A 144,179-nucleotide genomic window follows, 5' to 3' on the forward strand; every position below is an offset into this window, starting at 1 on the left:
CACCAACAGGAACACAATACTGCTTGAAAACAGTATTATTTTGCTGTGATCTTCTGTAAAGTTGAGGTACTACCCTAGTCGGGCTGCTCCATATTTTGAGCAGGAAATTCCTGCTGTGCCCTACCTCAGTTACTGATTATCAGAATTTATGTCTGTTCGTTTGTGAACGCTAATCTCAGAAACGGCTTATCCGATTTAGATGTGGTTTTTACTAATATATTGTGGAAAGCATAGCTATTTAGCGTTTAGTACTAGTAGCGTATTAAAAAGTTCTCAATTTAAGGAATCGCGTTAAACACGTAAAGTCACTATTCCACGCGGACGAAGTAGCGAGCACAACTAGTATTTTGATATATAAAAAGTTGTAACTCATCATCTCCTCAAATTTTTCGAGCCAAAAATGGTGTGAACTCATGTGTTTTGCCCATAGTCACCACGCTGGTCAGGCGGGTTGGTGACCGCAGGGTTGGCTTTGTCGCATCGAAGACGCTTCTGCCCGTCTTTGGCCAGTGTATTTAAAAGCCAGTAGTTGGATGGTTACACCATCGGTCGGCTTTTTAAGTTCCAAGGTGGTAGTGGAATTGTGTTATCCCTTAGTCACCTCTTACGACATCCACGGGAAGAGATGGGGCTATATTCTTTAATGCCATAGCCACACAGCCTGAGTTGTAACTAAACTTTTATAATAAGAATGTCAAATATTTAAAATCCTATGAATCAAAACTGAAAAGATAAAATGAAATAAAACTAAATATTTATTTTAATATCTTTATTATTGTTTTGTGGGTATGATGTTTTATTATATAGATATACTGACTTGTAAGCAATTTTATTTCGATGGATATTTTGTGTAAATATTCAAATATACCATATATTGTCAAAATGCGTTTGATATTACATCCAGATCTCAAACTCAATAGACTTCCAGTACATATTTTCCAGACTCCATATATAATAATAAATACTATTAAAAGCGTTATAAAATTTGTTTGACAAGATTTCTCGAATGTTCGGGAATTCATGCTCTTTTGAAGTAAGCAAAAGTACGATACACACACACATACATACATACACATATTACTTTTTTATGTATATCATTCTTCCAGGTTTATAAAAATCTAATTTTAATATTAGTTCTTACTCGACGTGTTTTTGAACATTTAAGTTAATATTTCGAAGTAAGGCTTGCGATGATAAGATAAACTCGACGAGGGTTATATATTCGCTCATTAATATATTTTTAAGCAAAAATATTTTAAAAAATCCCATGTATCATACCAACTTAATAAATATCATAGTTGATCATATAATACTTGTAAAAATAATAAATAAATATTAAGTCATTTTAATATTTTGCACGAATGTTTCCTACGTATTGTGAGCTTTAATAATAAATATTGCTCAATTTAGCTTCGTAGAGGAACTACTCGAATCGTATTTCCTTGCGGATCCGTGTGTAACGTTAAACCCATTTCTTGTAAAACTTCATTGTCTACTGGACCTTGGAGGGTTAACTTTGATATGACTTCCTGAAAGTAAAAATATTTAAATTAATATTCTGTACTATAGTACACACGATATATCTACGACTAACTAAATAGAAATTATATAATTATGTTTGCTTCTAAATATAAAAAGGACCGACTTCAAGTTACAGCTATAAGTAATACAACATAGGTAGTCGAAAGGAATCGTCAGATTTCGTTCATCACACGACAAGTATCACAGACCCAGTAAAAAGTTATGATATAAACACACAAAAAATAAAAAAGGATGTTCTCAATTCAACAATTGAGAACATCCTTTTTTAAATCGGTTAAAAATAAAATATAATAATATAAATTATTTATTAAGAACACGAAATATATGCCGGTAAAAATTTCATAGCGGAACCTCAGTGGTTTCTTAGTTTGAAACCTCAATAGGATAAGAACTCTCAAGCATCACCTGTCGAACATAAAGACAAACGGCCATATCACGACAACCGTCTATTTGGCCAAAAAAAAAGTTGTCACAAGTAGGGATTGTACCCAAACGTAACAACAACAAACGGTCAATATTATCACTAAGCCAGTAATAACGTATGTAATATATAAATTATGTAATAAATATATAAAGCATGTAAATAACTAGCTGCCCTGACAGACTTCGTTCTGTCAAAAGTTAATAGTATTTTTTTTTTTTTTTTTTTTTTTAATATCAAAACTTTCCGTGGGTCGGAACACACAAAGATAAATTAGCCGAATTGGTCGAGCCATTCTCGAGTTAAGCGCTTAACAACATTCATTTTTATTTGTATAGAAAGAATATATACATACTTGATTTTCTGGACAATTTTCACAAAGGCAGCGAACTGCAAATATGACCCACTGCATTATTACTGTCAAATTATAAGGAATTTTATCGATCTTTATATCTTCTCTTCTCTCTTCTATCTTTTATAACTAAGGTATTACTTATATCTAATAATAAATATTGTCAACATTCAGAGTCGCCTATTCCTAAGATAAGTGTTAGTAGACATCAATATTCGGTGCGACTTTACGAGAAGTAAGCGGAAATAACTAACTTGCTTTATGTCAAAGATTTATTATTAATATGTCGGTTGATCTTGTTCATGTTCTGTATCAATTCCTGTTTCCTTACAAAATTATAATAAAATATTAGTACATTATTTCTCCATTATTATTTACATACTAGCTGATCCGGCGAACTTCGTATCGCCTAACACAAAATTTATCGTATGGTATTAAGTAAAGTTCAAATTGACATTTAAGTATTATCACAAATCTTTTGTATGGGAGTATAGAAAAGTGTTGTTTTTAGACTTTTTCAGGAAATTTTAAATTTTTTTTTTTGAATTTTTCTCTCCGTAAGAACCATCCTCGTACTTCAAGGAATATTTTAAAAAAAGAATTAGCGAAATCGGTCCAACCGTTCTCGAGTTTTGCGCTTAGCAACACATTCAGCAACTCATTTTTATATTATAGATTAGATACATAACAATAAGCAATTTATTGCTTGTGTTATAAGAAACAGCTGACTAAAATAACTACATTTTTTTAAAATAAATATACAATTGTCACTTTATTATTTTTTTAGTCAGCCAACCCGCAATAGAGCAGCATGGTGGGTTAAGCTCCGATCCTTCTCCTATACGTAGCAAGATGCCTATGCCCAGCTGTGGGATGTTACAAGCTGAATCATCGTCAAACATTATATTACATATTACACCTAGACTCGAATTTGCAATTGCAAACAGACTGCAGGATTGCTGGAATAGAAACTACAACTACCAGAGCAGAAAGCAGGGTCACTGAAAACTATGTGTGCGGGCTTGTCAAAATCAAAAATATATAAACAAAGTGAGTCTTAAAAGGTATAAATTATAAAAATACGTTAGGGATTGGATATATATATATATATATATATATCAAATACATTATTTGACTAATTATTTGTAAAGGATACAAGGATTTCGAGCGTCAATATTACAGCAATCGAGTAATACTGGGATCACTTCTAACTCCCGCATCTGAAAATTACATTAAAACATACAAACATTACTATTATACTCATTTATGACTAGCTGCCCGGACAGACTTCGTTCTGTCAAAAGTTAATAGTAAGAAAAAAAATTTAAATTTTTTTTAGCATTTAAACATTCCGTGGGCCTTAAGGAACATACAAAAAATTTAATTATTCGAGCCATTCTCAAGTTATGCGCTTAGCAACATTCATTTTTATTTATTTAGATATTAAATAATATGCCATTATTATATGCAATTTGTTCAGTAAATTAAATTAATTTATTCTAAAAAACACAAGTCTCTGGACAGGAACTTTTTAAGTTCTAAGACTAAGACCAGATTAAAACTACAGTTCAATTTAACTTTAAACTAAAATGAAACATAGAACTGAAACTCCTCAAATAATCACAATCAAAGAAAGTTAATAGAGCCTCTAAACTGTTGATCTTTGTCTAGTAAGATATTAAAATGCTCAGTACAGTATAAAAAAAGTTATAAAATAAACAAGTTTTATATATGTATACCTGTTTCTTATTTTCCTGGTTCTTCCAACATAAGTTAGCGAGAGTGCGCACTAGGGACGCCTTGAAACCGAACGCTACGTGATGTTCTACAGTTTCCACCATTGTTACCGATTTCTTCGGAGTGGACATGTCGATTGCTCCTAATCTGTAATGAAATAAGATATTGGAGTTAATTTATAGATTACTAGCTGACTCGGCAAACGTTGTCTTGCCACTAAACGCTATATAAAAATAGGGGTTGGTGGTAGAATGGTGAAAATTTAGTGTTGTATGTATTTTTTAACGCCAAATCACAATAAAATAAAGAAAAAATAATTTATCTAAAAATTAAAGAAAAAAATTAGGGGTGGACTACCCTTAACATTTAGGGGGATGAAAAATAGACGTTGTTCGATACTCAGACCTACCTAATGTGCACACAAAATTTCATGAGAATCGGTCAAGCCGTTTCAGAGGACTTTAACTACAAACACCGCGACACGAGAATTTTATAATATTAGATTTGCATAAAAAAGTACATTAAGAATTTTGAAAACTTTACGGAAATTTTTTACGGATGAAACGGCAACGTTTTTGTCGATGGCGCTGGAACGGAAATCTTATGTATGTATGCACGCACTTCTTTTTTTATTATTGCCTAAGAATAACATTTTATAATTAAGTCAATAAAATTAAAATAGAGTTTACATTGTACAATCAATTTGTAATATGCAAACATTTATTAACTTTTGATTGAGGAACTCTATTATTTTATCTAATACATACATTGTGAATAAGAAACATCTTTCTTTTTTCATACCTATTTGTAATCAATAAACCATTTAAGAATTGAAGTAACTCTCTTACAATTAGAAATCTATATAATTCAGAAATATAAATAATTAAGTAAATATTTACACAATACATACACGGTCGTCTGTTCCTAAAGTAAGCAACTTAATGCTTGTGTTATAGGTAACAGCCGACTGGTATATAGCTACATATTTTTTTTCGATAAACATACTTATAAATAATACATATAGGTATAAATATATAAATAAATATTTATATTACACCCAGACTCGGAGTGGGAATCGAACACACAACCTTCGGAGCAGAAAGCAGGGTCACTACAAACTGCGCCCACGGGCTAGTCAACTCAATTCAGAAATATCAAGAAGAAATAAAATATGATAACGAACTTGTAACCTGTGAAAAGAGAACATAATTTTCTTTTAAATTTTACCTCGTTTTCTGCGATTCCGGTGAATCAATTTTCACAAAAGGAACCTTAACTGTACTTTCATCCGATATTTTAACTTCTTTCGCCGGTTCCGCTTTCTTCTCGACATTACTATTATCGACTCTTGTCTTTTCCGATGATATACCTAAAATCTTCTGTAGCTGCTCGCCCAGATCGAAATCCGTTGACAAGTTTTGACTTTTCTTAACTTCCTTCGGCGTATCGGGCGACTGTTTTTGCGATTCTGTTTCCTGTTGATTTTCTGATAACGGAGGTGATATTTCACTTGGAGACGCTTTTATTTCTTTACTATCAGATTTCACCATATGTATTTCCGTTGGCGGATCATTAGGTGAACTATCTTGAGACTCAGTTCGACTAGACTCTTGAAACTCAAGTCTCGGTTGAAGACCAACAGGGATAACTTCTGCTATTGTATTCATACTGGCTGTTGGTGATTGTGCGTCTATAATTAGGGGGGGTTCATTATCTTCCGCGATGTCTATTTTGTGTTCGAGACTTATCCTTCTTATGGGCAACTGAATCCGCTCATCCGTCTTTGGCACAGAGCTACTTCTCTTAAAGGCTACTTTTGTAAGGTCATTATCAATTTTCGCGTTAGTACTACCCTCGGAACCGCTTCTTGCGCTTTTATCGGGCGTATCGATTTTTTGCTGTAAGTTGTCTATAGCGTTTATGTCCAGTTTGTCTATGTATGGGGGATTGTCATTACATTCGAAGTATTGCTCGCTGCTTTCAGACTCTGTGCATTCCGATGTCGTCTCATTGCACGAAAGCATGTTATCAGCCGAGTCATTCTTACATAGAGGATCTAAAATTATAAGATTTACTTGGTCATACTTTAAATCCAATAATCTGGTTTTAGAAATTTCAACAAATGACAAGTATATAATTGTATTATTATTATAAATATTTTAGACCATCTTAAATTTCATAAATTATTCATAATCATGTGGATCCAATTAAGTGTTTAAGGAAAAAATTCATCAATGTGTATTTGTTACTATTTCGTGAGGGGTGTGTCCATCTTTATAAATTTAAAGAATATTATTACAGCTGATATTATACGTTAATATGAAGGAACATAAGGAATTCTGATAGCGATTGTAACTCATATTAGGTAATATATCCGCCAACCCGCATTGGAGCAGCGTGGTGGATTAAGCTCTGATCCTTCTCCTACATGGGGAAAGAGGCCTGTGCCTAGCAGTGGGATATTACAGGCTGAAGCGAGCGAAGGTACGACAGACAGACAGACAATATTAAAAATATTCTTTAAGAAGTAATATGTTATGTGTTTTTTTTTTTTTACAAAAGTAAGTGTTTTAATATAAGCTAAGGCTAAGAATAATATTTATCTTACTTTCTTGTGGTACATTTACTGCGGGCATATTTTCATCATTCACTAGCTGCTTGCCTGTAGCTTCGTACAATTTGTTAATTGACGAGAAAAAGTTGTTGCTTTCCTTGCCTAGCTTATGTATTGCTCTTAACAGAACTGAAAAATAAAGTAATAATAATTATTAAACTTACAGTAATTATATTATTGATTAATTATAAATAAATATTGATCATTCATCATCATCATTTCAGCCTATTACAGTCCACTGCTGGACAAAGGCCTTCACGAGTTCGCACCAAAAATAGAGTAAACCCATGTGTTTTGCCCATATCACCATGCTGGGCAGGTGGGTTGGTGACCGCAGGGCTGGGTTTGTCGCACCGAAGACGCTGCTGCCCGTCTTCGACCTGTGTATTTCAAAGCCAGCAACTGGATGGTAATCCCACCATCGGTCGGCTTTTTAAGTTCCAAGGTGATAGTGGAACTCTGGTGTCCCTTAGTCGCCTCTTATGACACCCACGGGAAGAGAGGGGATGACTATATTCTTAATGCCGTAACCACACAACAAAAGTAAATGTTATACAGCAGAAAATTTCTATTTTGTATTTCAGGGTCATAAATTATAAGTGACAATTAAACAGAATGAAACAGAATGGTAAACTTAAATGTTATCAAAACGACCGAAATTTAACACTAGTATAAATAATCTAATATCATTTTGTGGATTGTGGTCTAAAGAATTAAGTATAAAAGTAAATAAATAATTGTTTTAATTGAATTATCATTTTCCTGGTTTTAATACATTTAATAGATTTACATTCTTAAGCTATGTACAGAGTACCTGACATGTTATGTTATATTATCAATAATTATTTCTTAAGACTTATTAGGTTGACTGCTTTGACCCTGTTAAATGTGTACATCATAGTTTCTTCAATACCTTTAAGGTATTTAATATATAACTTCATCTGCGTGGAATTTAACAATAAAGTTATTGTTCAGTTTGCACAGTTCAAATATATAAATTTTAAAAATAAAAGTAGCCTAAGTTACTCTTTATACATCAGCTATTTGCCAGTGAAAGTTCTAGTCAAAATTGGTCCAGCCGTTTCAGAGATTAGGCGGAACAGACAGACAAAAAACGTAAAAAATGTTATTTTGGTATATGTATCGTGGATACATCCATATGCATTTAGTAAAAAGCAGTTATTTTAATATTACAAACAAACACTCCAATTTTATTCATTTGTAATGATACAGCTCATTTGAGATTTAATTTAATTTTTTAAATTATTCTGTATTGCTATACAGAATTAATTCACAAAAAATACTCAGAAACATCTTATACTTGAACTTGTTAATCAGATATTACATAAGTTTGTCCAAAATGAAAGTTATGAAACTCTATCTGACTACATAGGAGTACACTATAAAATGATCTCTATACTCACAGGCACAATTGATAAACAAGGATGTGTCACTCTGCAAACAATCCATGTAGGTGTCCATACTTGATGCCGTAGCTATTATCTCCAACAAGAATACAACTTCCTGTGGTTCAATTGTATTTACATACTTATCTACAGTTTTTAAAATACAATCGGACTTCATCTTAAACTCGTGAGCCATAAATTTAACAAAATTAACCGAAACATTTATATCCTGCGATTCAGTCGACATCAAAATATTATATGCCAAATTTAAAACAAGCATACGGCATTCTGGGTCCAACTTTGAATAAAGCTTTTCTATGTACGTACTCTCAACGCCAATCAAATATTCTATAATCAAGTGTGGGTATTCTGTATTACCATTAATATACATGTAACCCAGAGAGTTTAAAAGTGCTACGTCATCTGGTAGCACGTTCGGTTGACCTAATAATATATTATAAACTATCATAGCCCCAGCAGAAGCAATTTTTTCATTCTGTCCGATCAAGCAATTGAGAATTATAGCATCAAATTTGTTCCAAATTATTATTTGATTAAAAGGATTATTCACAACGAGATTACCTAATGTTTGAATTAGGACAGTCATACATGATTCGTATTTTTTTTGTAGTTCTTCATTTATGAAATCGACACTTGGATGCTGGTATTCAGTGGCAAGAATTAACATTGAATCAAGGATAGATAGTTCTTTCGAGATATATGTTTGCATCTTTGTACCGGCCGCAGCGCAGGACCGGACTAGACGTAGGCACTGCTCCGCCACAGCAAGAGTACTTCGATTATACGAAGCTTGTTCCACATCTAACCGCATTATGTGAAGAACTTCTGCTATCAGACGTAATGTGTATTCTGAAGCTTTTTTCCTATAAAAATCATAAAAATAAATTAAGACAAATAATACAATATCAGTTTGTTTGATCAAATTATGGAGAAATCGCTTACGGTCGTAATCTTCCGGTTTCTGCGTCTCGGGAGAGTTGCGCTTCTGCGCGCAGCATTTCTTCCACTGCATCCCATTCTCCAGTTTCTAGTTGAAAATTAATAAGTTTGGCATCTAACAGAATTTCCTCAGCGAACCATACACTTTTATCTCGGGACATTTTTATTGAGAATATATATGAATTTTCGATTTTGTGCACTTTGCATGAATGTTGATAATTTATGGGTACGTCAATGTCCATGTCAAAGTGACTTGTTACCTGCACGAGTTCTCACTTCTGGTATAACTGTTGGTTTTGCTTTTGATACTAAAAAGACCAATCAATACTTTTAAAAGTTACCTACCCTTAATAGTATTAACAGCAAAAATTATATAGCAATTTATTTATCTTCATTAATCAATTATCAATTATTCTTTATCAATTATTCTTAGTCAATTGCTTTTTGAAGTAAAATAATAAATACTGTAATAAAACACGCACTATATATAAAATAAAAATATTTTTAGTATTGAAGAATAATATAGATATTGAAATGCGATTAACCTATTTATTAACTAAATATATTACAATATTTGATACTTATTAGCCCATTAGTTGCATACATGGAGCATAGAGAAAAGGAGACCGATCGCTACGTACTAAAGCATAGCCCGCCTGTCCCTAAAAACTTGTTTCAGCCACCAGTCTACGCTGCTGACGGTAAGTTGCCTCTGTGAAGTTAGCTGTTTATGTCATGTGCTTATGAGTACAAGTAAATGAAGTTAGTTGAATAATGTATTTTGTAAACAATGTTTACAAATTTTCTTTGCGGCATTTGTGAGAAAATAATCGTGCTCCGTAATTTTTTAATTTTTGACCAAAAGAAACATTACAAAATGGTGAAACATTCTATTGTGCGTGGATGTAAAAGAGATTTAGCATCTGATCGCTAAAATAGAATGAATTACTGAAAAACAATTTGCGTCAATCATCTTTATTCAAAGTACCAAACTACCAAAGGTAATAATATCTTCATACGTTATTGATTCATAGCTGTACATTGGAATACTGAATATGTAAAATTATTATTTGCTTAGTTAATCATGTTTTTTTAAATAAATTAATCTTTATTGAACTTTTAAGAAATTGTTGAAATTAAGGTTAATTACAAGATTTGCAAGTAATTACATTCTCAAAATTTATTCATTCACTTTCAGAATAACGTATTGAGGGAAAATGGGTAAAAGCTTTATCACAACAATTGACTCCAAATCAGTTTTGTGTGAGAAGCACTTTCGCGAAGAAGATATTAAGAAAGCTGATCGATTGGTTATTAATGGGGCTGAAACTATCATCCCTCGCGAAAGGTGGACTCTTTTGAATGACAATGTCATTCCAATAAACCTTCAGGATTTGGAAAAGGACATTTCTGAAGAGGTTTGTGAATGCCAAAAATTTACTATTTTTAGATGATATTGAAATATAAGAAATATCAAATCTGTTTACTTTACTTTAAAGTTGTTTTTTTTTTGTTACAGCAAGTTCCAATAGTGCAAAATGACATTAATAACTGACCAATCGAAAAACCTGGATTATACACAACCCTTGTTAAAAATCGTTCAAGGTAACAATTTAAAAGAAGATTCTCAACCAGCAGGACCCCATCATATGGAATCACCAGAGATTGTAACAGCTAATAATGTAAAAGACTTAGATATTATTATGTTTATCATATTGTTATAGATTTGCGAGATTTTAATATTTTTTTGTACATAAATTTCAACATTAGGTCATTATCTCGAACATGTCTCCACCATCATGTGTTACACTAGAAGAGATCCATGCTCATTTTCACTCAATACTGATCCAAGGATGGTGTTATTTTGCTTGTGATGAAGAGTTGATATTATATAAGATATGAATTTTACTATTTCCAATAATCTTTCAGTGAAGGTAAATAATTTTCTCATGCTTTTTTGAATAATTTTATCTATTCATAATGCATACAGAGCATTTTATAAAATTTATTAAGTTTTGCTCACATAATCATTTCTGATACAACAGGTTTCTTTCTCTCAACAACCAGAAATTGTTATTGATACTACATCATCTATAGAAGATATAAAAATGTATATGGAAACTCTGCAAGCGACTATTTTATGTAAAGGAACTGACATACACTATAGGTACGATATATTTTCTTTCATTTCTTTTAATATAAATAAAAATCTCATACTATTACACATTCGGTGAAAATTGAAAATAAACTTAAAGATTCACCTAAATCGAGGCTCCATCTAGAACTGTGACACCTGAAGTAAAAACAAGCATCAAGTACATCTTTTAGTAGTAGTGTGAAAAGAAAGAAAGTATCTACATTACCTTTGAAAAATTCCAAATCATCTTGTAAGTCAATAGATATGTGTTTTAGGTAGCAGATTTTTTTTGTAATTATCTAACTGTATGCAAATGAACTTGTAAATAATGTAAATACATTTATAAAGCAATTTTATGAAATAAAAAAATATGATATTTTAATTGTTTTTTATTTATTTTACTACTAAGTCGTTAAATCTAGCAAATTTTGATTTTTCATTTCTACTAACTATCACTCAATATTGATACTAATTCACCACTTCGCCAGTAAACCTGTATAGTAGTCACAATGCAAAGGCCACGTTTATATTGTCTCATTGTTAATTAAATAATTAACAGATAGTCTAATAATATGGATAATATATTTCTGATAATTTTAGTACTATTTACTGACTCTTAATTTACTTTGAGAAAAGTTGTATTTATAATTATAAATTATTTGAAGAAACATATTGTAAGCATCATTAAAAACAGTAATGTGGTGTTTTTATGATTTTTATTGAAAAAAAAATTAATAAAACCATATCAAAATATGCATAATATTGTTCATAATTAATGAGAGACAATAATGTAATTTTTATACAAAAAAAGCTATAGAATGCTAAAGGTGGTGGTTGCGGGTTCGATCCCCGCACATAACAAACATTTATATTGGCCATACAGATGTTTGCTGTGGTCTGTTTGTGCAGTCCTTTTGAGTCTCCCCACCGTGCCTCGAAGAGAATGTTATGCCGTCGGTTCCTGTTGTTATCATGTACATCTGATAGCGATTGATAGGGAATAAATCTTCCAACCCACATTGGAGCAGCGTGGTGGATTAAGCTCTGACTTAAGCACTGACACGGGGGAAAGAGGCCTATGCACAGCAGTGGGATATTAGAGCATTACATGCTGAAGCATACGGGAAGAATACCACTAACAAATGCTATAGTTTTAACTTATTTAGTATCACAGAACAAAAAAGAAAACATATAGACCTAATCCCAGCCGTGGGATGTTAAAATATTGATCTTATAAAAACAATTTCACATCTTACTGATAAAGTCTCAGTATCTGTAACTTATTGAATCTATAACGATATGAAACGGATAAGTTTCTGAATGTTTTCATTCCGCTTCACACTTCACTATCTGGCAAATACTTTCTATTCAGAACCTTTTTTAATTTATATTATAGGTAATTTCATATTCGAATCTTATTAATAGGTAAACATCGTAAATATTTTACTTAAAGTACATTTACAATAAATGTGAACAAAAAATAAAGGTTATAAAAAATGTATAAGTGTTATATTAACTGTGAAGTTTTATACTAAGCTTCCTATCGCAGCTTTATTGCATTGAAATAGATTATTATTACGTAACTTAATCCAATATCGTCTACTTCTGAATGAATCTTTATTGTGAATTAAATTAATGCCCGTGGTTAAAAATATGCAAACACCTCACAGACGTGTAAATAAGACAGTCTTCTCTATAATTATTATTTAGTACTATCTGATCCGAAAGGGACGTCCTTTTTTGCGAATTATCGAAGTTTAATCACTGTATTCTGATTTTTCTTTTCAATTTATGCGAAATTTTCGCATGAGTTCGCCACGTATATACACATCTCTGGAGTTGTTATATACGTTGAATTTTTTTTCTATCGGTCATTGTAACTTATACTTAAAATATACATAAGTTAAAACTTAAAGAATATCAGGTAAAATGAAACCCAGTCTCTTAATTTATATGCTAGTGTAAATTCGAAACAACATCTGTAAAAGCGTAGAAACGTGTGTATATTATTACGATAACAACTATTACAACTTTTTAAATTGTTGTAGCTCAGAAACAGTTTTTCAGCTTGTTAGGAATTTATGCACCTTCGAATGTCTAAAAAATGATCGAACTAAATGTTGATAGACTTGATAGATCAGTTCAAATTAGCGCACAACAGCCCGCGCTTTTATTGAGGCAACTTAGCGATCGCAGCGCTACGCTATTTCGTCGATATTTTCGGGACACTATTTTCTATAGCGATCGTTCTCCTCTTCTCTATGCTCCATGGTTGCATAAATCAGATTATATTTCATGAGAGATTAAATAAAAATTATTATAGTTTGAGATATCTAAGATCTTTGCCTAACTCAGTCCTTACTATCAAACAAAATATTATTGAAACTTTTACCTCCAGTTTTAACGACGTGAACTGGACGTGAAGTTCATGGGTGAAGTTATATTATTAAATGTATGTTTTATATTTAAGAAATTTTATTATAATTAAGAAGACATCAGATCATAAACTTTTTATTACTTGTTTCTACTAAACTTTTAACTTAATCTCATTTCTCATGGATTAACTTAAAACAACATTCTGACAAAATAGGTATCAGCCGCTGGTATCAGCTCTCGAATTCAGTAATATTTTGATGTGTCGATATGGCAACACAAGGAGATAGTTGCCTATTCCCGCCCCCGCTTCACCTGTCGTCTCACCAATCGTCTCGTTCGCCTGGTCGGTGATCGGTCGAAGTTCGTATACTCTTTAAGTCTTTAGAAGTTCGAACGAATGGAATGAGCAAGCGGCGAGACTGGCATTTGTGCGTGAAATTATACAAGTTTTTGTGTGAACCAATGCTTTTTTCTCAAAATAATAAATTCTCCCGGTGACCCTTCGAGTATATGTGTTATTAAAGCTTCCAGTGCCGACGACAGAATGGTGTGTCGTTTCAAATAAAGCGTTTGTGTCTTAAAAATTTAGTGACTGGTTCGGGGTGGTATCCTGGTTTTGTTTCGTGCCGTGTAATAATGGAGCTTCCCGCTAACGTCGGAATTTAAAACATCTGGTGAGTCATCAACGTTTTCGAGATGCAATAATTTCTCACGCATTCTAAGTTTTATATTTATGGGTATAAAAGGACTCGTTTTATCAAAACAAAATTCTACAAGAACGAACAAGATCGCGTTACATTAACTGTGGCGCTATTTTCGAATTTATTGTTTTTTATGTTGTCTTTTCCTAAATTTATATAAGCATTCCGCTAAACGTAAACACATGACTTTAATTCGTTTAAAATAAATTCTTGGCACATGTCCAAATTTCAACGTCTTTGGACTGTCTCGCCTGGGAAATCATAACAGGTTGCAGTATTTTATCAAGAATGTATAAACAACGCGTAGCATGTAACATTTTAAGAGTTAATATTAACTTGTGAGACACATTTCAGCCCTGTTTCCAACTAGTTTTACGTAAAAAGAACCTTTTTGAACATATCCTGGTAATATATATATGCAAGTTGTGCAATCGCTTGCACCTACGTACACAAATTAATAAACTAAATTATTCTTGTGAAGGGTTTATATTTTTTTATCAAGAAATTTTTAAATTATGAGTTCATTAAAAGTAGTTCAAAGTAAGCCAAACCCATTCCATTTTTTTTTTAATGAAAGAATGTCAGTTAAATTGGATTGTTTAAAAAGGTCCAAACACACAATGACAATGATAATAATTTGGATTACATATTATAATTTATATAATGTAGGATGGCCTGAACGGGTTCACTAGTTAGACTGATTATTGACTCACAGGTAAAAGCCAGTAAAGTATAAATATTGAAGTCTGAGAAAATAGAGTTTATAGACTTGGATTGCTATGAACTAAAGACTGGGTTGTCAGGAAGAAATGGCTAATTAGCCATAAGTCCTCCCATTGGGCTTCACTGTCTGTAACTATTCCTATGCTTTGTTTGTAATATATTTGTCGGTGTACAATAAAGTATAAAATAATAATAAATAGTATAATATTAATAAAAGTTTAATAAAATAGGTTTGTTGATATACTTTACCAGTATAATCATAAAAAGAACCCCTTTTATTATTTGATTATGTTTTAGGTAATGTATATTTCTTCTTCTTTGTTAAGCCTGGTGTTAAAGTATTCCTATATTTTAAAGCTTTTTATAATAACCAATGCTTATAAGGCAGTCAGGAGGCCAGGAGGCAGCAGGCAAGATATTTTTTAATTAGTTCATATCAGTTCATATCTCCACAATTTTAAGTAATATTTTAGTTTATTAGTCTATATATACATAAATTTTCTCTATTTGTTATTATAATAATCCACGACACGTTGGCGCGACGGTCACAGCACTGGTTTGTGGTTGTTGCGCTGGCGGTTGCGGGTTCAATCCCAGCACATTACAAACAATTTTTTGTGATAAGACCGCCTGTTGTACATTTCTTTTTGTGTATTGTTTTATAAATTGTAAACTTCTTTTTATGTGTACAATAAAGAGTAATATATTACTATTGTTGGATGCTTGCCGTGGTCTGGGTGTTTGGGCAGTCCTTGTGGATCTCTCCACCGTGCTTCAAAGAGCATGTTAAGCCGTCAGTCCTGGTGGTTATCATGTACTTACACCTGATAGCGATTGTTACTCATAGTAGGGAATATATCCGGCAACCCGGATTGGAGCAGCGTGGTGGATTAAGCTCTGATCCTTCTCCTACATGGGTAAAGAGGCCTATGCCCAGCAGAGGGATATTACAGGCTAAAGCGAACATTCTAATCTCTCCTTTGCTCCCTCTTAAAACAACTTTAATATTAATTGGTAAAATATTAATAGGTTTGATTTATCTTAATATATATAAATCTCGTGTCACAATGTTTGTCCTCAATGGACTCCTAAACTACTTAACCGATTTTAATCAAATTTGCACACCGTGTGCAGTTTGATCCAACTTAAAAGATAGGCTATATTTTATTTTGATATATTATGTTATTATTCAGAAAAGAATAAGGTGATACGAAGTTCGCCAGGTCAGCTAGTATAATTATATAAATCAAATATTGCTTTGATTAAAATTGTTGTATTTTATTACATATATTATATTACATATGCAATAATTAGTGACCTCACCTCAGAAGTTTTGTGGTTTACCCTAATACTTGCATAATTGGAAAATACATGTCATTGGTATGAAAATATTGAGTTTTATATGTGCTGAAGTAGTAAAAGTTATAGTATAGTAAAGTAGTACATACTCAAGAGTTATTTAATTAATTTTCACTTGTAATTCAACTGAAGTTCATACATAGAAATGCAGCTTACAACATACATACACATACATGCATACATATTTATATTTGTTAGTTGTAACTGATTTAAATACTTTATTGCACATTTTGTACTTAAATAAAAGTAAAATACAATAATAAACAAACTTAATGAAGTCCAAAGATCTTTTGACTAACAGATGTTAGTCTGTCAGTAATTTCTTCTACACAACCCCTGTCTATATATTATTATTATTACTAGTTTCATTTAAAAATTATTACTCTACAAAGTCTTTATTGAGAATGGTTATATTAAAGAAAAGTGAAGCAAGCATAAACATGAATGAAATTGTCTGTATTGTGTATTGCAAGTTGTATTGTGATGATGCAAGAATTCAGTTGCTTTTGTAATCATCTTTACAGCCTATACAGTCCACTGCTCGGATTCGCCATTTTCGGCGCGAACTTGTGGAGGCCTATGTCCAGCAGTAGACTGCGATAGGCTGAAATGATGAGTGAAGAACCAACTTAAAAAAAGAGGCGGTTCACAATTCTTCTGGTTTTTGTCATAGTGGTATTGTTGTGTAGATTTGACAAGTAGTTTTTGTATTGAACTTTATACTTGTTTTTTATGCTTATTTACAAATAAATAAATTTTTCCAGTCAGATCTGTGAATTTAGAATGTGAATTACAAAAAGTTCACATTAAAAACTTAATTTTTTCAACTGAGGTAGGGCACAGCAGTAATTTCCTGCTCAAAATATGAAGCAGCCCGACTAGGGTAGTACCTCGACCTTACAGAAGATCACAGCAAAATAATACTGTTCTCAAGCAGTATTGTGTTCCTGTTGGTGAGTAAGGTGACCAGAGCTCCTGGGGGGGAGTGGGGATTGGGTCGGCAACGCGCTTGCGATGCTTCTGGTGTTGCAGGCGTCTATAAGCTACGGTAATCGCTTACTATCAGGTGAGCCGTACGCTTGTTTGGCGACTTAGTGACATAAAAAAAAAAAAAAATTTGTTTTATTTAAAACATTGCTGACAAGTAAAAACAGACACACAAAAACCATTATAATACACAAGATACAAAAGTGTATAAATAAATAAACGCTTTACACTAAAATAGTATCAAAATAGAATTCAAAGTTAAATTTCAAACAAGAATCTGTTCTGTAAAACATGTAAAAAGTTTAAAGATGAGGATTTTTACCGCTGAACAAAAGTATTGTTATGAAAACACAACGGGCACACAATAGTTGCTATGATGCAAATCATAATACTGTACAATACTCTGAAGAGACATCTCTGCAATAGCTTTAATACACATATTAAATGTTTTATTGTACTCTATTAGTCTATTACATACATAACTATCTTCTAATATATAAAATTCTCGTGTCACGGTGTTTGTAGTTAAACTCCTCCGAAACTACTTGACTGATTCTCATGAAATTTTGTATTGGGTAGGTCCGAGAATCGAACAACATCTATTTTTCATCCCCCTAAATGTTAAGGGTAGTCCACCCCTATTTTTTTTTTAATTTTTAGATAATAAATAATATAATAAATTATTTATTTTTTATTTTATTATGATTTGGTGTTGAAAAATACAACCCTAAATTTTTACCCTTCTACCACCAACCCCTATTTTTAAATAGCGTTTAGCGGCAAGACAACGTTTGCCGAGTCAGCTACTATTCATATATGTAGTTTGTCAATATTAAGTAAACACGCTTATCATAAAAAAAGAGTGTGCTTTAGACCACACGACTGAAGTAAAACTTCTTTCATCATCATCATTACAGCCTATACAGTCCACTGCTGGACATAGGCCTCCACAAGTTAACGCCAAAAATAACGTGAACTCATGTGTTTTGCCCATAGTCACCACGCTGGGCAGGCGGGTTGGTGACCGCAGTACTGGCTTTGTCGCACCGAAGACGCTGCTGCCCGTCTTCGGCCTGTGTATTTCAAAGCCAGCAGTTGGATGGTTATCCCGCCATCGGTCGGCTTCTTAAGTTCCAAGGTGGTTGTGGAACCTTGTTATCCCTTAGTCGCCTCTTACGACACCCACGGGAAGAGAGGGGGTGGCTAAATTCTTTAGTGCCGTAGCCACACAGCACTTCTTTAGTTCCATCTAACTTATATCTCACTCAACTTCCGTTCGTCTCGCCTGATCACATTTTTCGTAACGCTCTCGTCACGCATTCACCAGCTTACTCCCCAAGTCAAGAATGCATAAAGAAGTTTTACTTCAATAATCGAGGTTCAAACTTTTTTGAGGCCTATTTTCAGAATTTAGACCATTATAGGTTGATTCAGTTCAATAAAATGTAGTACATAAATGTATAATAATCAAGACATTTATTTAAACTTATTGTATGACATGAAACTCATTCATGTTTTCTGCACCCTTTTGCATTAGGTGTAATATATATTCGTGGTTCGATATTATACTCGCCTTGCTCTGCGGTTTTATTTGCGGTTCGGAAATTTTGTACAAAATGACTTCACTACGATTTCACTACAATTGTTTTTGAGCAATAAACCGCCTTCTAGAAGGTGTAACGGTCTAACGAAAACCAATTTTGTGCAGGTTTTCAGTGATGCCGGAAATTCCTAATTATAGTATTATATAATTAAATGTGAATGTAAGTTTGTTTGTTACGCTTTAACGCGAAAACAATTTAACCGATCATCATGAAACTGTACACATATTCTTGAAGACATTTAGAAGTCACATGGATACTTTTTATTAAAAAAAAATCAATGCGAGCGAAGCAGCGGGTAAAAGCTATTTAATAAGATGTAAGATTTATAATTATAATAAAAAATCAAATTATAATTATTTATCGTTTCTTTCAGAGGTTGCCCGGGATGGATGAGGGTCTACTTAATGACCTTCTGGAGTGCTCGGTGTGTCTGGAGCGGCTGGACACATCGTCCCGAGTCCTGCCCTGTCAGCACACCTTCTGTTTGAAATGTCTCAAGGTAAACAATTATAATTATGATACAATGGCACTAATTTCTCCCTTGACTTGGACTTATTTTGGGATAAAAAGAGGCCTTGTAACTCAAACCTGTATTACAAAGGAATTTTTGTCTAATTGACACATCTGAAAGTCACATAAAAGTCTAATCTATCTCCGTGCCAAATTTCGTAAAGATCGTGGTTGAACGTGTTTCTAGCTCACATCTTAATCACACAATCCCTCTCTACATTTCTCCTTTATAGGAGAATATACATTTTCTTAGATATAGACCATATAGACCATATAGACCTCTGTATGCAATAGAATACATAGCTATTTCCTATCGAACTCGGTCCAAAACCATTAATATTCATTTAGAAATTATCAGATAGGTCATTTCCTTTAACCTGATTAGCTAAATGGGATATTGGTGTAGCGTTTGTGACAAATTCAGTGTATTATTGATTGTCGATGAGTAGTCATGAGCAAAGTTAAGAAATATATAGTACAAGTAGTAAGTAATATATACTTTTTAACTTCTGTCAGTATTAGTGTGCTGATTATAAGCCAAGCTTTGTTAGGAAGAAGCAATGTTAAACGTAAACAATTTGCTAATACACCTGTGTATACTAAACTAAAAGCTTACAAATATTTGAGATATTTTGATGATTATTTTGCTAATATTCGTTAAAATCGTTTGATGTCATATTTTAGTTTTCATTCTTAAAAGGTCGACCAACTGAGGTAGGGCACAGCAGGAATTTCCTGCTCAAAATATGGAGCAGCCCGACTGGGGTAGTACCTCGACCTTACAGAAGATCACAGCTAAATAATACTGCTTTCAAGCAGTATTGTGTTCCTGTTGGTGCGTAAGGTGACCAGAGCTCCTGGGGGGGATTGGGGATTTGGTCGGCAACGCGCTTGCGATGCTTCTGGTGTTGCAGGCGTCTATAAGCTACGGTAATCGCTTACCATCAGGTGAGCCGTACGCTTGTTTGCCGACCTAGTGATATTAAAAAAAAAAAAAAAACCTGCAACAGTTTTTTTTTTGCAATCATAGAACGGCGCATTATTAGGTATTAGATCGATAAAGTAGCCTATTATTTGGTGTCCTAACGCGTATAATGAACTCGAGAGTGAACGTAGAACAAACAGTCTAATTCTAATTTTTTTTTTTTTTTTTTGAGTTTTATTGTATTAATATGAAAGATTTCAGATTTTTTTTAACTGATGAAAATAAATGGGTTGTTTAATAGTACAAAAAATATTAGAAGCTGTATATATTTACACAAAACAGGTGACATCACTTGGGACTTCTCCGGATGCCTCTTATTTTATGAAGTAATCGTATTTCCATGACCTTGTGTCATTGTGACCTTATGTGTTATACCTATATACGTTATATAATGGCAATTTAAAGTCTCACCGGTCGTCTATTCGATCTATGCCTCACACAGGAAGTCTGGGCACTAGTTGAACGTTATTAGGATATACTATATCCGTTGCTAGGGAATTATGTGTACAACCGAGTTCTATATTTTTTGATATATGTATTTTATATATTATATACACAATGTAGTATGTAGCTACGGTAAGTAACCTAATGCTTGTGTTATAGGTAACAGCTCCCGGATATAGCTACATTTTATTTATTGTTAAATACATATACATAACACATATATAAATATGTAAATATATCGCACCCAGGCTCGATGCGGGAATCGAAACCACAACACAAACTGCGGGAACGGGATAGTCAAAATTTGTAATTAAAACTTTGTTTCATTTCTTTTTTGTTTTTATTTGTTGTATTTATTGTAAGAACGATTCAAAATAAAAATAACAAAGTTCGATGAAATTATCCGTCACTCGAAACTAAGTCAATAAAATGCTAAACGACTTTGAGTCAAACTTATATCTACGTTAACTCATCATAATAAAACAACTTTTTCGGATTTTATCGCGGTTCATTAAGATTTTTAGACGACGTTTCGGATACTTTACAGCAACCATGGTCACGTGAGGACTACACAGGAGGACTATGTTAAACTTTTCTCTTGAGTATTAATTTTTTTTTTTTAATAACTTTACTAATTATAAAAAGTATTCTACAATTTCATCTACGTTCATTATTCGTTCGTTTTAGAACGTTTGACTGTATCTTTGTCATATTCATATATATTAAATTATACATATTATATAAAATCACATTTGACCTATATTGACTTGAAACTTCAACGTTCATCATCAGATTCATATTTGGTTTAAGAAAGTGCGATCGTAATTTAGATTATCGAGCACAGCCTAACTGGCTTAAATAGCCTATGTCTAGTAGTGGACTGCGAAAGGTTGCTGTGATGATGATGTGTATATGTATATATTTATGTATGTGTAAGTATATGTGTATTATATATTATATACTAAAATATTTACTTGTCTTTTTTTTCTTTTTTAATAATTATGTAAGTCTATCATATCGTAGTTTTTTTCTATTTATTATTAATTTTTCCTTCTTAATTTGTGCACACCTCTAACCGCTGCTACTGTATCGTGTCCAGTACCCAAATGTTATCTGGAAGAAATTGATATTTAGCGATAAGATCGCCTTTGTACATCGTGTATTGTATCTTTTGTTATGTGTCTGTATTTCGGTGTACATTAAGAATAAATAAATAAATTGTAGATGAGGCGTTCGCGTAGCGATTATAGCAGCGCCTAATGCGCTGGTAGTCGCGGGTGGTATAATATATTGTACATAATAATTGGTCCAAATAACGAATTTATAATAATTATTATTATTGATTGTCATGGTCTGGTATCTCATCTCTGTATGTTTGACTTTGTATTGTGTTAGTCTAAAGGACCCCGAAGCAGTAAGCAAAAGTGTGAGGGATCTAATGTTATTTAAGAAAAGTCGAAATAGCATTGTACTGTCCGGTAACTAAGATATGTCACAAAATAATTTATTAAAGCATACGGTTATAATTGTGAAAAAACAAGAAAAGGGTCGATTTTATTGTATTTTATATTTGTTTAAAAATGTAAAGCTACCCTCATTTTTTGTACAACCATTCAAAGCGTAGTTAACTTGTTATGGAATATTAAAACAGTTTGAGGACCAGTCTCAAATTACTGCGGATAGTACAAACAGTCGCCGGTACAGACGACGGAAAAATTGTTTTAACAATAATAAATAAAAATGCTATTATATAAATATACAAGCCTGAATTTTAACTGAGTACAAAAAAGGGGGAGGTTCTCAATTCGACTGTAATTTTTTTATGTGTTACCTCATGACTTTACTGCTTGATTTGATGATTCTTTTTTTAATCGAAAGCTGGTGCTTGTCGTGTGTTTTTTTTTTATTTGATCGGGTTCTGACGATTACTTTTGTAGTTATTCGTAATAATAAATATCTAATTTATTATTTTTTCGATTACCTAACGTAGGTAGATGGAAATCTACTCTCACATTTACTTACTCTCTCTCATTTTACTTGTCGATGTAAAATGCAGTCAGTTTTTTTCGTTTTATGACATAGTTATACGTAGATAGCTAGAGATCTAGAATAACAAGCCTACTTTACCCAGATATTTCCATGGGTGTCAAAAAATATGCGGGTGGACCCGTGAGGCGCGGCTAGTATATATTTTTTGTTCGTTGACGTATTTTTCGTCACCGACCTTCGAAAATATATTATTTATTAATACGCACTCTCGCAATACCTTCCCGTGAATTGTTTGCGGTTTTTCTATAAATATCAAGTAAACGTAGCTTTTCATCGAATTACGTAACCCACATACTTATTTACTCGAACTTTAAAACGATTTATTTTTCCATTAATTTTGATGATATTTATATGTATTTTTATAGGTACATTATATTTTTCTTTTTTATTCAATTTAAAAACATATTTTTTGTTTTTATGCAGCTTGTATCAAATTAGTATCTCTTCTAAACAATTGCACAACATCTTTACAGTCTATATTTAAATTAAAATAAATAAGTAACTCACTTTTTATCAAATTCAGAGACGCTTTGTTTCGTTCGTTTCGCCATTTGCTATTCACACAGAAAAAAACACTTTCTGTGAATGCTGACGTGGCGGGAATAGATAATAAGAATGACATTACTTTATACAAGTTAATTGTCATTGCTCTTATTAAATACTTGCTGCCATTTTTGTGCAGTTGATAGTTCTGCAAAACCCTCAGAAGTACATATCTGATTATATTTAATAAAACAATTTATCCATGAAGATTAGAAATTTTAAAAATGAGTGTTTAGATAATGTGGCGCTGGCGAGTAGAGACATCTACGACAGCTAAACTTTTTAAAATCCTAAAGAAATCAAATCATTCATAATAAAGTATTTTCGTGTACTTGATTGCTCTCATAAAGTATATTTACCTAAAATAACATTACATTCACCTAAAATAACGTTTACCTAAAATAACGTACAATACTTTATTATAAAGTACGGGTGGCAACCCTAACTGTGATCGAAAGAAATTTTGAATGTTTCAAATGTTACGGTTCAAAAGATACAGCCCTGTGATCGACAGAGGGACGGAAATAATAGAATTCCGTAGGCATCCTTGCGTACGGGACCCTAGAGACAGTAGTGATACTGGGAAATATATGTACATTTGTTAACTAACCGATATCCGCTACCTCGCTTGCCTTTTTTGTATACTAGCTGCACCCGTGGTTTCAGGCGCGTTAATTTGAAGTAAAAATAGCCTATAGTATATCCTTCGCGGTAAATGGACTATTCAACACAAAAATATTGTTTAAATTCGAACCAGTACTTGCTGAGATTAGCGTGTTTAAACAAACAAACTTATTATTATTTTATTATATATTATCTTATATATAAAATTCTCGTGTCACAATGTTAGTTACCACACTCCTCCGAAATGTTGACGCCTGGACCGATTTTTATGAAATTTTGTGTGCATATCGGGTAGGTCTAAGAATCGGCTACGATCTATTTTTGATACCCCTAAGTTATAAGGTAGTGGGAATTTAGGGTGTTGATAACATATATGAGGGAGCCGGGAGTAATAACATATATGGCAAAACAACGTTTGCGAGGTCAGCTAATAATTATATGCTTGAAGATAAAAGTCTTCGAGCAATGCGTCCTGCCTGTTTTTACATACGGTGCCGAGACGTGGAACACTGACGAGGGAACTAGTCCACAAGTTTAAAGTCTCTCAACGTGCAATGGAACGGGCTTTGCTTGGGGTCTCTCAAAATTAGGATTCGAAATGAAACTATCCGCGAGAAAACGAAAGTAACCGACATAGCCCATAGAATCAGCAAGTTAATGTGCCAGTGGGCTAGTCACCTGTGTCGCAGGACCCATGGCCGTTGGAGCAGACGGGTCCTGAAGTGGAGACCGCGTCTTGGCAAACGCAGTGTGGGACGTCCTCCGGCCCGTTTGAGCGACGATCCACGTAAGATTGCCGGTCTATGTCCAACAGTGGATTGCGATAGGCTGAATTAACTAAATACAAAGACAGCAAGCAAATTTTATAATGTTGATATAGATTATCTAGAAAGAAACGTATAATAGTATTACCTCGACGAGTGTACCTAGCATCCTGAGTTAACAGCCCCTTCCTCCGGCATCGTAAATAAACACTACTTTATTACTTCGTCTAATATAAACGGTACATTTGCTTTGAGTCATTTGATTGACTCACGTAACGGACGCGAGTGTGTATGTTTATGTATAGTAAACTTTGAAATGGGTTCGTATTAAGATGCAACGATTATAACTTAATTTTTAGCTTACTTTAGAAGTAAAACTTCTTTACGGACGTTTGACTTGATGATTAAGTTTGTGAATGCGTGGCGAGAGCGTTACGAAAAGTGTCTTTGGGAGAGGCGAACGAAAGTTGAAAGAGAATTAGTGAAAATAGAAAAAGAGAGAGTTACGTTTTTACGAAGTTTTACTTCAGGCGTGTAGGTCTTAGGCATAAAACACTTCTTTGAGATAAGTCTTCTAGATCGTAAGAGATCTAAATTTTAAGAAATAAAATAAAAAGCCATAAATCACGTAGTAAATCATTCGATTATATGATTTTTTCGTAGTAGCTTTTCCCTAGCTGCTACGACCGCGTACATTATCAACACGGTTTTGGCTGTTCCGTTTTGTTGTCATTCAATGATAACGTAGTATTTTCGTGTTTAAATAATTTTTAATGTATGTCCACTAGATTTTAAATTTATCCTTTATAAACATTTAATCACTACAAAAATACAAAGGGACGCGGTAAAGTTCGTAATATTAAATTTAAAAGAAAAGCCACTAATAATAATTAAAAGGTCTTACGCGAGTAGGCATTTACAAAAAAGTGATGGAGTATACTAGACGATTTCTACCCTGTTGTCTACTTTTGAGTAAAAGACGAGGAGAGTGGAGATGCTGCAACATATGGTCCAAAATAAATATAAAAATAGATTAAAATAATTATGTTTGCCAGCAAACGAAAAAAAAACCGACTTCAATTATTAAGACAACGTAGGTAGACGAAAAAATAGTCAAGTAAATACGCATTATCAAAGATTACTCCAAAAGTTTTAATCAGATATCGATGAAATTTAAATATGGACCACATGATAAACATCGGCTTTCGATTAAATTAAAAATCTTTAAAATCGGTACACCCAGTAAAAAGTTATGCGGATTTTGGAAGGTTTCTCTCGATTTCTCTGGGATCCCATTATCAAATCCTGGTTTCCTTATCACGGAACAAAACAAGAATAATCAAAATCGGTTCATAAAAGTTTTCCTTGAAAATACATAAAAAAACTCGGTCGAATTGAGTAACCTCCTCCTTTTTTTAAGTCGGTTAAAAATATCTATATATTTAAAAAAAATAGTCTCTAATCACCTATGTTGAGTAAAAGACGAGGAAAGTGGCATGCTGCTACATGATCCAAATTTAACATAAAAACAAACAAAATAATAATAATAATAACAATTGTTATTAATCATTATTTCCACGGTGAATGTTTATAGATGTTATATTTTCATTTATTTTATTTATATTTATATTTATTAAACTATCATATCAGTCAAGCAGTTACCTATAATAGTCGCATTAAGATGCATTTCTTGGGAATAGACAACCGAGTATGTGCTTAGAACAATAATTTAAAGTTTTTAAAGGAAATTAACTTGTTAACCTTTCCTATCGTTATTTGTTGTTATCAACTACTTCTTTAAGGGCGTATTTCACCAGTACTGGATATCCCTATTTGACGGATGACGGTATAAAACAGATAAAAGGTTTTGATGTAATACTTTGTCTTTTCGCAAATATGAATCTAAAAGTTGTACACTATTAGTTCATGAGAAAACGGCTCTAATAGGCTATTCTTACTCATGCTGTTAAAGTCTATTCGTAACTTATGTGCTGGATAATCTTTATTCACAACCGGTAACAGAGACCCTTAATCGATTTTCGTATTTGCTAGTTTTCATAAAAAAGCAGGTCGAGAGTGCCGTGTTTAATTTTCGGTTCACGCAATCGTCAAGTTAAGATGTTCTAATTACCTATTTTTAAGTTAAATTTCATTTATCATTTATTTTCTATTAATATTTTACAAATATTACAAAATATGCGAATGCTGGTGAGGATAGATTGTATAAATGCCTAAGCTGATTGTAATGAAACTTTGTATATTTTAACTGAGGTAGGGCACAGCAGGAAATTACCTGCTCAAAATATGGAGCAGCCCGACTGGAGTAGTAACTCGACCTTACAGAAGACCACAGCTAAATAATACTGTTTTCAAGCAGTGTTGTGATTCTCGGAAGACTCATTTAGTTGTAGCGTATGTTTCATCTTAGTTTAATTAAAGATTAAGTATCCTAACTCCTTATTTCGTCAAGGGAAAATTTAATCGTCTGGTGAGAGTGTTAGATAACTATCTTATATCTTATGTATCTGATATATAGAATTCTCGTGACGCGGTGTTTGTTGCCAAACTCCTCCGAAACGACTGGACCGATTTTTATAAAATTTTGTGTGCTTATCGGGTAGGTCTGAGAATTGGCCAACATCTATTTTTTATTCCTCTAAGTTACAAGGAGGGGGTATTAAGGGGGTTAATAATACGTATGGCAAAACAACGTTTGCTGGGTCAACTAGTGGCCTATAAGTTACTTATGTGTGAGATAAACTAGGACACAAGATGCACAAGTTGCGAATAGAATTATCTGATAGATAGAGATTTTTAAAGTGGATTGAAAAAATTAATTGAGCTATGTTCTCAACAAAAAAAAAAAAAAACAATATCGACACGAACTACCTACTCTTCAAATCTCGCTGTACAGATGGAACTACACGACTTAGGTACACGCAGTGAAAAGTTATGAGGTAACACATATAAAAATACAGTCGAATTGAAAGGTAGCTACTTTTTGAAGGTGGTTAAACTGCATTAGAATCTACTGTCTGTTGGATACCGTCGAATGTCAGATAAATGTCTGAAATTAGTCTTGACATTTTATTTTATACGTAAAAGAAAATATTTTTAGGAAGTGTTCACCTTTTCGAAGATATTCTTAGGTGTTTGTGTAACAGGTCAACCCTGGCATTTATTTTAAAGTGGGAGTAATATTATATCACAAAACCCTTCTACGTGGAGAAAAACTACCTCTTAAAAAAAAAAGTCTTTTTATTATATTATAAAAATATTTTATAGGACTGTAGTTATAACTATTAATGTCAGTTCTGGTTTGCATTGTAGTTGAAAAAGAGATTCTCACAATCTTAAACTCGTATATGAGGACGTAAACTCGTTTCAATTTCGGCTCAGTATATAAAAAGCAAGGTCAAACGTTCGTGCTATACCAATCATAAAACAGTTTCTCCTTGCAAGCAACCCTTTTTTATTTTTCTTTATAATTTTAAACAGTTTCATTGAAATGTGCCTGTTTAATAATTTTGTTTCACGTTTTTGTCGTTATGTTGATGCTATTAATATTTTAAAAGTGTTCCCATTTATAATGATGAGATTTCTATGTTAGCTCAGACTGATAGACATAAAAAATATACTATAACTCACTTTTGTGTACACAGTATGTCTATAAATACAATCACTTCAGTCTATCGCAGTCCACTGATGGACATAGGCCTCCCCAAGTTCGCGCCAAATATTATGGCGTGAACTCGTGTATTTTGCCCATAGTCACCACGCTGGGTAGGCGGGTTGGTGACCGCAGGGCCTATATATGTATACAATGCCTTCATGATTTTGTGCCTTATAAATTTTGATGGTCGGCGTAGTGGTTTCTGGTAGTCCACTAGCCATCGCTCATTCTATACATCGTATGTGTATCTAGACACAGAACACAAACCATCATATAAATCTCATATACATATATTTAAATTTCGATATATACCTATATCGAAATAGAATTCTCAACCTTTAAGAGCGGAGTAGTGTTAGATTTTTCTTTCTCCATTTTGTTTCATGCAAAACAATATTACATTAAATCACGTGAAATGCGCTAGCATTAATTACCTACTTATAATAAATGTCGAATATAAAAAAACAATGGCATTGTAAGACAATCGAAATAAGTCATGCTTACATGCCGTCTCGGTTAATGCCATAATATATGCCAGCTTACCCATACTACCCTTTGGTACGACGTCAAATTTTTTTACGGAATATTACGACTATGTCGACTATAGACTGTACGTTTATGGATGTGTGACATGTGCCTTACTTTTTCACCCGTGTAAAAAATGTGTGATAAAAATTGGCCTATGCATTACTCTGAATTTCCAGCTATCTACTTATCAAGTTTCATTACAATCATTTGGGTAGTTTTTCCATGAAAGAGTAACAAACAGCCATCGCTCATCACAAAGTTTCACATTAAATTTATAAAATTAGTATGACATTAAATAAATAAATAAATATCATATAACATACACACACGGTCGTCTGTTCCTATGGTAAGCAACTTAATGCTTGTGTTACAGGTAACAGCCGATTGTTATTTCTATATTTTTTTATAAATATTCATATAAATAATACATATATAAATATAAAATACAAATATTACACCCAGACTCAGGCGGGAATCGAACCCGCAACCCGTGGAACAGATAGCAGGGCCACTACAAACTGCGCCAACGGGCTAGTCAATTCAACATTCAGATTAAACTAATTGTTTTATCGTTAAAATATTTGTATCGTTAAAAATTTTTCATTAATCGAGAGAAGTAAGTCATGCAACACGCTCACGGGTCAATTTGCTACACGTTACGCCGAAACTTTCTCCGCGAATTCCGAGTGTATTGAAACATGTCGAACTTTAATAATTAACGTTTGATCAACTACCGACTGGAAAATGGATATAATACTAATTTTTGCGATGATTTAAAACTAACTCTTTGGATTACAATACAGTGCATTTTATCGCCAATGATTCTTATCTTGATCTTAAAAATCACTTTTTAATTGAGTTTGGGGGATTCCCTATTCATGGTATATTAATGATAGAACAAACAAATGATACGGACTTCTGTCACAGGATTCACGTCGTTCTACAGTTTTTGGTGAAGTATATATTTGTTATTTATTATTACTGTAAAAGGAGTGGCTTTAAATAGTTTAATTCTTGCACAATTAACAGGGATCGAATAGTGTCAGGTTTCGAGAATATGTCATGAGCAATGACTAAATTGGTGTATGTACCATAAGCTACTAGCACCTTCTTTTGACTAAATTTGAGTATCGAGACGAGTATTGAATGCCTTATCAGTGCCCACTTTATACTGTGACACCCGTTTTACTTGGTGTTAGAGAATCAATTATGCACATCACGTTTCTCGAATGACAATAGGACATTTAAGGCAGGTTTTGTAAGAACTTAGTTGTTTTTTTATTGTTTAAATAAATTAATACTTTTCAAGCATTCCATCTGTCCAATTAGGTCTTAATGAATCAGTATTGTTTTAGGTTTGAAATTTATTTTGAGGTAGTATTTGATCAAGTATGTCTTGTGAAGTTCTTTTGCAACTTCTGTAACAGAATCGATAAAAAATCGTTATTGACTTAAACATTTACTTTAATTTAGTTTCCTTTTTGCTTCCCGAAGTATGAAAAAAATTAATGTAGATATGTCAAACGATATGTTATCGCTCGCTTTAGGGTACAGAAGAGGTATTTCTTCATGTAGACGAAGGATCGGAGCTTATTCCACCACGCTGCTTCACTACGAATTTGCGGATATATTCGCTACTATGAGTTACGATCGCTATCAGGTATATATGATTACAAGCGAGACCGATAGCTTAGCGTGCTCTCCGAGGCACGGCGGGGAGAGTCACGGAGACAGACGTCCAAACCGGAAAGAAATATTTGTACAAATATAAATAGCCATCCCAAACGGGAAGAGAACCAGCAAACCGTCGATGTTTAGACGTTATACATAGCGCACGCACTACTCCAAGGTGGTTGTTAACAAAATAAAAAAAGTTAATTTTTTTATACAATATATTAAAGCTATACAATTTGAAAGTTAAAGAATAGCGACATAAATTATCCTCAAATTTCTTCATCCAAATTAGTTGGATTAACAAGAATTAAAAGTCATCGGCTTGGTATGATATTGTGGATGACATTTGTTGTTTTGAGAAGTGCTCTTAGTCATACAAGTTAAATTAGATCGTTTTAAAGGAACTCGCAATTAGCTTATCTAATTTTATTGACCTTGCAGCAATTGACCACGGTGGCTTTTTTCTTTAGAATCTTAGTAATGCTTTTACTTATATATATTGTATAATCAATTATCTATATATATTGTAAATAGAAACTATGCTAAGACACGAGATGAAAAAAGTTCTGATGAAAAAAAGCGTACTGTCCACTTGATTGTAAGCGGCTGACGTGGCCCGTAGACGTTGAAACATCAGGCGCATGAGCGCATCACAAGCGTATTGTCGATCTGTGCTGTTTATATAGCGCGTCGCCAAAAGTTTTAGCTCCCTCACTTAACCCTGAAACACAACACTAGTTGAGAGCAGCATTATTTGGCTGTGATCTTGGCTGTAGTACCTCCCCAGTTGGATTGGTCCTGACTTTGAGCGAGTTGTGTGAGCGAAAAAAGTTTTAGATGTCCTATAATGATTAGCAAACTTGCCGGCAAGAGTGAATATGCGGCCTACATAATATTTGTATGTTTTAATAGATATGCTCTTATTAATAATTGAGTTTGCTCGCAAATGAAAAAAAACAAAACAACTTCAATTACATCGACAAATAATACAACCTAGGTAGTGGAAAAAATATTAAATTAAATGCGAATTATTAGTGATATCTCAAAAAGTGCTCGTCAGACATCAATCCCTTTTTAATGGGACGATATGTATCAACTTTAGACTAAAAAGACTCATCACAATCTACACCTAGTACAAAGCTACGCGGTAACACTCATAAAAAAGTCGAATTGAGAACTGCCTCCCTTTTTAAATTCAGTTAAAAAAGCAGTCGAAATTCAAAAATAAACAGAAAACAGAAATCATTATCAATGTGAATAAAACATAATATTAAGTTATCAAAACGGTAGGGTTGGTAGCATTGTTTTTAACCCTAGTATGGGTGTGATCGCTGACGTGTTTTGTTGATTTCTAATTTGGTCCACCCTTATGTTTTTGGTATATAAATGTATGTGTAGGCAAGTTGTTTGTTTTATGAAATAACTGCCCATAAAGTAATGCCGTGATTGTTTATTGAAAACGAAACTAAGTATTTATTTATTATTTACTTATACTTTATTGTACACCACAAATACATTAAATTTTAAACATTAAACACATTTAAAGACAGTTACAGACTGTGAAGTACAATGGGCGGACTTATGGCTATTTAGCCATTTCTTTCAGACAACACAATTTTTTTCGTGCTATTGTGTTAGCTTAATCATTAATTTTTCATAATATCAATAAATATCGTCAAGTACCTATGTTAGAGTAGATTAGTCAGGCTTAAAATTTAAGAAGTAGAAAAATATATTAATGAAGTATCATTAGACGAGATTAATCACTGCTATTTAATATAAAAAAAACATAACCCTCCATTTAGACTTCGTCGTAGTCGGTTCAAATAATTACTAATATTTCGCGTGATAGACGATACCATCTAGATTTCATTCGTTCATTAGTCGAAGTAATTAAAACAGTATTGTGTATGAAATAATCAACATAAGTGATTGTTAGTGTCATAAATGTTAATATTAATTATTAAATGCTTTAAAATGTTACTAACGCGAAATTGTTAGTTGTTTGTTACTCATTAAAATGTTAAAATGTTAGTTTTTTTATAGATAAGTTTAGTATAGGACTACCATGTACATATGTATAAAAGTCCGTAATAAAGATATTAAAAAAATCTAAGCTTTCGATATGAAATTTGGCATGTAGATATGTTGTAGTGGCCTTGCTTTGTGGTCCGCGTATTGCTGTTCCGTTTCCCACTTGAGTTTTGGTGTAATATTTTTATTTAGTGATTTATTTATTATTTCCATATATACTTATAAAAAATATATTTAACTAAAACATAAGCATTTGCTTTACCATAGGAACAGACGACAGTGTGTATTTTTTTTTTATATCACTAGTTCGGCAAACAAGCGTACGGCTCACCTGATGGTAAGCGATTACCGTAGCTTATAGACGCCTGCAACACTAGAAGCATCGCAAGCGCGTTGCCGACCCAATCCCCCCCCCCCCGAAGCTCAAAAATAAAAAAATCAAAGAAATATGTTATAAGATATTTATTTCTATTTATTTATATTGAAGTTATACCTCTTTTGGCGCGTTAGGGATAAATGATGAGAGTAAATTTTTACGATGCGCGCGCGCACCGTCACAAAAAAAAAACGATACCCGGAAGTTAGCTAGTCAACGAAGAATAAATTAGCAACGTGAAGTTTGCTAGCCAATGCAATATAACTTCTTACGTGCGTAAATAAGTACACACACTTTTTTTTTAAATAGACTTTTCTTCATCCCGATATCCCTGTGAAATCAGAAATTGGGCGGGCGAAATTACGAGTTGCACTTATTTATAGAATAAACAAGCCGATTCTTTGATTTTTTATGGTAATAATGTCGCATCGTGGATGAAACAGATCCCTTTTATTGCTAGAAATACAAGGGTTGCAAAAGGGCAATCTAAAATTATATATTGTGAGGTACAATTTATAAATAGGAACTGGAACATGTAATAAGTCTGCACGTTGGTGTGTGTATAATGATAAGTTTTAATTTATTGCTGTGTTTACTTGTGTCTAGAATTGTCTTGAATGAATTTAAGTTATGAATACGACATCTTGACGAAGTATTAATGTTTTAATTCTTGGGCTATAAATGTATGCATAATTGCATATGTATTTGGATAAAAAAAGTATGAATATAAAAGAATATACAAAGTATTGTAATTCCTTATTGACTTTAGTAAACTTACGTTTAATTTGTATTTAAAAAAATTGGAAAATTCTACCAGATAAAAATAAAATCATTCGAGATACGTGCTGCGGATAAGAAACCGGGTAGCGTATTGTGGAAGCCTAATTAAAATAAATATATGAAGGGCTTATATTTTCCGATTGCTACTTATTGATTTATTTACTCTATTATAATTTTTAATCTAATAGGTATATAAAATTCTCGTGTCACGCTGTTTGTAGTTAAACTCCTCCGAAACGGCTTGATCGATTTTCATGAAATTTTGTGTGCATATTGGGTAGGCCTGAGAATCGAACAACATCTATTTTTCATCCCCCTAAATGTTAAGGGTAGTCCAACCCTATTTTTTTTAATTTTTAGATAAATTATTTATTTTTTATTTTATTCTGATTTGGCGTTGAAAAATACAACCCTAAATTTTCACCCTTCTACCACCAACCCCTATTTTTAAATAGCGCTTAGCGGCAAGACAACGTTTACCGAGTCAGCTAGTAATACATAATATAAAAAATAAGCTAATTTATTATATGTGCAATACAAGGCGCTATTATAACTTGCTAGCTATTATCTTTTCAAATTAGGATTATTTATTTAAGTAATATTAATGAGAACATCTAAATAAACAGCAGAATATATTACTTCGTTAATTAAAGTTCCAGAAGTGACACAACAAAGACTCGTGTATGCACTTTAATGTATCAGCTTTAAGAATATCAAATCATTAACAAGTGATGTGTAGCACGCCGAGCTTAGGGTGGTCTATTTTCAATGTTGCTAAAAATAACTCGAAGCATCACTAACTGGGACAATTAGACATTGATAGTGTCGATGGACGTTGTACATGCAAGGAACATGCCAAACTTCGCTTTTCTAATACTGACTGACAGAAATTTATAACTAGAAGATTTGGGATAGGAATTCCACCGGATATTTCTTTTATCTATTCTAATACGGAGTACCTACTATAAATAGACGAAATTTGATATGTACGATTTTATTTTTGTGTTATCCACACATTAGGAATCCTAAACATTTTTGAATATCATATCAAAAATTGACCGCTCCAGCGGGGTTCGAACCCGCGTCTCCGACTGACCGTGTCGGTGCTCTAGCCAATTAAGCTATGGAACGATGTATCCGCTAGAGCAAAAGTTTTGATATGATATTCAAAAATGTTTAGAATTCCTAATGTGTGGGTAACACAAAAATAAAATCGTACATATTAAAAAAAAATAGCATGGTGTCGTCTCTGTCTGTGTTGTAAAATGAAACTTTGAATAGTTACGGGTCTCTGTAAAGAACTCACTATAGACGGCGCCACGGTTCGCTTAAACCGAAAATAAAAATCATCATATCAAAAATTTCGCTCTAGCGGGTACATCGTTCCCATAGCTTAATTGGCTAGAGCGCCGACACGGTCAGTTGGAGACGCGGGTTCGAACCCCGCTGGAGCGGTCAATTTTTGATATGATATTCAAAAATGTTTTGAAATTTGATATTTTATTCGCTTGTAAAAAAACGACTGGAGAAATTTTAAACATTCTTAATTTAATTATCAGGAGAATTCTGCGTTATCATTGAGTTAGAGAAGCTATATTTTAATGGAAGAAAATGGAACAAGCCATATTAGCCTTTTGTACATTTCTTTTTTTTTTGTTATTATTATTATTTATTTATTTATTTATTTATTTATTTATTTATTTATTTATTCCTTCCTTCTTTTTCTTGTGTTACATGTATTGTTTCTGGTTGTACAATAAAGTATATTTGTATTGTATTGTATTCGTGAACTTCACGCAGGAGAAGACGCGTACGGAACGTCAGTTGTATAAATTGTTTGCAATATTCAAAAGATATTCTTATTCAAAATCATAATCGAATAACTTAATTCAAATAGGCTTTAAAGCACCTTCGAATCGTCATCTCACAGATAAAATTTTTAATTCTCGTTAAAAGTGAAGCTACCACCGATTCGGAAGATACTGCACAGAAGAACCGGCAAAAAACTCCGAAGGTACTCTTTAAAAAAATAAATAAACTGTTAATGTTAATTAGTAACATCCAATTCCATTGAAATACAGCGTCATTAAATTAAATTCACACTATATTATTTATGTAATCCTGTATCGAATAATAAGCTTTAGCTATTAATTGTTTTTTAATACAAACTTTAAATTTATTCTCAGACGATTTATATTAATTTTATATAAATTTTTTGGGTTTACTTCGTGTTATGCGGTAAAATTATCGAAGTTTCCAGGGAGTGGATGGCATCCGCCCCTACATCTGAACTAATTAGTTACGGCCAGCTCGGCCCTATAACAAAGTTATACTGTCGGCCTGGTCCGCCGCGCGCCGGTTGTTGAAAAGTTTATCACGCTTATAAGTTTCTGATAGGACATATCAGATGGAGTTAAAACAGGCTTTAGGGGTTATTTGTTGCTCAAGTAATGTACTGCAACTTTTGAATATAGGGGTTTGGAATAGACATATCTTAACAAAAAGTTTAATTCAATGGCGAAAAAGAAAAATGCACAACTTTCTATCTGTCGACTACCGTTATACGTCAGATAAAATCAGTAACTGATGTTACAGGCATATATATGATGGTTATTGGTTCTATTAGTTTGGAAAATTAAATATTTAGATAATAAGATTCGTTTGAAATTCAATTAAAATACATTTTAGTAAAAATTTGGTTGAAAGCGTTCGAGTTTTAATGTGTAATTCCACTTTTCATTAATGCAGTTGTAGTAAAGCTTAAACATTTGAATTGCGTTTCAACGATTCCATTAATTTTCTATATGAAATTGTTGGTAGACAATTTACTAGTGCGTGTATTTTCCGGCGGTAAAACAATATTTATATTTCGAAGCACACTTTATCTAATATTGTTATCGTAATAATATAAACAATATTATTTTGCTTTTACAAGATAAAGTTTTATCAACAAGGACGATATTTTAAATGCGATATTTGTTTATCTTACTTTCTAAGAACATTTTTCCTTCTAAATAACATTTTTTTTTGTATTTAAAAAAGGAGATTATTAGGAAGCAATAATATAAATATACTTGCTTAATAATTAAAAATACCTGTTTAATAATCGCTACTTGCTTAAGTTCTTCAGTTACTCTATATTCGACATAATTGTTTTATGCCAACCTTTACTGCACAACAAAAAAACCTCACAAACACAGAGTGAAATGTACAAGATACGTTCTTTGCTAAAGCAGCAATCTCTCTCAGACCACTGGACACAAACTTAGATAAGGAAAAAAAAAACACATATTTTATGTATTACAAATAGCATGGGTAACTAAAAGCCTGTAGATAATTATGAAATATATGTAAAAAAAACCTCATAGTATAACTATCGAAGTCATTTGATTAGTTTTGCGTGAAAAAGTAACAAACCATTTAATAATTATGTTTGCTCGCAAACGAAAAAAATCGACTTCAATTAATACATCGACAAGATATACAACGTAAGTAGCCGAAAAAAATTAACAAACGCACTAGTCGTCCCTACGATTTTCGAGGGTTACCCTCGATTTCTTTAGGATTCCATCATCAGATCCTGGTTTCCTTATCATGGTACCACACCTGAGATATGTCCTTTCCAAAAAAAGAATGATCAAAGTCGGTTCATAAACGACGAAGTAATGCCCGAACATACACAAACAAAATATATTATATATATATATATATATACATACATATACGGTCGAATCGAGTAACCTCCTCCTTTCTTGAAGTCGGTTAAAAAGGTAGTCTCTCCTCACGAACTTTCGCGTTAATGATATTACGAGTAGTACGACTTCTGAACCGGAACTATGATCGATTTGCTCAACTCGTTATACAACGATCAGGTTTTGTTACTATCGGTAGAGAAACGATTACATCTGGTCCAAAGGACGGTATAGGTTTTTTTTATTTTGTAATTTCACACATGTGTGGTGACCGCTGTAAAACTTAACCTGATAGATTTTGAATATGACTAATAATAATGGTTTGGGAAAGGTTAATTTTTATTTTATTCTACATCTTTATTTTATACACGAATACATATATCACAGGACAGCTAAACTTATTTAATACTTATGTAATAAATTTACATATACGCATTAATATCATAATTATATCCGCCAAGCCGCAGTAGAGTCGCGTGGTTGATTAAACTAAGATGCTTCTCCTACATGGAGAAAGCAGTGGGATGATTCATGCCGAATCGTAATAGTAATGAATATCCAAATGTCTGTGGGATAAGGCTACGGCAAGAGAAACCGGTGGCAATCCTAGTATAGACGAGATACAACCTCCTTTTACAGTTTGGTTGCTGAAATTGATTGAACCGTCAAAAATGCCCAGCCTTTTTTTTGTACAACTATCCGCAAACAAGCGGTCTGCTCACATAATGGTAAGCGATTACCGTAGCTTATAGACGCCTGCAACACCAGAAGCATCACAAGCGCGTTGCCGACCCTGCCCCGTAATCCCCCCAGGAGATCTGGTCACCGTACTCACCACAGGAACACAACACTGCTTGCAAGCAGTATTATTTAGCTGTGATCTTCTGTATGGTCGAGGTAATTCTTCAGTCGGGTTGCTCCAGATTTTGAGCAGGACATTTCCTGCTACAGCCTTACCTCAGTTGCTTCATGATTAGCAATGGCTAAGCGAGACCAAAGCGTTGGCTGATATTAATTACCATAGGATTGTTTTTTAACGAACTTTAAAACAACCAACATTATTATTAAATACAAATTAGTTTGTACCAGTTTTTCAAGGAGTATACGCTTGATTATTTGCAATTTTACAATGTCAGAATTGGTCGTTAAAGCACCTTGGCTCACATTCGAGATAATCAATTGTTAGCGATAAGATAAGGATTTTAAAGCAATATTGATAAGGGCTGTTATATACAACAATATTAAAATGAGATACGTACAATTTTGTTAAGAAAGACGAAGAAAGGAAAAAACTAATTAAATTAGCCATTCCATCAAACCAAAACAAATAATTGAAATGTACATTTTATACGTATTCAAGTAAAAGCGTGTTTTGTTGACCTGAGAGAGAGTCTTTCATTCCAGTATTGATCTTTGTATTGAGCTTGGTACTCGAAATTAAAATATTTGGAGAAGATTCTAGATAAGAGCTTAGTTTCTTCGACGCATTATCTATTTTATATCAGTTAATATATTGAATCACGCATACATTAAACGTAGATATATCTCTGTATGTTTAACGGGATAATTGAATAATTGACAACGCGCGTAGAAAGATTAGATCTCTTTGGAAATTCCCCTGTTCGTAGAAACGTACAATTTAGACATTAACTGTCCTTATCAACAAAGAGAAAGTTCTGGAAATGTCCTTTACACGTCGAGACGGACATCAAGTCGACCACAATCAGCGGATCCGTCCTCTCTTCCGGTGACATTCTAAGTTATAGTACGATTACGCTACCATTCAGGATGCAGATATTTTGGGACGGACTGAAGCTTAAGAAGAATAGTCCCACATAGATACACACACACACACACACACATATATCTATATTATGTATATTTTTGTACTATGTTACTAATATTATGATAAAAGATAAATGAAAACATTTATCATGCAAACCTATTTTTTAACTTTTTATTTATTTAATGCCTGTGTATATACTACACCGGCTAATATAGCACCCTAATATATTTTCTATTTTTTTTTTTTTTTGAAACTGAAAATGATCATTGCCAATCGCCCCATAACATGCTAGTCATTCATTGACTTATCGGTAAATAGTCAAAGAGTGTGAACTAATTTTAGTGATTATTTTACTATTACAAAGATACATTGATTATAGAATATCGCAAATAGAACACACGGTAGCGATGTATAACCTTAAATATCTAACCGTCAAAGGACGTTAATTTCAAGATAAAGTCAAATTTGCAAAAAATATATTAACATAAAAAAAGTGATCTGTTTGATTGAATGACGTAAACTTGTCAAAAGTATGACTGTTTCTAATGAGTCACTTGATTTAAGTCTAAATTAATAGTTTTTTTTTTTTTAATTTAGCCGTTAAATTGATTCACGCTTTCAAGAGAACTTGTCGAACCCCGTTAATGATGACCACGGCTGTGTAAACTATGTATATAAGACAAATCACTCGTATATTCGTGGATCAATTTTTGCTGTAAATTTTTCTCTTATTGCTTCATTATTTCATATTAAGTATTATAATTATTGATTTACTAATGTTTATTTTCTTTACTATTCTTTTTACATCAAGTTAAGTTAATTAAGATTGATTTTAACACTGCAAAAGTTGAATATATGTAATGTAAATGTCTTTTATTTAGATACCAAAAGTTTTCCATACGTCTCAAACAGTCACAAAGTAAAAACTAAAAAGCAACTCAACAAAGGTATTTTAATAATTTCGAAGGAGTATCTATTAAGTAAGATCACTAGTGAGTGCAGACATCATAGCACTGGCAGCGAGGGTAGTAAAAGAGCTATTATAATGCGAGCCAATCTAGAGTTTGTTGCACCTATCTGTCGAGAGCTGAGATATATTGACCTTTCTGAAATTCGAGGCGACCCTCGACCTTTCAGCTATATTTGGGTATCATAAAGTGTTTGAAAGACATAATTTAAACCGTTCGGTTTTGGTAACGAAAGATAAATACAAATGTCTTAAAGTTTTGAAGGAGGATTGTTTTTATTTCCTCGTTCAAGTTTGTGGTTTTCAGTTTATTTAAACTTCAGTTCAAGAAAGTAAGGCGTTGGCGTTTGATATGGATTTAAAATTTTATTATTAATCTAACAAAAAAGTTATTGTTCATTTCGCAGAGTTATAAAATAAATAAATTCCTAAAATAACATAATCTGCCGGTGAAAGTTCCTTTAAAATCGGACCAGCCGTTTCAGAGATTAGCACAAACAGACAGACAGATGGACAAAAGTTATAAAAAATATTATTTTGGTATATGTACCGTGTATACATCCTTATGCATTTAGTAAAAAGCGGTTATTTTATTTTTTTTTACTATTACAAACAGACACTCCAATTTTATTTATTTGTTTAAAGTTTCACTATAAGAAATTGAAAATAAAAAGTATAAGTAATTTATAAGATGTTTTTCGAGAATATTTATTTCTACCAGATAACTTAAAGAACGAAACCGTAATAAGTCTTTGATTTTTAAGAAATCGACCTGATCCTAACCGACTGCTTTCATATACTTTTCGTAATTTATCGGTTTCATTGACCTGCCCATGATTCTATTAGGTACATATAAGTATGTATAGCCTAATAGCTTATTTGTTAAAAAGGCTTAAAAGTAAGACATAATTATTTCTAATATGACAGTGAGAGATAACAAGAGACTTGCTAGGATGTAAATAGACCAACTTATCACCTTTGTAACATTATTAGACGCTGTCTACAGCTTCAATCTGCCTTTAATTTTGTTAATATTTCCATTATTTCATGCTTAAAATATAGCTCTAGTTGTTTATATATGTATATACACACACACACACACACACATATATATATATATATATTTATTAATTGTTTCATTATTTGTTCCATCATTTGGGTTAAGAAATAATTTTTTAAATTGAATCGGCTGATTTCGAGATGAACGCGCTTAAAAACACGATTATAAAATATATAATTCAAGCCGTACCCCGAAGTTTCACATGTGTTAATTTATTTTATAGCCTATAGTCTTCCTCGGTAAATGCGCTATCCAAAACAAAAATATTTTTTCCATTGGAACCAGTATAGTTTCTGAAATTAACGCGTTAAAACAAATATAGTAATAAATTCTTTAGCTTTAGGGCCAGTTTCACAATGTCCAAATAAAGTTCTCAATAAGCTACTTGCAACTTATTTATCAAAAAACGACAACTTTTACGTTTCACAATTGACAATTAGCACTAGCTGGCAAATAAAGTACCCAGTAAACTATATGTCAGATCAACTGGCCAATAGCAAATTTATCTGCCATATAAATTAGTTGACAGCCATAATACGGGATTGACAGCTGTGATTCAAATAATTTCTGTTGTAAAGTTTGTTTAGTTATGCAAGAAAATTTGAAAAAATGGAAATATTTGATATAATTGATGACGAATTAGATGATATTATGTATCGTTTAAATAGACCGAGGAGGAATCCTGTATTTCGACAACGCATTAATTATGTGCAAGCGTTGGATGATACAGACTTTAGGATAAGGTTTCGACTTACTAAACATGCTGTAAATTATGTATTTTTATTAATTGTAAACCAAATTACGAATACAGAAAAAAAAAACAGAATACAGAAATAATAACACGGTATGACGATATCACGGTACGATATTCTATAACTTTTCAGTTTTCAACTTTAACGTTTGTGCATTTGACAGTTTGACGTTCCGGTCTCAGTAATACAAAAAAAAAATGTAAATTCTGTTTTGATCAATAAAAAATTAAGGGATAATATATTTAAAGCTATATGTATATAAAATGTATAAAAAATACTATAAACCAAACATTGAAACGATTAGAACATATTTTTATGTGTATTACAACACAGAATGTTTTTGAAAAACATGTATTTCGCAAAACGGAACTATGAAATGCGAGGTTGCCAAATCTACTAACCAGTGAGTGGCAAACAGCTATGTGCCAAATAAATTTATAGGTAAGATTAATCGCAATCAGGATTAACTAGAACTTTTATGTGTCACATAATTAATTTGTCAAATAGCTATAGGCTACTTTACTTGTACATTGTGAAACAAACCCTTATTAATATAAATACTAATCTAACGATAAGTAAATATACAAATCATTAGCGCTTTATGGTTTCGTGATTCTTTTTTACCCAAAATACGCGTACCTATTAGGTGCTCGAAATTGTTTACCCTTACCCTTAAAAAATTTCGGACGGTTTAGTTATTTTCGTTCGTCAAGGGTTACGTTAAATGAACCTGAAACTTTTACGTTTGTTTTTCGTTATGTAAGGGTTTCGTTACTAAGTACAGGGCTGTTACTGGATACTTAGGTGATTAGGATCTAGCTGGAAATACTTGGCCCGGTTAAGACAACGTGTAAAGGGGTCAGAGGTTCTAATCCGGGAAGCCTTGGACATTGTTCGCTTAATCGTTCTGTTGGTGCTCTTTCATGTTACTGGCTCTTTTTCTGTTATTCGTTTTCTTTAATAATTTTACTATATTGTAAATCGATCTATTGTCTGTCAAAATTTCAGCTGTCTAGAATTATGAGTAGAAATATCACTTACAGATAATAGGTTAAAATGAAAAGAAGTACACTATTCCTTTTATAGTTCGTTTTACAATTGTCCTAAACTTGATGTGTGTCAAAATAAAGTCTCGAATAAGTCTCAATCAATGTTAACGACGCCTTGAATTGTTATCTTCAGTCATCAAACGTCAACCATTCGTTAATCAGTAATTAATAATTGTGTGACGACCGCTCTGGTGTAATGGTGCGTGTGCCGTGTCGACGGCGCCACACCGAAGGTCGCGGGTTCGATTCCCGCTCGGAGTGCATATTTATTTTTGTTAATACAAATATTTATTTCCGGTCTGGTTGTTAGTCCTTGTGGGTCTCCCCACCGTGCCTCGGTGAAGCACGTGAAGCTATAGGTCCCGGTTATTATCATGTACACCCGATAGCGATCGTCACTCATAGTAGGGAATATATCCGTTAACCCACATTGGAGCAGCGTGGTGGATTAAGCTCTGGTCCTTCTCCTACACGAGGAAAGAGGCCTATAGCCAGCAGTGGGATATTAAAGGCTGAAGCGAGGCGTAATTACTGTTAGCAATTGCCTGACGTAACATAACATTTTTGTAGAGTTCGCTGATTCTAATAGTACTGTCAGAACGTCAATGAAGCTCAAAATTATCAAAAAAAAAAAAAAAAAATGTCTGGCAGTATGGAGCAGCCTAAATAAAGTAAACACAATGACATTTTTACTCTTTTACATAAGTAAAACTTCCTTAGCAACAGAGGCCCGCACAATAGGCCAGCGCTCTGTCTTAGATATACGAAACGTAACTCGCTATGAGAGAAAGTGAGAAAGAAAATGTGTGCTCGAACCTCTCTCTTATTCGTTCGCCTCGCCCGGACACCCTTTTCGTAACGACCTCGTCACGCATTCAACAGCCTAGTCCCCAAGTCAAACGTGCGTAAAAAAGTTTTACTTAAATAAAGTGGCTTTCTCTCTACTGGTTAAAGCTAAAAAGTTTTTTTGTTTGTTTGTTTAAACGCGCTCATCTCAGGAATTACGTTGTTTGAATTGAAAAACTCTTATTGAATTTTATAGCCCATTTAGCAAGGAAGACTATAAGATATATTTCTTTTTCCTAAAAAATAACACGTGTGGAGCTGCGGGCATAACTAGTATTATCTATACATAATAAAATGGTAGGAAAGTCAAAACTGTACATTGAATATTTATTTAAAAGAATACTCGGGGTGTGATCTACAATCGATACCGAAGCCAAAAATATAGTTTTTAGAATTTTTGTCTGTATGTATGTCCGGGATAAACACAAAAAGTACCGCATGGATTTACTTCAAATTTGGCACGAATATTATTAAGAAGTCGGGTTAACATATAGGCTACAAATTATCACGCTATCACCTACCGGGAACGAGCAGTGAACCTTTATTTCCTCAACGCATTCTGTAACAACGTGTAATCTAACGACGCATATTTGAATGTTGTTGTTATTATGTTAATAACCATGCTATAAGCTAGCGTCACACTATAAACAAAGACATTCTGTAGTATATTTAGTCTCAGCATTGAACCCGTGCGAAGCCGGGGCGAGTCGCTAGTATATCAATAATGCTAGCAAACTATATGCGAGGCGTATAGTATGTACATATTATAATGACATACTTTCTACCAATATAATTAATATTTGCAGTAAATCGAACGCGTGTGGAATACGTTTAGTTGTCCGTTAATGACGTTTCTACATCAATTGCCCTTGTAATTGAAACGTATGAACCCGTTACTTTCCTACCGGTGAAGCCTTTTTCCATTAGTAAAAGTATAATGATCCTTAGGTATCCATGTAAGGTATAAATGCACCTTTATCGTTGCGGGTTGTTTAGACATTGACTTGAAATGTATTGGGTGTGTTAATTGTATTGTAAAATTTATATTGATATATTTCGATGTACACCTATCAATTTTATAACTATAAATAGTACGTAGTTAAGATCTGCACTTCTTCTTCTTTTATAATTGGACTCCCATAGGAATTGCCAAAGTCAGACAATCTGCACTTATAAAGCTTATGCCAGGGGTGTCAAACTCAATTTTGCAGAGGGCCATATAATTAATAGTTGAGAATGTGTAGGCGGGCTAAATTTTAAAACTTCTGTAAAGGAAACGAGTGGTCGTTATTCTTCTTTCGGTAAAGCTTTAGATTAGGTAAAACCGAATTTCGGGACCGTGGGGGGATGGGGGGGGAGAGGGTGGGGTACGCTACCCCTGGTACCACTGTCACACCTCGGAACCCCATGGTTATGGAGATATCCATGGTTAAAGTTTTGAGGTTAGAAGAAGAATTTCGAAAGTTAGAGGAACGCTTGGCTCCGGCGCTGCGGGAAGTGCAGCCCTTCCGCCCTTGCGTGCGAAAGCACGCTCACTCATGCTCCGTTCCGCAGCGGAGCCGCTCCTCTACGCATTCGTTCGCGCGCTTTCGCACGGCGGGCGAGGGCTGCCCTCCCTCCGCGCCTCCGCGGCACAAAAAAAACACTCTAGGGGTAGGACAGACCAAGACCACGTGGACAGTGGGGTGCTCCGATTCGGTTTTGGGTATTTTTCGAATTTCTAAACCTATATTCTAGCACGCAATATTACTAATTTTATTAGAATATTATGTCTGACGCGTTATTTTGTTTAAAAATGTCGATTTGTCAGTCGTTAAGCGTCAGTTCGTATCGTTTGTTGATCTTGCAATCGAGATCGTTTTTACGTAAATTTGTTAGAAAATAAAATGTGAAAGTTGGTGAATGGAGCATATGAGTGCACTTCCCGCTGCACCGGAGTTAAGGTGGAGTCAGACACGGAGCTCTAAGGTATTGTAATATCTCTGAATCACGTAAAGTTAACCCCAAAACTTCAAACACGATATCTTCGAAACCACGGGGTTTACGCGAAACGCACACTACGGGGGGCTAAAAAACCCACCCTCCCCACCACCCTTTACCCTCCCACCCCCATTTCACCCCATAAATTGGAGGCCACTTAACTAACAAATGACCAACTCTTCTTCTAACCTCAAAACTTTAACCATCGATATCTCCATAACCATGGGGTTCCGAGGTGTGATAGTGGTACCAGGGGTAGTGTTCCCCACCCTCCCCTCCCCCATCCCCCCACGGTCCCGAAATTCGGTTTTACCTAATCTAGATCTTAGCCCGGTTTTACCTAATCTAGATCTTAGCCCCATCGATATCTCCATAACCATGGGGTTCCGAGGTGTGATAGTGGTACCAGGGGTAGTGTTCCCCACCCTCCCCCTCCCCATCCCCCCACGGTCCCAAAATTCGGTTTTACCTAATCTAGATCTTAGCCCTTCTTTCTGTGACACATTGCGATTGCAGGCCGTATCTTTGACATCCCTGGCTTAAACAATTTGCAACAATCGTGCAGTAGCCGCGTTTCATTGATGTATCCTATAATATTATAAAAGCGAAAGTTTATGAGGGTGGATGTGTGTTTATTATTTTTTCACGCAAAAACTACTGGACCGATTTTAATGAAGCTCGGTACATAGATATCTGGTTATCTAAAATAACATGCAAGCTACTTTATATCCCGACATTCCCACAGGATCGGGACTTACATGGGTGAAACCGCGTGGCGCAGCTAGTATTGTATAGCATTGCTATAAAGCAAGAGACCTTTGCTCTGCGATAGAGTATTACTGGTGGAGTCAATCAATCAATAGTCATATTTTATATATGTGTCTGTATAAAATAATTAGCTTCTGAACATAATATTCATAATACTTCATTTAACTATTTACTTCCGGCACGTGAACTACCAACCGGCTATTACATTTTAATTACTTACATGCAGATATCATAAAAGTTATATTTACACAAGTCTCAGACAGCGTACGCAGACACCGAGGAGGCGAGGATATGTCCTCCATAGTTTGAAATTGACAGACAGTGACAGCTAACACAGATAACAAATATACGAGTATCTGCGTCAAAGTTAAGGTTATGAGATCTCCTGAAAATTTTTCGATACAGTCTTTACTTTTTTTAATTTTTAGGCCTTAAAATATATCAACGTGCTTATGGTATCCATTTGTGAAGACAACTCATAAATCTTAATATTAAAGGAAAAATTTTATTGTAATACGTCCTACATTTTTGGTTCAGCTTTAGAATTCATAGCAACAACGTATACTTGATGATTATATAAAAAGCGTTTTGTGCTGAATAGTAACGTTACGTTACGTACGTTTACGTTATTTGTATTCGGTTAGCATTATAAAAGTCTCCAATGCATAATGACGAGTTTAGTTTTTTGAATAATAACCTTACGTCATTTTTACGTGCCAATAAGTCTGAAGTTTCTAACCAATCAATTATCCTAAATGCGTTTTAACTACTACTCCTTGGAATATGTTTACAATTTAAAGTATTGTTTTTGTGGTCATTTAATAATATGTTACTGTCATCACCCGTTTTTAATTGTAACTGTAGTACAACGGTTTCGACGAATACAAATAATTTAAACTTCTTTACGTAGAACGTCGGTTTTGCTAAGTAATTTGTACAGTAAAATTCTAATTCGGCAACTACTATAGCATCAATTATTATCTTATTAACAATTTTGATTCTAAGGGACTTACCGCGTTTATTTATTTTGAATCTCCCGATGTTTCAGTCGAGAGTTTCAAAATAATATGATAAATGTACGAATAAGTTGAATGATCATAATATCAATTGTCATAAGATTCAATCGTAGTTCTAAAATTAGTTTCTTCTTATTTCAGGTGATAGTAGAGTCTCACAAGGAACTGCGATGTCCGGAATGTCGTATCCTTGTGGAGGCGAAGGTGGAGGAGCTGCCACCGAACGTGCTCCTCATGAGGATACTCGAGGGTATGAAGAATTCCGCGCCGAGAAAAACAAGCGGCCAGCGAGTTAGAAGTGGACACTCACAGGTATGTATAACCTCTAACATCTTACTGCTGGGCATAGGTGTATTTCTTTGTTAGAGAAGGGTCGGGCATCGTCCACGTTGCTCCACTACGGGTTCACATATTCCGTACCATCAGTAATGATCCGACTTCTTAATGTGCTCTCCGAGCCTCGGTGGTGAGACCAACAAGGACAACGTTCAACATAAAACTTAAATTTACTGTGATTGTGGCTTTTTATTTAACTGCGATAAAATCTAAAAGGTTAATTATATATAAAAAAATATATTGAAAGAACCTTTTATGAAAGAAATTAGTAAATAAATGTTTGTAAATAAAATTGAACAAGGATTTAATCTTATCGTATAATTAACACGCAGATGTGATGCGAGCGACGCCCCTGGTTATATACTTTTTTGGCGAATATGTTTATTTATTTGTAACGTCTCAGATACTGGGAGTTGCATTGAATAATTTTGATAAGGAATGTTGAATTTTTTTGAAAGTGTAAATAGTGTTTCGACTTCAGGTTTTTATATGTATATTTGATATACATATAATCTTCTTACATAGTTAAAAACAAAAGAATGGGAAAAATGTCCAGAATTGTTTTTAAATGTAACATCGCTTAATTTCGTATTTAAATCCATGCCTGGTCTGAATAAAATATATGTAAATCGCATTTACTGCAGTGTTTATGTAATCCTACGGATTACACGCTGTTGAGTGCATTTGTATACGTGTGCAGAATCTTCATATTTTAAATGTGTTACTATTAAAACTAAATAGGTCCTATAGAAATGACTAGCTGTAATTTCCGATATCTTAGGTATGTCTGGATAAGAAGTCACTTCACTTTAGCCTATCACAGTCCACTGCTGGACATAAGCCTCCCCAAGCTCGCACCAAAAATGGCGCGAACTCATGTGTTTTCCCCATACACCACGCTAGGCACGCGGGTTAGTGACCGCAGGGCTGGCTTTGTCGCACCGAAGACATTGCTGCCCGTCTTCGGCCTGTGTATTTGATAGCCAGCAGTTGGATGTTTATCCCGCCATCGGTCGGTTTTTTAAGTTCCAAGATGGTAGTCACATCTTACGACACCCACGGGAATAGAGGGGTGGCTATATTCTTTATTGCCGTAACCATATACGTCTGGATAAGAAGTAGCTTATTTTTATTTATTTATTTATTAATAAATGAATAAATAAATAAATTAATTAATTTATTTATTTATGCATAAAAAACTTAAAACTAACATTACAGTAACCCAATGCGTTAGTTAAGTTGATCACAAATTCTACCTCTATCTATAGATTTTTGTAAAAAAATAACATTAAATTTAACAAATAATTTATACAATTCAATAAAATCAAAATAATCAAAAAATATAAAATAATCAATAAATAATCACAAAAAAAATTATGTGTTATTCTGGATAGCTATGCACGTACCATGTTTCATTACAATCCATTCATACTCGCAAATAGTGTTGCCCAAATGCAAGAACAAGACGAGACTTAGCCAGTCTTGGTCTTGGTCTTGCGCCAATACACCTGGTCTTGGTCTTGGTCTTGGTCTTGCGCTCCCAGTCTTGGTCTTGGTCTTGCAGCAAGAGTCTTGCAAGTCTTGCAATTACCTATTAGTCTATTACTATTTATTAAAGTTTACTTTAAATCTTAGAAAAACGTATTAGAATTGGAACATTGTGAGCTTGAATTAACATAGCCATAGTAAAGATCAAGCAGATTAATAAATAACTGAAGATTTGATAAGAAATTCGAAAAATCAACTGACCTATATGTCGTTTTCCATGGAAGTAACTGTTTCTTAATAAACATTTATGATTTATAAGCTTAAATTTGCTTAAACATGTAAAAAAACAAATTAATTACAATAACTTGACTGTATTTTAAAGAACAATACTTATCTGTCTAGAAAGAGATTGAACCCTCAACTTATAAGAAATTTAATAAAAGAGTTTTACGATTTGTCATTTATTTGAATGAAAAATAAAATACAACACAAATCGACAGCTTTATCATTAGGTTATGATACTTTATATCAATTTTTTTGACCAAGAATTAATACAAAGTAACCATCTGGCTGACTCATCACTTAACCTATTTCTATGTTTTCTAATTACTAATGATGCTTTAGAAAATAACCTCTCAGCAGGTACTGAAGTTGCAGGTATTGAGAGAAAATCACGGGCCATTTTCGATAAAATCGGATACTCTGTCTCATGCGTCCTCCACCAATCTAAAATGACTTCCGAGCTGGCAGTTCTTGGTTTTCTCAGGTACTCCTCCAACTCGTCTATCACTAAGCCTTGAAGACAAGATCCAGATGACGTCGAGGGACATTCATAGAGTTTATCAAAGTCTATTACGTCTTCATCTTCATCACATACTTTATTTTCTTTTTCTGGTAATTCCAGAGATTTGTTCAGTGAGTGTAGACTTTTATATTCTTCATAAAGTTCATTGAACTTGCGCAGACTTTCTGTTTTAAGTTGCTTCCCCCACATTGTCAGGTCAAAAGTCTGAGCCTTATGCCTTGGGTCTAAAATTAAAGAAGTACAATAAATCCAGTTGCTCTTCTTGTAATGTTTAAGCATTTTGTCTCGAGCTGCTTGGAAAGCTAGAATGAGCCTTTCATCCACTTCAGATCGATTAGGTTTCTCATCTAACTGTTTTACCATGGATTCAATTTTATCTAGCAAGAGATTGAATGATACAATGACTAGCGGTAATGTAACATATTTGTCTCCACCAAGTTTTGTACTTAAAAGTTTAAAGTTTATTAGAAATTTATGTAATTTTTCGAGTACCTGCCATTCATTAGCTGTGATTTGAAAATCATTTAATTCGGTGACAGAACTGCACAATATGTCAATGCCCGCTCTCACTTTGAAACCAAATCCAATCATATCATGTGTGGAATTCCATCTCGTTGGACAGTCAAGAATGGCATTTAGATTTGATGGCACGCCAGCTGCTTCACAAGCAGACTGAAACTTCTTCTTCACTATCTCACTTCTTTTTATTTTACTGGAAATACTGCGTAACTTTGTTACAGATGTACGCGAGTCAGCAATATTTGGTGCAGATTCTTCATCTTCCTCATCCTCAGTTTCGTCTGCATAGTCTTCGTACTGCTGATCTTGCGCGTTAGTGTCAGACTCACAGTGTAATGCTAAGGTCTTTAATAAATCTTGTACACCAAGGTTTAAAATGTGAGCAAAGCACCGGAAATGTTGATTGTCTGAATCAAAGTGTGGCGGCAGCTGTTTGCCCAGTTCATACATAAATTTGGTATTTGCAGTTGCGTTGTCGACCGTGATACCTTGTATTTTATCAATTATGCCATATTCCAATAAACATTCATGGAAAATCGTTGCAATATCTTCCCCAGTATGTCGACCGCGTAATGGTATAAAATCAAGAACTACAGATTGATACTTCCATTCGTTGTCTATATAATGAATAGTAACCCCGTAGTAACTCCTACCAGCAATTGACGTCCACCCATCAATGGTAAAAGACATTTTAGATGATAATTGTTGAAGTCGTTCCTTGAGATTCAATTGGAGCTCTTCAAATCGCTCTTTGACTTTCCTTCTAAGTGTAGACCTTTTAGGAAACACCATATTAGGGCAAATACATCGAAAATATACTTGTGTAGCTTCGTCATCGAAAAATGAGAAGGGAAGATATTTTTTCACCACCCAATCAACTGTAGCTGTCGTGATGTTGTCACTGCTGTTTTCCGACTGAAACAAAACAATAAATCTTGTGTTATTATTTAAAACATACTAGGTTTGAGCGTATAAGAGGAGGAGGTTTGTTGTTGTTAAATCGAGAAAATCGTTAAATTGATATTTGTTATATTAAGGTTGCACTGTACTGTAATTTACCAAAATAAAGTACTTAGTTGTTACTGGCCGATTAAATGAAAATATGGGTGTTTATAAAAAATATTTAAGACGATAATTACATACTTAATATGTCGCACCCCTAGATGAAAACACCACTAACTCAAAAATACTTACGTAAGTTAATGGCGTTTTTGAAAGTATCGCATGAATAGCTACGCAGAGTTAAAATTCTTTTAACTATTAAAAAAATATTCTTACCTGTCCACTTCTTCCAGCGGTTACTAAAAAGCTTGTGATATCTCCACTTAATTTTGGTTTAACAGGAAGAAATATTTCTGATTCCTTTTTGTGGAAAGATATTAGATGTTTCCTTAAGCCTGAAGTGTTTCTGTTTTTCATTTTTATTTCAATCTTTTTATGTTGGCACAATTTACAGAAGGCAGTTTGGGATGCATGAATTATTTCGAAAAACTCCTCAAATTTGCTTTTGGGTCTTTTAGATCTGTGACTCAAACTCTCGTTACTCGGACTAGAATAATTTGAATCTTCGTCACTCATATTAAATTGTACACGTGATACGTTTTTAGAAAACAACGAGAATTAGTAAAAACAATTATTAAGTTAGACTCGAAGCACAGCTCAATTGGAAATGACTGGAATTAAAATAATTCCTTTATTTATAGTACGTTTCCTTGCTTTCTACCGCGCCGCCTCGCCACGTGCCGGCTCTATGAAAAGGATGCCGCCGCAAATCAAACAAAGCCGCGTGCGGCGTACAAACACACACTAAATATTACCTATTTGTACAGACGCGACGCGTGAATAAAATATATGTAAAGAATTAGTGCCAATCACTATTCTTTACATATAAGTGAATGTTTTGGCGTACATCTATACTAATATTATAAAGCTGAAGAGTTCGTTTGTATGTTTGATGACAGAAGTTTTAAAATAAATAAATAAGTCCTGAACGTCACTATACCTCCAAAGTTACTATTCCTCGTGGACGAAGTCGCGGGCACAGCTAGTAAATACTTACTCTCATCATCTCTCTCAGAGATATTCGGGCTGGTAAGTAATACAAAACTCTTATCGCAGGCTTTTTATTTTATTAGTAGGTAAGTACCTACACTTTTTATATTATTTTATTAGTTTTGTAGAATTTTTTTACACGTTTCAAGTATATTTAAAAGTGGCTACAATATTTATTAAACGGGTGATATTTGAACACTTTTTGCTATTTTTTCTTGTAAAAACTTAAGAAATATAATGACTAAATGTACAATAATAGTACCTAAGTAATTACCACCATTATGCTGCTATTAAAACCATATAAGTAATCAATATTATAATATATACTTACTAGAATGAATTAATATGACATCTACTACCTGTCCTTACCATTTTATCCTAATCACAATACTACTTGCGTGATCAGTATAATGTATTCATTTTCATTCTAAGCACTCTGAAACTTATTTATTCTTTGGAACACCTGTAGGTACTCTTAAAATTCGAAATTATTTTGCATGAGTATACCTACGCCCTATGGCGGCAATCAAATAGTGTCAAATGTTATGATTTCGGCGTGGCGGCAACGAACGATCATAACCATGTACTTCCGAAAAGCGGCAAATTTCTTTGAGAAGTAAGTACAAAACCTTTGATGCCGCATTATCAAAGTGCCGATGGTTAAAACATAACTATGCATGCACTCAGTTTGATTTTAATAGATATTTTTTTATTCGCTATGTTTATGGTATTAGTCGTAATGCGCATAGGTCCAGTTTTTCATATTCTTTGATACAGTTTTTTGCGTCTCATAGAATTCCTAAGCGTACCTACATATACACCGAACTGTTACACCTAACTACTCAGTGAAATAGCGCTAAGTCCTAGCTGCAAGACGCAAGAGTCTTGCAGGCTATGTCTTGTTCTTGCTCAAGTCTTGCACGGTCAGTCTTGGTCTTGGTCTTGCTAAAAATACGCGGTCTTGTTCTTGGTCTTGGTCTTGCAAAAACGCAAGAACAAGACCAAGACTGCAAGACCAAGAGTGAATTTGGGCAACACTACTCGCAAACTTTCGCGTATATAATAATAGAAAGATGGAAACGCCAATTTGTTATTAATATTGAACGATGAATTTTTTATATTATTATGATCAGAGGGAAAAGCAATTTCCTTGTAAGATATTTTTTTTTTAGAATAACATTAAGTTTTATAATTGAAGAGAGAGATCGATCAAATGTTTTTTTCAGTTTTATTTTTATATTCACTGAAAGGAGATACGTTTCGAGGATTTTTTTTTTATTTGTTCTGATTAATTTCTGTTTGCTTTGTTCTGTTAATATTCTTTGACTACTATCAACCTATTTTAATGATGCTTTTATCATTTTTACTTTGATTTTATTTTTAAAATTTTATTAGGTAATGTATTTAAGATACAGTTATTTATTATAAAATCTGTTTTACTATTTCGCTTCGATAGAATGCCGTAGTATAATTTGTAAAATGAATTCGTAAGCTATTGAAAGCTATTTCAAAGGAACTCCATTTTGGAGAATACCCTTTTTAACCGACTTCAAAAAGGGGGAAGATTACTCAATTCGACGTGTGTATATATTAGAGATGCCACGAATAGTAATTTGGCCGAATACCGAATACCGAATGTTCGGCGAGGCTCTTGGCCGAAGCGCCGAACATTCGGCAGCCGAATATTCGGCCACACTTAGTACTTTTCGCGGGCGACAAGACACAACTCGTCACCGTACGAGTTTAAACTTGCATCGCTGAAGTACCTGATACGTTTGGTAGGCGCGGGCGGTTTTGTTTCATAATTTCATTTTTCATTGATCGTTGGTGCATACGTACGTACTGTATACTAAAATATAACATTTAATGTGCCTATTTAATCGCCTATTTGAAACTATTATGAAATTTATAGTGAAGACAATAAACTGGCAGTTTGTTTGTTGTGATTGTTTCTTACCACTGGTAGATTTTAAATATTAATTTGTTAGTTCTTTTTTGGTTAAATATATTAATAATTGTGAGTAATATTTTGAGTTTTTTCATAATTTATTTGGTAATTCTTACTGTATTTTATCATAAATAAGGAAGTAAATCTATTTATCACGATTTTACGCCCAAACTGCTGAACCGATTTAAATGAAATTTGGTACACAGATACTCTAGAGCCTTAGAAAGGATATGGGCTATAATTTACGCTAGCTCGCGGAAAAACAGTAGGAAATAAAAAAATTGCTATTCGGTATTCGGTATTCGGCCAAATGGTTAACCATATTCGGCCGAATACCGAATAGCGAAAAAAAGAGGCCGAATAGCCGAATACCGAATAATTGCCGAATATTCGTGGCATCTCTAGTATATATATATTCGGGGATAACTTTGTCGTTTAGGAACCGATTTTGATAATTCTTTTTTCGTTTGAAAGGGGATATCCCAAGTGTGGTAACATGATAAGGAAACCAGGATCTGATGATAGAATCCCAAAAAAAAAAATCGAGGGAAACCCGCGAAAACCATAGTGATGACTAGTGCGTTTGTTAATTTTTTTTCGTCTACTTACGTTGTATTACTTGTCGATGTAATTGAAGTCGGTTTTTTTTCGTTTGCGAGCAACTATTTTAATCATTTTTAATAAAATCATAGCTGCTATCAACATTTACACACACAAACACCTCAATAACAAAAAAAAAAGAAGAAAAAAAGATATTGCCAAAGTATGAAATTATAGTTGAAATATAAAAAAAAAAAAAAATGTTTGATAGAAAAATGCTCACAAGTGGTCCGCCGTAGGCTATATTGTGCGTTTCGTCTTGCGATTATTTATGCATAAAATAATTGTGTTTGCTCGCAAACGAAAAAAAACCGACTTCAATTACATCGACAAGTAATACAACGTAGATCGACGAAAAAATAGTCAAGCAACTACGCGTTATAAAAGATTACTCAAAAAGTAGTTATTAGATCTCGATAAAATTTATATGTAACCACATGATAAACATCAGCTTTCGATTAAATTAAAAATTATCAAAATCGGTACACCCAGTAAAAAGTTATTGCGGATTTTCGAGAGTTTCCCTTGATTTGTCTAGAATTCCATCATCAGATCCTGGTTTCCTTATCATGGTACCAAACTAAGGATATCCCCTTTCCAACAAAAAAAGAATTATCAAAATCGGTACATCCAGTAGAAAGTTATGTGGTATAATACAACGTAGGTCGACGAAAAAAGCGTCAAGTAAAAACGCATTATTAGATATAACTCGAAAAGTAGTTGTTAGATTTCAAATAAATTTAAATGGGACCAATTGGCACACAAAACCTTTCGATTAAAACAAAATTTGTCGAAATCGGTCTACCAGGTCAAAAGTTCTGATGTAACATACATAAAAAAAAATACAATCGAATTGAGAACCTCCTCCTTTTTTAAAAGTCGGTTAATAATGATAATGTTGTATGTCTGTGGATGAAGTTTTTCCTGTGATATAACCAATTGTGTGCTTCAGCGAGTAATATGATAACGAAGGTTCACTGTAACCTTCGTTGTAACTCTAAAATCTTAGTAAATAATAATGAATTGTAGAAATGTATGTACGCGCATAACTTCTGGACCACTGCAGAATTTTTTTTTTTGTGTAGTGATCTTAATTTATCAGGTCAACACCACTGTTAAGCTGATTATCAACTTTGAGTCACTATTTTTTTACCTTAAACTTATCCGGATAGAATTATCTACTTTTTATACTGTCCAATGAAAAACCTCTTAAATTACTGGGGTTCTTGGTGACTTACCTGGTTAATGTACCACCACATAAAACTTATAATGAAATAAGATCTGTAAAAATAATTAAACTTATAGTACTCTTAGTGCTTGCCTATAATTGAGTGTGGATATTTCAGAATGTAACACAAATGCAACAGTCGTCTCGTGAGGGCAAGCAACCACCGCCGCACGGACGAGCCATGTACGACTTCATATCTAAGGAGCCGGGGTAAGAATAATATTACAAACAGAACTAAACAAATTGTTTCAATTTAATTAGAAAATACATTAGAATAAATATTAAAGGACTTTTATTAATTTCTGTTCTGTGAATAACTTAACAAAATAAAAAATAAGTGAATGTGGATACGACTGATCGCCTTTCATCCTACCTCGAAAATAAGAATCTACAAAGAATGTCCTTGGCAACCGAATTAAGTCATACGTAATATACCTTCGGAACAATTCCCCTCTATGAAAATAATACTTACTTCCTGCCTCTACCTATATAAAATAGTACTTGTTGTGGTAGAGCGTAGCAGAGAATGTCCTGCTCGAAATATGGAGCTGTCAGACTGGGGACACTCCAACCTTACAAAAGATCGCATACAAAAATATTACTCTAACACTATTACACTGAACACTTAATATTAATTAATATTAAGTGTTCTGTTCCTGAGGGTACGGTGTGTTGACAGCGGGGATATTGTTGGCAATGCGCTTGCGATATTCCTAGTACCTATTGCAGTCCATAGTACTTTTATTTTAACTGAGGTAGGGCACAGCAGGAATTTCCTGCTCAAAATCTGGAGCAGCCCGACTGGGGTAGTACCTCGACCTTACAGAAGATCACAGCAAAATAATACTGTTTTCAAGCAGTGTTGTGTTCCTGTTGGTGAGTAAGGTGACCAGAGCTCCTGGGGGGTTGGGGATTGGGTCGGCAACGCGCTTGCGATGCCTCTGGTGTTGCAGGCGTCTATAAGCTACGGTAATCGCTTACCATCAGGTGAGCCGTACGCTTGTTTGCCGACCTAGTGACATAAAAAAAAAAAAAAAAAAAAAAAATAGGTTTTACTTATCTATTAGTATCAGGTGAAGCGTTTGCTTGTCAGGACGTAATTAAAGTACTAGATTAGTGATATTAAAAAAAACTAAGCTTTTCGTCTTTAGTTGAACTCTTTAAGTAAAAAATATAAAAATTAAAAAACAGTACAATTTGGTAAAGGTATTTTTAATATATTTCCAGTGACTTGTCCTTCAAGAAGGGTGAAACAATAGTAATTCAGAAGAAACTCGATCCGTTCTGGTACCACGGCGAGTGTTCGGGCCGGAGCGGAATGTTCCCTATCACTTATTTACAGGTGAGCTTGAGTTATAGAGCTTATGTTTTTTTTTTTGTTTTCTAATGTTTACGCGAATTTCACTCATTACAATGAAATAACTTTTTCGGATTCTATCGCGGTTTAATAAAATCCTTCCGTGACCATGGTTGCTGTCAAGTATTCGAAACGTGCGTCTAAAAAACTTAATAAACCGCGATAAAATTCGAAAAAGTTATTTAATTATGTTTTAAACATAGATAACACTTGGTGGCCTTAAGCTTTTTTCAGTGGTGTTAAGTTATTTAGCTAAGGTACAGAGTAGTTAAAAGTTTGTTTATAATCAATGTCAAGTACATCAATCTTACAAAAGTATGCAACCAAATAATACTGCTTCTAAATAGTTTTGTGTTCCAATAACGAATAAGTTAGAGCCAGAGCTCCTGTAGGTGCCCCATGTTGACAGCCGGGGTTCTAAAGTTGCAGGCGGTAACTGTTTTTAATTGTTTTCAGGTGATCGTCCCCCTGCCCGTACCTACGGCGCTCTGTAAAGCACTCTACGACTTTCGAATGTCAGCGCCCGATGAGGAAGGATGTTTAGCATTTGATAAAGGTATTATATATTTATATTTTAATTTGACGAATTGTCCACTCTGTGGTCATATCAACTGTCTGTTTGTATAAGAACGACAAAATGTTTGAATATACAAAGCTCACGTTTGTTTGGCCGTAGCCTCGAGGTTTCTACTCGTATTTGTGTTGTGTGTGTTTGGTACTGGAGGTTGTGGGAAGCAATTATATAGTACATTGTTGTAAGATCTTAACAAAGCCCTAGAATTAATGAACGTTTCAGCCTGTAATATCCCACTGCTAGGCATATACCTCTTTCCGCATGTAGGAGAAGCATCAGAGCTTAGGCACTACGCTGCTCCATGGCGGGTTGGTGGATATATTCCTCACTATTAGTAACGATCGCTATCAGGTGTATATGATAACAACCAGGACTGACAGCTTAACGTGCTCTCCGAGACACGGTGGGGAGACCCACTCGGACAGACATCCAAACTGGCAAGAAATATTTTTACAAATATTCATCCCGAGTAGGAATCGAACCCGCAAACTGTCGGTGTTTTTGTGACTACTCGTACCACTACACCAGAGCGGTTGTTATAAAAAAAATGTACAAGATATATTGTAAAGAGAACAATCTTTTTCACACACAATATAATAAGTATAAGAGTCCTTTGCCCAGCAATGAAAAGTTTACAGGCTGTTTTAGTTTTGTTCAATAAGCTTTGATTAATTAATCTTATTTAAATTTAGATTGACGAATTATCTTACGATACTCATCCTTTTTTTTCCTTATTTCCAGGTGCAATAATAACGGTGCATCGTAGAGTGGACGAAAATTGGGCGGAAGGCAGACTTGATCAAAGGGTTGGGATATTCCCCATCGCCTTTGTAGAACTGAACCAAGCAGCCAGACACCTTATGAACAGGTAAATAACTTATAATAATAATAATTTTAGGGGCCTGTTAGTTGTGGATAACACTTATCCTGCAAAAAAGTTACGATTAAACTTTAACAGCAGAAGGTAGAATCGGCTATTAGGACTTAATTCAGTTTAATGAATAAAGTGCAAGTTTTAGATACATATTTGTAGAATAAATACATATCAGTAGAATTCGATGGTGAAAAAGAATAATATGTAGAAAAATTTGAATCTGTTGGATGTCGTCATCTGTCAAATAGCTGTTACCAGTTATTCACAACTGGTGAAATAGGATCTAAACAGTTCTACGTGACATTGGTGAAATCATCATCTGTGCTCATATGGCACTATTGAAAGCCATTTTAACCTAAAGATGAAGAAGGATCTAAACAGTAGTCAAATGTAATGCATATTTGATTTTTTTACATTTATTTAAGGGTAATTGCATCAGACATATTACATACATCCCCTTATAAATGATTGATAACTAAATGCATTACCAAAGTTGAATGGTACGCATATGATAATTGTGTTTGTTTTGAAGCAAAAAAATAAACAGACTTCAAATACGCATTATTATTATTATAGCTCAAAAACTACTTGTTACTACTTGTTAAATTTAGATGGGACCACAGACAAGCACTAGCTAGCTATCGAATATGAAAAGAATCATCAATGTCGGTATACCCAGTAAAAGTTATGAGATAACAACACTTACAATGACTAGCTCAATGGTGCAGTGATCTGTGACCCTGATTTATGTCCCGTTGGTTGTGGGTTCGATTCCCTCCTCGAGACAGGGTGTCATATGTGTATTTGTATGTATATTTATAAAAAAAAATTGTATTTATATCAGCTGGGAGCTACCTATAACAAGCATTAAGTTGGTTATCTTAGGAACTATGTACGTTATAGATATTTAATTATTTATTATTAAAAAATAATGATTTTGATTGAGAACTTTCTCTTTGAAATCAGTTGAAAAGGTCAAATATAAAATAAAATTTATCACATTAAATATTAATTCCAGTACACCGCTAAATCGTCCCGTCCCCCCCATACCTGAACACGCGAGAGCAGGGCACTCGGAGCACAGGCATCACACTCAGGTAACAACACTTGGAATCACCATCGTTTTTTTTTTACAATGGCAAACAAGCGTGCTTTTCACCTGATGGTAAGCTATTACCGTAGCCTAGGCATTGCATAGGCGTTGTCAACCCTACCCAGCTTAGGCTACCTTACTCACCACAGGAACACAACACTGCTTGAGAACAGGGTTATTTATCTGTGATCTTCTGTAAGGTTATGAGATTCGAACAGAACTGAACCATTATTTCCGCATCACGACGCACAGATAGAAAATACAATCTACTCTAATACTGTTAGATACGATGTATCACTAGATGGCGTTACAAGTACATTAATGTGGTGTTATTTATTTGTTTATAATTTCAACAGTAAAAATCATTGTAAACCTTCCTTATAACTGAGAATAACTTCACTTATGTATTTTTTTTCATTTTCCAGCATCCGCACAGATACCAGCCCATGTCCGTCTCGAGTCCCATTTCGGGGCAAAGTCAAGGCAACTACCAGAACCTGGCAACGATGAGTCAATCGCAGCCAAACTACCATGCACATCCTCAACAACTGGTGACCCATCACGCCGCCGTCGCGCACGGCGGGCTCGTCTCCGCTGTTCCCAGAACTATTGAATCGCACGACGATAAAAACACAATCGACTTCATCAAACATTTCATAACTACCCACAATAAGAATCAAACAGTGACTGTAGGCGACGACTACGATAAGATACGACAATTTGTCTTGCGGGCCGCGAAGTTTGATTACAACTCGCACAAAGGTGAGACGACGTACCAGAACGTCAGAGAGCATTTTCCAGTACAAAGCTTTCCTGGTGTTGCTAACAATAGTTCGGATTCTAGCTCTAGTGTGAATACGCCTTCAGCAGTTGTGGGTGAAAGCTCCACACCCAACACTAGCTCAGATACTAGCACGTGTGAGAGCGCTGAACAAAGTCTACCCAGCTCTCCCGACAACAACACTCCGCCCTCGCAACCCCCACCAAACCAGAACCAAAACCCCCCACCCACCAACCACGACCCCCAGGAATCCCTTCTTAATGCCTCCTTAGGAGTTCTGAGCTTGAACGAGAGCTCCACGGCTACTAATACATCTCTAAATGTCAGTCTACCCTCCGAGAGTCCGAAGATGAACGTGGTTAGTAGTAATTCGACACAGAATAATGTTGAAAGTCAAGAGATGAGTAATGATGAGGTTCGAATGGATACACCGTCGTCTTCAAAGAATATAGTAAGGCCGAGCGGTCCTGACTCACTGTTGAATTTCGGTTTGGGCTTGCAAGCGGCTCTGTCGCCGTCTCATAATAAAGACAACTACATGATGGTCAGAGGCCACAGAGATCAACATCACAGAGAAAGAGAGAAGCGTCACAGTTTGACACCGTCGACTCATTTACAAGGGAATCATACGCAAAACCGGTAAGTAGTCGCTGTTTAAAATTATTTTAGCAAAATTATTTCTGATATCGATTCTCGTGTTTTGTCCATTACTCTCAAATACTTTTTAACTGTATTTAAGCAAACTGCAAAAGAATTGATGACAATTATAAAGTTTATGAAATGAGTCTCTACTCAGTTCTCGACTCTAGAGGAGCTTACATGGAACCCTGTGGATAGTAGATTGAAGTATTCCACAATATATTTTTTATTCATTCGTAAGTGTAAATGAAAAAAAAAAAAAAAAAAAGAAAATGTATTGTTAATTAAACTTAGTGCAGTTATTTACAAATTAGCCCAACTTGCAACACAGTTTGGCTCAAATTTTACACATAAAAATTGAAATTGTAGCTTTGTGTTCCTGTGGTGAGTAAAGGTAGCCAGAGCTCTTTGGGTCCCAGAGGATCGGGATCTGCTCTTAGTGTTGTTGTCAGGCGAACAAAACATTTGTTTGCCACCATTGTATAAAGAAAAAAATTGTAAGATTCTGTTGAGATAATAATGTGCACCTTAAATACAAATAATTCCAGACATTCAGCAGAGATCCTAGCGACCAGCCTGCTCGATACAGAGCGGCCGGAGAGCAAAGAGCGACGCAGGCGTCGATCTCGCAGTACGGAGCGCCCGCTACCCGCCGCCTACGTGGCGCTCTACCCCTACCGCCCGCAGAAACCAGACGAGCTGGAGCTGAAGAAAGGAGGTAGGTTCCTACTTGTCACACTAATGGTGTACCTACTAAAGTAGGGCACAGTAATTATCCTGCTCAAAATCTGGAGCAGCTCGACTGGGAAAGTACTACGATCTTACAGAAGGTCATTCTTCTGGTTCTGGTCGTTAGTCGTCCATAAGCTGCGATGCGATAATCACTTATCATCAGACGAGCCGTATGCTGGTGCGCGCACCTAGTTGAATTATAATAATTAAAAAAAACATAGAAAACGCCGAGTCGGAAGTTATTTCAACATTTATAATATTAGGAGATCCCAAAAAGTCTTCCAAGCAAAAAAAACCCCTAAATAATGATTAATGAGAGATTGTAATTCCAGGCGTGTATACCGTGACGGAGCGCTGCCGCGACGGCTGGTACAAGGGCTGCTGTGAACGCGCCGCGCGCTGTGGAGTGTTCCCCGGGAACTACGTGGCGCCGCTCGCGCCGCACCCGCACCGGCCGCGCCACGCCGACAAGGTGACGTCACACTACACGCGCAGTGCGAGTGTCCCCGGGAACTACGTGGCGCCGCTCGCGCCGCACCCGCACCGGCCGCGCCACGCCGACAAGGTGACGTCACACTACACGCGCAGTGCGAGTGTCCCCGGGAACTACGTGGCGCCGCTCGCGCCGCACCCGCACCGGCCGCGCCACGCCGACAAGGTGACGTCACACTACACGCGCACTGCGAGTGCTCCCCGGGAACTACGTGGCGCTGAGCTACTGCGAGCGCTCTGCAATTTTATATAAGAATTGATTTTCGTAGTAGTATTCGAAATTAGGGGCCAGTCATATGCTTGCTCATATGATTTGCTTATTTTTAATGACATGGCGGCCGTGGGGGGGAGGGGGTCTTGATGGTGATTACGTCAAAAATATTTATTTATTTTTTCGGAATAGATTAAAAAAATATATCAACCAATATTTAAGTAAGCAGGGAGAGGGGGGAGGGTTTTGCTGACTCGCTGACAAAGGGAAGGAAGGGGGTGAAAATTACTAAACTTCTGTTTTCGTAATACCCCTTTAGTATGATTATCGCGTTATGATGTTTTAAATACTCCACTCTCGGACAGAGATATCTTCAATAAGGCAGTTCGTCGCGTCCAAGACTATAATATCTAACGTTTTAGTGAACGTTTCCAGAGCGTGTCGAGCGCGGCGGTGTCGAGCGCGAAGCCGGCGGGCGCGGCGTGCGCTCCGCCGCCGACCGCCGCCACGCTGGCGCCCCCGGACGCGCCGCCGCGCGCCGGCAGCCCCAACACCGCCGGTAACTTTTTTTTATGTCACTAGGTCGGCAAACAAGCGTACGGCTCACCTGATGGTAAGCGATTACCGTAGCCTATAGACGCCTGCAACACCAGAAGCATCGCAAGCGCGTTGTCGACCCAATCCCCAATCCCCCCAGGAGCTCTGGTCACCTTACTCACCAACAGGAACACAATACTGCTTGAAAACAGTATTATTTTGCTGTGATCTTCTGTAAGGTCGAGGTACTACCCCAGTCGGGCTGCTCCATATTTTGAGCAGGAAATTCCTGCTGTGCCCTATCTCAGTTGAACTACCGCCCTTACTGAACCAGTATTACAATAAATGCTGATAGACTATCACACAGTTTGACAGTGAGAAATTGTAAAAGCTTTTACTCCTGAATAAACTATTTTTTATGACCCCCGACACAGGTTAATCCTACTGGAGGCCATTGAGTGTAAAGCGTTTTTTTTTTACTTATAATGACTGTTTTTGTCATTTGTCAGGTTTAGAGACTCTTTATCCCGAAGTAATGTATGGTTGGTAAAATAGTAAACTCACACATTATTAAAAACTACTCAAAAAATATTCGTCTGATCCGTGTCCAACTTTAATGGGATTATGTGACAAGCACTAGTTGTCTATTAAAAAAAAAAAAAAAAAACAAATTTGACATTCCCAGTGAAACGTTATTAGTTTTCAATACATTTTTAACACACACAAAAAATATTGTCCAATTGATAACCTTTTTTTTTAAACAGTTAAAAAACGAATATAAAATGGTTCTAACGCTAAATTTTTACACCTTATAAGAATTTTTTGTCTTACAGCTCAACCGTTAACATATCCATGGAGTTCTGTACAACCGCAACAAAGTACACCACGGCCTGAAAAGGTAAGAAAGATGTATATTTACTTTATACTATCATCTTAAAATACAAAGATGAAGAAAATTACAATAAATAAACTATTATTAGAGTTACATTATATTGAAAGAAGTTACTTATGTTATCTCATGTCGCTCTTTTGTTGCAAGTTAAAAAATACTAAAATTTTTATATGTCATAGTTAAATTACAGATATAGTCAATTTCAATTATTTCTCCAACAATTTAAACAATAAATGTTCATCATTTTACAATATATATTGTAATAATGAAGTCATTAGCCAGTAGCTCTAGCGCAATTCTGACCGGAAGTGTCAGAAAATAGTTATACGTTTTACAAATTTCAAAGATATAAACAATACATATAATTCGTGTATTACAATATACAAAAATGTTTTTCCAGAGTAAAGACAAAACGAAATCGGAAAAGGGTTCGATATCATCAGGCGTCAGTCTCATGAAGCGTCTCGCAGCTATGAAGAAGTGCCGCTCGCCGCCGCCCGGCTACAGTATGGACAACCCCGTGTTCGACGACGGGCCCGGGACCTCGCTGGTGCCGCCCCCCCAGCACCCCTCACACCCCCAGCACCCCGTGCACGTCAGGTCAGCCACCTTCACATGCTCACATTTTAACTGAGGCAGGGCACAGCAGGAAATTTCTTGCTCAAAACATGGAGCAGCCCGACTGGGGTAGTAACATCGACCTTACAGAAGATCACAGCTAAATAATATTGTTATTAATCAGTGTTGTGTGTCTGTTGGTGAGTAAAGTGACCAGAGCTCCTGGGGGAATTGGGAATAAGGTCGGCAACACGTTTGCGATGCTTCTGGTGTAGCCGACGTCTATAAGCTACGGTAATCGCTTACCATCAGGTGAGCCGTACGCTTGTTTGCCGAACTAGTTATATATATAAAAAAAGCTTAACATGTCATGGGCTGTGCACGTGAGGTCAATGACCTTTACAAAGTCGTTGACGCCTGCTGTGAGCTAACTCTAGGTTTAACTTTAATATGATAAGTTAGTAGTAAATTCTTAATTGTTGTTAGTGACTTACAGAGCGAAAATAAACACTAGAGGTCGTTTACCTCTATTTTGAGTTTGCACAGCTATGTCTAGTATGATACATGATCGGTTGTATTCTAATGGTGATCTTTAATATCTTGTAATAAGCATTGTTATGAGTACTCACTTCTCATCATTAACCTTTGTCTTGGGTTTTCTAAACCGCTGATTATAGAACTGTAGTCTATAGTAAATATACAGTAATAGTTCCCCCATAGAGATATAGTATTTTTAAAAGTGAAACTACCCTCAAATAACAAAAATATCATTTTGTGCAAACAATCACTGTGTGTGCATCCCGCATGTATGTGTGACTTGTGTTTTGTCCCTAACTTCACTTCATTATCCATTGCATTGTGTGTTTAATTTCAAGTGCTTGTCTTTTTTTTTAATGTTTATAAAGAAAATTTATGTGGTGTTTTGAATAATCAGTTTTTAAGTAAAAATTGATAAAAAATAGACAACTACTCATTTGTATTGTGTTTAACATGCCTAATATTTTCCTGTGTTATTATGGTAAAACAAGTTTTTATAGAAATCTATAAACGATTTTCTTTTTTTTTAATTTATACCTCTAATGTATGATAGACAAATAATAATTTCGTTTCTATGAAGACTTGTTTTTGATTAATATTATTGAATCCCCATACGTATACGAATATTGACATTTTATTATTAATACAACGCATATTTTATAAAAATTTTAAATTATTATAAAATTTATGATGATGAATAGTTTCAGAACCATCCTGTGAACAACTCTTGTAATTTGAAATATAAGATTTTATATGAACACGGTTATTTTTATTATTAAAATTATTTATAATAGGATAGTGTCGAAATATCGAGTTCAGCAAAATGAAAATCAAAAATGATATGGTGAATATCCCGTTTTAAATCATTTCTTGTAAAATAGTTTTCATTTTGCACTTACAAGTTAAAACGTAAAACATTAGCACAAATTAGTTCGAACTTTGAAAATAGTTTAGAGGCTATCAAAGTGGAAATGTTAATTGTTGTTTGTTGGAAATGTTAGTTATGCAAGAATCTAATTGATTTTGTCCGTCTTTGACAATTTATGACAGTTGCCAAAAAACTACACATTAATATATTGCGTTTGTGTTGCATGTAAGAATACTGTGTGATGTTGCTACATTTTTTACACGAAATACGCATACGCATTCAGTCTGTAACATCCTACTGTTGGGCACAGGCCTCTTTCTCCATGTAGGAGAAGGATTGGAGCTTCTGAAATAATGTCTTTTTCTATTCAAAAGTTTTGATATGGCATTTTTACTATTGTGACAAAATACAGCATGATTGCAGCATGGTGCTGTGTGGCTACGGCACTAAAGAATTTAGCCACCCCCTCTCTTCCCGTGGGTGTCGTAAGAGGCGACTAAGGGATAACAAGGTTCCACAACCACCTTGGAACTTAAGAAGCCGACCGATGGCGGGATAACCATCCAACTGCTGGCTTTGAAATACACAGGCCGAAGACGGGCAGCAGCGTCTTCGGTGCGACAAAGCCAGTACTGCGGTCACCAACCCGCCTGCCCAGCGTGGTGACTATGGGCAAAACACATGAGTTCACGTTATTTTTGGCGTAAACTTGTGGAGGCCTATGTCCAGCAGTGGACTGTATAGGCTGTAATGATGACAGCATGATTATTTTTTAAAATTATTTTGTAATAAGTTTTTTTTCCTCAATGTGTGTACTGCGACAGAGGTAGCTTTCATCAATAATCACGGCTGACAAAATCGTTTTAGCGTGCTACACTTTGATAACTTCAATCGCAGTCCGATGTAAATAGATATATAAGTATTATATATAAATGCAATAGTCCCCGGGCACACAGTAGTAATCCCCGCCCCGTCAATATACGTATACGCGGTGACGCGCGCGTCACGCGCACGTCACGCGCGCATCACGCGCACGTCACGCGCGCGTCACGGGCACGTCACGAGCACGTCTGAGCGGGCAGTGCGCGCAGGTCGGGCTCGTGCCCCTCGCAGCTGCTGCGCGCGCCGCCCGCCGCTCGTCCGCCGCCGCCGCGGGAGCTGCGCGCGCACAGGTTCGCACCTCAGCGCCCTGGCTCCGGGGCTAGCTCACACCCACACTGCCCTCACTACCCTCACCGCCCCGGCTACCTTACACTACCCCCACTACCTCACACTACCCCCACTACCTCACACTACCCCCACTACCTCACACTACCCCCACTACCTCACACAACCCTTACTACCTCACACTACCCCCACTACCAAACGCTCCTTACTACATGTGACGGTTATTGGTATCTCTAGCAACACACTCAACCGATGCTTATCGAGACTAAACCGTTTATTAAGGTAAGCGACGTATGAGCACGCACAGATACACGTGTTCGATGCGTATACGTACACGTATTCGCATAGAACACACTTTACACCCAAATTCGATTCTCAAATGCTAACACTGGTTGATACAACGTTTATAACAAATTAGGTTGATAACGATACAATTGGTCTTGGTTGGCATGCGACCGATGCATGTTGCACTCACCGCGTACACGTACACAGATTACTGTCTATACAGACATCAGAAGTAAAGTTTTATGTGCATTGTGTGGTTTTTGTTTTCGTTTGCCATTTTTCATAGTGTCGTTGCACTCATTTACATGTTCACAATCAACGATATATAAACAGAAATTTAATTATTTCACATAAATAATATAATTTATCTAATATCACTTATAGATTTAGAAGTTAACTGATTTGCTTTTTACCACCTAGAAGCCCTACATATAAATTACCCACCTTGAATATACAGCAATACAGCAATAATGGTTTTTTAAAAAAGTATTCCTTAAAATGTATATCAGAAAGGGCAGTTGTGAATTGTCTGAAGTATGAGTAACAACATAACGTGAAAAAAGTAGTAAATGTGAATAAAAATTGAATTTCTAATTTTTATTTAAGTATTTATTAAATTCAGTAGGTATACATTTTGCCTTTATATTTTTTTTTTATTAAATATTTTGTTTTTAAATTAGTGTTCTAACGATCTCTTGGCCAAAACCATGTTATTAGAGTAAAATAACATGCATCTGTTAAATTATCTATACTGCCGTAAATGGCAGTAACCGTTTTTCACTGTATTTCTAAAATTTGACGCTACCACATTTCTTTTATAATTACTGTTATTGAGGTTAGAACACAACAGGATATCCTGCTCGAAATCTGGAGCAGCCTGTCTGGGAAAGTACTTTGACCGTACAGAAGATTACAACTAAATAATGTTAATTTCCTGTGGTCTGTAAGGTGGCCCGAGCTGAGTAAGGTGGGGAGAATCGGGGGTAGAGACCGCAGAGCGCTTGCGGTACTTCTGGTGTTGCTGTTATCTATAGGCCACAGTAACTGCTTACCATCGGGTGGGCCGTAAAATTGTTTACCGATTTAGTTTTAAAAAAAATTGAATCATTAAATATTAATATTTAGTTTAACCAAATCGAAAATATTGATCTAAATTTCCGCAAACATCGATTTTCGTACTATATCTTTAACCTAAGCACGGCAGTATTGCTATATTAAGTGTATGTATGACAGAGGGGCGGCCGATGTCGAGTGGGCGGGGCACCGTAAGTCCGCCTCGCTGGATGTATCGGCGAAACGCGACCGACACTCTGTGCCGGTCAAAGAGAAGTGAGTACTTAGTTTTGTATTTATTTCGATTGTTACGCTTCAGTCTGTAACATCCTACTGCTTGGCATAGGCCTCTCCGTGAAGGAGATGATCTCTAATATGAGTAACGATCGCTATCAGGTATTTATGATAACAACACGGACTGACGGATTAACGTGTTTTCCGAGGCACGGTGGAGTGAACCACAGGGACAAACATCCAAACCGGAAAAAAATATTTGTACAAGTACAAACATCGATTCCGTACGGGAATCGAACCCGCAAATCGCCGGTGTTTTCCGCGACTACTCGCACCACTACACCAGAGCGGTTGTTACTCTGTAAATATGTATACGAAACCGAGACAGATATCGTCCTCAAATATTTTACTATAGTTCATTCTGATTGACATAACAAAAAAAAAGTATATCTTGTCCTATATCTAAAGGTTGACTGAGAAAATTACTTCGAGCGTAAATACTGCCTTTATCCATCTTTCTTTAGTTATTAATATATATTTTTGTATTTTTGTCTATCGTGTACAATAAAGCGTATTTCGATTAACATGTCAACAAAATTTGATGCATATAGTTATAATAAATATCATACTTTTTCAGATTCCGTTGCATAGCCCCATACCCGCCGAACTCCGAGTACGAACTCGAGTTGAAAGTTGACGACATAGTGCTTGTCTGCAAGAAAAGAGGTGACGGCTGGTACAAAGGAACTCTTCAAAGAACCGGTCGCACGGGTTTGTTCCCCGCCTCCTTCGTACAGAGTTGCCCGCCCGATTGACGCTAGCGACATCTACCGGCTAAGCGTAAATTCGTACGATCGATTAAACGTTTCTTACGATAGGTTAAACGTGTACTTACGACCGATTAAAGCCTGGTTCCTACGTTCAATTGTGTTTGTTTTTGATCAAAAAAAAAACTGACTTCAAATACGCTATATTCAATACTACTCAAAAACTGCTCGTCAGATCTCACTAAAACATAAATGGACCGAATGACAAGCACCAGCTTTTGAGTGAAAAAAAGATCATCAAAATCAGTGTACCCAGTAAACCCAGTAAAAAGTATGCGGTAGAAATAGTCGAATTAATATTCTCCTTTTTTGAAGTTGGTTAAAAAAAGTATTCGTTTTGTTTACGAACCGGTTTTTTTTAATGTAGGAACCGGGATTAAGCACTCGTACGATCGCTTAAGGGTCGCTCTTGTGATTTATTGAGGGTACTTTTAAAATCGGTTGAGCGTACACTCTTACGACCGGTTGGTTATGGGTACAGTTTTACGAACGGTTAGGCGTAAGTCTTACGAGAGGGACACATACAGTGAGCTAAAATTGATGATTAGTATATTCGTTGTCTGATGTATTTTTAAAATATTCATTAAGAATAATTTTAATAGGCAAAGTGTTAATACGATTAAGTTTTTAATAGTTAAATATATTGACTGGATTTGAAATAGTTCTTTTTTAAGTTTTAGAAAATAAGAGATAAGGAATGACTTTAAAAGGGTACCAACGTGACGAAATGTAATTTTAATGTTGCCATTACAAATATATAAAAAATAAAATGCAGTCAATTTTTTTTTAATGTGTTAAAAAGAAAATAGATCTCTAGATTTTCTTGATATCTCGAATATCGATTGAATTCAATGGGTAGGTTTATAACGAATAATTTAATAAAATTTTAATGTTCATATTTAGGTATTTACTATTGAATTATTTTTTAATCTTTTGTACATTTAAAAATATTTGTAAAATATCAATAGCAATAACTATTTGAAATTTTCTATTAATTTGAAATATGTAAAACTCAACACTTTTAAGTACTAATTTGTCAATTTAATTAAAATTGCCACAGTAATAAAGCAAATATGTATTGAATTTTTTTAGAAGCTAAAGCGGTGCGTTTCTTAAAGTTGTCGAAATTAGCCAGTTCCAATATTTAAAAAAAATGATTTGTTTAATTCCAATGTATTTAAAATTGAATATTAAAACGGTGCAGGCAGGCTAATAAGCTACGGTATCCTTGTTTGGCCGCCAGTTTAGTAAAAAAAAAAAAGATACATAGTGACTTAAACTAATCGTTTTTTGGATATAGGAACCCGTTATACAGTAATTGTAATAAACGAACAACATTGAAGTCATTATCCTTTTAACTTAATACGAAACACAAATACTTATTAGTTACTTCAATAACTTGCATTATTACGTAGATAGTAAATCTAGAATATTCTAGAATAGACTAGGATTATCTATGAAATTTTTTTTACCAAACGGTTAACGATTTATATTGTCAAATAGATATTTTTCAATACATAGATATCGTAGTTAAGGTCACTAGTGAAGTTTTCTAGACGATTTTTGAAATGAATTTATTTTTATAGGATCGATACGCTTATTATTTTAATTGTATTCATTTCGTTATTAAGGTACCTGTATTCTGAATAATTGAGTCAAAAATACTACAATGTCTATATAAATGAAAATGGATCGCCGGATATTTTTTGTGTTCTTTATTATCAGGACAAGATTTGTATGAAAGAAAAGTTAAAAAGGTATACTTATGCAAAAAAAGGCGGTACGAAGATAAAATAAATATGATTAACATACTCACACGGTTGTCTGTTCCTATTTCCTATGGTGGTACCTTACGGTGTTTTAGGTAACAGCCGATGATGTATGATATTTTGTTATAAAAACAAAATAAAATGCTTATTTCTTAATAATAAGTATATTGAACACATGCTAAAGGACTTACTCGTTATGAAATGAAGTATAAAAATTCAGAATACAGGTTCAAGAAAATTAATTACTTTAAATACTGCCATACTAATAATTCGTAAAATTTTCCAACTTTTTATGTATAATTTATTATATATTTAAAACATAATGTAATCATAAATAACCATCAAGGTCAGTTACTGATAACAACAATTTGTTTTTTTTTTTTTTTTTATATACAATACGACATGAAATATGAATTAAATTAGGTATAAATCCTTTTTTGTAATGTTACTTTAATATGTACGTATAATTAGGTAATTTTAATGTAATCTTTAGTTTATGTTTTAGAGATTGTAGGCTAAGTATTCGAATGTAATTTAACATTTTTTAATTATTATTTATTATGTATTCTCAGACGATTTAAAAAGAATAACCGTAATTGATTAGTCAGTAATAAGTAATCGTATTTTTATATCATAAAGTCGTCTTGAGGATCGTGTCTTTTATATTGTAATGAGCTCAAAATTTTTCACTGTAATCTATTTATAGTATATATATTTTAATATTTGTTAAATTTTACACACGGTGCATACTTTATATAGTTTTATCGTATGGTAACACCGTATAATCCGTGGGTAAAATTTTGTTTAAAAAAATACTGTCACTATTTATTTTCTATTTATGTTTGTAACACTAGTGCTCTTAACACTAGACTTTTTATTGTTACGGATTTTAATCGCTTAACAAAATTAAAAAATATATATGATTACTAACGTTATTTACTAATCGAAAAACAAAAAAGTTAAAATAAAGACTAATAATTTTTTGACAAAAGAAAATAGCGCTTATAATTCGTATCGATTTTATTCGGTCATCAAAAAAGAACTGATATTACGTTTAAGTATTTATTTAAAATGGTTTTTCTTACTCCTAAGATCTTGTATGCTATTCTTCTCATCTATAAACAACGAATTTTTAACGTATTTATCTCATAACTAAATATTTTATAAACTTTTTCTATTTTCCGACTACGTCCCGCCCTTTGTATATTTCGATGTCCTTTTTTTCAAATTTGGCGCGAATATTGTATCACAGAGTATTTAGGAAAATTTTTAATAAAAAATTTACTAGACAAAATGCATGTTCACCAAAATTTTACGTACACGTTATTTAGAGAAAAAAAAAATATAAATTTAACACCATTGTTCGTGATGCAAATTTGAATATCGAAATTTATTATTGTTTATTATTGTAATAGAGAATTGAAAAATAATAAAGGTTAATAAATAATTGAATTTTTAGATCTTTTAATGTGAATGTGTACCGGGAGTCAAATAGTCAGTAGTTGGAAAATATTATTTATATGAGGGTGATAACTGTTACGTTCTGTACTTCGCTTGTAATGTAAGGGTAAGGACATCATATCGAGGAGTTGATTTAGGTAACTACGGAAAGGAATAAAGATTTCTTCTTAATTTTATTTCTTATTTTGTTACTTTTTCCCACATTTCATCATTACAGCTTATACAGTCCCACTGCTGGACATAGGCCTCCACAAGTTGACGCCAAAAATAACGTGAACTCATGTTTTTTGCCCATAGTCACCACGCTGGGCAGGCGGGTTGGTGACCGTTGGTTTGGTTTGATTGGTTGGTTTCCCACATTTATTAGTCAGTAAATTCGTATACCAATGAGCAGGGTATGGGTTATATCTGAACAGCTGGGTTTTTAAATTGGCGTAATATAAAAAAGTGTGTAGAAAGTAAATTGACGACTGGATGATGACGCTCAGGAAACTGCTGGTGCGTTAGCGGTCATGGATTCGATCCCCGCACATTACATATATTTTAATGAGCCATACAGAGTGCCTAGTGCGAGTTTTATTCACAGAAACATAACAGAAACGCGTTTATACGTGGAAATTATTTTGTATGGGAATTTAAACAGTGCAGCCTAGACTATAAAGAATAGTATACGATACAATCGATACAGAGTCATCTAGCGGTAAACGCGAGAACTAGGTTGAAATCCCGAATTTCCCATACAAAATAAAGTTAAAGTTTACGCCCGTTATTGCGAGACGGATTAAACAAAACTCGCACTAGGCAATCAGATGTTTGTCGTCGTACGGGCTTTCGCGACAGCGTTATAAAAGCTACCGATTTATCGGTAGATCTACCGATTTTGGCCCTTGTCTACCGATATACCGATTTAGTAGTGCTATCTACCGAATTTTTGAATTTTCAACTAATGTAAAATAATTTTCTAAAAAAAAAGGTAAAATAATATTCTTAATACGGTAACACTAAAAGAAAACGGTAACACAAAATCAATGTACGGGGACTTCCCGAAATTCTTCCCACGACGTCGAATATGACCGTTCAAATCCGCGGTGTGTTAAAACAAATTGTACTAACACGTCATATAATAGAGTTTATTATTGTCTAGTGAGTATACAAGGGAAAATTCCAGAAGATAACTTTCTTCGGGTTTGTTTCTTGAATTAGGTATAGGACTAGTGATGGATTATTTTTGGATTATATCGATGGATTAGGATTAGTATTCGGATTCATTATTGACATGGGAAGATTCAATTCGCATTTAACAAATTAAATGTAGTTGCAAAATTTTGTGAAGTGTTAAGCGAATTCATCGCTAATTTATACTTCTTTCACGGCAATGTGCTATTCTATTGCTCCCACGGGAATTCGGGAATACTAGTAATCTGTTTCATTATTAGCAATTTAGCAGTTGCTGCAAAGAATGAAATTATGCAATTATTATCTTTAATTTGTTTGTAATTATGATGCTTGTATGGACTACTTCTATAATTAATGTTTCTTAGTGATAAAACGTATACGCTTTTGAGTACTTTCTTTTTCTGTAATGTAAAATAATTATAATTAAAAATGGAACAAAAATTTGCACGCCGTTTAAGGTAGATTATATGAGACATTCTAACTAATAACACCTTATGTATTAACTATATTCATGCAAATAAAGAATTTGATTTAATTTAACGGAATAAATTTAAACAAATGAACGCATTATTGACTTAAAATACTTTTGTTTTACTCCGAGTAAAAATCTACCGATTTCTACCGATTTTTCGGAGCCAAATATACCGATTTTTTATTTTACACTTTTGCAACACTGTTTCGCGATTGTGTGTCGTATGTGAGCGTGAGATGTATATAGTGCAATTATTATTTACATAATTACCTTATCATAGACAAAAAAAAAAAATTAAGAATATATTACATCCGTAATTTCGTATGATGTAGTTTTTATTGTTTATATAGACATCCCTACGAATGTTTTTCGCTCGTAAGGACTTGATCAACCAAACTCAAATTGGAGATGAATTTTTGAAATCCCTTACGTGACGCAGCGTAAGACCGTAAGACAACTTTTATCATTAGTACTTTAAGTTGGTTTTTTTATACACACTATTTTGTTATTTACATCATACTAAGAGCCTATTTCACTGGTTGTGTATACCATGTGTATAACCCTATTTGATGGATGACGGTATAGAACAGATAAAAAAATTGATTTATTATCTATGTCACCATGAAATCCCATTAAATTTATAACATCGAAAGTTACAGTTTATTAGTGATAAGAAACAAGTACTAATGGCCCAATCTACGTCCTTTGAGTACGTCTATTCGAATCTTATTCAGTATAAATCTTATTCACGACCGGTGTAATCGGCCTTGAAAGAAATTGAGAAACCGACCGATAAATAGATTTTTAGCTGCGTGAGGAAAAGGGAGGATCATCCGACCAGACAGCTGTTGTGTCTGGCGGGCTACTGCCCCGACGGTTGTTGTTGGGTTCTTGTATATATATATATACTCAATCACTTTGAAAACTTTGATAGCGCGATGTAGCATACGTCAGTTTTCTCTAATTACGTAGTTAGTATGTTGCGTCGTCACAGATTGATTTATTAGGTTAATCTGTGACAGTGGCGTAGCGTAGTGGGGGCGGGGGGGGGGGGCGGGCCGCCCCGGGCGGCACTTTTTAGGGGGCGGCAAAATTGAACAACACTTAAATAATAAAAACAATTAGTAAATACTAGCGGCCCGGTACGTGCTTCGCTACGTATAAAGTGAAATAATAAAAAAAAAATTACTGCTCCGGTAGTTGGAATTCGTCGAGTCTTCTGGCGAGACGATTCGTAACAACACTCGAAAACAGCTTATAGATATGGCTCAGAAGTGAGATCTATGTGTAATTCTTTGACAGAGACTTGTCACCTCTCTTAAAGAACAGCACCAAACACACTACTGGACCACACCTCTGGCGTGGTACCTCGGTGGGTGACGGCGTGAAAGAGTCTCGCCAAGACTTTTAGGGCAGGTCGCCCTGTGGCTTTAAGTAGCTCAGTCGTAACTACGTTATCCCTATTCTGCTCAATCAGAGTAGCAATCTCTCTCGTATTTGAGCAGTGGAGGTCTTGGCGTACAAGTTTTCGTATCTTCTTGGAAAGTGCCCTCTGTTCTGGCGAAGCTGCTTGAGCAACTCGCGCCTCCGCCACATTAGATCCAAGGCTTCGGAAGAGAGTTGGACTGCTTTGTTGACTTCGTCGGCGGAAAGTGCCTACGACTTAGTGTACACACCGTCTTCACCACGTTGTCGGTCATCTCTTCCACGTTGCCAGTAGTTTCCAGCGAATCGAATCGGTTTTGAAGTTCCCATTGAAACTGCTCGAAGCCACATAGTAATTGGGGCAGCGTACGTCGGAGAGTAGATTTCACTAAGCGGGCCCGCTCTTTTCGGAGGTATATATTTAAAATGCTCCGCAATAGCCGGTGGTTACTGCCAGTGTTAAACCAATTAACCAAGGAGACATCTCTGAATATATGCTTTTTATCCGCTATGATGAATCTATCTCGTTCCTCGTCATAGTGTTGGTACACCGCCTTTGGGGCTTCTTCTCAAAAAATTGAATTCATCAAGAAGAGCCCGTCTGACTCGTAGTAGTTGACGAGCATCTGCCTCCTGCGATTCCTGTGCCCCTACCCGTGTGGTCCGATCCTCGATTCGTCGCGGTCTTGTATTCCCACTTTAGCGTTGAAGTCTCCCATAACAACGTTGTAGAAGGTCGAAGTAGTCCCATGCATGGCCCTAGTAATATCGTCATACAAGGCTTCGACTTCATTGTCAGATTGTGCTAAGGTCGGCGCATAGAGCTGTATCACTTCTAGGGAGTACCTGTCAGTGAGTTTAAGTACAAGGTACGCTACCCGGGTCGACACATTGCTGACTTCCACAACGTTGTTAGTGAGAGTCTTGTGGACCAGAAAATCGACGCCACCTTGGGAAAGCCCATCACCTTCACGGAAGCAGAACAAGTGCCCGGAGTCCAGGATCATCGTGTCTTCGCCCTCTCTTCAAACTTCAGACAACCCCAGTATACTTCACTTAAGTTTAAGTTTAAGACTCGATTTTACTTCCAGTTCGGTAAGGTTGTGGTCCAGCCGTAACATGCCTCCATTATACGTAACCGGTACGTAGTACCTGTAGTTTTGAGTGGCAGCCTCCCGTATCACGGTGATCCTCAGCACCCTTTGCCCCACCGTTACCGCGGCCGCTGCTGTAGCCGGGAATAGTGGGGCTACCGAGAACTGAGGGCCTAAAATTCTACCGCGAACTCATGAGGGTTTTTGCCCATAGTCACTACGCTGGGCAGGCAGGTTAGTGACCGCAGGGCTAGCTTTGTCGCACCGAAGACGCTGCTGCTCGTCTTCGGTTGTGTATTTAAAAAGCTAGCTGTAGGATGGCTATACCGCCATCGGTCGGCTTCACTAGTTCCACAGTGGTATTGGAACTTTGCTATTTCATATTATTAACTAGCTGACCCGGCAAACGTTGTTTTGCCAATAAACTATCTACTATAATATAAGTGTGCGGGGATTTACTTATAAACGAAAGCGTTGTAGACAATGAAAGTATGCTTTATTTACTGCACAGAAAAATTAAAATAATACGTATAACAGTCACTGCTACGATCGGTACACAAATAAAACAAAAAAAAAAACAATGGCCGAAAACAGTATAGTGAGTAAGACAGGAGACCGGCTTTATTCTCATCCCCGTGATGTTTGCTGGATGAGAGGTGACAACGTAATGTAGACATCTAGCGGGGATAACTGATCGATTGATAGTTATCGACCGGCGAAGGCAGAAGATCAAATTGAATTAAGAAAAAAATCACAATTAAAGGAAATTATTAAAAATAATAAAAAATAAAAATTGCGATGGAAAAATAGGGCTTGATCGTAGAAAGGTTGAAAATTAAGAGTAATATAATTTTTTTTTATTCTAAGTCATGACAAAATAAATATAAAAATCCTGCCAAAAAAAAAATAAAGTTTATAATTAACAAATAAAATATAGGGGTTGATCGTAGAAGGTTGAAAATTTAGGGTTGTATGTATTTTTTAATGATGTATCATAAAAAAATAAAAATATAAATAATTCATCTAAAAATAAAAAAAAATTAAAAAAATATGGGTGGACTACAGTTAACATTTAGGGGGATGAAAAATAGATGTTGTTCGATTCTCAGACCTACCCAATATGCACACAAAACTTCATGAGAATCGGTCTAGCCTTTCGGAGGAGTTTAACTACAAACACCGCGACACGAGAATTTTATATATTAGATTAATTTATTTATTTTACATGAAATAGTATGTCTTAATAATGATCACTAATCTAATAAAATCTAATAAGTACTATTAATTATTTTGTATTGTTATTTAATTGATTGAAATTTTGATTTGGGCAAATTGAGATAAGGATTGATGAATTTTGCATGGAATTAAATAAAGCTTTATCATTATTATTATTATTATTGGAACTTTTCTATCCCTTAGTCACCTCTTACGACACCCACGGGATGAAAGGGGGTGGCTAAATTCTATATGTCGTAGCCACTCAGCTAAGTAAGTTTTAGTATACTTTAAATTGAAATACCTAAATAAGGGGGCGGCAAAATTTTCTTCCGCCCCGGGCGGCCGACAACCACGCTACGCCACTGATCTGTGAGCTCGTCTCTATAAGAGCTAGAATACAATAAATGAATGAAAAAAAAAATGAGAACTTTCATCAGACGGGAGCTTTCACGGTAACGTTCACGAAAACCATTGTTCGGTAAAGTGCTCGCTAACTTTCACTTTGAACTAGTAAGCTCGAAAGTTTAATTGCGTTCGAAATACATACGTTTTATATTACATTGATGTTAATACAAAAAATGTGAATTTGTAATGTTTAAAATGTTTATTAAACTAGTTGTAAACAAACTTGATAGTAAACACGGCAGATGTCAAAAAAAAAGCGATATGTGATTTCAGCGCTACTTTATGGAAAAAAATATCATAAAACATCAAAAAACAGACAAATGCAGACCAAATACTCAATACAGAGTTAATGGAGGCCATTGGAGGCTATCATGTCAATAACATAAAAATAATACACAATTATACATATATAACTTCTTATATACATTAAAAAATAAGTAAAAGTTTTAAACTAAATAGCTCCTGTGTAGATCAGTGTCGATAGTGAAACAAAAAAATAATTATAGTAAGATGAAAGTAATACAACGAAAATGAAAGGAAAAATATTATAAGAGGTCGGGAAGTGTTCTGGTGGTGGTTTAAGAGTAAAGAAACGATTTTTCGATTTCCGGCTAAACTACAAGTCCTACTAGGAAAAAAGTCAAATGGCAAAGTTTTAGGTAATAAAAAGATCTACAACTTTTGTAATTACACTTTTTTCACATAACCTCAAAATTCATGTGAAAAATTTAAAAAACCAAGTTTTTTGTTTTTTATTTTTATCTTTTAGAAAAAAAATTTATTACGAAATTTGGTGAAGACTTACTTATTTTTGTCCCAAATACACCATTTTTTTTGTTTTAAAATATTTATTTTTTCACCCTATTTTGAACTCAATATCGAAAAATCATCCTCATTTTAATCGAAAATTCCCACGTCAAAATATCGGCTTTTTTTAAAAAAAATCGGTGGGTTTTTTGATCGTTGAAATCTTTACTTTCTGATGGTGCCAAAAAAAAAATTACTTTGGTAAATCTTTTCAGAAAATTAATATACATTTTAAAACATTTTTGCGAATAATATTCCTAAATACATATACACACACACCCAACATAAACGTTTTTAAAAATATTATTTCTTCTAGAACAGCAAACGAACTTGCAATCATATCTAAATGTACATTTTTATACCACCGCGTTACGCCTACGCCGTAACGGTCGTCGACCCTTCAGTGTAATGACACTATAATAACACGTAATTACCTAAATTCTAGACTTGACTGATTACCTTCAAAGTGTAATATTATTCTTAGAATTCCATGAGCAAGCGGCAGATGTAAATTCTGTCCGTCCCTGTCTATCGTCCGGTGTTATAGAGTCCCTTGTATTTACACATAAAATTAATGATAGTTACAGTTATACAATGGAGAATGTCATCAAAATGTATGTTTTAAAATAGTTGGTACAAATAATTGCTATCGATCTGTGCTATATATCGGGCAGTAAAAGCTTTTTTGCACAATTTGAACTATACTGGATTTTTTTTTTCGATTTTAATCAGTCCATTTTGAATCTTGATTCGATTCGATTTTTAATCTTCTAAATTCTAAACACTCACTTGCCACTCACTCTCGCTGCCGAAATGCTGGACCTATAAATTTGTGTTATGCCGATACTAAGCTGTATTTCCTTTTTTGTTTGATTTAAACTGTAACAACACAGTGCTGGGTACATGCTTCATTCTCCGAGTAGGTTCCAGTTGGTATCTTGACACTAGATAATGATCGCTACTCATAGTATATTCGAATAAAAAGTGTGGTGGATTAAACTCTACTCGATGATACTCGACGATCTTTCTCCTACATAAAGAAAGAAGCCTAGCCCAGCACAGTGGGAATAAAATCGAAATTACTTTAAAACAAAGCACAACCGAAAATAATCATGTTTTTGTTGTATTTATAAGTTTCAGCCTTGCAAAGCCGGGTCAGGTGGCTAGTTAAAATAAATATTATTAAGTAAAACATAGTCCGTGTTACGAAAGCTCTCGAATTCTGTCCCAAACAAGTGGCGGGAACTTGGATGACGTCACAGCAACGCGTGAGTCATGACCATCACGTGACTCATTTCAATCACGCGCTTAGGACAAATAATTTGTATACTGACAAGGAAAGTCTTTCCGCTGACCCCCTTCGATTTCAATTAAATTGAAATATGTTATTCTACATCAAAATCTAAGAGACACGTATTTTTTTTTATCGGCGGAAAAACGTTTCTAAGGGGTGAAAATATCCCCTAAAGTTAAGACCTCCGAGGGTAGTTTTCAGGTTTCGCCTATTTTCACTCGAGATAAGCGAATGCACCCAAATGGATAATCAACTTAATGATAAACGATGGAAAATGCAACTGGTTTCATATCGGGGGGTTGCACAGGAAAAAAGTTATAGGGGTTGAAATTCACAAAATCGTTATAACAAAAAAACTATAGCACCTATCTCGATGGTTTCAATTGCATTTTGAAGAGGGCAAAAAAGTAGTAGATACGGGTTTTTGCGTTTTTACCGCAAATGAAGTTAAGGGGGTGAACTACCCCTATATATGTTTACAGTAAATCTCAATAAAACGGCAGTATTTCTTTGTTTTCTTATTTCTTCTCCTTGTGATACGTGTTTTCTTTCAATTTTCAACGTCTACATCTCGAACGATGGATAGATTTTTCTGGAAATAGCATTTCCATAACTGGTGAAAGCGATAGAACCAAAAGTGTTCACTTTTGGTTTATCTTCAACAACTTCCATTTCCCAATCCTTGAACGGTTCTTCAAAATGCAAAGAATTTTCTTCCACCGTTTCGAAACCACTGTATTCGTTCATTGCAGTCAACAAAATATTTTCAAAGTTTTCTTTCAATTGTATTTCATCGTTATTTACTGATGAATCCGGTAAATGCATAACTTCAAAAGTTGCGAGAAGCATTCTAATAACGTTCAAAGGATTTATCTTCATTTTGATTAATATTTACAATTTCGTTTTAAATAGTCTCGAATTACAAGTGCCTGCTTTCCTGTAAAAAAAAAATAGCCGACTGTGGTGAAAATATGCCGCGATCGCTGTTTTGTTACTGCTTCTACGTCGTATTTGAAATCTAATTTTGAGAGCGAGTCACAAACTGAACAGAAGTGATTCCCAGATAACACCGTTAAGAAAGAGGGGAGTTATGATAACTATGAAACTGCGTCAATATTTACTAAATTTTCGTGAGATCAAAAAGTGTAGATATTTTTGGAATTCATCTTCTGGCTTATTCAATATTGACTTATAAAAAAAATGGTGATCCGTAAAAATTAACCCATATGTAATTTTCGGGAAAAATAAATAAATAAGAAAATTCTTTGAAACTACGGATGTGATTGGTATGGATACCGTAAAAAGTGACAAAAAATAAAAAATTGATAGAGTGGTAGAATTTTCAGAGGGAAATTTTATTGTTTCGAAATTTCCTTGCTCAATTAGGTAAAATTCATTGCTTAAATACATTGAAAATTAAATCTTTTAAGTATAACTAGTGTCTTAAATTGCCTTCAAATAAAAAACAACTTATTAAGATTGGACGCACACTTTAGGTTCTATCGCTTTCACCAGTTATGGAAATGCTATTTCCAGAAAAATCTATCCATCGTTTGAGATGTAGACGTTGAAAATTGAAAGAAAACACGTATCACAAGGAGAAGAAATAAGAAAACAAAGAAATACTGCCGTTTTATTGAGATTTACTGTAAACATATATAGGGGTAGTTCACCCCCTTAACTTCATTTGCGGTAAAAACGCAAAAACCCGTATCTACTACTTTTTTGCGCTCTTCAAAATGCAATTGAAACCATCGAGATAGGTGCTATAGTTTTTTTTTTATAACGATTTTGTGAATTTCAACCCCTATAACTTTTTTCCTGTGCAACCCCCCGATATGAAACCAGTTGCATTTTCCATCGTTTATCATTAAGTTGATTATCCATTTGGGTGCATTCGCTTATCTCGAGTGAAAATAGGCGAAACCTGAAAACTACCCTCGGAGGTCTCAACTTTAGGGGATATTTTCACCCCTTAGAAACGTTTTTCCGCCGATAAAAAAAAATACGTGTCTCTTAGATTTTGATGTAGAATAACATATTTCAATTTAATTGAAATCGAAGGGGGTCAGCGGAAAGACTTTCCTTGTGAGTATAATAATTATATATTCTAACGATAAGACCGCTTTTGTACACTCTTCTTTATTTGTAATATCTTATTGTGTTGATTTTTGTTGTGTACAATAAAGAGTATTATTATTATTACATGAAATATACATTTTATCTATCAAATATTTTTTTTTTTCATAAAAACAAACACCTATCCTTTTGGGGAATACATTTTGTTTTCATGTTAAAGCTATGCTAATAATAATTTTTCAAGTTTATATGCGAATTAAGAATTACTTTTGGTGCTTTACTATTATTTTTTTTTGTAAACAACGTATGAATGTTCCTCAATTAAAAAGCACCTACAGGGGGACTGGAGACTATCGATTACGACTGTGTTGTATGACTAATGTAATTATTGCAATTACAAGCGTTTTGAAATAAAATGGCCCATCAGTGGTTCGTAATATTTTGTCAATGGTGTAAGTAGGTATGTATTAATATGTACGATTTTTATTTTTGTGTTACCCACACATTAGGAATTTTAAACATTTTTGAATATCATATCAACGCTTAAACCGAATACAAAGCTATACAAAGCATAATTGGCTAGAGCGCCGACACGGTCAGTCGGAGACGCGGGTTCGATCCCCGTTGGAGCGGTCAATTTTTGATATGATATTCAAAAATGTTTAGGTATGTATTGTAATAAATCACGGACTTTGTACGAATTCTTCACATCCTAGGGACCTTGGAGTGCGAGGTTGGTTTATTTGTTTTCTACATACAAACTTGTATTCATTTTTTCATCTAATCATCCATCCATATATCCTTACAAAAATGCGTATTAAATATTCATACATATCTAATATACAGACATTACTACAGACAGGTAACACGTCATATATGTATATTGTCGAGGTTGATCATCATACTGTAAGGCATTTTCTTTATTCGATTGGACCATTGGAGTTGCAATCAGACATACCGCGTACTGTCCACAGGTACTGTCCGCCTGACCATAAGCGATAACTCCCGTATTTTATTATTATACTCTTTGTCGATTACCGTAACCTAAGAGCATGTCTGCACCGCCAGGGGCATAGACAACCGCTTTTCCGACCCTATCCACGCTGTAATATAGTGCATCCTCATGAGCTTGACTAGCTTACTAAAAATTGGAACACAACAATCCTCTATAGCAGTATTTTTTTAAGATACTGCCTCATTTTGACTGGATCGGATTTAACGCAAGATATTTTCTACATACATAAATAACATAAATATCTACACATAAATAAATCTGCTGTGCTCTATCTCATGTAATAACAAAAAACTAATGACTCATATGAGTTTTAAAAAAAACGAGAATTGCCAGATTATTTAACATATAACCTGTATAGAATGTCAGTTCGTTATTACGAGTATTAATAGAATTTTATAATAGTAAGCAGGTGATTATCTTAGGTTACCTACACACCAAGTATTTCATTTTTGTTTTAAATAAAGTTTTTGTTAATAAAGTAAATGGAAACATTTTTTTTCATGAATACACATTTTCTTCACATTTGAAACTACTTAAGGCCTTTTAACCGATCGTTAATAAAGCAATTAGATATAAATCACAAGATTTTTTTTGTCGTTTTCATACTTATTGGGGATGTAAGGCTTAAACATTTCGCTATAAATGTTACACTAAAGCAATTACCAAATATATACCAAACCCGACAGAGAAGGGTGACAAACGTAGGTAAAGTTAAAAAGGTTGGAGGACCTTTTTAACATAAATACATAAATGAAAATCTTCTAAAAGCAACGTTGAATAATTATACTCCACCTTAAAAATATAATTGTGTTTGCTCGCAAACGAAAAAAAACCGACTTCAATTACATCGACGAGTAATACAACGTAGATCGAAGAAAAAATAGTTAAGTAACTACGCGTTATCAAAGATTACTCAAAAAGTAAATTAAAAATTATTAAAATCGGTACACCCAGTAAAAAGTTTTTGCGGATTTTCAAGAAGTTCCCTCGATTTCTCTGGGATCCCATCATCAGATCCTGGTTTACTTATCATGGTACTAAACTAGCGATATCTTCTTTCCAACAAAAAAAGAATTATCAAAATCGGTACACCCAGTAAAATGTTATTGCGGATTTTCAAGAGTTTCCATCGATTTCTCTGGCATCCCATCATCAAATCCTGGTTTCCTTATCATGGTACTAAGCTAGGCATATCTCCTTTCCAACAAAAAAAGAATTATCAAAACCGATACATCCAGTAGAAATTTATGCAGTATAATACAACGTAGGTCGACGAAAAAAGCGTCAAGTAAAAACGCATTATTAGATATAACTCGAAAAGTAATTGTTAGATCTCAAATAAATTTAAATGGGACCAATTGACACACACCGCCTTTCGATTAAAAAAAAAAATTGTCGAAATCGGTCCACACGGTCAAAAGTTCTGATGTAACATACATAAAAAAAACAGTCGAATTGAGAACCTCCTCCTTTTTTGGAAGTCGGTTAAAAAGCGTAGGTATAATCTTCTGATTTATTAAGCGAATAAAATTAACATGCAATTGTTACAAAAAAGTTTCATATATGCTACACACTGATTGCTTCGATTCATATTTTGTATAGGAGACAAAAACAATTGCATGCCTCCAAGGAGGCTGCTTTATGCATGTGTGGGGATCGAACCTGCAACCGCCAGCGCAACAGCCACAAACCGGTGCTGTGACCGTTGCGTCAACGCGGTGTCAATGCATTAATAATTTAATATTGTATAAATACACACTTTTATACAGAATATATATCAAACTATAAAGTAAATATAATTTGAATCCTTTTTTAATATGAGTTTGGTAAAAAAAAAAATTAAATAAATATTATGTTGGACGTCAAGTTTTTGGATGTACGAATGATTGCAAAATAACGCGACGACTTAGCGAAATAATTTTGTTTTTTAATGTTTTATTTAATACAAATAGGTACCTAGGCATACCAGTATACGGTTCATCTGATGGTATGCGATTCCCGTAGCTTATAGACGCTTGCAATACCAGAAGCATCGCAAACGCGTTACCGACCCTACCCTTCCCCAGGCGGGCTGCTCCAGGTTTGGAGCAGGATAAATCCTGCTGTGTCCCACCTCAGTTAACATATGTCAGGGAAATATTAAGTTAGAAGCCTTTTGAATGTGAAGGCTGAAAAATTGTCTTATTTTTAACAATAATATATTTTTTTAATTATATTTGAACTAGTAACTCAATTGTTAACAATACGAAAACTAAATTATGAATTCTATTTTGATGAGTGGTAAACTTAATAATTAATTATTTAACAAATACAACTTGGAGGCGTGCAGTTTTGGATTTTCCAAACTATTTTAAGCTTTTATCAAAAGTAACAAAAGAAGTTAATTTAATTTGTGTAAATACAGACATTCATTTCTAGTCCATTAGCTTTGTATAATAGAATTAAGAAGAGTTTTATGTTGGTTATGTTGTCGCAAACAAAGTAATAAGAGAACGTTACGTCCCAAAAGTTTACTCAGTCGTCTAGATTTACAAAGGCCTACTCAGCTTTATTTAGGTCAAGTTATATTATTTTGGCAGTATTTGTTTAATGTCATTTCTCTTCAGAACTAAATGTATTGTTTTGCTGAGAGTTTGAATTACTTTGAATACTGTTTCACGAGATATTTTAATTAGATCTGTGAATATGACATACATTTTCCGATCGCTGACAAATGTCTAAAAACTTTAGAACAAATTTAAACATAATTATGAGAGAGATATACTGAAATTATTTAAAAAAAAATTATGTGTGCAAAAAGTCTTAATATATGTGTTATAAAAATATGTCAATTTAATTTTTATGTTAATTTAATTATGTTAAGGTAAGAATTTTGTGTGATTTGTCATTTGCAAACAAAGCAGACTTCGGAGTAATAGAGAATGATTAAGGATTATTTGCCTGTTTAACTGTCTTCATTGTTGACACGCTAGCTTTAGCTTTTCGCTTATAAGCTTAATTAGCTTTTCATTTAGAAATCGGAGTTACGATTCAGTCACATCCCTTCAAACATGATTTGTGATCTACATTAAATTGAAAATGTTTCTATGCATTTTTTATTGTACCTAAATAAAAAAGGAAATGAAATGAAATAGTTTTTTACACAAGAAGGCTTTAAAATATTTATTTTTTATTTGATTCGTAATAATTTTTGTGAAATAGAGATTCTATCGTTACGTTAAATTTAGTAATTCAAATTAAACTTTGAATTTAATGAGTAGATAATCTTTACAAAAAACAACATTTAATTAGATTACATATTTTAATTATATTATATATTTTAATCATATTATTATTAATCTAGTAGGTAATATAAATTCTCATTACATATGCTGGAAGTTTTTAATATAATAGTATAGTATGAAGTATACCTAACAAATATTACAAATACCAAAGGCTTTAACCGACGCAACGAACCGGTTGTGCCTGTATATGTAAAGTCGATACGCTTCGTTATTCTATTATTATTTAATGTTTTCATGTTTAGCGACCGTTGAAAGTTAGCTCGGCACGCTCCTAGCCGAACATGCTGTCATTGTATTAAACATTTTATTTTTGATATTTGTATAATTATAATAAATTATCCAATTCCAACGACCGCTCTGGTGTAGTAGTGTGTGTGCCGTGTCGGCGCCTACAAACCGGCGGCGGTTTGCGGGTTCGTTTCCTGCTCAAAATGAATAATTGTATTTGTACAAATATTTCTTTCCGGTTTAGTTGTCTGTCCTTGTTGGTCTCTTCACCGTGCCTCAGAGAGCACATTAAGCTATCGGTCCCGATTGTTATCGTAAATATATGTTAGCGATTGTTTCTCATACTAGGGAATATATCCACCAGCCCGCAAGTAGATTAGCGTTTTGGAACTGATGGACTAAACTCCGATAATACTTATTCTAAAGCTGCTGTTCAGCTTTAGAATAAGTATTATCGGAGTTTAGTTTTGTTGTTAATTTGAACGCGCTAATGGAACTACTGGTTCTACAGGTTCGAATTGAAAAATCCCTTTGTTTTAGATGTTCCATTTACCGGGGAAGACTAGGCTATATAATAATGTTACTACGTTTTTTCCTTAAATTCTCGAAGGTGTAACCGGAGCACAGCAAGTATAATTATAATTCAAAGTTCAAAGAAACATCGAAGACCTGTCTAACGTTTTTATCATCTTAATTTATTTCAAGACAATATGATGAAGGTCCATTAGTGTTTTTGTTTGGTTTTTTTTTTAATACTTTAAATTTAAATTAACATAATCGCGAAAGACAGACTGAATTATATTTCGTAATTTTTTTATTATTAATGTCAATGATTCTACACAGAATTTTTTTCAAGTGTTTTAGGTTTCGTAATTAAAAGGTTTTATAATGTGAAAAGAAGTAATGTGGCTCTAAAAAAACGAAGCGTATAAAACGTAGGTTGCACAAGCATGAAGGCGAGGTCAAGTATTATTGAACTTTTCTAAGAAGTTAAGCTTTTAATTGGATGTAAACCACTTTCCTTAGCCACATATGGAAATAATAATAATAAAAAAAAAAATAGAACGTGTTAATTTTAACACTTTTTTAAATGTTTTTTTAAAGTGATTTTTTACTTTTTAAAATGAATTGAAATGTATATATGTATATTTTTAAAGTGAATAAAAATATTATAGTACTATAAGCTTTATGACTAAATGAGTAAATTCTGTTTATTAACGGACTTCAAAAAAGTAGAAGGTTCTCAATTTAATGGTTTGTCTATGTGTGTTATAAATTTTAACTAGATGTGGCGATTTTGATAATTATTTTTTCCATTTAAAAGGATTGGATCGAGATTTGACAAGATTTTTTAAGTTATCACGAATAACAGGTACGTATTTAATTAAATATTTTTTCGTATTATTGACGTGACAACGTCTAATAAATCGAAGAACGCGGGTGGGCGGGGTACACGAAAAAGGAGGACAAATTGCGTTACGCTCATATACTATCCACTCGATTGGCCTCTACGTCCGAGGAGATGTTTTGTTCTGACGTTGTCACGTTAAACTATCGTCCGTAAACCAACTTTACAGACGGACAAATTTTTTTTTTTTCGTATTATGCGTATCAAATTGAAGTTAGTTGTTTTTTTCATTTGCGAGCAAACATAATTATCACGGAAATGGTTGTGTCACTATTTTTATTTAATTAAATTTAAACCTTAAATTGTTTTAGTCAATTTAGAATTAACATTAGAATTATAGCGATCTAAATTTTAAAGAGTTATGCAATAATATATTCGTAAAACTTAAAAACATTGTTTTACTTTATTTATTAGGAGAACGAGTAAAGCGAGTTCTTTGTTTTTCTCACATATTTATATTTTTGTGACATCTATAAAACTGTCTTACAAATATGTGACAGTTTGTGAGTATGAATGTTTGTGACTCTCTCACACAAATACTACGGAACTGATTGTAATGTTGCTACGTAGATAGCTCGAGGTTATGTATCTCCTTTTTTCATTAGTATCAGTGATCTCAACACAACTGACAAGGATTTTGGTATAGTGGCGCGAAAGCTTCATTAACGGTGTCGGTCTCGGGTTAAATTCTCGTCCGGAGTACACAATATGTAGTGACTTGTATTAATAATTCTTTCTGATATAGGTATGTGTTATTTTGTATCTCTCCACCGTTATTTGAAGAAAAGATATAACCGGTTGCGGTTGTTGTGACAAACACTTCACGGTCAATAATCTCTGTAGGAAATTACCCGCTAACCCGCTATAAAGCAGAGTGGCAGATTAAATTCTAACCCTTTTTCTATATGAAGAAGTGGCATTGCCCAGTAGTTGCTTATCGTTTACATACTGTTTGAGCTCAGTTTTAATCTCTTTAATAATCTCTATAATAAATAAAATTAATTGCCTTAACTCGAAACCGTTCTATACATACAGAAGAAAAATAAAAAAAAAATTGCTGAATGCTGGAAGGTTAGGACTGACTTTCGGGACAGCTAATAATAATGAGAATAATGGGTAAATACTTCTATATATAATGTAGCGTTAAGATTTGTACAAAGAGATGGAGTTACGTGGGTGAATTAGTATGGATAACTGATTCTCTTAAGTAACACAAAAGTTAAAGTTTCATCAAGGTCGTCAGCATACTAATAGGCGTTAAGTTTCTAAGTCTTCTAGACTTAGTAAATGCCACATAAGCAGGTAACACCTTTGTCAACCTAAAACTTGCTTTGATATTTTTAATGAATGTCAAGCTGCGCGCTTTGTAACACCAGGGCCGAACTGTCAGAAATCCGGACGCTACAGAAAACGGGTCTGCGTTTTTTTTATAAAAATAAATATTTGTCTTGGCTATTACAAAATTTGGTTAATTAAGTATATCTACTTACTCCCTATTGTATTCCTTATATTTTATAACTGACTTCAAAAAAAAGGAGGAGGTTACTCAATTCGACCGTATATATATAGTATATATTTTTTTATGTATGTTCGGGGATAACTCCGTCGTTTATAAACCGATTTTGATAATTCTTAGGAGATATCCCTAGTTTGGTACCATGATAAGGAAACCAGGATCTGATGATGGGATCTCAGAGAAATCGAGGGAAACTCTCGAAAATCCGCATAACTTTTTACTGGGTCTACCGATTTTGATAATTTTTTAATCGAAAGCCGACGTTTATAATGTGGTCACATTTAAATTTCATCAAGATCTGATTACAACTTTTGGAGTAATATTTGATAATGCGTATTTACTTGACTATTTTTTCGTCTACCTACGTTGTATTACTTGTCGATGTAATTGAAGTCGATTTTTCTTCGTTTGCCTGCAAACACAATTATAATATGTACTTATCTACTTATTAATGCTTGGAAAGGATTTTGGATACAAGCGGGAGATTATTAAATTAAACCAAATACATGTTATAATACATACCATCTAAACTTTGTATAAAAAAATCAGTTGAATAGAAACAGTAGTTTTGTTCAGTTGTACCAAAGACTATTTTAGGCAGATTATAAATTAACATTGTTATTTTTATTACTAAAATTATTCAAAAATGGGATATTTACCATGTTTATTCTGATGATGATGAGCTCCGTGAAAATTATATAGCACATAAATGGTATGTAGTTAGTATACGTAGTTTATTTTAACGATTCTCGTTTATATCTACGCTGATTAAGTTATTCAATGATGGATATTTGGTTATTCTAGTTTCTTGTAGCCCTGAATTTTCAGAACATCAAAATACGGCCCTCAATAACCTTAGTTATATTGTCTTACATTGTTAATTTGTAATGGATACAATCCTTTAAGTCTTTGTCTCGAGTATTGTTTACAATTTGCCAAGTTTTAATGATCGAAGATTTGCCGACACCTTGCTGTTAAATTAAACTCTAATGATTGCGGTTAATAAGTCGAAGTTTCCAGAACTGTACAATTAATTTCAAAGTTTATAATGATTGGTGTACTTTAGTGCTAACCATACATTAACTTTTGAGTTTGTACTAAAACAATACAATAGCGTAGCTATAAACTAGCATTAAAGCTAAAATACACACACATTTACAGATGTAAATTTTTTTTTTTAAATTGTAAATAAGTATGTCGTATAATTATGTAAAATTTCGAAATAAATTTGTTATTGTATAAAAAAAAAGAAATTAGCAGGTATATAATTAAAAATAAACTATTAATAAATATGAGTATGGTATTGTGGTATGGACGTAATAAAAACAATAATTAAATGTCTTGCGTTCTCTTTCCGTTTACCGTTATAAAATCGTATTTATGCGTGATGTAATGTTTTTTATTGTTTTTTAATCGCGATCGAGTGTCTTCGTATTTCCATATTACGACATATTTTTTAAAACCTTTGCGTAAAAACGTATTATTTGTACTTTCGCAACATCGTAACCTTTAGTTTTGAGATCGTTCAGATGTCATAATTTTATAATTTTATTGTTATTGAGTTTAAATACTGAACTAGCCTGATGGCACATTGGCAGTGGTGTTGCTTTCGTAGCGTTGATATTTAATAATTTTATAGTAAGCTTTTAAAGCAACACAAATCTTTAAATACATCTTTGGCAGGTAGGCTCCTTATAAGACGTAGGCATCCGTTAAGAACGGATTTTACGAAACTCGACCCCTAAGGGGATGAAATGGGGGTTGCAAGTTTGTATGAAAGTCCTATGTTTTAGAAGTAAGAGACTTGAAATTTAAAACGTATGCTCTATAGATGGTAACAAGGTGTCCAAATTATGTATCTTTAGACAACAACTCCCTTTTGGGGTAAAACGGGGGATGTTACGTTGATTCACTCATCACGAAATCTCCGAAACTATAATACTTACAAACCTGAAATTTAGCAGGTAGGCTCCTTATAGGGCGTAAACTACTGCTAAGAATGGATTTGACGAAACTCGACCCCTAAGGGGGTAAAACGGCGGTTGGAAGTTTGTATGAAAGTCCTATGTTTTAGAAGTAAAAGACTTGAAATTTAAAACGTATGTTCTATAGATGATGAAAAGGTCTCCAAATAATGTATCTTTTAGAAATCAACTCCCTTTTGGGGTTAAAACGGGAGATGTTACGTTGACTCACTCATCACGAAATCTCCGAAACTATAATACTTACAAACTTGAAATTTAGCAGGTAGGCTCCTTATAGCGTAGGCATCCGCTAAGAACGGATTTGACGAAAATCGACCCCTAAGGGGGTAAAACGGGGGTTGGAAGTTTCTATGAAAGTCCTATGTTTTAGAAGTAAGAGACTTGAAATTTAAAACGTATGCTCTATAGATGATGAAAAGGTCTCCAAATAATGTATCTTTAGAAATCAACTCCCTTTTGGGGTTAAAACGGGGGATGGTAGGTTGACTCACTCATCACGAAATCTCCGAAAATATAACAATTAAAACTTGAAATTTGGCAGATAGGCTCCTTATAGGTCGTAGACATCCGCTAAGAACGGATTTTATCAAATTCGACCCCTAAGGGGATAAAACGGGGGTTGGAAGTTTGTATGAAAGTCCTATATTTTTGAAGTAAGAGACTTGAAATTTCAAATGTAAGCTCTATAGATGGTGAAAAGGTGTCCAAATAATGAATCTCTAGAAATCAACTCGCTTTTGGGGTTAAAACGGGGGATGGTAGGTTTACTCACTCATCGCGAAATCTCCGAAACTATTACACCTAAAAACTTGAAATTTGGCAGGTAGGCTCCTTATAAGACGTAGGCATCCGCTAAGAACGTATTTTATGAGAAACGACCCCTAAGGGGGTAAAACGGGGGTTGGAAGTTTCTATGAAAGTCCTATGTTTTTGAAGTAAGAGACTTGAAATTTCAAATGTAAGCTCTATAGATGGTGAAAAAGTGTCCAAATAATGAATCTTTAGAAATCAACTCGCTTTTGGGGTTAAAACGGGGGATGGTAGGTTGACTCACTCATTACGAAATGTCCGAAACTAACAGTTATAAACTTAAAATTTGTCAGGTAGGTTTCTTATAAGGCGTCACACATCTGCTAAGAACTAATTTTACGAAACTCAACCCTTAAAAGGGTAAAACGGGGCTTGGAAGTTTGTATAAAAGTCCTATGTTTTTGAAGTAAGAGACTTGAAATTTAAAATGTATGCTCTATACATGGTGCGAAGGTGTTCAAATAATGCATCGTAATCTATATATATAAAAGAGAAAGATCACTGACTCACTCATCACGAGAACTCAAAAACTGCTGGATGGTCCATTCATCCAGGATGGACAAAGATGAAATTTGGCAGGGAGGTAGACGTCCGCTAAGAACGGATTTTGCGATATTCCACCGCTAAGGGGGTTTAATTGGGGTTGATAGTTTGTATGAAACTTATACAGCAGGGTCGGTTTAAAGCAAAATAACCGCGTTGCAACCCGATGTGTTCAAGAAAAATTTATATTTTTCACTTATAAGTAGTACAAAAAAATATATTTTTTACAATATCTAACCTTTACGTTACTAGAATACTTTTTTTTTACCCCTGTCTTCACGGAGTCACGGAGGAGCGTGCGTTACGCTATCCTGTGACATATAGTTACGTAGAATCATATTAAAAACTAAATTGCATGCAGTATATGTAAACATATTTACACTACAATACTATATTATTACTATATATATTATTTCATACCACAATTCTGACGAATTCAACGAACCATTTTGTTAAACGCGACGCGCGCTTCACGCGCACATAGTCGCGGGCAACAGTTAGTGTATTATAAAACAAACGCCGAGTTGCACGAAACAAAATTAAAATTTAAGTAGAGATTAAACTAATTTAATCACAAGAATTTCATACAATTCATGCGATTAAATTAGTTTAATCACTACTTAAATTTTAATTTCTTTTCGTGCAACTCGGCGAAAGTCCCCAAAAGTGTATGTGATCGATTCCCTCAAAATCTACGGAACGGATTTTCATGCGGTTTCATCAATGGAGAGGTCAATCAAGAGGAAGGTTTATGGAACGGCTAAGCCGATTATGATGAGAGTTTCACTGGAAGTTTGCCGGAAAAACTTTGTGTCACACTGATTTCAACGCGGGCGAAGCCGCGGGCACAGCTAGTTTAATATATTTACATACTAGCTGCCCGGACAGACTTCGTTCAGTCAATAGTTAATAGTAGTATTTTTTTTTATAAGTATTAAAACCTTCCGTGGGCCTTAATGAACATACAGAAAAAGAAATTAGCTGAATTGGCCGAGCCATTCTCAAGTTATGCGCTTAGCAACATTCATTTATATATATATACTAGCTGTGCCCGCGGCTTCGCCCGCGTTGAAATCAGTGTGACACAAAGTTTTTCCGGCAAACTTCCAGTGAAACTCTCATCATAATCGGCTTAGCCGTTCCATAAACCTTCCTCTTGATTGACCTCTCCATTGATGAAACCGCATGAAAATCCGTTCCGTAGATTTTGAGGGAATCGATCACATACACTTTTGGGGACTTTCGCCGAGTTGCACGAAAAGAAATTAAAATTTAAGTAGTGATTAAACTAATTTAATCGCATGAATTGTATGAAATTCTTGTGATTAAATTAGTTTAATCTCTACTTAAATTTTAATTTTGTTTCGTGCAACTCGGCGTTTGTTTTATAATACACTAACTGTTGCCCGCGACTATGTGCGCGTGAAGCGCGCGTCGCGTTTAACAAAATGGTTCGTTGAATTCGTCAGAATTGTGGTATGAAATAATATATATAGTAATAATATAGTATTGTAGTGTAAATATGTTTACATATACTGCATGCAATTTAGTTTTTAATATGATTCTACGTAACTATATGTCACAGGATAGCGTAACGCACGCTCCTCCGTGACTCCGTGAAGACAGGGGTAAAAAAAAAGTATTCTAGTAACGTAAAGGTTAGATATTGTAAAAAATATATTTTTTTGTACTACTTATAAGTGAAAAATATAAATTTTTCTTGAACACATCGGGTTGCAACGCGGTTATTTTGCTTTAAACCGACCCTGCTGTATAAGTTTCATACAAACTATCAACCCCAATTAAACCCCCTTAGCGGTGGAATATCGCAAAATCCGTTCTTAGCGGACGTCTACCTCCCTGCCAAATTTCATCTTTGTCCATCCTGGATGAATGGACCGTCCAGCAGTTTTTGAGTTCTCGTGATGAGTGAGTCAGTGATCTTTCTCTTTTATATATATAGATTACGATGCATTATTTGAACACCTTCGCACCATGTATAGAGCATACATTTTAAATTTCAAGTCTCTTACTTCAAAAACATAGGACTTTTATACAAACTTCCAAGCCCCGTTTTACCCTTTTAAGGGTTGAGTTTCGTAAAATTAGTTCTTAGCAGATGTGTGACGCCTTATAAGAAACCTACCTGACAAATTTTAAGTTTATAACTGTTAGTTTCGGACATTTCGTAATGAGTGAGTCAACCTACCATCCCCCGTTTTAACCCCAAAAGCGAGTTGATTTCTAAAGATTCATTATTTGGACACTTTTTCACCATCTATAGAGCTTACATTTGAAATTTCAAGTCTCTTACTTCAAAAACATAGGACTTTCATAGAAACTTCCAACCCCCGTTTTACCCCCTTAGGGGTCGATTTTCGTCAAATCCGTTCTTAGCGGATGCCTACGCTATAAGGAGCCTACCTGCTAAATTTCAAGTTTGTAAGTATTATAGTTTCGGAGATTTCGTGATGAGTGAGTCAACGTAACATCTCCCGTTTTAACCCCAAAAGGGAGTTGATTTCTAAAAGATACATTATTTGGAGACCTTTTCATCATCTATAGAACATACGTTTTAAATTTCAAGTCTTTTACTTCTAAAACATAGGACTTTCATACAAACTTCCAACCGCCGTTTTACCCCCTTAGGGGTCGAGTTTCGTCAAATCCATTCTTAGCAGTAGTTTACGCCCTATAAGGAGCCTACCTGCTAAATTTCAGGTTTGTAAGTATTATAGTTTCGGAGATTTCGTGATGAGTGAATCAACGTAACATCCCCCGTTTTACCCCAAAAGGGAGTTGTTGTCTAAAGATACATAATTTGGACACCTTGTTACCATCTATAGAGCATACGTTTTAAATTTCAAGTCTCTTACTTCTAAAACATAGGACTTTCATACAAACTTCCAACCCCCGTTTTACCCCCTTAGGGGTCGAGTTTCGTAAAATCCGTTCTTAGCGGATGTTTACACTCTATAAGGAGCCTTCCTGCCAAATTTCAAGTTTGTAGGTGTTATAGTTTCGGAGATTTCGTGATGAGTGAGTCAATCTACCATCCCCCGATTCAACCCCAAAAGCGAGTTGATTTCTAAAGATATATTATTTGAACACCTTCTCATCATCTATAGAGCACACATTTTAAATTTCAAGTCTCTTACTTCAAAATCATAGGACGTTCATACAAACTTGCAACCCCCATTTCACCCCCTTAGGGGTCGAGTTTCGTAAAATCCGTTCTTAACGGATGCCTACGTCTTATAAGGAGCCTACCTGCCAAATTTCAAGTTTGTAGGTGTTATAGTTTCGGAGATTTCGTGATGAATGACCTTTCGCGTTTATATATATTATAGATATAGATATAATATTCTGGTGTCGCGGTGTTTGTAGTTAAACTCCTCCGAAACGGCTTTATATCGGGCAGGTCTGAGAATCGGCCAACATCTATATTTCATTCCCGTAAGTTATGGGGGGGGGGGGGGGTTGAGAAGGTTAATAAAATATATATTTTGCCATATGGCAAAACAACGTTTGCGCGGTCAGCTAGTCTAATATATAAAATTCTCGTGTCGCGGTGTTTGTAGTTAAACTCCGAACAATATCTATTTTTCGTACCCCTAAGTTGTAGGGGGGGGCAATTAAGGGCGTTAATAAGATATATGGCAAAACAACGTTTGCGGGGTCAACTAGTATATATATACATATATATGAAAGGGCAAACTTAAAAGGTAAACATGTCACTAATTGTGTTGCGGAATAAAAGTGTCACTAGAACTTGCGAGTATGAAGGTTTTGTTTTGGAATACGTCATTGACCTAACATAATTGAGTTGAACAGTACGTTTCGAAGAATTCTCCTTTCATTAGACAGCCCATTTGTACTGGAAGGTTATATAATATAATCGACTCATAGGATCAGAGCAATGACCGGAAAATTAGTATAACAAAAATTATAAAGCGAAACGTCTGCTTTTTTTAAACAACTAGGTTTACAAACAAGCGTACGGCTTCCCTGATGGTAAGCGGTTAGTAAGCTCATAGACACCTGCAACACCAGGAGCATCGCAAGCGCGTTTCCGAAACTACCCTCATTCCCCTCGGGAGCTCTGGTAACCTTACTCGCTACACGAACAGAAAGCTTATTTAGCTGTGTTTTTCTGTAAGGTCAAGGTACTTCAACAGTCGGACTGCTCCAGATGCTTCCAGATGCTGCTGCTTCTATAGGTGTACCTATATACCTGTAAATAATAATATATAATAAGTAGAAGATCTGGAAATAATCAGGTTTCTTTTTTGGCAAAATAATACTCAAAAGTATGTAGTAGGAGGTGGTAATTTTTATAATTGAGCCAGTAAGACTGTAAGTGTCCTTTGACAAATTTAGTCTCTTCTTCCCTTACTTTCCTTCGAAATTATCTTGATTGTTCGTTCCAAAGGAAACTAGTAAAAAATATTCAAATTGCCTCAGCTGTTCGCAGGTTTTGCGCTAAGCAATATATGCTGTAGCATAAAAATAAAAATAATTTCGTTTTGTATATTGTTAAAAAAAAAAAATGTCTAAATTTTCCATTTTATGACGAATAACTTAGGCACTTTGTGAAGTGAGTTTTTTTTTGTCCAGCATAGGTATTATGTAATGTTTTTGGAGCCCTTTGACACCTTCATCCTGGACTAGTGCTTGTTTGTCTAGCCTTACGAAAATTTTTGGAATTGGAACTGCTGACTAACCTGACGAAAATTTTCAATCAATTAAATATATTGTCTATTCCTCAAACGGTACTGACGAGATAACAAATAACGAACAAACAATTTATTGGATAATATTGTAGGGCTTCATCTGAATCTTGGTATTGTACATTTAAAAATATATTCAAGGTAAATTGCATCCGTTCACTTTTGTATAATGGCCGCAAACAGTAGGTACGAGACAATTGTTTATAAATTATTATTATTTGTGTCACCGGAGTAGCTTAGACACGTTTGTTTGTAATAAAAGTTGGTTATGTTACGTAAATTATGTTAGTAATGACTTTAACTAAAGATATAGGTATGTTACGGAATAGTACATACCGGACTATAAATCAGTATCAAAAATAAATGTATTCAAAATCAAATAGGCTTCTAAAGCACCTTCGAATCGTTATTTTACTAACGTCATTATTCATATTAAAAATTTAATTATGTTCAAAAGCGAAGCTACCACCGGTTCGGAATGCAGATTCTGAAAAGAAGAACCGGCAAGAAACTGCATAGGTAGTGCATACTCTTTTAAAAAATTAACAAATTATGTTTTACACAAATTTAGTGAGATCTTCCATGAAATACAGCGTCACTAAATCCTCACATCTTTATCATTAATATAATCCTGTACTAAATAATAAGCCCTAGCTATTCATTTTTTTAACCGACTTCAAAAAAGCAGGAGGTTACTTCGACCGTATATATACGGTCGTTTATGAATCGATTTTGATAATTCTTTTTTGTTGGAAAGGAGATATGCCAAGTATGGTACCATGATAAGGGAACCAGGATCTGATGATGGAATCCCAGAGAAATCGAGGGAAACCCTCAAAAATTGTAGTGACGACTAGTGTGTTTGTTATTTATTTTTCGTTTACTTAAGTTGTATTGCATGTCGATGTAATTGAAGTCGGTTTTTTTCGTTTGCGAGTAAACACAATTATATTTATTTAATCCAAACTTTAAAATTATTGTCAGACAATTTCAATATGGTTTGTGGGATTTTAATGTAGGGTGGATGTGGTTGGTATAAGGTAACTCGATGACTTCAAGATCATAAATGCCCCGAATAGCCTTTTTTGCAAAATAAAAAGTCCAATATCTGTAGTATTATCCCACAGTAGCAGACCGTAAGACATAACATTATGAAAATAGCTTAAATATATTAGACGCGCAATAGCAACGTCGGTTAGTTGTCGAACTTTTCTAACGGCGAATACTGCGGAGCTAATTCTAAAAAACACTGTAGTATCACTAACAATAAGCCTCTGGTTATTTATTTCTAAATTATAATACGGATGCTTAATATTGGGCAACGTAAATACACTTGGCTTTTGTGGCGTTCAAAAAAAAAGTTGCTTATTTTAAACCAAACTTGAATTCGCGATAAAGAACCACATCGTCATAATTTACTTTTTTCCTATTGACTTTAAAAATAAGCGATGTACCAAATAAAACTATATCACAAATATCTTTAAAATAAAATGACGGGTTATTTATATGTAATTATGAAAAAAAATGAAATAACCTAGAAAGTTAGAATCGATGCCCGTGGAACGCCCATTTTAAGAACAGATCTAGATCGACAATATTATCAAAGACGTTCGCTAACTTTTCAACTGAATTTACAATAGGAATATTTATATTTAATTCAATTGGCATAAAAGGGTACTTTCGGTAGTAAAATATAAATTATAAAATTTGATAAAAATTAAAATGTATGTAGAAATACGCTTAAATATTCTGATTCGAATCATAAAAGCACATTATTGTTTTATTATATTGAAATTAAAAGTCGTATATTTTAATTTGTATATCACGTGACCTAAAACACGACCCGCCACGGTATGACGTCATACGGACAATAACAAAGTTCTGTCAGTGCTGTAAACAGCTAGGTACATATCTATCAACTTTAACTTCAAGAAGTAATACTTGTGCTCTTTCGTTAGTGCATTTCATTTGTACCTATTTATTTATTAAAATGCAAAAAGGTTTTGTAAAAGCAGATAGTACGAATCTGCCAAAAATTGATTCAATGATGGTTGCAAAGTTTTTTGCATGCAGCCCAGACTTCTGTTCTGTCGAATTTCGGAATGTTAAAACATCTTTGTAAGTATTATTTGTTATATTATACTGTTTTTTTATTTAGGTATACCTAATTTGAAAAATAATGTTAGAAAGTGTTAGATTGTGTTTTATCCCTAATGTTACTTCCAAATTAAGATTTAATCGTTTTTTTTTAATGCTAGTATTTGTACAGTTAGACACTACACACCAACGATAGCTTTTGGAATTCATTATTTTACACAAAAACACCAAATATTTGTAGCTGTTAACGTTAAACGACAAAGAGTATATGTATAAGGTCTTGAACTTTTGACGTATTGAACGAGTTCGGTCTTACATACGTCATACACGACTTTTATTATTAACCATATTACGTCACCAAAATGGCTGATAGCGTTTTCGCGGAAATAAAAAAGGTTTAAAATGTAATTTCCACAAATTCGCGCCAAACATCCTGATTGTCAGCAATTCTCACCCAGCTCCACCGGCAATCATAAGCAGGTACATCATGGGTCCAGTGGGCTTGGACAAGAGGACCACACTGCGTTTGCCGACACGTGGTCTCCGCTCCAGGACACACTTATAATTAGTTTTTCCTAAATACATATATATGTCTATCTTATTTATCTATATTGGTTGCACTTTTAAATCATATTTAGATAATTAAGGTTTTACAAATTCGTTTTATGAAATATCTAGTTGAAAAGAAAAAAAAAATTCAGTGTAAGCACAATTATGAAAAATTGTTTATAATTTATAAATAATTTCCTGTTCACGAAAAGGTTAAATATTTGTTGGTTCTGGAACATTATAATAATGACAAGCATAAAGTACTGATGAACAACCGTTATACTCGTCATACCAAAAGAGTAAGAGAACGCAAATTCGTTGAAATATCTGTAAATAATTATTATGGCAAAAGAACGAATCTGTATTTGGTACCTAAAATATTTAATAAAATAATTTGGCTTCGAAAATTAAATTGTGATAAAAAAAATAAGTAAGTTGACCCTAAAAAATAAATTAAAAAATAAATTACTAGCCGAGTTCGCAAAAAGCATGGATTTTTAAGTTTAAGATTGTAAGTTTAGTTGTTTATTTTTTTAAATTGTTTAGTTATATTAAAGATGTTAGATTAATTAATGATATATATAGATTATTTTATGATAAATATATAGTAAAAAAAATAATAAAATAATTGAAAATTATATAATAATTATGTATATTGACCAACACAATTCCGCCGATAAACTGTCACGCAGTTTGGCGGATTATAAAATTGTATTTTTGGTCAAATAAATAAAGAATTATTATTATTATTATATAAAATAATCTTATATACGATATTGTGTAAAAAAATACTAGTCTAATTAAACAGATATAAAATAAGCTGTCAAAAAAGTTTATTTCTTTATTTTATTTATTTATTTATTTATTTATGCATAAAAAACTTAAAACTAACATTACAATGAATCCAATCCGTTAGCTAAGTTGATCACAAATATTCTACCTAGTCTATCTACAGATTTTTGTATACAAATAACATTAAATTTAACAAATAATTTAAACAATTGAATAAAATCAATTTACAAAAATAATAATGAAATTATTTTAATATTTATTAATTAGTCTAACTAATTAAATAATCACACTTAAAAAATAAAATCAATTTAAAAAATAATAATTTTACGTCTAAATAATCAAATAATCAAATTTAAAAAAAGCAAAAAGTATCAAAATTAATAAATAGAACGGATATTTTCATCATAAAAATTTCATAGGTTTTTGTGAACTTTCATTGAATGAGTAAATATAGATCGGGCAAATTTCGCACAGGCTTCATTAGCATGCATAGCTCGACTTTCCAACATTAATAATTGTTACAGAAATAAATTAACAAGTTTGTGTATTTATAAACATAACTGTCTTTTGAGGGGTGTACATCTATACTCGTACTACTCATAGTATTATAAAGCTGAAAAGTTTGTTCATTTGTTTAAGCGCGCTCATCTTATGCACTTCTGCATTGAATTGACAAATTCTTTTTTTTTTTTGTACTGAATAGCTCATTTACCGAAGAAGGCTAAAGGATATTTTTTTCATTAAATTAAAACAGGTGAAATCGCGGGGCTCAACTAGTGTTATGTTATTATGCGTACAATAGTTTAATGCTGTAATGAGTGCTGTCAGAATTTTTTCCAAAGAGGTATACTGCTGCACCTATAAGGTATACTTTTAAATATAATAAAATCTATATTTATACAAATACGTTATGGACCGGATATTTAATCGCTTGAAAGAAAAAAGTTGTAAACGTACAAAATTTATTGACAAAGTGATTTCCAAATTTAGACAGCAAATTATAGCCTAATTTTTTTTTCACAACGTATAATGTGCACCCCTACCTCTGCTGACGCCCATGGATGCGGACAACTGCAAGTCAAACTAACTACACCTTAGATAACTTAGACCCTGAGAAGTTAATGATGGTTTTCTTTTAAGTTCAGGACAAATTACTTTAAAAGTAAATCTTCGATATACATACTTGTATATTCTTTTTCTAATCATGCCTCAGAGAGCACGTAAAAAGTTGGTCCCGATTGTTATCATAGAAACCTGATAGCTGTCACTTGATAAGGAAACTGTACCCGCAGTAGAACCGCGTGAAATATTAGGTTCCAATCTTCAGGAGTAGAACGTTTACGGGCTAGTTCAATTCCGCGTTATGAAGTGTACCTATTATGTATGTAAACAGCTCTGCCAAGTCAAGTAGAATCTTGAGCAAACAGAACAAATGCAAAAGAAATTGTCTAATTTTGCTATTACGTTGAAAGTTTCTTCTGTATTGGGAAAAATATAAAGTTCGCCATATAGAAAAATGTGCAAATATCATAATTTAATGTACATTTGCTGTCTCAACCTATGGTCTCAACTTGTCAGTTGTATTCAAAGTTTTACTGTTTTCATTTTCTCACGCGTTATCGTGTAAGCTTGTTATGTATACTATTATTTACCGACTACGTAATGTTTTGAAGTTTTTTTTTCTATCTGATGACATTTTATATATGTATGTAAAGTAACCATGATAGCTATACTCGTAGTAAAGTAAGCTATTAATTATTATTATTTAGAAAAAAAACTTTTTCAAAGATTAAACGGATACGTAGAATATCCATATTATAGGTATACTTTAGCGACTTTGTTAATTCAAAGGAATATTATGACAGATTAATTTCCGTGTTGTTCTTTTTAATGGAGAGAAAATCTTTTTCCAGCCGTGGGCATAGAATATAATAGAGTAGGAGGATGAAAAAGTTTTCCATGAATCTATTGTATATATGATCTGATTCAGTGACCTGTAATATACGAAGCGAACTTGCTTTTACTCATTTTTAACATAATCTATATAAGGAGTAACTTAGGCTACTTTTATTTTACAAAATTATTTATTTCATAACTCTGCGAACTGAACAATAGAATTTTTATCAAATTCCACGCGGACGAAGTCGCGGGCACAGCTAGTTTAGAAATAATTATGTTTGGAAGGAATAATTATGTAACTTTTTGATTTTAAAGATTAAAAAGTTATCTGCATTTTTTGGCGTTAATATTCAGACATAAAGGGTCATAAACCGGTGTAATTAGAGGTACACTGAAAATAGCTTCGTTCCCATTGTTGCCAATGCATTGGCAGATAAAAATGGCCTATGACTTACAATGCCATTGTATGGTCTTCGTAAAATGTCATTGTTTTTAGATTGTGGTTTTATTAGGTGGTCTATTTGTACGTTTGTTTTAATATCTGCTCTCTAAAAATATTTGGATTTCTTCCTTCTTTTTGTAGAATGGATGAATTGAAATAAAAACGATTGTGAAACAGTAATATGTGTATTAAAATGTTTAAAAATAGAATTATTTTGAAATGTTGAATATAACGCATTGTGTTAACTCGACGTCGTTCTCATTTTTTTTGTGACATAAAACTAGAATGGTTGTCGTCTGGCACGGCTATTGTCTTCCAGACGTTTATTCCGCGAGATTAACATTTCTGATTTAACCCGATAAAACCTTCGCTCCGCGGGCCGAGTGAATGCAATTCGACGAACTAAGCCGAAAGCACGCGAACGCGCTTCCACGAAGGCTAGCGTAGCGAAAACCTCTTTAGTTTATTTCAGCCAGCGCGCGGTGTACACGTGTGGCCGTTTTACGTGTCATTGTTATGTGTATATTCAGTTATAAATAGTGAAATGCCTACCGATATTATGTCGAGCTGTCGCACCGAGCTATTCGGACAAGGTTTCAGTAAGAAAACGTGCGATGCGGAAGTGAAATCGGGATTCCTAGTGCTACTCGGACCAGGTGGGATAAGACAAGACGTGCGCGTGGTCGTCTACAGAACGACCCTCGAGCACTTCGCAGTCATATATCCGAGGAAGCGCCTCTCGAAGCCGATCGGGGTCGTCAACTTGAGGAACACGACCACGGAGAAGGTTGACACGAACAGCGGCTTCTTCGTGAGGCAGAGGGGGTACGATAACACGATATCTGCAAAGTTTTTGTGTTCGGAGCGGGAGATCGAAGCGTGGCTGTTGGCGTTTTCAGCGGGCTCGCAGGGCTGCCAGCACGCGGCCAGCCTGCCCGTCCTCGTCGAGACGGAGGAGAGCTAGGCCATCGATCCGGCCGGTCCCGTGGTTGCCTCCTCGGACGCTCCGTGAAAAACGCGAACGAGGCTATGTTTGTTTTGCAATGTGATGCGAAAGTGAAAGCAATATTTTTTTGCGATCGTACGAAAGTTGAGTATCCATCATTGCACCTACATGCCAGTTGGAGCTTGAAGTTCCGCGAATCTCGAACTTAATGAGAAAGTAAATGTTACCAGTATCTTAATTACGTGGAATTGTCTTTTTTTTTTCGATAACGTTTTCTCGCTCAATATTTAAAAGGATCATAAAAGTAATTAAAAATCGTTTAATGATCTTTGTCAATACAATATAGTTTTTATTTTTATTTTTTATCAACCACCAGTTTCGAAATGTCAACGTGTTGATAAGAGCTTGTACCAAGGCCAAATAAAAGACAAAATGAATATAAATAAATATTTAATTACAATAAATTGCAATATGTCGAGAATGTGGATAGATATTATAAATGTATTAAATCAATTATATGTTTCTTAGTATTAAAAGAAAAACAAATGTGTCAAAAATTTTTATAGTCCTCGTATGAATTTATTTGTAAAAGATATGAAACAAACTTCGTAACGCATGGAAAAGCACACTGTGACTAGGATAGTAACTTTTCGGCAAACAACTTTTTACCTGAGAAAAAAAAAATAAAAAAAAATTAATGCCAAAGAGCTAAAATCTCATTGCACATTGAGCTCTACCTATTTAAATATTTAAAATATAATTTAAACGAATTTTCATTATCATTACAATAAAAAAACACATTTTTATTTAGATATGTTTAATTTTGAAATTGTTTTATTTTTATTCAAAAAGGTTTAAATAGGTACTTAATAACATTTGACTGTATAACAATAATTTTAAGAAAAAATTACGTACTCTGCCACACGCAGTTTTGTTTATCAGTTTTATAATTTATAGTATAAAGCATACATTTAAGGGATATTGTTCACGTAGGAAAAGAAATAATTTGAACTAATCGAAAACTAAAATATATTTATCGTTATGATAAATGCTGTCGATCAATTTTGTGAAAATTGTAGAGATGTTACGGAGCTCCATAACCAAAGTCAAATCAATATTTGTTTTATTCAAGTACAAAAACTTAAAAATTTGAATTAGCATTTTTGAAATTAAAATTACATTTGTTTCAATAAATTAATTATCGTTAAAAGTGACGCTACCGGCGCGGCGCCGCGCCGACCGGCGGAGAATCGGCATGTAGCCCCGTAGAGCCGTAGACAGTATTTAAAAAAAAAAAAAAAACGGTTAAACGTAACCGATACTACCGGATATTCGAGATAATAACCGTCATCAATATAATATTAATTATATATCTGTAACATCGCTAAAAAATGTGCTTCAATGCAACGGTAAAGGGTCAACGAGGTGTTTCTGTACAACCTCTAGCCTTCGTTCTGTGTAGAACTTGTACGAGCTTATAATTGTATATTAATTATTGATACTATACTAATTGTAATAAAATAATTTTAAGATAAAACATCGTTCGATGAACTGAAATTTATATTTACGTATTTGTTAAATTGATTTTCATTATAATTCGTTTCACTTGCTAATGAAATGAAGAACTATTATTTTTTTTTCATCATTTAATACTAAGATTTATACGAATCATGACAATCCTGACTTAAACTAACCTGACTGTACAAAAATTTTGAAAATTATTTTATGCCGATTTTTTTGTTTGATTTATTACATATTATTCTTAATTACTTGACCAGGTAGACTGGGTTTTACCTTACTGTGTGTTAAAAAACATGAAGTTTAAATAATCATTACGTTTTCAGATATTTTACGGCTTTCAATTTTCTTAACTTTTTAACCCGAAAGAAATTCCAACAAAGTTCTAAAAGCTTCTCAAAAAAAGATGAGTAAAATAGGTACAGACAAACAACTATTTCGGATTTTATCGCGGTTTATTAAGTTTTTAAATGTCCGACGTTTCGGAACCTTTACAGCAACCGTGGTCACGTTAAGAAAAAATATTCGTAAAGGAATTCATAGTTTAAATACGTATATGTGTATATTTATGTCTTACAACATAGTAAAACAGTTATTTAAGTATTAATCCTCTCAAGTTAATAAATTATATTATATATGTTAACAAAGTCGAAATACACTGTTTCGACTTTAACGCAAATTTGATGTACATGATTTCATGTGACGTAAAATCGTAAATAGTAATCTTTTATGAAGTTGATTTTCGTATATCTACGTACCAAGTTTTTAATAGCACAAAAGAAAATTAAAAATTCCTAAAAACACAGATTAAAAACGTAAAACTACAGCTAAATAAGAAAAAAATAAATATACTACATGCTATAAAAGCATGTAAAATTGACTTTATTTATACAAAATATTATACATATTTACAATTCACAACTTAAGAACTAAATATTTACAGATAGTTTTGGTATAAATCATGTAAATATATTTTCCCAAGCAAAGAAACTTCTTGGCAGAGTTCCCTAATGGGTTCGATGGTATAGGTCACGCCACCCACAGGATAACATAATGTCATGTTAGTCTGGTTACGCAACCTAATTTGTCTAAGTTACGACACAGTTTTATAATATAACGCCTACGATGAAGTAAATTACATTCAAATACAAGGATGCGCTTATTACAAATAATGCGTAAATTTAATCCGTATATGAATAATTACTAACTAGTTATTGAAACATTTTTTTAAGAAAATCATTGATAAGTTTAAAAATGTTTATGAATAGAAATAACTACCTTTCTAATTGACACCTTGAATAAATTCTACGACGTAACTTTGGATATTTTATGTTTATGGAAAAACCACTCGTATACACTGTATGTTCGGCTTTTTGCTCTAGTTTGGGTGTAATACCCTAACTACTGCTCTAATAGTGTGTGCTCTAGTGTATGTTTATTTATCAACAAAAAAAAATGTAGCTGTATCAGCTGGTTGTTATCAGAAACACAAGCATAATTTGTCCACTTTAGGGACAGACAAAAGTGTCTATATCCAACACATTATTTGATAATAAAATATTTGATAGTTATGACCGAATATATAATAATATACTGCATGAATTCGAAAAAAAAGCTGTTTAATCATCAATAATAGTCTTATTATGTATCACAAACAACAATAATTCCTCGACAACCTTCACTGTGTGCGTAATTCTTTGAATAAATTTGAATTTGTATTATAGCTACGCCTGTCAGTTTAACTTCAATTACTTAGTTAAAATATCGCGTTAAAAAATAATATACCTATGTGTTATTCTAGAAGAAGTAATATATATGTTATTCTATGCACTCGTATGTACTGAGTTTTATTACAATCGATTGAGTTATATTTGCGTGAAAAAGCAACAAACGTTCATCTTCACAAATTTTTGCATTAATAATGTTAATATGATTTGTTTGGCAGTAGTCTATATTGTTACTAATAAAAAATCAGCCGAACGATGTTTTGTCTACAGTAACTTTAATCGAATATATTAAAAAGATGAAACGAATTGAATAAACATTCGACATTTATTTAATGTTATGACTAATTTACGTGTTACATCAAATCATGTACGTATAAAAATATTTTCTTACTTGATCATTTCAATATGACTGGGACCATCCATGAGATTATAACCATTTAAAATTGAAATTAAATTACAAACAACAATATTAATTTAATATATTTATAGACACTATTATTTTCACTTTTAATTATGCGGTAGATGGTTACCCCCATTGTCATTTTGGATATTTCGATAACGTTGCAGACGCAATGGTCCAGGCTAATAAACATTCGTTGGTGACCAAATTAACAAACTCTGTTGAAGTAAAAAAAGTGTTGATAGTGACCCTAAAAACTGAAAACCACTATTATTAAGTCGTAAAACGAGATATACACCTTTTTTTACACTAGGTATCAGTAGCGTAGCGAGGGCGGGGGGCAAGGGACAAGGCAATCATGCCCCTGGCGCTACCACAAGGGGGCGCCTAATGATCCAACAAAACAAAAAATTACTGGACATATTATATGGTTTTTAATAAGGTTTTAAAGCTCGCTACGTCACTGCTAAGTATATGACTACGCTGTAATAGTACCAAAGTAACTCAAAATGATCGAAGAAAAACATGATTAAAATCTTCATCACACTACACATTGTCATCAAAATACTTCTAATTGAAAACATATTAAAAATAATTAAAGAATAACGAAACTGAGTGCATATCGCTTTAGACATTTGGTTATCCAATTATCTAAAGAGAGAATGTAGTCAGTTCATGACATCTTTGTTGATTAATAACAGATGAATCCTTGTTTTTGCACTTCATTAAAATAAATAATAATAATTTTTTAATTTAATATCAAAATAAAACAGCAATGATAATCTTGAGTGTTTTAAACTCAGTCAAATTAAACACATTGTATTATAAATTTAAAATATCTACTAGATCGAATAGAGTCGTATTACTTACTAGTCTACTGTTGTAATATTTCTAAACGTAATCATTCTTATATAATCCTTTGAAACACGTTCGTTTTAGTGAGGAGACTATATGACTGTAAGTTATTTATGTGTATTTATATCGGATTACAGGAAGGGTAAGCTAAGGCAAAATAAGTAGGTATAAAGAATATTTAATATCACTCGTCTAACAAATCAGAGTAAATACGCTGTTCTGTTTGATAAGTGAAGTGTGGGACGAAACAAAAAAGGACCAACCGATTTTGTTGTATGATTAAAGCCGGTTATATCCAGATCGCAATATAATGCACAGTGCATAGAAGTAGCCATTTAGTCCCTAAGTACGAGCCTTTTATTGTAAGTCTGTCGTTGTCGTAACGTTTATTATCAAGGTAGTTTTAGTTAATAGTATTTGATGTTCAATATATACACAATATTTTATAATTAAAAATAAAACAATCGATATGTCACTAGTCAGTAGCCGATAATATCGATAACATCGCTAGACTTATGTTACAACACTACATGATCGTATTCGTATATGTCTATACTGGAAGGTAATCTCAGAGTCATTCAATATTACAAAATTAAACCTCTCGATTGAACTTTTTTCATATTCGACGTAAAGAAAGTCAAGGATTGTGCTGTCTTCATATTTTGAAAGTTACAAACACAAGTTATCATTTTGAACTCTAGAACAAACACATAAAATTTACTTTTAAATGGTTTCATAAAAATAGTGTAATTTACTAAAGATTTGTGCCAACAAGGTAGTACTCATTTCATGTATATTCAGTACGAGTATTCAAAATGATATTCTGTATTGAATCATAGTTATAATTAGGACTTGTTTTAACGATTGCTGATAAGTCTCGGAAAGTTATCTGACTGATAAAATCACTATATGTAGGTATAATAGTTTTTTTTTTGTTTCATTGTTAATTACTGTCTTTACCTGTTAATCTAAGACAAGAGTTTATTAGTTGCAGTGAAACGGACCATAAAGCTCTGTTTTACTTTCTGCGGATAGAGTCCTGATAGCTTATCAGTTACTTTGTACAACAATCGGTGAAGCGGGCTCTTATTGTAGTAAAATTTCTTATGATATTATAATAAGCTTTGAAATTTTGACCACGTGTTTATTACTTGTAGTTTATTAGTCTAATCAGATCCTAAAGGACTGTTTTACCCTTCTGATAAAACTTATCACAAACTTATGTTTCTGATAAAATTTATTTGCAACCATCAAAACAGACCCTCATAAATGATACATTCCGCTATAATTATGGTCAAGTCAGTGACGTTTTGTTGTTAGTATGTGCATGTTAATACTTCGTTCGTTTGTTTGTCTATTGTGTACAGATAGAGAACGTTAATGTGATATTATTATGGTGTGATTGTATTATTTTATAGTTAGTGATTAAACGTAAATTATAAGATTTATTTAATAAACTCAATTATTGTAATATTCGTTTATTTATTTTTCACACATATGTAGGGGAGATCTAGGAGAGATGTGACAATTTTTTTTATGGGATTCATATTTCGCTTAAAAAAAACTGACTTTGAAATAATCATCAAAATGAATTAAAATAAGTAGCGAGGTAAAAAAAGGTAGCGAGGTGAGTTGTGACAGCATTGTGTTTCAACTATTTGATTATTAAAAAATTAAATCTTATCTATAATATAAAAATGAGTCGCTGAATGTGTTGCTAAGCGCAAAACTCGAGAACGGTTGGACCGATTTCGCTAATTCTTTTTTTTAAATATTCCTTGAAGTACGAGGATGGTTCTTACGGTGAGAAAAATTCTAAAAAAAAAAAAAATTAAATTTCCTGAAAAAGTCTAAAAACAACATTTTTCTATACTCCCATACAAAAGATTTGTGATAATACTTAAAAGTCAATTTGAACTTTAATACCATACGATAAAGTTTGTGTTAGGCGATACGAAGTTCGCCGGGTCAGCTAGTATGTATATAAAAAAGAATCGTAAAATGTGTTCGTAAGCGTATAACTCAACAACGACTGGACCATTTTTACCAATTCTTTTTTTAAGATGTTCGTTGAAGTCCAAGGATGGTTTTTACGGCGAGAAAAATTCCAATAATTACCGTGAAAACCCTAGAAACAGCCCTTTTCTTTTTCCCATACAAACGTTTTCTAACTAAAATGTGAACTTTATTGCTATTCAACAAAGTTCATGTTAAATAATATATTAGGGCGCATTTTACGTAAGTTATTAATGATTAAATTGATCTTATTCGTAGACCGCATTTTAATTTACATACAGTAAAAATGATTGTAGATGTCGTAAGAGGCGACTAAGGGATAACACAGTTCCACTAACACCTTGGAACTTAAAAAGCCGACCGATGGCGGGATAACCATCCAACTACTGGCAATGAAATACACAAGCCGGGTTAGACGGGCAGTAGCGTCTTTGGTGCGACAAAGCCAGCCCTGCGATCACCAACCTGCCTGCCCAGCGTGGTGTCTATGGGTAACACACATGAGTTCACACCATTTTTGGCGTGAACTTTTCGAGGCCTATGTCCAGCAGTGGACTGTGATAGGCTGAAATGATGATGATGATGATGTAAATTGGTATTAACTAGCTATTTCACATTACCTATTATATTGTTGCGGGGGCGTTAACAATGGGAAATTACCGTTTTTGAACTTTCGACTCCAAATTTGGTATGAATCTCCTATATGTGATGTAGAAATGATCGATGAGCGGATTTTAAGATAACTCATGCCCAATAAGGATTACGGGGGTGGACGTTAACAATGAAAATTTTAAATATATATAACTCCGAAACTACTGAACCAATTTTTATCAATTTTTTTTAGCATTTGTAATTTGGTCCAACTTGGGAGATAGGGTAGTTTTTATCTTAATTGGACCCGATAGGTGGCGCTGCTATTAGTACGTAACTCCGAAACTACTGAACCAATTTTTATCAAATTATGTACGCATCTATAATTTTGTCCAACTTGGGAGATAGGGTAGTTGTTATCTCAATCGGACCTGGTAGGTGGCGCTGCTATCAGTATGTAACTCCGAAACTACTGAACCAATTTTCAATCTGTAATTTTGTCTAACTTGGAAGATGTGTTAGTTTTTATCTCAATTGGACCCGATAAGTGGCGCTGCTATCGGTATGGTAGCTGTCAAATTTGGTAGCTGTTTTCCGGGCAGGACAACTTCTGCTGGGTCCGCTAGTTTATAATAAAAAAATATTATTACACATATTATCGAAGTAGGGTATTAGCAGGGTATATCCTGCTCAACAGTTCGCTTGCATGCCGACCTAGTAGTAGGTAAAAAAAAAATTGACACTAGTCTTTGATTTTCTTTTTGAGATCGCTGTCTAGTAATAAAAGACCCAGCTTTTATATATTTGCTTTTTTTCATTTGTTTTTATTTTTTTATTTTAATTTCTCGATTATGAGACTATACATAATAAGTGTATAATCACATTAATAAATCTATCGTTTGTTCTCTTAAGCGGATAATTTTTATCATATTATGTTATAATCCATACAATGTATGCGGAGAAGCCATATTTAAAAGACGTTTTTCGTTTTTGTTAAAAATGTAAAATATGTTAATGCTGATCTAGTAGTTTGGCACAAATTTCCTGTTTTCTCCACCGACAGATGAGAGTTCGATTCCCGCTCCGACTCCGTTAGTGTAATATATGTATTTATTTATATGTATTGTTTATACTGATTGATAAAAGTGTAGCTGTATCAGTCGGCTGTTTTTTATAATACAAGCATTTTGCTTATTTCAAGGTAGCTGTAAACCGCGACAACGGGCTAATCCAAATATTAACACAAGAAAAATAATTAAACCTAAAATATTTAAATTAACAAACAAGATATTTAGGACTGGTGCGCTGTGAACAAAGAATCAGAAATGATTTATTAATTTGATCCGTAAAAAAGGAAGTTGATCAATATTTTTCACCGCGAATGTTGCAACGTAGGTACAACAAAAGTGTTGTAACATTATTTAGAAGGTACGTTACGTGGTACACTTAACGGCCTCCACTAGGATTTACTCCTGTCTTGGTGTCCTGAAACACACACAATATACAAGCATTAACGCTCAGATCACGGCAAACATCTGTAAGGCCAATAGAAATGTATGCCATTGTTAGGGCCGAAGCTGCAACTGCCATTGCAACAGCATCCATAAACCAGTGATGTGATCGTTGCAGAATGATATAAGTTAAAAACTAGTGCGCAGGTTTTATTTAATAATTTTCATACTTGATATGCGGCTTTATTATGAGAGTACGATTCGCTTGATTGTAAACGGTTATTGTAACCTGTCTGTGACATTGGAAACATCACAAGCGCATTGCCGACTACACGAAACACACGACCACACACCACTCACACATCACCACACGAAACAATATTTGACAGTAGTATTATTCTTCTCTAATCGCCATTTAAAATGTCATTCCAAAGTTATTCCAGTTTTAAAAATCAACGGTTTTTATATACACTAAGTACGTAGGTATACAATAAGGTTTCTACAATTTTGTAACTGTTGTAAAGCCGCGGATAGCTTAAAGGCGAGTTGTGATTGCCCGTATTTTTTAAAATTAACATTTACATTCTTTAAATTGCTCGTGCCTTTAGTAATGTGACTGTTTAGTAAAGCTAGGACGTGATCCAACACTGGCGGTATTTATCTGTTACAATTTCTTATATATTTTTCACTATAACTGCAGGACTCATGTACCTACTGTAAATAAAAAAATGTATCATGCAAATACTAGTTTTTAAAAATAATCAACCAAACATCAGACAAAGAATTTCGCTTCAGCCTATTTATTTATTTATTTATTTATTTATTGGTGGACATAGGACTCCCAAATTCGTGCCAAACATCTCGCATTAGGATTGTTGCTACCCGTGCCTCTTCCAGATCCAGCCGGCCAGAGAACTTCCCATATTACATTCGCTCAATTTATTGACTGAGACAAGGCAAACATTGGCAGTATTTAAACATTTGTAATAAACTTACGCGGAGTTGCACGAAAAGAAATTAAAATTTAAGTTTTGATTAAACTAATTTAATCGCAAGAATTGTATGAAATTCTTGTGATTAAATTAGTTTAATCTCTACTTAAATTTTAATTTTGTTTCGTGCAACTCGGCGTTAATGTCTTAAAATAAGCATACCAATACGGGTACATTCTAAATTATTCATATGATAAGGAATTTTATTACAGTCTTGGTACAGCAATATTTCCGATTACGACCAATAAAACAACGTTACAAAAAATAAACAATATGTAGAAGCAAGCTTACAAATAAAACAAATCGTTAAAACCTTTCTTTATACTATTTCTAACTAACGACCAATTAGGCCACAAAACGTACGAAACAATTATGAAATACAAATCGAATCGAGAGCGTTACAGAGAAAACGAAATGCCACCGAAATTATCGAAATTTTCAAAAATATTTCTATTTTTAATTATATTTTCTGTAATTCTTCTCGTTCGATCGTTCAAACCGCTCACTAAAGAAGAACAGATACAAAAAATCAACAAAATGAACGAAGATGTTGAACCCTTTAGAAAAAATCTCACAGAATGCGCCCGTCAAGTTAAGGCATCGATGGTCGACGTCGAAAATTTCTTGAAAAGGATACCACAATCCACGATGCAGGGAAAATGTTTCGTTGCATGCATATTGAAACGAAATTCCATAATAAAGAACAACAAAATAATCAAGGAAAATCTTCTTGATGCGAACAGAGCCATCTATGGAGAAGATAGCGAAGTTATGGCTCGATTAAAGAGGGCTATAGTCGAGTGTGATCACATTGTTGAAGGTATTTTTGAAATATGCGAATATGCGTCCGTGTTTAATGATTGTATGCATATGAAAATGGAGCATATTCTTGATAAAGTTACTTTGGAACGTCGAATGCAAGCTTTGGGACAGATGACTTCAGATCCCGATGTCTGGACAGATGAAGAGGATGAAATATTGAAAATGGTTAGAGATGAACTATAAAAGTACACGTTTGTACATGTCTGAAAATGTTTTTTGTTATACAATAATATAACCGTGTTCGTTATAAATATTAGAATTAATAGAGCGCGAATGAAATCTTAAGCCAGTACTAAATATTTTTTAAAACTTAATAGTAAAGAGTTATTAATCAAAAGAAGTACCTAACTATTGTTAATCAAAAACAATAATTATCTAATTATTGACATAGGCTACAAAGTTTGTACATGATTTCCTCGTGTATAACTGTATAAAATATGAATGTCAATCACTTAAGACTGGTCGGGGAATTCCCTCGAATCGCGACAAGAGTAATTACTGCCATCTGGTGATCTGGTATCATTGTGTATTATTATTTAGTGGTCATCAAAACATATTACATAGTGTAATAGATAACGCTGAACACTAATTGAAAAACAGTAAAAATTAGGAATGAAACAGAAAACAGGGGCATCAATGTAAAAACAGCAAATCTACTGTTAAAACAGTAGGGTTGGTAACACTAGTGTGTAATCGTCGTTCCAACCAATCGCGTCATTTTGCTCGCAGCGTCCGCGGTGATTGAGAGTAGGGTAGTTTTTGTTTTAAAGTGTCGGCGTCGGTGTCCCCTAGACGAGTTATAATGACAGAAACATTTTGTTACATTTTTGTTTATAAATTCTTATAAATAAATAATACATTTATAATTAATGGCATTAACGACCCCGTGCATAATCGATTGACCATTGACATACTTATTACAGATGAGGTACAACTAATAATAAAACGGTTCATATAGAATTATAGACCATTGTAGACCAGTATATGGCAACAAACAGTAGCCGCTTTAAGAATTAATATTTCTTCTTCGGAATCAGAATCCATTTTTTTTTCTCAACAAAAATAGGTAGTACCTACTCGTCCTTTAAACAGCCCGGTCCACAGCTGAATAGCCGGAGTGACGCCAGTGAGTGGGAAAATATTTCAACTGACGCGAAAAACTGATCAGTTTAGGCTTTTTAATATTTATATTAATGAATTACTTGTTGGAATCGGCAGCACACATGTCGGATACCATATAGATGGTGTATGTGTAAATAACTTAAATTACGCAGATGGCATGTGCTGTGTGGCTACGGCACTAAAGAATTTAGCCACCCTCTCTCTTCCCGTGGGTGTCGTAAGAGGCGACTAAGGGATAACAAGGTTCCACAACCATCTTGGAACTTAAGAAGCCGACCGATGGCGGGATAACCATCCAACTGCTGACTTTGAAATACACAGGCCGAAGACGGGCAGCAGCGTCTTTGGTGCGACAAAGCCAGTACTGCGGTCACCAACCCGCCTGCCCAGCGTGGTGACTATGGGCAAAACACATGAGTTCACGTTATTTTTGGCGTAAACTTGTGGAGGCCTATGTCCAGCAGTGGACTGTATAGGCTGTAATGATGATGATGACGCAGATGACATGGTGCTGCTGAGTCCCTCAATATGTTGCAGCCTTTGGGCTAGCTGTACCCGAAGAGCGGCACACGCCCTACGAGTATAATACAATATTGCCTTATGGGCGCTGTTGAGGCTACCATATCACTGTAGTGCATCAGGCATGTTTGCAGATGTTCACACTGACGATTATTTCGCGATAATGCGTTAGAAGGCGGCGTCAATAATACGAAGGGTGACGGTAAGCACCAACAGCATCCTGAAGTTATTTGCAGAAAGACTGGACGGGCCGACCATGGGGAGGTTTATCAAGTTACATGTACAAAATGTGACTGGATCAATCTCCCTGTGGTAGCTATTTATTTCTATTTATTCATTATTTTTTGTTTGTTTGTAATTATATTGTACTAACAAACTATGAGCTTATGTAGCTTGTTATTAAAAGATTTTTATTTTTTTTTATTTTTTTTTAACCCACGCGAAAAACTGATCGTTATTAGCCAGCTATATATTACTTTATTATTTACGTTAACGACGCGTTGGCACAATTACATTTACTGACTGTTGTGACATCGGTTGTAGGTTTGATCACTTCCCACGGCAAGTATTTTATAGGCTAGTAAATATTTTACTGGATTTTTACCATACATACTAGCGACCGTTGTTTGTTACTCAAAATTCAACATAAATCGAACACAAAACTCTTATTGGTTTTATTTGCGTATAAGCGTTACGATTACTCGATTAGAGAATAGTTCAAATGTATATTAACAAATTATCCTAAAAAACAACAACTTATATTTATAATTAATACCTAATATTATTATTTATCACTCTATGTTAGGTACATATTATATATGAATATGATAGTAAAAATTGTATTGAAGCATATTTCTTTACTTTGCACGCCATCTAGTACTATATAATTAATTACGAGACGAGATTCGTTACATCATTTTACACTAGATGGCACAGCAATTAATTTAAGGTTTAGTGGAAAAATTTATTTAGTGGTGTTAAAATATTTTAATATTTCTAAAAATTTGCAAACAGTTCAGGTAATTTTGAAATTGGTTTATGTATGGTTTTCTAATGTTAACGCTAATTTTACTTATAATGAAACAACTTTTTTGGACTTTATAGCGGTTTATTAAGTTTTTTAGATGCCCGAAGTTTCGGAAACTTCCGTGACCCTGGTTGCTGTAAAATTGGTTATTATTCTTCTATTTGACTCAAATAACAAAATAAAATTGGATCTGCTTTTTTTAAATTTCAATTAACCACACGAGAAACTGAATTAACTTATTCATTTGTTTGTTTACCAATGTTGTAATGACTCTCTAAGATGAATTTACAGTATTTACTCAGCTGGTAGATATATTACAAGGGTGCGCTAAAGGCCCGCAACGCCATCGACCTCGACCGCTGAAATTGCTGTTCCACTAACGTAAAAAATGTTAAGGGCGTTGTAGGCGAATTTTATTGTAACGCATACTTGCGCGCTGTCAGATGTCAGCTGTTGCTCGTGGCATGGTGAAAACATACAGCTGTGGGGGTTGTGAGTCAATATTTAGCAAAGGTTAGAGTAAAACTTTTTATTTATTTATTTCATATGATACACCAGCGATATACCTTATAGTCAATAATAAATTTTATTACACTATTTTCTAGTCCGAGAACAGTTACCATTACAGGTGTACACAACATTAGGTAAAATTTGTTCGGTTAATGAATCAATTAGCAAGTACACACTATAAATAAAACATTAACAATTATATTGCTTAAAATAATTACACAAAACAATAATAATAATAAATAGCAAATAGTTAATTAAAAATTCTTGCAATACAGAATTTATAAAGAAGAAAATAATGTATAATTTATTACACAGATTGTCATTCATTGGATATATATGTCATTACAAAGTATCATGAACTTAATTCAACATGAATTCCCGAGAATTCATCGTTACGTTTTTGGCGAATCGAATGAGAGATAACATTACAATTTGACATTGACAGTTGTTTTTATTAAATTCTCGCCATGTTTTGATGAAAGCCAACTCTGACCCAACTATATTTTGTGGGCGAAGTGTGCGCGATGTGTTCGCAAACAGTAACGCTCTCTATGATGTCGAGAGATCGCTCGCGATGACCAGTAAGGGTGTTGCGATCGTTACGGTCGCTTAGTGGAACGTAGCTATTGTGAAGGGTAGAGGAGAGGAAAGTCATCTCATATGGGAGAAAAGTTGAAAGTGCCTAACTTTATGGTATAAATAACTGTTAAAAAATCTTTCAAAATCACGCTGGTGAAGACAAGGGTATGGTATGAATGTAGCAATTATAGTTCCAAATTCAACCGAAATGGTGCTAATATCACCAAAAGTATGAATATGAAGTATATATGTACACTCCTCGCAACATGAATAAGACCACAAACAGTATAGGCCACTTTTTATTAAACTGATGTATTACAGCTTGTGAAATGTGGTTATAATACTCTTATGAGTTCAGTAAACAATTGATATTAATCACGTGGATTTAGGAGATAAACAATAGCAACTGAGTAAATTTAACTAAATATACTGTTACTGTGCCTGCGCAACTTGAATACGACCAGCGAATGAAACTCAAATATTTTTAGAAATAAAAATGTCATTTATTGGTTAGTAATTAGTACATTTGCCGTTTTTTTGAATCAGTTCAAATATTCTTGAAGGCATTGAATCGTAAAGAGTTTTTAAGTATTTAACGGAGATTTGATTCCAAGCTTGCTGTAGCGCTTTTTGTAATTCTTCGGCAGTATTAAATTGACGAGAATTTTTATATACTTGTTGAGAAAGCCATCCCCAAACATTTTCCATAATATTAAGGTCTGGTGAATTCGATGGCCATTCTAAAACATTTATATTTTGATTTTTAAACCATGACCGTACAGCGTATGCAGAATGAATACTTGCATTATCATGCTGGAAAATAAAATCTGAACCGCCATTTACTTTGATAAAGTTTTTTCTTTCTTTTTCTAACAGTTCTATATATTTTTGAGAGTTCTGTCTACCTTTTAAAAAAACCAAATCTATAGCACCTTTGTATGAGACTGCTCCCCACACCATTACCGAACCAAAATCTTTGCGTCGTCGGGACAAAATTAATTCACTTTTTCTCAAATCGTGGAAATAATAAGAAAAGCCATCGGGCCCATCAAGGTTAAACTTTTTTTCGTCGCTAAAAATTACTTTAAACCACTCAGTTTTCCAGTGCATTTTTTCTCGTGCAAATCTAAGGCGTTCACTTACATGAAATTTCGTTAAAGCCGGTTTCCGTTTAATTTTAAGGCGTTTTATATACGGACATTGTTGTATAATTTTCTGCACCGTTCTTATTGAGGCTTTAGTTCCAACATTAGCTTTTATTTGTCTTGCTGTTAAAGTTGAATTAGATACTTCACGTAATATCGCTCGACGTTCCCTTGCTGTAGTGACAAATTTTGTACGTCCTTTAAAATTTTTTCCGTAATTTTCGCGTTCTTTGAGAAATTTACTCACTACCTGATGTGATCGTCCGATCCTTTTTCCAATTGCTCTATTAGAATAACCTTCTTCATGCAAAATTTTGATTGCCTCTTTTTCTTCTGGATTCAAACACTTTTTCTTACCCATATTTAAATTAAACAGATTTTAACACCAAATTTTATTTTTTTTGTGATACAACACCACACAATACATAGACTTCTAAGTCGCACGCTTTTGTTTTTTCAACTGGACAGCAGTGAATTACTAGTGGTCGTATTCAAGCGGCGCGCTGCAACATGTATAAACTTGTCTTATTGACACGGGCACATAAGCTCTCGCACAACAAAGTGTACTAAGCTACGCAGCTTGAAACAAAACAAGCGTAAGATTACTGATGATGAAATTATTTTAATAAATATTTGAAAAAGAATACAAAAACATAGTGGTCTTATTCATGTTGCGGGGAGTGTATATGAAGTGAGCAATTACAGTGAAAGTTCCACTTAGAAGTTCCAGTAAACTTTGAATAGTACGCTTATTGATTTATTGACATTTAATTTTATGAAAAGTATTGAATGATAGAATAGTTATGGATAAAATTCACAAATAATCGTTAAATTGTTAAATGATACGCAAAAAAAAAACAGAATAATTATGTTGTTTCCTACTTTAGGCGGATTTTGAAAATCGCGACATAGCTTAGCGGAAGTTTTTCTTTCCTTATTTATTTCTCAAACTTACTCTAATAATATTTAACGCTTTCTTTAAGATTTACCCTGATGCTAATGTGACAATTTAATGCATTTTTTTATTTACTAATTTATTATTTAAACAATAATGTAACTTATTCATTACAAACAGCAAAAAACCACGCAGGTTTACGACATTTTTTAAATATTTTTTTAAATTTTCGATAAACAATATTATAACAATTTCGACGTACGTTTTTTGATATATAAAGATGGTCTTGTACACTATAATATAAATAATACTCGTTAAACTCAGACCATGGAGCTTGGAGTGATGATTTGTCGTTAAACGAGTCGTTATAATAGTTGGTCGCATTATAATTTATATACTCTTTGTCGTTAGTCCAAAGTTTCTGTATATTATTACTATGCTTATAGATGTGCCAACTCGGAAAAAACAAAACTCGATTTAACCCGAGATAAAATTCACGTAACTCGGGTTGAACTCGAGTTAAAAAAAATGAAACAGACAAATGATATTTTTATCTGTGTCAATTCTTTAATTTTTTATATTATTTATTTATAAAGTATTGGGAGAGTTATTTTGTTATTAAAAATATAAAAGGAAATTACTGTTTGATATCGAATCATTTTTTTATTTATTTTTGGCATGAATTTTAATATACATATATTATCAATAAAACTATGTAGTTATGAAGTAGTATTTTCAAAATAAAATCAGTCTTTAAAAAAAAATTTACTAATTAGTATCACAAAGAGTATTTTTGCAGTAGCTAAGCTTTCACTATTAAACATAGATGAAGTAAAAAAAGTAGATAATGCGCGGCCTTTGTTGTTAGTGAAGCCACAAAACTCGGCTCCTTCAAGTAAACACACGCGCTCACGCACACATATGCATCAAACTACGCTCATTTTCGTTAGTATCTCACGAGGCCTCGTACAGTAACTTTGCCTATAAAATGCCGTTCTTTTGTAATTAAATGGTGCAAAAACAATACCAAAGTGAACAAAAAGTCTGAAGAAATATCGTTTCACACGTAAATACATACAAAACTTTATATTTTTTGTTATTCCAAAATAATATTGAGGTTATTCGGAACTTATAATTTCTATGCCCCGAAATGACGTACCGAGGGAGTGTTACCAGTAATTTTTATTTCCATTAGCCCAAAATGCGGGTAAGTAAATTGTAGGCAATCATAGAAAAATAATTAAGTAGAAAGTGGACATCATTATTGTGTTTTTTTTTATCGTGTGATTTTATGTTTTACCTAAATTGAAGTCAATATGAATTTTTAACTCGTTTTTGTCTGTTTAAATTTGTGAATTAACTACTCATATTTTACTACTAAATATCATGATTTTAGGTTTCCAACGAATATTTTAATAGGAGATAGATAGAATATGTAGCTTCTGTGCGACTGAGCTGAAATGAACTACAACGACAGCCGTCCTCATCTAGTGTGGTTTGTTCAAACCATTTTGATAAAGCTGACATGTACGGTACAAAACGTGGACTTCGCAGAGTACCATCACGTATATACTACTACTTACTACTAGGTATTTTAATGTTGAATTTTTTGTTCTAGGACCTACCGGATGAGTCTTAAATTAGTCGTTAACCAAGATTCAATCTTTGATACACCTAGAAAACATAAACTAAGAGAAAAGTTAAAAAAGCAGGAACTTTATTTAAAAAAAATATGTAAAAAAATTAAATCATTACAGCAAAGAGTTAGACGTCTTTAAAACAGGAACTTGCCCTTCAGAGGAATCATCAATTACTTAAAAACGCAATTTTCATTGACACAGATTTATATAATTCATTAAATCAAAACATGGCTGCAATAGATTTATTTAACAATTTGAAGCAAAAAAGGAGTAAATATATTTAAAACTATAAACAGATTTTTATTTTCGCATGCCCATTTTACCTATATTAAATTAATTGTGTTTAATCCCATTTAATAAAATTTTCAGGGACTTTTTTTAAAAAGTGTCAACACTTCACTCACTCACACATATTTAAAAAAGTGGCTTCATTTTTTTGTTCTAAGTGCGTTATCTATTCTTTTTACTTGATCTATGCTATTAAATTCATTAAGGCGTTAGCACAAGAATTTTCCGTTATTTTTTTTGGCACAGTAAGACGTGTTTGAATGTGCCTTAACCTTTTTTGAGGAGGTTCAACATTCAAAATGGATACCGATGACTGCGACGAATCTACCGAAATACTCGTATTATTTCGATTTGTTAATGATGAAGTAAGGCTTATGTTTTTTTCTTCAATGGCAAAACTTGGGTGCTTATTTTTAATATGATTTAATAATGTGGTCGTATTTCCATAATATTTAAAAGAATCTAAACACTGTTTACACGCAACACGTACACTCACTGGCGATTCAAATACATCCCTAAACAAAGATTTCCCTTTAGGACCCGGCATTTTGTCAAAAACAGAACAAACAAAACACAAAAATCTACAAAAAAAAAAAAAAAACTAACGGCACTTTAAAGTTAACCTAAATGTGACACTTGTTTATTATTAATGAATATAGTCTCAAATGTACGGTAAACTTCGCTCCATGTCGGTTCAATTCGGTTTTTGAACTCGTGAGGGAGCGAATTTAAGTCGAGTTGATTCGAGTTAAGCCCAATTCGAGTTAACTCGAGTCGATCATCACTACCTGGCAGCCATAGTCTATGCTCTGTGGCCCAAAGATCCAAACTCCAGTTTTACTCAATTTTGCAAAGAATATAGTACTCTCTGCCGAGAGCACTTTTGTAAAAACAAACCCATGAAATAAATATAGAATATAGTTTGTGCCTTGTGGTTTCCTAATACTTTTTTGTTGTTAACCAGTTTTTTAATATGTACCTACATATTTAATCAACATTAGTGGCCGGAGTTGTCTTTATTTCTTTTATATCTGTCATAATTATGTCCCTTTTGGTCCTGTCTTTTCGTTGTTGAAGTGGTGAAAAAGTTGGATTGTTGTAAATGGTGTATAATCTCAACATTGATAGTATATAAACAAAAGTTATCTTGTGACGCTATAGAAGTTAAGAATAAAGTAATTCTTACGAAAAATATGAAGCAGTGTAACTATTTGCATGCGGTATACTTGTTACCATTTGTGGCAATGCTTGGCAGCTCAAACATGGTAAATTTTACGAATTATTGAGGTCAAGGATATATATGATTACTTACAATGTGGTTATACTGTAGCGAGGATTCACGGGCTGTTCGATTATGGATCGCAGGGGAATAGAAAAATATGTCTACTAGTCGACAATCAGATTGTTTGAAAAGAAATTAAGCATTGCTACCTTGATTGTGAAAAGGGGCTATATACTATACCACCGAAATTGGGCTAGGTTTCACAAATTCTCTTTTAAAAAGTGGAGTCAGAAAGGGCTCTAAAAATAAATACTATTGTTCAAAATAAAATTTGAATCATCCAAAAATTATAAGTAGTGATTGAACAATATAACAATTACATATATAAAACTTAATGAATTATTTAGTTTTTACAATGACCTTCAATACACATGGACAAATCACGTCATACAAAAACAAAGCAAAAGCATGGCACATGTTTTTTATTTCACCATATTGTGCTTCGACTGCTCTGTCCATACATTGCTGCTGATGTTCGTGTCCTTTAAAACGTCCTCAGTCACTAAGCAGTAACGTAAAAAAAGTATGTAGTTGAAGCTATGTATGCTGAATTTAGAAAGAGATTGGAATATAGTTAGCTGTGTGGCTACGGCACTAAAGAATTTAGCCACCCCCTCTCTTCCCGTGGGTGTCGTAAAAGGTGACTAAGGGATAACAAGGTTCCACAACCACCTGGAACTTAAGAAGCCGACCGATGGCGGGATAACCATCCAACTACTGGCTTTGAAATACACAGGCCGAAGACGGGCAGCAGCGTCTTCGGTGCGATAAAGCCATTACTGCGGTCACCAACCCGCCTGCCCAGCGTGGTGACTAGGATAGGTAATTATGTGTAGGTTTGTATGGACATAATTGTGTTCCACTCTTAAACTATTGAGCTAATTTTGATAAATGGGGTGATTCAATTGTTTTTTTTTTTTATTATGGTCTGAGTGATGTAGGCTAAATTCTTACCCGACTATGGTAAAGTCAAATGGAAGGGTTATAATTTCGTAGTGGGATTATAGCTCTGGGCTACGCTTTCATTATTTATACTAGGCTAGGTAGAATAAACATTGATTTAATTTTTACTGTGTTTACTAATGTGGGGAAAAATAGTAAAAAAAGTCAAAACAATATTTTTATATGCCTATTTATTTTGAAAAAAACATTTGGTATTATTTTTGATACTTTACGCATTACGGTAATCAAAATATTGAAATTTATTTAACAATGAAACAATGCAAAACTGGAAATGGATTTTTCTTATTATCACATAAGGAAACTTTACATTTTTTACATAACCATGAAGTAAGCTTTCGACAATTTGATATTTACATTTATCTCTTGAGTTCATAAAAACTTTTTCATGTCCCACTTGATCATAACGTATTTCAGTTGAGGGTAAGATCTGGACATCAGACCGTGATCTTTTAGAGGGTGGTTTAACCCTTTATATTATATATTAGGCAAAGGAAACTAGACGTGATAGCAACGTGCACGTTAATAGGGGTTGAAAGTAGTAATATGGTTAGGGTCACAAATAGGCGAAATTTTATTTTTTTACTTTTTTGGTTTTTTTTTTTAAATGTGGTGTATTGTATTGTATTGTATTGTAGTGGGCTCGGTTTTCCGCATTTAGACACAGAGGTGGTTCGTTGTGCGTAAAAAGAGGGCTGACTAATTCAGCCAGCCCAGCTCCTTCCAGAAGCTCAGAAGCCTCCTGGGGCGTTCACAGGCTTCTCGGAATGTCCTTATTCCCTTAAGGATGGTAGCCCGGTGTGCGGCCACTCCCTTGCATTCCAGGATTACGTGGGCGGCTGTTTCTTCAGCAGCCAGACAGCCCCTGCAAAGAGGGCTGTCTGTTGTATTCATGATGAATAGTTGGTGATTAAGTGCCGTATGGCCGGTAATCGTGCCAACAACTATTCGGATGTCTAAACGGTTAAGACTGAGCAGTCGGCACGCTAGTTGCGGTGATACTTCTGTGAGTATCAATTTAGACTGTCTACAGCCGGTTTGGTTTGCCCAAAGGGCATTGTGATTTGCACGTGTACGTTGCCTTACCCACGAGCGCAGTTGTCCAAAAGGTAGCGCCATTAGGATAGTTGGGCCGGCAACCTTTGTATTGGACCACTATGTCCTTTTATCCACTGTAGTATTACCTCATTATGTGAGGCTAATACTTCCAGGGTTTGATAACATTCGTATATAAGACTAGAGTTGATCGAGTTGCTCTCTAGTGCTTTAAGTAGAGCCATGCTGTCCGACAGAATACGGATTTTGCAATCCCTAATGCCTTTTGACAGGACGGCGGTGGCTGCATGGGTTATCGCAACACATTCACATTGAAAGATGGAACTGTGTTGGCCCAGCGTTAGTGATAAATTGATATTAAGGTCTTGTGAGTACACTCCAGCACCGGTGCCAGACCCCATTTTGGAGCCGTCCGTGTTGATGCGGACCTCACGTATGTCGGACTGCTCTCTTTCAGCCTCAAATGGTTGTATATGGTATTTCCTTTCAAAAATATGTTGTTTGGGAATCCTATCACATGGAGCGGCAAGTAGTGGCTCATAGCTCACAAGGTTGCTCCAAAGTTTGTTGTGTGGACCCTCCTGGTTGCACCACAGGCCCAAGTGTTTCAGCCTGATAGCTGACATAGCCGCCTCCTGTTGTATAAACAGATCAAGAGCTGCTGTGGGAGCGGTACGCATGCAGCCAGTGATTGCAGAGCACGCTATTCTCTGAAACCGCTGGAGCTTATTTTTAACGGTTATAAGTTCTGTTCTCTGCCACCAGATTACCGCACCGTAGGTAATAATAGGCCTGACAATGGTTTTGTAAAGCCATAGAGTAATTTTAGGTGATATGCCCCAGCTTTTGCCGAGGAGCCGTTTGCATTGGCAGAGGATTATGCTGGCTTTGTTGATTTTTGAGTCTAAATGCCTGTTCCAAAGAAGTTTACTATCCAGGATTACTCCAAGATATTTGACCTCCTTGGTTAGGGCAAGACTGGTGCCAAATAATTTAGGGAGTTTGAGGTTCCCTAAATTCCGTTTATTAGTGAACATCACGAGTTCCGTCTTTGCGGGGTTCACTGTTAGTTCGTGGTCTACGCACCACTGTTCAACGACACAGAAGTGGGGAAAGGACCCCCCCCTGCGGACACCCCCTCGCTACAACGCCTCTGGTTGTCTCATTCACAGTGAATTGGATGGCCCGGTACCTGAGCATGCTGTCAATCCACCCGGCAATTGTGTTATTGACTCCATGCTTAGTCAGGGCCCGGCTTATGCTGGTGAACTTAGTTTTATCAAAGGCCCCTTCAATATCGATAAAGGCGCCTAGGGTTGATATTTTGTGGTGGAGATTGCCCTCTATATAGGATATAACCTTATGTGGGGAAGAGTCTGTTGATTTGCCCATTGAGTAGGCGTGCTGGTTGGGATTCAGAGGTTGCTCAACCAGAGTTGTGCTCCTCAGCTTCCGATCTATTAGCCTTTCCAGAACTTTCAATAGAAAGGAGGTAAGGCTAATAGGTCTGAATGATTTTGGTTGCTAGTAGTCTCCTTTGCCGGGTTTGGGTATGAAGACTACCTTGACCTCCCTCCATAACTTTGGAGTGTAGCAGTATACTAAGCAACTCCTATATACAGAGACGAGGTGGTCGATTAGCTTCCTATCACTCCATCTTAGCAGACCTGGAAACACCTTATCCAGCCCTGCCGACTTATATGGAAGTAAACTGTTGATGGCCCAGATTACTTTGTCATGTGTGACAATTTTCTTGGCGGTGATCCAGTCCACCATTACAGGTGTCTTCTTTGGCTCTTCCTCCCATGCCACATTACTTTCGATTTGGCATCCTGGGAAGTGTGTAGTTATTAACAGTTCTGAGGTTTCCAGATCCGTTTTGGTATATGTTCCATCCGGTTTCTTCAGGCATCCTAGGTTGTGCACTGGTTCGCTGCACACTATATTCTTAACTCTGTTCGCCTGATTGTTCGTTTCAATATTGGTACAAAAGCGCCTCCAGCACTCCTTCTTCCTCATTCTGATGCGCCTTTTGTAGTGATGTTGGGCTTGCTTGTAGGCGTCCCAATGGTGTTCGAGACGAGTATTCTTTGCTCTGTTGAACAACTTCCTCACCCTGCGTCGTAGCTTCTCGAGCTCCGGTCCCCACCAGTGCCCCCTACGAAACTGTCGCGCACTGGGCGATGAAAGTGGGCATGTTTGTTCGAAGCTGGTGATTAGGCAGTCGGTTATCTGGTTGATATGGTTATCTATGTCTTCCGTGCCTTCATGGTTATCGGGTAGTACGACGCCTTTGAGTTTCTCCGCTGTCAGAAGCTCATACCTGCCGCGGTCCATCTTCCGAGGGTTACGGCGGGGTTTAGGTGACGTCAGCGTGATTTCTAGGTTGTATTTGATCCACCGGTGATCGGAGCACGACACGTCGTCAGACACATGCCAATCTGAAATATATTCGGACACATGCTCTGTCGCCAGAGTTAGATCAATGATGGTTTGGGATCTCGAAGTTACAAAAGTTGGTTCAGATCCTTTATTTATAATGTTAAGGTTAGTTGCGATTAAAAAAGAAACAAAGTCCTCACCTTGCTGGTTGTTGTCCTTGCTGCCCCATAGCGCATGGTGTGCATTGGAGTCAGCGGATATGATGAGCTCCAGAGCCTGGCGCTCGCAGTGCTCAGCAAGCGCGGCTAGCTCTGGGATGGGGATGTCAGCATCACCCGGCAGGTAGGCAGATGCTATACCACATCAGGTAAGCCTGAAGAGGGTTCTTTTTGGAGCCTGACGGTTGTAAGATCTCTGCTACAGAACTCGGTTATTAAGGTGATGTTCACGTCCTTGTGTGCATAGATACAAGTGCGTGGGTGGTGTACGTTATTTAGAAGTAACTTACCTCCAATGTTGCTTAGACCGCAGATCCTCCCCTTCCTGATCCACGGCTCTTGAATCAGGGCCACGGTCTTCGTTTTGCCCTCCAGCAATTTGCGTAAGTTGGCCGTCGCAGTCTGGCTATGCTGGAGGTTAGCTTGGGTGATTGTTAGTAGGCATGTAGGTGGAGCTGGCACCGCCATCATCGCTGGATTCCAGGATGGCGTCGTCAGGATCCCCTGGCTCGTCCTTGGAGAGATCACCCAGGTCTATTTGGGGACCCTCCTCGGACGAGCCGGTGTCGACGACAGGCTCCTTACTGGAGCCCGGCTGTCCCTCCAACATTTTGTTGTCTGCACTGCCTGGGTCACTAAGGACCTTCTCGTCCGCTCCGAGATTCGGCAGTGTGGTAGTGCCGTCATCGTGGAAGCGAGCGTAGATGTTACCAAACTTGTAGTAAACTCTACGCTCGCTTCCCCTCAGCTTTTCCGCGTCATCCTCTGGGATGCCAAGGAGGAGATACATGGATGTCTTCTCCTGCGTTGGCACCGCATTATAGAGCGCTCAGTTGGAGACGCGGAACTGCGGTTTCTGGCAGTTTCTGGCGGATCTTTTCCAGAGTATCCTCCGGGTCCACCTGCGGGATCAAGAGCCCCACTTTGACACGCCGCGGGATCTCAGACTGCCTTTTGACAACCAGCCTAGTTCCCGCGCGTGGTGATGTGATCCTCCCTATGGAGCGACGAAGCCACTGAAGGGCAAAATCGTCCCTGCACCACATCTTAAGGGTGCCCTCACTATGGAAGGCTTTCCCCCTAAACTGCGGTGCAGCAACGGGTGTTGTGGAAGTGCTGGGCGAGAATATTTCTTCGTCCATCACCCCCTGCAACCGCCTCTCAATGGCCTCAGCCTGCTCCTTCGAGAGGTCATGGTAAGGCTCCATCATGATCGCGACACAGTAGTTATTAGACTTTTACGACGTTTGCCACTACCCTGAGGTGTAAGGGAGTCATCCGGTCGGTCCCGCTTCGCGGGTTTTGACCGCCTCGGATGCTCCCCGTGGCTAACCTTCGTCGTATTCTTGTTGCGGCGTCTGGCTCGCTTAGTTCTGGAGGCGCTGGCAGCAGCAGTAGCCACAACTTCAGAGGGTGCCCCCACAGGTGCAGCTGGCCCGGCTACGCCAGGGACCTGCGCAACACTGACAGGGGCAGCGTGGGTCCTTTCGGTCCCTTCGGCAGCTTCAAGCGGCCTACTCCCGTCGTCAGTCGGGCGTCGCGCTCGCCGCGCCTCCGCACGGACTACATTCCGCTTCCCCTTGCGAGCCGACACCTGGTCATGTTTTTTGACCTCTCTCCTCTTAACGGCCACCAGGTTCCAACAAGATTCTTCCTGCCAGGGTTGGGTGGCTGTCGGCATTGCTGCCTTCAGAGAAGTGAGGTCCATGGTACTAGTACCCGCTTCACTACTCAGGTGCTGCACCTGAGGTGCAGCCGGTAATTGGGTTGGCGCAACACTCAGGTTGTGAGCCCGAGGTGTAGCCGGTTTATCAGTTGGCGCAACACTCAGGTTAGAAACCTGAGGTGCAGCCGGTTGGTTGGTGGTAGGCGCTCCAGCAGGGTTGTTCGCCCCCGGTGCGGACTTGGTGTTAGATTTTTTAAATTTGTTTTTATTTGCCATAATGGTGGTAGAAAAATTCATCCTGAGAGTGCTTCCACCCTCCTTCGAGCCCTCAAGTGGGGACGCTGTCAGCGCCAGAAGTCACCTCAGGATATAGAGCCCCACCCCGCCAGGAAGCAGGCCGAGCTGGGCGAGATGATTTTCACCGTCCCACCCGTCGTCCACCCCCAACGGGACAGAGCTCTCGCCTGACGGCCCTCTGACGGGACGTCGCAGCCGATTGACCGGAGGTGGCTAGTCTCCAGCCTCCCGTGTCAGGAGAAATCCAGATCAAAGTGGAGTGTTGCCTAGGAGACGTACAACAGCCGACGCTCTTTCGGCTCAGCCACCAGGATTCCTTCATCCCCCCTTACGGGTCCCCGCGCACGGCACAAACACGCAGGTGGTCAATTAAAGCCAACCCTCGCTTACTGTTGCGAGGGAAGGTCCGCAGGAACTTGACCCCACCATCCCTGCAGAAGTGTTATGTTTGAACCTTGTTGTGGGTGTCTATTGTGTGTAGAAAGTGTGTAGGTGCATGTTTAGTATGTACGCTCTTGCGCGTGTGGGGGCCTGAGGAAGTGTATCTGTGTAGTATGAATGTGGTGTTCTAGGTGAGTATGTTATGTGTGTGTGTGTGTTACGGGAGTGCCCGCGCCAGCACTGCCCACGGTTGCTTGCGCAGGCACTCTCGGCTTGTTATTCATTTAGCACCACCCAGGGGGCACGTGTAAAGGCAAGTGGTTAGGTAGTACCTACGGACGCGAATAACTTTACCCCCCCAAAAAAAAATTTAAATGTGGTGACAAAATAGTTGCCACTGCCCGGAAATAAAACGTACTTTTTCTGAATTTGTTTCATTTATTGGTAGAAAAATTAGATTTTCAAACAAAATTTCAAGCACTAGTCATATGCAAAGTACATTTATCGTTTATCTAAATGGAAGAATAAAATAAATCAAAGCAAGATACTGCACAAAGTGCCACCTTGCATGTAGAGCACTGTATCTTGGGTCTCTTATTATTAGTTTTTGTGCTGCACATTCGACAGCAACGCCACGTTTCAATTTTTTCATGTTTGTGAATGCCAACATTGGACAGTCGAATATATTTGTCTACTCCTATCTTCTTTTGGCTATTGGTTGACATTTTCGGCTTCTTTTTCAAGTACTGAGGTTCGCTCTCCAAACTTCTTTTTCTAGAAATATAGCCTTTTATAAGGCCACGGGTTAAACTCAGTCGAAAATGTAGTTGTGACAGTGTATGGTGCACTCTTTTGTTGGTGGTGTACAGCAAAAAAGAGTTTGCAATGCATAGGTCCACGCAAAAATAAAACAAACAGAGCAACTATTTCTTGCCTCGTCTGCTAACTTCGTATGAACTTCTGAGGTGATCAAACCGATCGACCAAATCCATAACTTCAAAGGTAGAAACATTTTCGTGATAGGCTCCTCTTGTTACTGTGGACTTCAAAACTTCCTTTTTATCTGCCAACTTGCAAGTCTTGCCCAGTCTGTTCCTCTGGACGGTACCAAGACAGTAAATATCTTCTTTGGTTAGGTAATGTAATAAGGGAACATTGGTATAAAAATTGTCGAAATATAGGATATGGTTGACATTCCTTATTGTGATTTGATATTGGACTTAGCAATCGAACAACTGTATTCGATACCACTACTAAATCCGGTTCGTGTGGTAATCTCTCAACATTCTTAGCTTCTGAGTATACCTCAAAACTACATGCGTAACCCGAAAGGCTGCACAGCACATATAATTTAAATCCCCACTTGGGTTTGTTCGGCAAATATTGCTTCATAAAATGTTGTATTTTGGTGGCACACATTTGCTCGTCTAGTGATAGCCGATGGTCAAACGGTACAGTAACGAATCTTTTATTCAAGTGGTCTAATACTGGGCGAACCTTGTGCAGTCTGTCGTGTTGAGTATGATCAGGTGGCAAGTGTTTAGTGTCATCATTCATGTGAAAAATTTGTCTAATCTTATCAAACCTGTTCCGATTCATGGTCTGGGCAATTGGTTCAAATTTTGCTTTATTCTACCAGTACGATCTTACGCTCGGATAATGATAAGCACTTGTAAAAATTAGAATGCCAAGAAATTTACGTAATTCTAAGAGAGTCACAACTTCTGTGAAGTTTGGATTTTTTTAGATATGCGATCTTGACTTATTTGATTCTTCTACAAGGAATTTAAAAAATTCCTCACTTTGTGATTGTTGTTAAAACCACCCACTTCTGATTTTTCCAAAGAATAATTCAATGTGGTCCTGACTAAATTTGAACATCGTTAAGTATGAAATTGCTTTAGTGTCTACAATTAGTGTATTATATAAGTATTACATGCTATTTAAGCACTAACAGTCCAGCCACACCCGTGTTGGCGGCGCATTTATGCAATGGAACTTTCTTGATTTCGAATATAGTTTGTGGTTCTTTATTAACTTTAATCGTTTTTTTTTTGTATTCCACTTTTGTAGTCAAAGAAAGTATTTTTTGCGTGATTGCGTCGGCACATAAAGATAATTCTTCTGTACGCAAACGAATACGGTTCTTTTATAATGATGCAATATCAATCTACGTACAGTCTGAATCGAGCATAAATATACACTCGCCGGTAAATAAACGGTACACGACTTGAATAAATGAACAAGAGAATATCATGCACAACTCATCATTCTCAGCAGGAACGGACGACGGAGTGGTTCTTGATAATATTGTTGCGACTCTTAGGATTAATGCTGGCCGGCCACGTTCTAGTATGAATAGTCCACTAATCACGCCACACACAATTATTGTTATTATTGTCAGCGTAGAGTGCGGGTCATTGAAAAAAAAAAAAAAAACTAAGTAAGATAGGTGTATGAAAGTAGTATTATTTAAAACAGTGTTAATTAGAGTATTTTTTTTAATTATTTTAAATTGTCTATAAGCTTTAATTTTTTTTTTTAATTTATACCTTAACTAAGTTTGATTTACATTTTGTCTCTGTCAAGATTTCTTTGGCCCCCAATCATTTTTGTAGTTGTTTTCTGAATTAATATATTAACCCTTTAACCGCCATGTCATAATTCGCGTGAAGTGCTTGTAGCGCCAGCAACCTTTAGGTACAATTTTGCATAGTGTTGTAAAGTATAGTTATCGATAAACAAAGTAATGAAATAAATAAAAATTACAAAATTTTAATCAAAGGTTTAATTTCTTTATTAAGTATACTTAACCCGCACACAAATTAATCTTCAAACATACGTTAATCAGTCTTTAAACATATTTAATCAGCCTTGATTATTATTTCTTTATAAAAAAAAAATAATACTCTGGAGATGGACACGGGCTGAAAGTCTCTTGATTTTGTGTTAATTTGTGTTAGGTCTCTTGCAACGAGCATTACGTATTAAAATGATGTTCATAATTATACCTACACCTATGACAGAAATGGAAAAAATAACCTATCGATTCAATATCAATCTCCGCTGAATTGCCACTACTGCAAATGGCATTGTTTTGGCGGCTTATTGGATTTTGAATAAAAGAATTATTTATTACCTACTCTCTTATTCATTTCACAATAATATTTTATCTAATTTTATAATTCATACACCTATTACAATCAAACATTCACAAAACGCATGTCTGTAGGTACGTATAGTGATAGGTACACTGGCATGTCATGACATGATTAAACTTGAGTAACGTAGGTATAACTCGTGTTCTTACCGTTTGTGTGAAGATAGAATAGATAAGATTACAGTTTCTCACTACACAATAAATTCAAATAAAACAATTTAATAAAAGATATAATTACCTCTTCATCAATATCAAAATCTTCGTCTGACACAAATTCGTCATCGTCATCACCTTCTAGAATTCGTATAATCAGCAGTCGTCATGGTAAATTTCAGTTTTAAAAACACTAACGTAAAACTTACTAACTCACTACTATATCACAAAAACACGCGCAACACTAATGGAAAATTCCATACGGTTGTGACGTCATGAACGGTCGTGTTTATCCGACGCAGGCGCTGGCTATGTAATGGCTATACTGGCGAAAAGGACTCAGTCTAGGGATGGAAATTAGCATTTATAGTTGTCCGTACGAAAATAAGTAAATTGCTAATTTCTTACGAAATATAGATTTATACAGAGAAAAACAACAAGTTAACGTTATTAAATAGAATTACATACTTAATGTACTTTTTTTTTATTCAATAATTTGGTATTTTTAATATAATATTTTTGTTTATGAATATTCCATACCTTATAAATTATAACATTATGTCTCATCACTACTGTCGGATAAATACGACATAGGCGTTGGAAGTCAATACATTTTCTCCGGGATAATATTAGTAAATTTACCTTAATTGAAATCGTATTTTATTTTGTTTCTCGCTATATTAAATCTGAATTGTAACACTAATTAAAAGGGTGGGATAGACTCTTTCGAAAAAAAAAATGTATTTTTGGCCTAAACATCCTAATACGTTTAGAAATTGAATATATAGAACACAGGGTTTTGTGTCGGATAAATCCGACTCAGGCGGTGAAAGAGTTAAACAAAAAATCTTTATAATCAAGATTGCCCAAAACCAGTAACAGTTTTGGAAAATAAGCAAACGCTGGGAACCGATGTTACGACTACAATTAAATATTGGTGTGCATTAACGAATCTCTGGGCACCTCCGACTTAAACAACAACCAACCAAGGTTGGTTGGTTGGACATCTGAAAGTAACTAAAACAACAACCAACCAAGGTTGGTTGTTGTTTTAGTTACTTTCAGATGTCCTCGCTGTTTATTTTCTTCGACTGCCAGCATGCGTTAGTGGTGTGTGAAGACTTGACATATGTTTCATCTACATACACAATATTATTTTGTACCTTCTTCTCTATGTTTCTATATTTTTAATAAATAATGCTGTCGATTGTTTACTATGTCAGCATTTTCCACAAGAAGAGATAGCGTGCTTTGTAATTTCTTCCATTGAAATCCCATTTTGTGAATATATTTCTTTAGAAGTTCTCGTCTACAGTTCAAATACCATCATTTTTTAATTCCTGCAGCTTATTCTTTGCTGTCGGTAACTCTTTTTTGATTGTATAATACATATTGACTTTTCGTCCTATGGCACCTGTAAATATGAAGAAAAATATCCTAAATAGTTTGTTCATATCAAGTTTTTAAACATCAAGCTATGACCAAGATTTTTTAGTATTCCAGTGTTTTGTCTCGATCACACTTGTACTACGAAGCGGAAACGTGGACATCATATCTGAAGCAAGAACGCCAAATCAACACTTTCTATATGCACTGCCTACGGAACATCCTGGGTAAGTTGGAAAGACAGAGCGACCTATGAGAGGGTTCTAGAAATAGCGCGGATGCTCAGTCCAACTGCCATGCTTGAACAGCGTCGGCTGCGTTGGTTAGGGCATGTGCACCGGATGGATCCCTCAACTTCCGCGGCAGATCATGCTTGGCGAAGTTGCGAATGCAAAGAGGAATGTTTAGAGGCCTTTTCTTCGTTTTTAAGACTGCGCCAAGCGCGATATGGTGGCTTTTAACATAAACCGCAGCAGCTGGGAAAAATTAGCTGAGAACAGAGACAAATGGCGTAAAAGTGTGAAGAATGGTCAACAACATCATGATGAGGCCTGGCTTGAACTTTTATCGGACAGGACAAACAAAAAACATCAAACAGCGACATCAATGAAACTAACGCATCTTTTCCCTGTTCGGTGTGTAGTAGAGTCTGCCGCTCACGTATCGGCTTGTACAGCCATCATAAAAAATGCTTTTCAGGCACCGTTTAAATCGTCTGGAACAGACGAGAAGGCCTATGATGAGATAAAATAATAAAACCAAAATAAAGGTTATTCATGATTTCAGTGAATTTGTTTAAAAGTTGTGGTTCACGAGATGTGCGATTTTGTAGAGTAGGGTTGGCCATCCGAGTGATGTTGTAATCTGAAAGATATTATTATTTTATATGTCTTGGAAGTCATTTTAGTTTAGCTTATTTAGGAATTGTAATTGTACTTAAAATATAGAAGTAAATTATAAAATTTGACTTGGAATTAGAAAGATTTAGTGAACTGAATAGTTTGTAAATGGAAATATGTAAAATAATTTTAATTTAATTATATATTGTATAAATTGTTTAAAACTTGAATATGAATCTGAAACTATCTAATATTCATCAAACTACGTGTCGAGTTGATGATCGCAATCTCGCGAAGTCTTAAACGATTTCCGTGTTCCAATTGATTTCCTTATAAGGTAATTTTCGTTAAATCCTTTACTTGCCGTTTCATAAGGTCCTTCCCATTTACTATCAAGATTATAAGAATTTGGGACGCAGAGCATGGCTTCCTCACCTGATTGAAAATCAGCTGTGTTTTTTATGTTATTTCATAGCGTGTTTTTGCTCTATCTTTCATGTCGTTAAGATTTCTTTGGGCTGATTCTAAGATCCTAAGGCGTTCGGTTAAGGTCATTGTGATAATCATTTGTCGTGTATTTACGTGTGTTTTTAAAGGTATAAAGCAAATGGGGTTTGTAACCGAATAGGAATTCATGAGGTGTGAAGCCTGTGAACTGATTAAGGCAGGTATTATTGCAGATTATAGCTAGGGGCACGATACGATCCCAGTCGTGAGAAGTTTTCGTGGAATACATAGGCATACGATCTCTACGGCACGGAATCGTCCTAGGAAACCATTAGTTTGTGGGTGATAAGCTGTGCTGAATGTATGTACGTTTATATATATAGTTATGTCCACAGGGCATGCTTTTGTTATTCCGATTTTTATTTTTGTTAGTGATCGTTTACTTAATACACTACTGCAGCTTACATTAAGAAAACTAATTATGCTATCTTAGTATCCCTAATGCAGACGTGAGTCCACCGACCAAAATTAGGCTAACTTAATTGATATCTTACATTGTATGTACGTTAAGGACCTAAGAGCTTGACTAGTTTTTAAATATATTATTTACGAATTCACCGCCTTGATCGGAATGGAAACGTTTAGAAATACCATAATGTTGACAAAAAATGAGGAGTGATTTAGCAATAGAAATAGCTTGTTTATAAGGGATAGGATAAGCTTGAACAAATTTAGTTAAATCGTCGTGTAGTGTCAGTATGTATTTGTCAGAGTCACCTGTAATGTCAGACTAAGATACTAAACCGATAGTTATTTGTTCAAATGGTTCGGAAGAGGCGAAATTAATGACCATGAGTGCTTTGAAAAATTTACGCTGTATTTTGTTGCGTTGACATGTTTTACAATTTTCCACATTATTTTTTAATAGTATCTGTCATACCTTTCCAAAATATTCGCATCTTATTTTATGCGTTGTTTCTATTATTCCAGTAATACAAATAAACCTTTTTTTTAAAACCAGAAACAATACATGTATCATAAAATATGCAAGAAAAAGTAACAAAAAAAAATGTACAAAAGGCGATTTTATCGCTAAAGAGTTCTCCGACAACCTTTAGAAAAAGGACATAAGTATAAAGTGAATAAATAATTATAGAACTTTGGGAATTTTTTCAGCAGTTAGGTATTTTAGCCTATTTTCGCAAATAGCAATATTACGTTTATATCAATCGGCTAAATACGCGGTAATGTGCAATTGCTCGTTACCTTGCAATTTACAAGTGTGATTGATTTTAAGGTCTTGTACGTAAAGAGTATTGTTATTATGGTTTTGTAAACAGCTTAATAGGGCTTTGAAGTAACTTTTAGAATCTCATGAATCGTTCGTGCGTTGCTCTTGTGCATCCGAATATTATGTTTTGATTGAAATTGGAAATTAATAAGTCAGCGTCGCAAAGTGTTTTGGGATTTTCTAAATATAGATCTACTTAGAGCACATATAAATTGCTTTGTTAAAAAGGTCATTATTTATCTGAGAGTTCGCAAGAACTGGGAATAAAAATGCTTTCTGTCATTCGCCTAAGAGATAGTCAGGTGATATATGAAAATTTATAGTATGAAAGTTATAAACGGGGTTTTCAGCCAAATAAGAGTACTTCATTTGCAAATAGTCGTCTGAAAATTGCTGATAGGGTGTTGAAATATCTGTGTCAAGTGTCGAGTTCACTGCATTAGTCTTTAATATAGGAGGTCAAGATAATGCGTCTGCGTTTGTGTTATTTTTGTTTGTTTTGTAAATTACTTCGTAATCGTATTCCACAAGTTTTAATCTCCATCTAACAAGACAACTACCCGGGTCTTTGATAAAGAATAACCATGTTAAAAGCTTATGGTCCGAAATGATTTTAAATTTCCCACCAAATAAATAAGGTCTAATATGTTTTACAGCCTGTCTACAGTCTGGGATTTTTCTATTCTTAAATGACTCTTTGAATAGTCTTTTCCGAAGTTCCAATAATTTTGGCTGTTGTTTTTATTATTTCAGTTTTATATTGATAGACCACCATTGTTTTATTTACATATTTCTAAACGTTGTGTTGCTTGCAATGGTCTTTTCATTCTCAGTCAGTCAGATGAGAAGACACTAGTCGTTTTTTTTCATAGGAGACAACAAAAATGAAGGTGGGTCCGGTATCAGCCCATTGGCCAGATGGCGCATTACTTGGGTCAGGATTCCTCAATTGAGATGACCCAGGCGTTGGGCCTGACTCCATAACTTGAGGTGATCTAGGCGTCGGGTCCGGATCCTTCACTTCAGGATGTCCAGGCAGGGGGTCAGGGTAGCTAATAGTTAACCTGTGAAAATACAAAAAAGTAGATTTTTCTTTTATGACTGACATACTCAATTCATCAAATATCATCTAAGTGCGATATCATGAATGAAAAATATATATTACTATATAATATTGGTAGTGCATTTTACTTCACCCCTCATCTTATAACTCCAGTATTGATGCCTAGAACTGAAGCAGAGCGACAAATCTATCAACGCCATATCCAAACCCGTAACATTAGTGAAAAATGTTTTGGAGTTTGGAAGCATTGGTTTCGGATATTGCTGGTGGTAATAAGGGGTTCATATGATAACATTAAAACAACCATAAACGCGACTCACGCGATTTTACAGGAGAGATTAAAGTTTCCGAAAAATTAAAATCGTCATGTATCTGTAACCGTAACGACTTATAACCTGAAATTCGGCAAGTACCCTTAAGTTGACGAAAATTTAACATAAACAATGAAAGGATGACCGGCAAAAATGTATGGAGGCGGGTCCAAGGACCAATAACGATATGACATATGTCATTAGAAAGGTATTTCAATATACTACAATAGTTACTATGGGAGCTCATTTCAAATCCCTGTGAGAAAAAAGTTATGGCGATATAAAAAAAAATCATAAACGATTTGAAGCAATAAAAATAATTATTTCATAATCTACGACGTTACAGTGCAAGTTAAATCATGTTTATGAGTATTTCTGGGGGGTGTGGAGTGCGAGGGTTATATTTTACCACAATGAAAAATAAAAATGTTTTGAAAAAAAAATGTTTATTGTTATATTTTACACATTGTCATCTATTATCACATCAAAAAGATTTCCTGCAGGTGCCCTGAAAGGCTGATGACGGAAAAAAAACCTAAATACCACACTATGGATGTTATGTGTGCACAAGTACCGACAGTGCGTCGTCCAGATAAACAACTGCAATAATATGCAGATATTTTTTCTATGGCTCCTTCTCGATCTCTGTCAACTAAAATATAACTATAATAAGTTCTTGCTCTTATGTGTCTCGACTGGATGCGTATTCTTAGTAGCCATACATTATTATGTGGCATATTATATTCGTCAAAATCGGCGAGTCCGTAGTCTTGATATATTTCAATCAAGTACAATCCGTTATTTATGTGTTCTGCGCAGTATGACTTTGTAAGCTTTAATTGGTATGATCCTAATGAAAGCATTGTAACGTCATTCTCTGAGAGGTTAGGGAAATCCTCTGATTGAGGATCATTCGCGTCTAATCTAATAAAAGCCACTCTGTGCCTATTTAATTGTTTGTTCTCCACGTATTCGTATAAATTATTTGGCATTTGAATTCTTAGATTTATAGTATTTAAAATTGCAACTGCGTTTACATTGTCGACAATGGGGACATGGAAAGCATTTATTAATGCACAAGCTATTCTAAAATCTGGGAATAAATTGTGTAAAGTACTATTAAAATAATCTTGTCTTAATAGCTTATAATCGCGCTTAAATCTCCCGTTCACCACTTCCACGACCCAACGACACATCGTCACCAACCTTGACTTATTTGCCTGTTCAGTGGTTAATTGTGTTTCATGTCTCAGTTTTGTAGGCGGCATTTGTGCTACATATCTACATGATTCAATGTCTGCTACAGAATCGCGAAAACCTCTATCAAGTATCATTACATCATTTTCTTGAAAAAACCAGTTAAATGGGCTCTCTTCATTATTGATGATACGCGACATAATAGTCGCGTCAGATGTGGTAGCGGCAAAAGGCCCTAAAACTTCAACAATGTAGCCGTCAGTACATACTGTTAAAAAGGGCTTCAATAGGTTTTGGAATTTGTGTAAACTGTATGATAACCGTTTGAATAAAAAGTTTGAACTCTTCTGTATGTATGCGTAGGTACCGTCACAAATGATAATGGCCTTAGTATTTTCTTCGTTGCCAAATAATCTCTTCGGTATCGTGAGGTTTCTTTCTATAACTTCATTTCTAGTGATATGGTCAAAACCAAGGTCTTGAGGAACAAATTCATTTTTGAGACAGTCTCTTACTTTTCTCATTATTCTTCTGACACTTCGTTCAGACATGTGAAATTGACTTGCTAGTCTTAAATTGCTTTCACCCGTTCGTAATTTCATCAAATACATGCCAAGTGCTAATTGTGGGCTTCTACATGCATCATTTAAACTAGGCGTTTCTTGGAGTATCAACTCAAACTCTTCGTTAGTACGGCCGGTCCAAAAATGCATATTTTCATCGCTTATTGCACCCGCTACTTCGAAGTTTAATATTTTACTATTATCGACAGCCCTTAGCAACATATCACAAATGTCTGTAGCAAGAAAGCACTAGTGAAATCATGTAACACATCACAAAAATCAGGTAAATCGTCCCAAACATTGCCAATCAGATGTTCTTGACACACTCAAGCAGAATCAGGTACATACAATTTATGATTTTGCAGTAAATGAACTTTTATTACTTCCGGTATGCGGCAACGACCTTGGCTTTGGCAATTGTTAAAAATACATCGATTTGCCGAATTTGGTGTCCTTCTGTAGTCTGGTACGTGTAGGGACGCAGCAGGTTGAGCTATATTTTGCTCCTGGTGAACTGGTAAAGCTATAGCATTTCGGGTTCTCTGCCAGCAACGATGACATAAAAACCACGTGCCATCAAATGCAACCTGAAAAAAACAACAACGATAATGTTTCTGTATTTTTATAAGCAAACTTTTACCCGTACGAGAATTGCGTGCTTGGCGAGCTATGTGTTATTATGAATTATACTAACATAGAGTATAGATATAAAAATAATACAGAACATCATTCTATTATGTGCACTTCAACGTTAAGTTACTACCTACCTACTTATTTGGCAAATCTCTGTCCAAACAACAATAAGAACTTAGCTCACCCTATCGGCAAGTTAACTGGCTACTTAATTGTAAGACTACATTTGTAATAGGTATTAAGTATATCATTATTGTTATTATTGTCATTGTGAGAGACAAATAAACGGTTTCTTATCTATATAGGTAGGTACACAAAGTGTAAATTAGTCTGTAGGTACCTCGCAGATAAAAATAAATAATTATCTAAAACAAACTCCAATACAGCGTTTTCTTGTACATAAGCTGCAAAACCAGGTTAATTTTCAGGGAGGTTCTCTCTTAAAAGGTGACGCTGATATCTTTGATTGTGCAGTCCGCGTTGGCACATAACGCAGTTATTGTATCTTTCTTCCATATTGAACTAATTCACAATAGATAATGAGTCCAATTCAAAAATGCCGTTTTCAATAGATAGTAAGTAACGATAGTCCAATAACAAGCCTAGGGTCAACGTATCGCGAAGAAAACAAAGTCCAATATCAAAGCCGGGTCAAAAGTAGTCACGGGAGTTGAGAACACGAAGAAATTCACTTTTAACGTACTCACAAAGCAAATGCAAACCAATGACTGCGTACTGCGTAGGCGTCGCGGTGTGCACGCCATGTGGTGCGGGGCGCATCGCAGGTAGTTCCCCTCACCCCGCACCGCACTCACTACTCATAAACACGCTGTATCTTGCACCATAA

General features: G+C 34.8%; 2 protein-coding genes and 3 long non-coding RNA genes across 6 annotated transcripts; 4 read left to right on the plus strand and 1 right to left on the minus strand.

Moving 5' to 3' along the window:
* Positions 1-754: 754 nt before the first annotated feature.
* LOC123662617 (ataxin-10) lies at positions 755-9,315 on the minus strand. The gene is made up of 8 exons (XM_045597433.1): positions 9,036-9,315; positions 8,091-8,956; positions 6,661-6,795; positions 5,280-6,108; positions 4,055-4,199; positions 3,472-3,535; positions 2,319-2,380; positions 755-1,529 (listed from the first exon to the last, which is right to left on the minus strand). Exons 1-8 carry the CDS (start codon positions 9,272-9,274, stop codon positions 1,407-1,409), a joined length of 2,463 nt encoding a protein of 820 aa, XP_045453389.1. The 5' UTR covers positions 9,275-9,315; the 3' UTR covers positions 755-1,406.
* Positions 9,316-9,929: 614 nt separating this feature from the next.
* Positions 9,930-10,326, plus strand: LOC123663097. The gene is made up of 2 exons (XR_006744608.1): positions 9,930-10,033; positions 10,231-10,326. It is a non-coding gene; the product is annotated as an uncharacterized LOC123663097 (long non-coding RNA).
* A 213-nt stretch (positions 10,327-10,539) lies between these two features.
* On the plus strand, positions 10,540-11,194 carry LOC123662826. Of its 2 annotated transcripts, XR_006744545.1 has the most exons (3): positions 10,540-10,714; positions 10,803-10,966; positions 11,078-11,194. It is a non-coding gene; the product is annotated as an uncharacterized LOC123662826 (long non-coding RNA). The 2 variants fall into 2 exon arrangements; XR_006744544.1 differs by lacking the exon at positions 10,540-10,714 and having other exon boundaries at positions 10,721-10,966.
* A 2,671-nt stretch (positions 11,195-13,865) lies between these two features.
* Positions 13,866-70,604, plus strand: LOC123663055 (E3 ubiquitin-protein ligase SH3RF1-like). The gene is made up of 17 exons (XM_045597796.1): positions 13,866-14,219; positions 19,293-19,418; positions 47,961-48,131; positions 56,914-57,005; positions 58,023-58,137; positions 58,609-58,708; positions 59,468-59,594; positions 60,619-60,697; positions 61,119-62,113; positions 62,662-62,831; positions 63,178-63,503; positions 63,984-64,107; positions 64,919-64,983; positions 65,378-65,577; positions 68,032-68,112; positions 69,626-69,721; positions 70,317-70,604. The coding sequence occupies exons 2-17, from the start codon at positions 19,305-19,307 to the stop codon at positions 70,492-70,494; spliced, it is 3,033 nt and encodes a 1,010-aa protein (XP_045453752.1). The 5' UTR covers positions 13,866-14,219; positions 19,293-19,304; the 3' UTR covers positions 70,495-70,604.
* Positions 70,605-111,075: 40,471 nt separating this feature from the next.
* Positions 111,076-135,585, plus strand: LOC123662853. The gene is made up of 3 exons (XR_006744551.1): positions 111,076-111,603; positions 116,289-116,295; positions 135,573-135,585. It is a non-coding gene; the product is annotated as an uncharacterized LOC123662853 (long non-coding RNA).
* The last annotated feature ends 8,594 nt before the right edge of the window (positions 135,586-144,179 follow it).

This window comes from Melitaea cinxia, chromosome 19 (genome assembly GCF_905220565.1).
Source record: "Melitaea cinxia chromosome 19, ilMelCinx1.1, whole genome shotgun sequence".
NCBI classification, from domain to species: Eukaryota; Metazoa; Arthropoda; class Insecta; order Lepidoptera; family Nymphalidae; genus Melitaea; species Melitaea cinxia.

Excerpts from the sequence above, each read along its gene's own strand:
- LOC123663055 (XM_045597796.1), top strand. The coding sequence starts at position 19,305 with ATGGATGAGGGTCTACTTAATGACCTTCTGGAGTGCTCGGTGTGTCTG. Across the intron at positions 19,419-47,960 it reads TCTGTTTGAAATGTCTCAAG|GTGATAGTAGAGTCTCACAA; the intron begins GTAAACAATTAT and ends TTCTTATTTCAG. Across the intron at positions 62,832-63,177 it reads GCTGGAGCTGAAGAAAGGAG|GCGTGTATACCGTGACGGAG; the intron begins GTAGGTTCCTAC and ends TTGTAATTCCAG.
- LOC123662617 (XM_045597433.1), bottom strand. The coding sequence starts at position 9,274 with ATGGACATTGACGTACCCATAAATTATCAACATTCATGCAAAGTGCAC. Across the intron at positions 8,957-9,035 it reads GAAACCGGAAGATTACGACC|GAAAAAAGCTTCAGAATACA; the intron begins GTAAGCGATTTC and ends TGATTTTTATAG. Across the intron at positions 2,381-3,471 it reads TATTGACGCTCGAAATCCTT|TAATAATGCAGTGGGTCATA; the intron begins GTATCCTTTACA and ends ATAATTTGACAG.